Source organism: Phyllostomus hastatus, unplaced genomic scaffold, assembly GCF_019186645.2.
Source record: "Phyllostomus hastatus isolate PE091 unplaced genomic scaffold, TTU_PhHast_1.1 phas_scaffold_129, whole genome shotgun sequence".
Lineage (NCBI taxonomy): Eukaryota > Metazoa > Chordata > Mammalia > Chiroptera > Phyllostomidae > Phyllostomus > Phyllostomus hastatus.
The window spans coordinates 27,612,696-27,754,256 of NW_025334009.1; the positions used below are offsets into that span (position 1 = coordinate 27,612,696).

Below are 141,561 nucleotides of genomic sequence, written 5' to 3' on the forward strand. Positions count from 1 at the left end.
TTTGAAGTCAGTGGGACGAGGAGGGAGGGCGAGAGGAAGGCAGAGGGAGCCAGCTTCCCGTGTCTCCTTGCCATGGGGTGCGGAGGAGAGCTGGGGACGCCACTGCGCCTGGCCTGCTGGTGTGCGTGCTTCTGTCGACAGGGCTCTGAGGTTAACTCGAGGGTGCACGCGCTTTCTAGAGGGTCAGCCCCTCCTCGCAACTCCTCTGGACTTCTGCCAAGCAGTGAAGTCTGAATTTTCATGTTGTAATGCCGGAGTTTTAACAGCTGGCTCAGATTTCTGAAACCCCGGATCCCCCAGACAGCACATGCTCTCAGTGCGGATCCAGCTAGTAGTTCTTAGTCTGCAACTCTGGCCTGAGGCGCCGTGTAAAGATTACAGGTGGGCTCAGAGACCATGCTGATCATCAGTTTCTTCAGCTACTGCTCCCAGAATGGGGTGAGAAGGCAGATTCATTTCCTTCTTAGTCCGAAAGAGCAGTTTCTGTTTTATAGGGGTCAACAAGCAGGGGCAAAGTTTTTGAAATTGGTATTGCAGGAAAACTTCATTTGAATGACCTTAAAGTTTGGCAGAAAGAGCCTTAACTTCACAATGAGGAACTCATGTGGTTGTGGCCTGGGACACTATTTTTGTGGGGCCCATTTTTGTGTGGGGACACATCTCCCCAAGTAGAAACACACTATGACTTTGTCATCTACATGTTTTGGGCTCTCATGTCAGTACCTGGAATAGTGCCTACATGTTGTAGGTGCCCCAAAAGGTATTAAATTAATGTTGCTGGCCACTTTCAGCTTGCAAATTTCCCTTTTAAAAACACCCCCAAAACTCTTGTGTTAAATACCCGATACCCTTAGGTTTCAGACATGAGGCAGAGGAAGACAAAGACAGCAGAACCACCATGAATTACCATGAATGAAGCTTTGGTTGTGTGCCAGTCATTCTGCAAATATCACTTTCTTTAACCTTCATGATGTCTCTGACTGGGAGATGCTGGTGTTTCTATCCTTATCGTACAGGTGAGGATGCTGAGGTTCAGAGAGGATAAACAGCTTGTCCAAAGACAGCTCACAGATAGTACAGCAGGGACTTAAACCCAGTTCGAGTATGATTCCTGTCACTGTAACTTTCTGGGACCCCCACCCAAAGAAGACTTTTCCACTGTGCCTCAGTTTCCTAGAGGCCACCAAATGTCAGAAATAAAAACTGTGACCCTCAAAGATCAGATGAACTGTCACACACTTGCTAAGGCCTATATTGTGGCAGCGAGGAAGGCCTTCCAGAGGTTTTTTATTCAACCCTTGGGTCACCTGGATCACCGTTTTCAAACACAACAGGCAGTTGAGGTGTCAGGGTTTTCCATTTAACATCAGTACATCCTCAAAAACGAATTTATTATCTTCTCAACCAAAACTCCCGCAGAGTAGATCCTAATCCCTGGTGTCATCCAGGCACTCACACTAGGAACTCTGGGCTCATTGTTGACCCTCCTCCTCCCTCCCCCCAGATCTTATCAATCACCACTTCTGCACAGTCTCAAATTCATTCCCATTGCTCTACTCCTTGATTCAGGGATTCATCCTCGCTTCCTGGACCTGTTTTAACAACCCATCCCTCACCCCCTCATGCCCACACTTCCCATTTGAACCACTTTAAATCTGATGGGCCATCATTAAAATCTTGACACCGGTGGTCACCCTCTACTCTCGCACCCCTCTCCCTCATCGTTGTAAGACCTTGGCATAATCCCAACCCTGGTTAAGTCTCGCCCCCTGTACCCAGAAGCTGAGCTTGGGCAGGAAAAACCACTCATACTTGCCATCTGGTCTCACCAAGGAGCTCAAACCACAGGTGGGTCCTCCTTGCAGCCTGGCAATTATAATGTATCCCTCTGCTCACGTCCCCTTCCGACTCCTCTGGATGGCTATTGGGCACCTCCTCTCTCCTCTAACCTCCAGTGTTGCTCCCAGCTGATGGATGGCCTTGCTCAGGATTTCACTATGAAAAGAGAAGCAACCAGAAGAGGCGCTCCCCATACTCCCACCACTAGATCTCCAGTCTGACTGATCTCCTGTGTCTCCCCTCACCCCAGCTCCTCCGTGTCCCTTTGGTCAGGTTCCCACACTCTGGCCAGAGCGCTTACACGATCACTCACTCAGATAAAGCCTGAACTCCTTAGCGAGGCCTGCCCACCCGCAGGTCTCTGATTTCATCTCCCTTGCTCGCTCCCTGGCTGGCTCGGCCCTCCCCACTCTGATCTTGCTTTCTCTCCAACACGTGCAGCACGTTCCCAGCTCAGGACCCTGTACATGCTGCTTCTGTGGCTGGAGAAGGGCGTGTGGTTTGCTCTCATTTCCTTCAGGTCTTGGCTGAAAATGCCCTTTCAGAGAGGCCTTCACCATGGCCACAAGAGTGCCTCAATGCCTCGTTGCTGTCCTTTCCCTGCTTGGTGATTGCCCTCAGCATGGATCACCCTGACGTACCATGAACTCATTCCTTTATTGTCTCCTCCTGCTGGAATGTAAGCTCCCTGACAGCAGGGAGTCTGTGTCTCTTGTTCATAGTCGCACCCCTGACATCTGGTGCTGTGTCTAAAACACGTTCAGCTCTCAGTAAATATTTGTCAGATGAGCCATTAGCAGACAAATGAATGGCATCTCACTTTCTATAGTCTATGGTCCAGAGTTTTCAGCCTGGCATTCGAGGCCCTTGAGGAGTGGCCCCAAACTTTAGGCTTTACCCCTGCTCCCTGCGTGGGCCCCAGGTCCACATGATCTCGCTCCTTGTTCCCCACCCGGCCATCCCCTCAGTGACTTCTTCCTGTTATTTCCCATCTGGGAAGCCCTTTCTTTCTCTCGTTGGCAAAACCTTCCTTCTTTGTTTGAGAAAATTCTGTTTGTTACTCAAGGCCCAGTATCGACTCCTCTGTAAATGCATCCTGGCCCTTGCAGGCAGAAAGGGGGATGACCTCTCGGCCCTTCTCAGCTGCTGGGAGAGAGACTCTGGGTCCCTTCACCCACGCGGATGGCCAGCACTAACCCTCCTTTCACCCTGAACTCTACCCAAGCACTCTGAGGTCAGCAGATGGGCTCTCGTTCTCTCATGTCACTCCTGGGTTGTCACCCCTCTGGTTTCTCTTTTCACAGAAAGACTGAGGGACATTTTAGACTCAGTCAGAGAGCCCTCTGTTCACCTGCAGGCTTGAGCACGGCAGGATTTTCTGGGAGTGTTTATTAAACAAATCCAAGCTCCTCTCCACACCTACCGAAATAGAAACATCCCCAAACGCTCACCACTGCAACCTATAAGGACCCTATAAGGAGAGTGTGTCTCTTTGCTGGTGACCTGCTTGCTTATAATTCGGGAAGGAGGAGGCTTGGGTAGTAGCAGTGAGACATCAGTGAGGAGGTGGGGGTTACAAAAAGAGAGGTTGATTTTAATCCCACGGAAGAAAACAGAGTAAGACAAATCAGGGCCCATTTATAGAGAAATATGTAAACCTAGGTAGGCTCATCCTGCCAGATACCTGTTCCCTCCTGCTTTCCCAATTGCAGCCCACTGTTTTACAGGGCGGCTGGGAAGCTGAGAGGCTGTGATTTTTACCTCAGAAGATTCACTTACAACTTGCGGAAGTGGTGGGCAGGGAACAAACACTGTGTATTTCCCTCCCTGACACTGTTTATTTGTGTCAGGACTGAAACAAACTGCAAAGAGGCAGTGAAAATAAATGAAACAGGAAGTGTGGTTTCCAAGCAAAGCAGTCCTCAAGGTTTTTGTGAAGATGTTAGCCACCCCCCACCTGCCCACACCGGGCACCCTGTGATCAGGCCTCCGCCAAGAAATTGCAGCTTTGATACAGCTGTGTCCTGAACCGCTGGGACCCACCCAAAGCCTGGTCAGGCAGAGACGGCTGCTTGGAAACCACGTCACAGACAAAGCATCAACAATCTAACCATTTTCTCCAGTGGAGCAACTTGACAATTGGGTGATGAATTTTTCATAGAAATTGACAAAATATAGATTCTAAGAAACAACCAAAGAGATGCCCCATGGGCAGCTCCTTATCTAACCATCTCCTCAATCATTTAAATTTGTTAAGTTATATTTAAAGCCTTTTAAAATGGCCAAAAATGCATGGTGTCTGTAATATCCCACCAGTGGCCAACAGGGGTCTTGGATGGGGGTATGCATGTTTTGAATCAAGGAGGAAGTGGAACTTTAAATACAAATAAAAAAGGATAACGAACCTAAAGTACACATTTCCTCACAATCTGTGGTTCTTAAACTTTTTCCGGGCCTGTACACCTTTATGTTTGTTTAAATGATTGGTGATCTCAAAGAGCTGTTGTTTATGTGATTTTATCTCCTGGCGGTTACTATATAGAACTTAAAGCTAAATTAATAACATTATCTAAATAATCTAAAATTAATAACAACAATACATTTACTGTTTGATGTTAACATAAATATTATACTTTTATGAAAAAAAGTTTCCAAAATGAAAATTAAAAGGTTTCAAAATAAAATGCATACTAAGAAGAGTGGCATTATTTTACATTTTTGCAAAGCTCTTTAATGTGTGCCTTCAGAGAAAGTGGCTGGATTCTTGTATATTCTGCATTCAGTCTGTTGTGCTATCCCGTGTCTGCTTCTGGGAAACTCTAACGTATCTTCATGGGAGAATGAGAGTGAAAAACAAAAGATCGTGTACATCAGTATGAAAGTCCTTGTGATCTCATGGGCATCCTGAAAGGTCTCGGAGACCCCCAGGGGACTCCAGCCCATACCTCCAGAGCCACTGCTGCAGACTGGCATGCCAGCTAAATTCATATCAAGCCTCTGCTTGGCTTCTAAGCCACTGAGACGGCTTCTAAGCCACTGAGACGGCTCTCCTTCTTATCATGTGCAGCAGGCAGAACCGCAGGACTGACCCGTTCCTGCTCCCCCACAGTGTGCACACTCCGGTGTAATTATGGGAGCTCGTAAATATGATGGGACAGTGACTCCCGTGATTAGGTGATGCGTACAGCACAGTTGACTTTAAAAATGGGAGACCATTCTGGGGGTACCTGGCCGAATCAAGTGAACCCTTAAAAGGGACTGGGCTCTTCCTGGAGAATAGAGTGAAGTGTGCAATTTCATTCAGTTGAACACAAGTGAGATTCTCTGTTGATGGCTTTGAAGGTGGAGGGAGCCGTATGGCAAACAATACAGGCAGTCCCCACAGCTGAGATGGACCCTTGGCTGACAGTCAGCAAGGAAATGGGGACCTCAGTCCTACAACCACAGGGAACTGAATTTAGCCAATGACCTTGGTGATCTTAAAAAGGATTTTTTTCCTCAGAGGCTCCAGAAAGGAATGCAGCCTAGACCATGCCCTGATTCAGCCTGGGCTACCCTGAACAGAGAACCTAGTCACACTGTGCCTGAACTTCCGACCTACACAATGTTGTGATAGTGAGTATTGTTTTAAGCTGCTAAGTCTGTGGTAATGTTACACATCAATGGAAAACTAATAATGTATGTATTATTTTAAATTGCACACATATTTATAAATACGTCTTCCTTGCAAAAGATGAAAACATTATTGAGAGATTAAAAGTTCCCTTTAAGCCTTGGCTGCTGTGTCTCAGTTGGTTGGAGCGTCATCCCATACACCAAGGAGCTGCAGGTTCCATGCTCCGTCAGGGCACACACCTGGGCTGCGGGTTTCGCCCCCTGTCCGGGCGCATTTGGGAAGCAACCCACTGATGCTTCTCTCACATTGATGTTTCTCTCTCTCTCTCTCTCTCTGTATCTGTGTCTCCCTCCTCTCCCTCTCTCTGGAATCAATGGCTATTAATAAAAATGTCTGAGGGTGAGGATAAAAAAAGTTCCCTTTGACGTACCACCCCCATCCTAGCCAATCTTGACCCCTTGATACCCCTTTTCCCTAGGGGTGTGGTATGGATACCCCCTTTGTTGGGTATGAATCCTTCCTTCCAGAACTTTCTCTGTGCATTTATGTGCATATGTTTGTATGAACAGAAAATATAGAGTACTGCTGTAGTGTGTTTAGTTTTCTTATTTGAACTTCAGAACACTATGCAGATTAATGCTATAGCTGGCCCAAGTCTCCTAAACATAAGACAAGAAGAGTCTGAGTCAATGTTCCCTATGTCCCATGCAGGCATTTGAACCACTCTATTGCTCTTAGATCTCGGTTTAGATAGAAATGTACTTTGGAGGTGGTTGTTTAGAATGGTGAGGATGGGGTTCCACCAACTGAGAAGCATTTAGAATCAGGGATGACCTCACATTTCTGGTTTTCTACCTCTGTCTCTCAGGTTATTCACAGTCAGAGTAAATCTGCTCAGTTATAGGCTTAATTCCAGGCCACCGGAGAAACATTGGTGGCCCTTGTGTCCCAAAGGAACCCTTAATGGCCACCTTGTCCCTGCCTTCATCCAGCACTGGAAAATCAGGGAACTTCAGAACATCCTTCAAAGAATTGCTAACTCTGCATTGATTTAAAGAACCATGAATAAGTATGGCCTTTTCAGAAACAAACCTATGGCACAGACCTGTATCACCTTAGGGAGATAGCATGAATCTTCTTTGACAGTGGACCACAGTGCCAGCCTGTGGAGGGTGGTGTCTTGCCCAAGGAGTAACCTCCCAACTTAGCTTATGATAAAACCATCAGAAGCAGGTCTTCCAAGGTGACTTTAATGATGGGCTCTCGGAAAGAAGCTCCTGTCTCAGGAAAGTTTGTCCTCCAGACTCACAGAGCCAATGGGCCACAAGCCTCTGTGTGAAAAGTGTGCATGTTCTGCATTTTGTAGCAAAGGACACATTAGCAGTGGCCAGGGGCAATGTCCTTCTTGCTTTGCTAAGGTCATCTCATCTTGTCCTCCCCTGACATCACAGTGGTCCTGACATTTTATAACAGCACAGACATGCCTCCTCCATCTTTGGCCTTTTGTGATGTTGAGTTTGCTAGGGAAGCTCTGGCTGGCTGTTTGTTCTGGGTGGGCAGGAAGCCTTACCAGTGTGTGTATCCTTGGACAGAGTGTGCCCTTTAGCAGGGGTTACACTTACCACGTCCTTGCAAAAGCTGTACCTACCCACATCCCTGACCCATGAGTTTCCATGCTTCCTGGCTATCCAGGTAGGGCCACCCCACCACTATGAAAGCACAGTGTTTGGGGATGGAGCTCTGCCCAGCGCAGGGCCACAGCCTTTGGACAAGGCGTGGTGCACAGAGCAGCAGCTGACTCCTTTGCATTTATGTGCCTTTGTGAACATGTTTCTGTTCCCTTTTCTGGTCAATACAATTTGAGTAGATACAATTCCCAAGATTCACCCAAGGAGGGAAATGTTCTTTGGGAATGTACAGACAGGTTTGAGTGAGTCTTGAAACTGGTCCAGGGCCACTGGGGACAGGCTTGTAAAGGTGACTTCAGAAAGTGGAAATACCCCAAACTTTCCTTCCACACAATCCATTTGCCTAAACGAGGAGAAAGCTGGCCTGAAAGTAGGCGCTGAAAGTCCAGCGTTGGGTAGTTTGGGATATATTCGGGCTGCTAAGTCGAACAGGGGTGAGGGCTCCTCTGTTTCACCATGCTAGAGGTTTTCGGAGAGCTGGAGTTTTAGAAACGGTGACCTAGGTAAGCGGGACTGGAGAAGTAATAGAGTCAGCCGCGAAGAGGGCGGCCCCGGCGGGCGAGGGCGGAGCGGGTGCCGCTGCGCTGACGGCCGCGGCAGACAGGGGGCGGCCGCGCCCACTTCCTCCGCTCCGCCTGGGCCGGAGAGAACTGCATCGGCGAACGGTGCCTCTCCAGTGTAGGCTGCGGCGGCTCCCGGACCGTGCTGGGCTGTGGCGAGACAGCTCCGGGCGAGCCTTCGGCGGTGGCAGCCGACGCCCCGAAGTGCGCTGCGCGGTTCGCGTTCCGGTTGCTTGCATGGACACCGCGTTGAAGCGGAGCCTCTCCGAGGAGCCGGCTGAGCTCCTGCCGTCGGCCCGGGACTTGGAGGAGGAGGAGGAAGAGGAAGAGGGGATGGAGCAAGAGCTGGAGGAGGAAGAAGAGGTGGACCCCCGGATCCAGGTAGGGCGCACGGGGGGCGCCCCGATCCCGGTTCTGCGAGGGCCGCCGCGGAGGTCGGCATCTGCACTTAGACCCGCCTCACAGCCCCCAGTGCCTGCGGTCTGGAGGCAACAAGAGAGGGTCTGAATCCTCGGTTTCACCTGGTTCATGGGGAGACTGCAGTGCCCGCGTGGATGCGGCCTGACTGTATTGCGGGGGTGCCCCCGCAGACTTCGGGCAGGATCCTGGGGTCGCCGCAGCGTGCCCAGCGGTTCAGTGGATGTGCAACAAAGGGAAAAAGGGGGCGGGGGCGCCATGCGGGTATCGGGGGTACCCCGGCTAGGCTCCCGGGGCCGCGGGCATTGCACCGTCTCCTGGCCCTGGGAGGAGGGGTCGGCCGCCGGGTGGGCGTTGTCTGCCCTGCAGCGTGGGCTGGCACGGGTGCCCTGGGTTCCGAGTATTCACCTGGCGCAGGTGCCCGGCCTGAGCCATCTTCCACCTCTGATTCATTGTTATCAAACTGAAGGGTTTATTGTCACCACTGGCTCAACCCTGCACTTGACCTCAGATGGTTTAAAACTCAGTGTTTCCTTGTTATGAGGTTGGGTATGGACAGAAATCGGGAATAACTGACGCTCGAAGCTGACGCGGGGAGAAGGCGAGGGGATTGGCCTGGCTGTCCGTGCCTCCATTTCTAAGGGAGATGATTAAAAACCAATTTCCAAGCTGAGATCGAGTAGTGGCAGCTTAACCTCTTCACCCTCCAAGCAAAAATCACAGCAAGTCCCTTTTCTAAGACCCATTTTTCTACCCTTTCCATAAATCGTTTTTTTAAAAAAATTATATATATATATTGCTTTTAAGTATGTTTTGCCATTACTGGAGCCCAAATTGGTTTTTCAGTGAGCAGATCAATTAAAAGCTCATTTAACTTAGCTGTTTTGATTTAAATGAATTGTTTTGGCAGATTAGCAAGATAAAGATCAAGTGGGAAATGTTTGCATCAGAAATTTTATTAAAATAATCAGTTTCAACTACTATTCTCTTGTTTTCTTGGTACAGGAATTCTGTTAACAAGATCCTTTGTTTGCAGAGTGAAATGAGTTAACTTCACATTGGGTACTTTTCACAGCATTTCATTTTGTAAATGTTTATTTAAAGGTGGGTTTTTTTAAGAAGCTGTTTTAAAAAATATCTACAGAGAATGAATAATTGGCAGTTTGAAAATAAAAGGTTTTCATCTTTATAGAAAATAACTCAACTACCAGTAAGTTAATACCAGAATTCTGCCCTTGAATTAAAACATTTCACTGGGTTTATACTTTTGGCTTGGACTCTTTATTCTCTTTCATTGTCTTTTCTGCAAAGTTCTTGCTGTAAGGCAGAAGCTGTTGTTTTGATTCAGTCTCTAAACCATTTGTAACAGGTGCCTTTACCTGAAGGCACAAACCTGGAATAACTATTTGACCTTCTCAGAAAAGACAAATTCCTAGGACCTTTTGACATTTCAAATCAAAAAGCTTTGATTTGAAAGTTTTCAGAAATCTGGACATTCATTTGCTCTTCCAGCCAAGGCTCTGTTGTTTTCCAGGAGAATTAATACCGTCTTGTCCCTCTGCCCTCAAATTGCGCTGGAGTGAATTTGCAGGTAATGGGGCTGAGTCATACGGAAACAAAAGACAATCCCTTAAATCTTTTTCTCCCTCTTTTCTTCATTAGGGAGAACTGGAGAAGTTAAACCAATCCACGGATGACATCAACAGACGGGAGACTGAACTTGAGGTACAGAAAACTGGGTCCCTGTCCCTGTGGGGGTGGTGTTGGCCCCACTGGCCCCAGAATGGTTAATTTTGCTTTAGTAGCTGAAGGGTGATTGCTGGCGTCCGCTCCTCGAAGTTGAGCAACAGCCTGCTGACTGACAGAGTCGAGTGCACCGCCGAGCTCAGCTTGTGGGTGTAACACATGTGGATCCAATTTCACATGCTGGGTTTCATCATGGAAGCTCCAAGGGGCCAGAACCGAGAGCTTCACACAAGTTAGTGTGCCTGTGGAAGAGCTAAGGGCCGAGGGGAAAATGAGCTGAACTCTTTCATGGAGGAGAATCAAGGCGCTCATAAATCTGTTCAATGTTTTGGGGCGCTTCCTTATATTGTACTTGGAAATGTATGTTTTCTCAGATCGAAACCTTTTTTTTTATTTCCCTGCTCTAATAATTCACTCCCTTCTAGTTCCCTGCTCAGTTCTTTAATGTCTGCTTGTGTGTAGAATATAATTATCTTAATGGTAAGGAAAAGCTGTTTGGACTGGGGAAGGGCTTTCCTGCTGGGAGAGAGGAGAACTTGATTTGAATTTCATGAACATCTTCCAACCTGAGCGTAAACAGATTAGCGTTCTTTACAGCTACCAATTAGTCCCCATCCCTTTTCGGTGGTGGTTGGTTTTACCATCCATCAGCAGGTTTGAACAGCCCCCGCATGTATCTGAGAGGCTGTGAATGACTGGCCGACTGGCGGAGCCGAAGGAATGCAGGGAGCTGTTGGGAGGACCTGTTTGTGTGGCAGGGAAGGTCAGCGGGAAGGGCAGGAAACATCTGGTGCCCGAGAGTGAGGGTGCGGGAGACAGGAGTGTCATCTCAGGAGTGTCATCTACCAGCCTTCCACGGGCAGCCCTGATTTCTGACTGCCTGCCATGCCGTGGCCCTGGAGGTACCGGATCTGGACTAGGGGAGTGGGGATGGTGAGCTTGTTTTCTGAGCTGTGTATGAGGCCAGTAACCCCTCTGTTGCAATTCTAGTTATCTGTGAGCACTGGTTGCCCTTCTCCCCCAAGGGGAGTAAAACCTGAGCGTTTATTTAAATTCCTTTTCACTTGGGATGAATGGAGTCTTATTGTTGGGTAATTGAAATCTCTCAGCACCTTAGATTTGTAATACCTTAAGCAACAACAGTAGCCCTGACATTTCTATAGGGGCTTACAAGGTGTTTTCCAAGATTTATCTCCTTCCATCCTGTCACAGCAGCCTCAAGTCAGGCTGTCGCCCGTGGCCACAGGTGGCCACTTGAATTTAAATTAACTTAATTATAATTAAATAATATAAAAAAATTCAGTTCCTCAGTCACAGTAGCCACATTTTAAGAGCTCAATAGCTATTGTGTTGGACAGAGCAGAGAACACTTCCAGCATCATAGAAAGTTCTAGTAGATGGCACCAGCCTGGAGAACAGGGAAGGTGAGGGCTGTCTCTTCAGGTGAGGACACCAGAGGCACAGAGTCCTCTCAGATCAGTGACACTGCAGAGCCAGGTCATTTTCTGCATCCCCTCCAGCTCTCCTATTCTACCATCCCACGTATGAATGACAAGTTGGAAAATAGTGGTTTTTTATGCCCCCCCCCAAAGGGCTCATTGATTTACTCATTCAATGAATATTTGTATGCCAGCCACTGCTCTCTGGTAGTGCTTATTTAAGTAACCTTCTGAGGGTAAAGTTATTTTACCTGTTTTGTAGCCCTGATTTCCAAATCTTTTTCTGAGCGCACTTCGATGTGTGCGTGTCACAGGAAGCACGGGACAGGTGTTTCCTCCCCTGAGCTGGGGTGCACTTGGCAGCAGCCAGGAGAGTTGGCCGGGCTGGTCTGTGTCGCTGGCTGACCTTTCCATGCTATTATTATTGTAAGTAAGATGTACTCAAATAGAGTGCAAGCTTGGTAAGCAATCAAAGCTTCCCTAGTATAGCCACAGTAAAAGGTAAAATGAAACAAGTGGAAATCATTTGAGTCTACTTCATTACACCCCGAATGTTCGAGATAGTGTAATTTCAACATGGAACAGATATCAAAAGTCCTTGAGATATTTTATAGATACTTTTATGTGAACTCTTCAAAATCTTGCGCGTGGTTTACACAGTGATGACCAAGAGGCCTCTGGTGTGGGTGTGTGTCTGTGGCGGGCTGTTCTCCGTCAGTCAAGCCCTGGGCACCAACCTTGTGTCAGGGATTTTTGAGGTGAGGGGTGCTACTGCAGATACATAGGTGAACAAGGCGAGTTTGCACTTCGGTTGGGGGTGCACAGAGGGGGCTGATAATTGCTGCTTGTAATAACTGCAGTGAGAGAGTGACCGGCATCTGAGCAGACGCCTGCAGAGCAAGAGTCCATGTGCGGAGGAGCAGATGGCGGGAGCGGCGGGCTTGTCCAGCGGGCAGGGTGCCAAAGCGTGTGGGAGAGGAAGCAGAGCGTTCGATACATGGTGGATCCTTGTTTGTTATGGGAGGTGTTTTCTCTAAAGTGGCGGTCAGCGTGGAATTAGTGAGTCCTGAACCACAGCTCCCAGAGGGGAGATGTTGTGACCCAAGACCCTAACCTTGAATTAGGGTCCTGCGAGCCACTGGTCACATTTTTGTCAACGGGTCAATACCTGACCTTGTTTCATGTGCGTTGCTGTGTAAAGACACCTTACTTAGTGTATGTTATTGATTCACCAATGTGGAATTCACGGGCGACAGAACAGAGACTCATGCCTGAACGAAGCCTGTGTAACACACGTGTGAGTTCTCTGTAAGACCATCACAGCCTTCCTGGGCTCAGGCCCACCGGGCAGCGCTTCAGCACTGGGCTTGGAGGCCATTTGAAACAGCAGAATCACCAAGGAAAGCACAAACGTGCAAAAGCTGATGGCACTTAACAGGCTGTGTAAGGGACACTTGTTTCCTGTACGAGCGCTGACACCAGAAGGCAGGGGACACGTACACTGGGCGGCTCCATTTTTCTGCCACTCCGAGTATGTCCACAGATGACTGGAGAAGCACCAGATGACTGGTATTGATTTGGGGTTATGAGTAAATTTTAGTACAGACTCGACAAATAATGAGGATTGACTGAAATCATGTCAAAGCCTCCAGAGGAGGGTCTCATGCGGGCCACATGCCTTTTTCCTTGACCTTTTTATTGTGATCTGGAGGGCCCAGCACACCCTCCTGACTCTGTCTGACTCTGGTACAGCACACTGGTGTCTGGCTTTTTGATGGCTGCTATTTTGCTCACGGAATGTGGCTTGGTCATCTCTGGGCACCTGTAGGCCGAGGTGCAGGCCTGGATTCACCTTGAGCTCCCTATCCTGCATCTCAGTTCTTTAGACTGGCGATTACCAGGAGGCCTCTGGATGTCATCCACCTGCACGCAGTCAGCTGGACATTTGCCTCTTTCTGCAACCTCGCTTTGCCTCTGACCTTGTTTGAACAGCGCCGTGCCCTCTTTGCGCTCTGATTGCTATCGAGAGGGCCAGCCTTTACAAGCTGTTGAAAGGAGCAAAGAGGGCACGGCCTCTTTGCATTTTTAAATGTATTTTAAAAATACATTTTTAAACCAGGAAATACATTTTCTTTCAAATTAAGAAAGCAAAGGTGTTTTCTCACAGACACATCCTTGAGTGTTATGGAGCACCTACTGTGCACTAGGGACAGCTTTAGGTGATGGGGAGAGAGCAGTGAAGAGCATGGGCAGGATGCCCCCTTATGGAGAGGGAGGGAACGCAATGAACAGTGTACCTGGCAGTCGAGACACGGTGAGATCTGCTAATGAGAACAAGTCGGGAGAACAAGTCAGGGAGGGGCCTTGGCGGGGTGGTATTTGGGGGAGAGGGGAGGGAGGAGGGTAGGAAAGACTTTCCTGAAAGAAGGTCTGCAGAGACTGAGCCTCTGAGCCATGGGTGGGGGGAAGAGCATTCCAGCCAGAGGGAAGGGCCTGCGCTAAGCTGAAGATGTGGCCTGGCTGAGGACCATGGAAGGAGGAACCAGTGCAGGGTGGGGGGCAGGGGTGAGTGATGGAGAGAAGAAGGGGAGAGATTCAGAGAGAGAAATGGGTCATTCCGATGAGGCCACCACGCAAGGCAGTGTACTGATGTAATTTTGCAATGCACATTTTATTGCGCTCTCTTTTTTTACATGTTTGTTAAAACAAGATGCAGAACAGAGAATTTCAGAGTTTTGTTGTAATCCAGATTTGCAAAATTCCATGCCAATTATTTTAACCACAATGTATAGCGTTTTTGTTATTTCCCTTGCTTGCTCTGAAGGCGGGCTATTCTAGGGATGCAAAATGGTCAGAGAGGAGGAGGAGGAGGAGGAAGGACACAGCCTGGCTGGCCTAGTTACCCACATACAGCTTTTCTGGCTCCCAGCGATCAGAAGCCGTCTTGTGCAGCCTGCCCTTCCCCAAGGAGGGAAAGCAGTTGTGAAGGTCCGTGCTCTGGCCCCACTGCTTGGGTGGGGCGGTTTCTGGGCAGACTTGTAGCGCAGTTGGAAAAAGCATTTGATTGTGCACATCTGTGTTCTTCAAACTTGCATAAAGCCCACACTCAGAATCTGCCTTTCCCCCCCCTTCAGAAACCAGCAAACATTATCTCTGAAAAGTAAATTTGAACTTGGAAACTCAGGAGTGGGAGAGGGGAGGTAGGGGCGAACTGGAAGCAGCCTGGCCTCTAAGGAATCATTAACACAAGTCAGGGGAAGAGAGAACTTCTTCCCTGAAAGGCTAGTGTTGTCACATCTTAGCACTTTGTCCTTGAAGACCGGGGAGTGTGGTGTGTGTGGTGTGAGTGAGTGGGTGTGCCCTGGGGGAAGGCCCTGTAAGACTTCAGTTGTGTTTTGAAGAAAGGACTAGAAAACGTTTGTTTGATGTGATAAATGCATAAAAGAGACGTGAGGAATAACTGTTCCTGGAAACTGGCACCAAGTTCCTGGCCTGGTGGCAGGCTGCCCAGCCTGGGCCGGGAGGGGCTGTGCCCTCTTTGTCCTCAGGTGAGATATCAAGTAAACACTGGCCTAGAAGCATTCGTGTCACAAACACAGCACGTCCTGTGGGCTGAGCAACCGGTCCCACAACTAAACCTCAGACACAGCCCCTGCCCTGGAGGAGCGTGCCCACCCCTGGCTGCGAGCCTGTAGTTATGGACTGAGAGGGACGTGCAGGGCCCTTCGGGGAGCCCGAGGGGGAATAGAAGGCTTCAGAGTTGAGGCTTGAGGACCCAAGTCATTTGAGGGGGTCTCAACATACTGGTTGAGTGGCCCTGAAGCGGAGGAGGGAGAGAGCTGACAGTAGACGCCTGCAGCTCGGTCAGTGTGGGGGCGGCAGGGGGAGTGGTGTTGCTAGGACTCCGGCCATGACTGGTGGTGAAGACCAGCACACTTGAGGTCTTTACCGGGTGCCTCTGGTGACCCGAGCTGGGCCTGCTACTGCGGTCCCCACAGCTCTGACTTGAAGTTCAGAGTCAGAAAGACAGGACTTCGGGCTTCCTGCTTCCGTGGCAGTGCCCTTTGCAGCACTGCTGGGATGTCGGGGGAAAGCAATTTTTGACCCAGCAATTGCACTTGGAAGAATTTATCCTAAGGGCGTACCTGGGCAAGGATAAAGGCCTGATTATGTTCACTGCAGCATTGTTTAAAAGTGTGGGGGATTATAAATCCGAATGACTTACCAGTAGGGGATTGGTTACATACACGAATACAATGCACACGCAGTGGTCGATAGAACCTGGGTGTTAAAATGATGACACAGCCTGTTGTGACCGTAGAAAGACATCGAAATGGGAAAAAGCAGATTCCAGAAGAGCGAGTCCTGTGGTGCTCTTCTTTAAACTATGTCCCTGTGCATAAAAACACCCGGGGAAGATTATACCCGGGAGGTGAGATGAGTGATATTGATTTCTATATGTTTGGAATTATTTGCATAGAATTTGTACTACTGAGTAGTTAGGGGCAGGGAGACAAAACCCAAAGCCATGGGGAAGAGGAGGTTGGAGGGTCCTGGCGTCGGGTGACGTAGGTTAGAATCTGAGGTCTGCTGACTTAAGGGGTGCTTGGTCCCCTGGAGCCTGAGTCTTGTCCTACATGAAAGGGGAGGTCGTGATTCTTGCCCCGTCCCTGGGTGGCCTGGAGGACAAGGGGAGATGCGGTGTGAAGGGGCGGGCTCCTGTGTGGGGTCTGGCAGGGTGCGCCTAGGCTCAATGGGTGCCAGAGGCAGGAAAGGCACCGGCGAGATGTCCACTGCCATCCGGCCACCACGACATCTGGCGATGGCTCTGCTGTCCTTCAGGCCCAGCCATGACTTTTTTTTTTGGTCGGTGACAGGCACTGGGCAAGGGGCCAGAGCAAGGGCTCGTGCAGCCAGCATCACAGGGGCACAGACTTGACAGTCACCGGAGCAACAGGGCCTTGGTCTGTGGCTGGTCTGCTGGGACGTAGAAATCCGTTTGTTTCCAGGGAGCCCTGCTTTCTTAGGTCTGTCTTCTCCGGGGACTTGCCTGGCACATAATAGGTGCTCAACAGAGATTTGTGTGGATGAATAATAATAACACCTTTCCCCTTCCTGGCTGTGTGACTGTGGGTAAATTATTCCATGTCTCCAGGCCTCAGCTTCTTCATCCCAATGGCGGTGTGTAATAAACTGTCAACCGTTACGGCCGTCACTGGGGCAGGGCGGTGAGGGCTGCAGTGCGGTGGGCGCTTGAGGAAGGGCTTTGTGTCCCCCCTGGAATGTCGTTCCTGCCTGTTTTTGTCTCCTGGCCACCCTCCAGCAGTAGTGACCGCTGGTGGTGGTCATGGGTGCCTGCTGTGTACCAGGCCATTTTCCAAGCACTTTGCATACAGAAACTCATCAAGTCTTTAGAACACCTTTATGAAATAAAGATTTATGATCCCCATTATGCTGATAACAACACTGGGGTGTAGAGTTCAAGTGTCTTGTTCTAGAGCCAGTTGCTCAACTTTAGCTCTTGGACATTGAGGGCTGGGCAATTCTTTGTTTGGGGGTGGGGGGGCTGTCCCGTGTAGCGCAGGAGGTTTAGCAGCATCTGCTCACTAGGTGCCAATGACAGCACCGCCCCTCTCTGGTCCTCACAGTCCAGCATGTCTCCAGATGTGCAGGTGTCCCCGGGGTGCAACACTGCCCCTGGTTGTGAACCACCACTCTAGAGCAGTGCCAGCAAAGTGCGGTCCTTGCACCAGCAGCCTCAGCGTGACAGGACCTTGTTCGGGCCCCACCCAGACCTGCTGAATCAGAATCTCTGGGACTGGGGGCCCAGAGGCTGCCCTGCCTGCACCCCCTGTCCCCTGCACTTCCTAGCACCCTTACCCCTCTACTGTGTGTTCATCAGACTGTAGTCTGGTCCTTTGTTTACTTGTCTGATGCCCCCACAATGTGTGGCCCCTGGAGGGAGGGGCTGGGCCTCCCCATCTTTTTGCTCCCAGCATCTCACGCAGTGTCTGAACACAGGGGTACGATAGATGTCGGAATGAGTGGATGTTCGTTTTTGCTTATTAGCATCAAGGGCCCTTGTGGACTCTTGGCACCGGCACGCACAGTGTCCTGAAAAACAGACAGGCCCCTTTTCTTTGGTGTCAGTTCTGAAAGCGCCTTTGTCCCCAGGCTGTTGTTAGGCAGGGCCTCCCTGGGCACCGTGGTGACATTCAGAAAGCACCACCTGTGTCCTTCCCCTCCCCAGATCCCCCTACCTATAGAGGTCTTAGCTCGTGAAGGTCCAAGATTCTGCCCTGCTTGGAGAAGTTGGCATTTTAAGAGTGGACTTTCACTTTAAAAAGGATGGCGCATGTGAACGTGGACAAATCGCTGTGATCTGTTCAGTGGAAGAAAGGTTGGGTAATCAAAGCACATGTAAGACTGTATGTGGAGTGTATATAAAACCAAAGAGCGCGTGCAGATGAGAGAAAAGTCTGAAACAGAGCGGGTCATAGTGGAAATACATGAATACACACTATGGACCGCTTGTCACCATGGCAGGTGGCGTAAATACAGAAATTGAAAGTAAGACTCTAGGAATTTACAAGAAAAATGACATTTCCAGGTGATCCAAGTGGCACTTCACTCTTCTAGTTTATTTTTGTTGTATTCCACAGATGTGTTGATTCTCAGTGGGCTGGGGGTGGGGATGGGGCCCCGATGTCCACGTAGGCTGAGAAGCGAGGCTCTAGAAAAATGCACCCTCGGATGTGACCAGTGGGTGCTGCCAGCTGCTAAGAATGCTAATGGTTCTGACTTTTCATTTCTTGACATTTTCTGAATTATTTACAGTGACCATATTTTATTATTTTTTCACAGGGAATGGGGGTGGAGAGAATGGAGCATTATTATAAAGAGATGTCTTTATGAGTCAAAGGCATGAATTTCTATGAAAGGAATTTTAGGAACTATGAAGGCTGGTGGGAAAAAATGTTCAGATTGGTAGTCCCTGCCGTAACTGTAGATGAATCCTGGTGTTGGTGGGCTCCCTGAGTGAATGACCGATTGTTAAACTCTCGTTGTGGCGATTCACGGAGGGATGGGAAGTGCCTTCAAGGCCTTTTAGGATTGTCTGCTGCCAAGAAACCCTCATTTACGAAATACAACACATCACCAAGATGTAATAGTGCAAAGCATTTCAAGTATTAAGAGTATTTAGATACTCAAACTGAGCCACTGTGTGAGTTTGAGTATTTGCATCATTTCTAAGTGGATAGACTTGTGGGCACATACACACAGGCCCTCTTGCCCAATCTCATTCACTTGTAGCCACATTAGCAAAATGTTGTTAGTATGGGCTGTTGACTAGAACATGGAAATTGCTCTCTAATATCTAATATCGACTCTGTTGCCTTAAAAGATCAGTGTGTCTCCCTTTAAGCTGTAAAGGCCAGTGAGAGAATACACTGACTTTCCTGGGCCCTCAGCTGGGACCTGTCACGGGAACATGGGCGCTCGCTGTGGGGGCAGAGCAGCCTTTGGTGCAGTGACATGACTGTGCCCCTGGGTTTATCCCAGATGCCTTGCTCCTACCGAGGTGTCCTCAGGCATCCTCACATCAGACTGCGGTTGGCTGTGGGGCTGGTGGGTTTGCTGCTGTCCTGGGGACGATCACGTCTTCAAATTCCCCGGGCAGCAGAGAGCTGTGGGCCCTGTGGAATGGACCCTTTTCATGTTGAGCTGTTCTTCTTTTTCTTTTCTTTTTGAAAAATTTTATTGAGTTCATTGGGGTGACATTGGTTAATAAAATTATATAGGTTTCAGGTGTACACTTCTGTAATACGTCATCTGTACACCGTACTGTGTGTCACCGCGCCAAGTCAAGTCTCCTTCTGTCACCGTTTATCCCCCTTTACCCTCTTCTACCTCCCCCTCCCCCTTGGCCTCTGGTAATCACCATCCTATTGTCTGTGTCTGTGAGTTTTTTCTTTTCTCTTTTGCTCAATCCCTTCACCTTTTTCACCCAGCTCCCAGCCCCTCTCCCTTCTAAGAGCTGTCAGTCTGTCCTCTCTCTGAATGTGTTTCTATTTTGTTTGTTTATTTTGTTCATTGGATTCCACATATCAGTGAAATCATATGGTACTTGTCTTTCTCTGACTGGTTTATTTCACTTAGCATAACACTGTCCAGGTCCATTCATTCTCCATGCTGTTGCAAAAGATAAGATTTCTTTCTTTTTTTTTTTAACAGGCAAGTAGTATTCCATCGTGTAAATGTACCATAGCTTTTTTATCTACTCATCTACCAATGGGCACTTAGTGCTGCTTGAGCTGTTCTTTTTTTTTCTTCTGAGCATTTATTGTGGGGACCTTTAGTGTAGGTGTGTGTGTGTGTGTGTGTGTGTGTGTGTGTGTTGGTTGGCTGAATTAAAGACCGGTTGAACCTCATCCTTAGGCAGGCCTCCTGGTTAACTTTGCCCAGCCCCCCTCCTTGGGAGTTACTTAATCTGCCTATGGCCACATGGGTGTTTCAACAGTAAAGACTGTTGATTTTATGCAAAGCATCTTAACCGGGGTCTCAGGATCCTTTGCAAAGCAGCTCTCAGAGAGCTCAGAGAAGCAGCCTCTTTCGTTTCCTTAAAGGAAGGTAGAAAAAAAAAATTTTGTTCTATTCTTGCCTGATTTTTCCTCTGCAGTGTTTTGCTGGATTATGTGAGAGGTATTATTTATGTTTGCTGGGACAGAAAGAAACTGCTGGCGGGGAGACAATGGGAGGAACATCCGCTGTTTATTGCAGCCACAGCCAAGCCCCCTCAGGACCAGCGCTGTCATTGTTTGTCATCAGACTCAGCCGGAGCGTGATGTGATGCGTGGGGTGCGCTTGTCTTTGTCCACCCACCCTTCTGTTGCCAGCATTGCAGGAGGGTTCAGCTTCATCCCAATAGATCTGCAGTCTGCAGATCTGATGTTTTCTTTCTTCCCCGGGTTTTGATTTTTAGTGGAAGAAGAGATGGCATGGATGTTTTCCTTCCCCATTGTTCTGGTTACGATTTCTACTTAACAGATTGCACTAAAACTTTATAGCTTAAAACCACTGCTTCATTTTGTCCGTGATTTGTGGGGCAGGAATTTGGGGAGGGCTCAGCTAGGTGGTTCTTGCTCAAGGGGTCTCTGATGGGGTCAGGTGTCAGCTGGGGCTGCGGGCATCTGAAGCCTTAACTGGATGGGACATCCGAGGAGACCCACATCTGCATCTGGCAGTGGATGCTGGCTCTTGGCTGCGAGCTCATCTGGGGTTGTCATCCCAAGGTCTTACCTCTGACCTTTCCAGCACGGCAGTCTCAGACACTCTGACCTCCTTACGGTGTCCAGCTTCCCCCACAGTGAGCATCTGAGATGACCAGGAAGCATCTCAGCCTTTTCAGTCTGAGCCCTGAAAATCTCATGGGAGCACCTCTGTTGTCGTAGGCAATTGGTCTGAGCATCGAGCTCACCCAGATTCATGAGGAGGGGACACCAATTCCATCTCTTGATGGCAGTAATGCCAAAGAATTTGAGCCACCTTGGAGAACTGCCACACTCACGGTGGTGATGTGGGCACAGTGACTCATCCTGAGGCCTGCAGGACATCCGTTTTCATTCACTTCATAAACCACCGCATTGCACAGTCCCTGCTCGGGTTGCTTTAATGGTTAACCAGCCTGCAAAGCAAGGACTTTGGTTAGTGCCTCCAGTGACCCTTAGACAAACCAACAACAGTAAAAGGATCATGTGATAGAAAATTCCTTGCCACTTTGCCCACTTCTTAAAAATGTTGTCTGAGAGAAAATGATGACATGGCTTCAACATGTTAGAAGTTAGTGAAACCTAGAGCTGAAAATATTGTACCCAGGCAGAGACTTTCTGGATTCAGGGGGGAGGTTCTAAAGCTCTTTGGGCAGCTGCTTTCTCTGCCTGCCACTGGGTTTGCTGGCCTCTCCTCTGGGGAAATAGCACCTTGGTATTGCATGCATTTGCTGGAAACTGGATCTACTCCAGCAGTTCCAGGTTGGAACTTGTTAAAGCAAACCAGACTTTAATGCTATGAAATGTGGGATAAAAAAATAGGAAAGTGTGTTTTGGAGCAGATAGAGGCTTACACGACAAAGCATGTGATGGTAGAAAGCGTGGGCTTTGGAGTTCAGGAGAGCTGGAGTTGAATTCTCCCCTGAGTCAGCTGTGCAGTCTTAGCAAGGAGCTTAGCTTTTCTGGGTTTTAATTTCTTTCTCTGTGAAATGAGAAGGGCAGTTAATACATATCTTGCAGGGCCATTAAGGCTTAAATAAGGAGATGTTTGTAAATAAGGCAGAGTACCTAGCATAGACTGTTCAACAAATGTTGGTTCTTTTCCTGACTGCCCTTTATTGAATATGGCTTCTACATAAAATCACCACTATGTATTGAAAGTTCCTTATATGCTAAGCATTTTGCTAAGTTCTCACAACAGCTGTTGAGGACATTGACAAGAAACGGAGGCACTGAAAGACTGAGTCAGTTCTCTCAGGTCACATGACTGATGGGTGGGGAGCCAAAATTTGAATTCAGGATTCTGTGTCTGGAGCCCATGCTCTTAGGTAGTTTCGGGATGTGTGCCCCTTCTGAGGTCCTCTCCGAGGCTGGTGAGCTGGAAGAATGCTGGTCTAGGACTTGGGGGACCAGGTTTTCGATCTTTGGCCTGACACTCCCCAGGTATACATCCTTGGGAGAGGAGCCTCACCTCCTGAGGTTTCAGTTACCTGCTCTGTGGAATGGGAACATCTGAGCTAAGTGAGGGGCAAAGTCGTTTCCAGCCCTGATATTGTGCAACTGAGATTTTTATTTTAATTTGGCCACACGCTGAATGAACTATGAATCACCCTCAGTCTTGCTGACATGGAAAATGCAAAAGGTCTTTGGTCAATCTGTGCTGCAGTTACTTAAAACTTTATTTTTAGTGAAGCAATGCTCGCACATAGCTTTTTGGGGGGAAACTTCGGAGCAGTTGTAATGAAAAAGGAAAGTTACCTGCCTAATTTCTTCCCATCCACAGTTTTACTCTGGGAAGCAACTAAAAACTTTTAACGTTTTTAGTTGTTCCTTCTGATCATTTTCTTTCTTGTCTCTAAACTGTTAGCAGTGGATTTTGACTTGGGTTCTTTTGCATCCTGTGTCTTCCTTTCTTTCCATTCTGCTTAGCTGCAGTCAGGAAGAAGGTTATCCAAAAGCCAGTGGAAACCAGACAGCTGGCTTGCCCGGAATGCTGTGGGCGGATGCATGCTTCCAACAGAGGCTGCACGAAATGATCTCCAGAGCTTTCCAAGGCTGGGCGGAACTCACCCCAGTGCCTTGGATTCGGAACCTTGTATTGAGTATAAAGTGGACTGTGGATTGCGCAACAGCCAGGGTGGGGGTTGAAACACTACCCCCGTAAAAGTGAGAATCAATTGTAGAATCCATTTAAAATCTAGTGTTTAGGGATTTGGGGGAAAAAGAGGGTCTTGGAGTTGAGGAAGTATGTTATGCTTCTTGGAGTAAATATGGAAATTGTTTGCTGGTGGTTGAACTCAGTAAAAAGCCCTGGTTTCAGCAGTTTTCTTACTCTTTCACAAAGAATCCCGTGGGTTTAAAACCATGTTTGGCCATGACTGAGAAAGCACTGGGTCCCCTCAGTCTTTCCAGCTGTGTGCGTGTGAGGGGCTACGTAACTGTGCTCCTTCCTCCAGGGCCTCTTAGGGCGGACCCTTGTGCCTGAAGGTTTGGCAGGGCTCATGGGCATTTTCTTTGTGGTGCTTTGGACCTTTGTCTACTTAAAAAAATATATGTAGCTATACATTGGTTAAATTCCATGCTGGTGGCTCATTTTTATGTAATAACATCAACAACAACCAAAAGAATTGAAAATGAGTCTTTTCCAATTTGACAGGCATTGTACAAAATAACTGGCTCATACATATTACTCAAAAGCGTCAAGGCCACGAGAGACAAAGCGGGACTGAAGACCTGCCCGCTCCAGGGGAGATGAGAGAGGGACGGCGGCTGAATGGGAGGCACAGATCCTGGGTTGGACGCCTGGGCAAATTTTCCCCCTTTATTGAAAAAGACATTAGTGGGAGAGTTGATCATTCAAATAAAGTCATAGCTCAGATGGATAGCCTTGTGTCCGAGTTAATGTTCTGGTTTTGATTCTTGTAGTTTGGTGGGGTAGGAGGAGGTCATCTTTGGGAAATGTGTGCCGAAGTGTTTCAGGGTAAGGGGGCATCATGCCTGCATCTTAACCCTCATTTTTCCCCCAAGTCTGAAATTATTATTTTTAAAGATTTTGTTTATTTATTTTTAGAGAGGGGAGGGAGAAAGAGAGAGAGAGAAACATCAATGTGCAGTTGCTGGGGACCATGGCCTGCAACCCAGGCATGTGCCCTGACTGGGAATCGAACCTGTGATGCTTTGGTTCGCAGCCTGAGCTCAATCCACTGAGCTACGCCAGCCAGGGCAGTCTGAAATTATTTTAAATTAAAAAATTTAAAGTCTTTTCTCCATCCCCAGCTCTGCCCACTGCCTTAACTTAGCCTCCAAATAGCAGTGCCTGTCCTTGGTTATGGAATCTTGACCTTGGCCATCGCGTCAGAGGAGGCGGTGTGGTCCAGCCTGGCGGGACAGCTGGGGCAAGCTGTGATGTTCTGGGGGCCAGGCCCGGGTGCGCACATGGATGTTTGGGAACAGTCTACAGTCGAATCAGCATTCTAAACCAGAGAGCCCTTCTGCCTAGGAGGAACTTAGTTTCGCTTAGGCCTAAAAAAAAAAAGGTCCAAGACCTTTGTTAACCTCAGAAGAGGGAGATTTACAGCAGGAAACACTGTTGACTGCCATCTTTTCCTGCTTTCCTTTTCCCTCTTGGAAGGAACCCCTTCTCGGGTCACAACCGAGACAGCGGGGTGGTGCTATGGACAGAGAAAACAGGGTCTGGCCTGGGCACCAAGGCTGTGGAGCTGCGCAGGGCCGGCTCCTGGGTCTGCAGCTAGGATTGGAACCCCACCCCCACTGAAGCAGTTTAACTAAAAGGGGGTATTTTCTGAGAGGTTAAAGGAGGCTTTCATGGAACCTAACAGAGGGAAGCATTGCTGGGCCTTAAGCATAGGGGTACCACACATCCCAGGTACCGTGACAGTCTTGGTTTAAGCCTGTTGTCCCAGCATAAGTATTAATGAGGTCCATCTTTACTCTTGAAAGTGCTTTGGTTTGATCAATAAATTATACACGGCTGTGTAATTTCAGGATCAGAGTCAGAAACCCAGATAATCTCCCCTCCTCTGCTGCCTGCTGGTGTTCTCTCATTTGCTGGCTTCTCGCTCTCTGTCGTCTCTGTCTCTGTCACTCGCTCCTCCGGGTTCCTCAGTTCTGTTCCCTGACAGAGTGTCTTGTATCAGAAACATGGCTGTGAGGTTCTGCCTGACGTGTGGAGGACGGTCCCCACAGAAGGAAGGGGAGGAAGTGGTGTCTTTGGCATGCACCCCAAGAGGCCTCTGTTATTGGACTTGGGGCTGGAGGACGAAAAACAGGAGTCATGGTGGAGGGGACGTGGGCACCTGGTCTCCAGCCATGATTCTGACTTCTCCTGACTTGAAGGGCCTGGTATTTTCTTCCCCCTTTTTTCTTTTCCATAAATATTTCCAGACCTGTGGGGCAGGTTGAACCAGGGTCTTCTGGCTGGGGGAAAGTTGCTGATGTGGCATTGGGCTTGCAGCGATCGGGCTTGGTGGGGTGCTCTGGGGGCTGGCTCCAGCTCCCCGGGGTCTGCTGTCCTGATCTCCCCCGCCTCTGCTTCTGCCTGGCGCCGCGCAGCTCTGGCTCGGCTCACGGGCCCTGGCTCCAACCTGGAACATTCTTTCCTGTTCTGCCTCCGCTGCAAAATTCCTGAAGGTGAAAATCCATCGGCCTGGCTCCCCTTCGCACAGGCTGGGGACGCCACGCAGTGGGAGCGGGGACTGAGGGAGGGAAACCAGGCAGAGGCAAGGAGAGAAGGCAGCTGGAGGCCCCGAGGAGCAGTGAGCGCCCTCAGTGTGGAGAAGCAAAGTGAAGTCCGGGGCCTGGGAGCCAGAACTGTGCAGTCTAACATGGCAACGACTAGCCACATGGGGCTATTTCAGTTTAATTTAAACAATTAAAGTTCAAAAGAAAATTTTGTTACTTGCTTTAGCCACATTTCAAGTTTTCACGTAACCACCGTGGCTGGCGGCCTCTGTATTGGACAACACAGGTAGAGAACACCTGCATTCCTGCAGAGAGTTCTCGCACGCCACGCTGAGGCACGCACTCCCGTTGCACCCAGTGCTGTTGAGAGCGGTTTCTTTGTCCATTCTAGTAGCTACTGCGAGTGCTTCTAAAGAATAAATTGGATGGGTGAAAAGAAAACGTGATTTGTAGTAAACTTCAAAACATTTCAAGGTTCTATAACAGGCCAGTAAGAATGTTTCCTCCAGCAGTGCCTTTCATCATATAATTCTAGAATGTTCCTCCATTAGGCTTTACGGTTCTAACTGGTTATTGTCCTGCTGCTGTCGTAATTTTTGCCTTATCCTAGTTTTCTGTGTGTCCTAGGTATTCTGCATTTTCCTTTAAATGGACTAACATTTTTACTTCAGTTTGAAAAGAATTCATAACAGTAAGTGGAAAACCACTAAAGGGAAATGCATTTTGAAGGTGAGGGTTTTATTGACGGTATGTGTGAATGGAAGTGCCCAGTGCATCATGGCACAGTTTAGTGCCCACCAGAGCAATGCTGTTGGTTTCCTGTGGATTTCTCGTTTTGCTCATCAAATTGTAGCAGTCCCCTCCTCTGTGGAAGGCTCTGAGGCTGGACTGGCCAGCCACCCGCTTCGTAAAAGGCAGATGAGCAAAGCAGGTGCCAAGAAGTGTGGGAACTGCTATGAAGACGAGGTAGCCCCACCGCGGGCTTCAAAGAAAGATCTGAGAAGGAACAGCTGTTTCCCCGCTGTTGTAAATATGTAGGTGTTCCTTGTCCAAGAAGGGATGTTGCAGGGCAGGCCCGAGGGGTGGGTGGAGGGGCCCCGGTACAGCAGAGATGATGCTTTTTGGCCTTGCGTCCCCGTTTCCACCCCCATCCTCACTGAGTACCTCTGAGAGCTTTTGGTTTTGTGAGCGACACCTATAATGTTTGCCACGTTAGAAATTAAAATGAGGAAGTTTTAAAATTTGTATTCATTAAAAAACATCTAAACCTATGACATATTAACATAAATAATTTATTTTATCAAAATAACCATTTCCTCAAATGCAAAAAAAATCCATGACAAAGAACGTCATTGTGATTTTTGCACGTTCTTCTCTCTGGCCAGATAGAAGAGCTGAATTTTCACGTCTACCTCTGTGTTCCATCCCTTATGATGTCCCGTATCGAGTGGTCTCTGGAAAACCCCACTGAACACTCACAAGAGAGAGAGGGTGGAAAAAAAGGCAAATAAGTCTAATTCAATTATGAAAACAGACTCCCAGAAAAGGTCTCAGGGACCACCCCCACTCCATGGTGCCCTGGACCACACTTTGAGAACCGGTGGGGAGGCGAAAGGCACCTTGCACTAGGAGACTCAAGGTCCGAGCTCTCACCCGAAGGCTGACATTTGCGTGCGGCTTCAGGCCAAGCAGCTCTCCTTCCCCAGGGCTCCAGCGCTCCGTGCAGACGGGAAGGGTCAGTCCTGCTGAGCCAGTCCTGCAGGTTGTAGTGAGGCTCAGGTAATGCCCATGAGATCTGGCCCCACCCACTGAAAGCGGTGTGTTTATAAATGGCATTACTCAGGATCTTTTGAAGTATGGTGTCATCTTTACTATGTAGGACAGTTATTTTTAAAAATTGGCATCCCGTCTTAATCCCACTTGGTTCTTGGGGACACTTGTGTGAAGTGGAAAGGCTGCCATTTTCTGCTTATGGGTGAGATAATTGAGGCTTCCGTGAGTGGGTTGGCCAGAAAGCAGAGACTCTGTCCTGTGTGTGGTGACACTTGGCACCCTGTATCCAAGGCGCACTAGTGTTGGCTGGCTCGGATTAGCTAGAGTTCTTATCTGACACGGGGCTATATTTGGTGACACACTGACACATTCATACAGGGAGGCTGTGCTGCCCTCAGCAGCTCTTGGCTTGGATACATCGCCCTCAGTCTGAGTCACCTAATGGATGTGACGAGGTTTTCAGATTTGAAGATCTGAGACCTCATTCAAACTGAGGGAACCCTTTTAGAACTCTTCAAATGCTGATCTAAAATAAAAAAAAAACAAACAACAAACAAAAACCCCCTGCCAGTCAACAGCCCTGGAGAGTAAATGGCTTGTTTTTCTTGACTGGTCAGGTCTGCTGGTTCCCTGAGATGAGCAGACCCTTCACCTGAGGGAAAACAGGCAGCTTCCTCCCCTCCCTGGATGTTCCTGGGAGCAGCCTCCTCTCTGGGCTTGGGAGGCACGCTTGCCCATGATTGTAGGAGACACAGGGCCATGATCCAGCCTTTTCTTGGACTGGGGAATAAGGCAAAAAGCACAAGTTCAGTGGAGGCAAACTGACATTGAGATAGATTTAAAGAAAAGTTTTGTACAAGTTAGACTGAATTCAATTCCCCAGGCTCTGCTCCTTATAAACATGGCTTTATCGGCAGGGCAGAAGTTAACCATGTTTAAGTACAGTGGTTTGCTCAGACCGTGGGCTGAGGCTCCCCTCCCTGTCTGTATGAATATGACTACCCTAAGGCCTATTTTTAAGTCTTTTCTTTTAAGGCTTAATTCAATTGCATGTGACAGAAACACAGTTTCAGCTAGCTTAAACATAACATGAAGCAGTGGTGACAGTCACGGATGTGTGTGCTAGTTTGGCTCTGGGGAAGGTGGCGTGCAGGGTTAGACAGTAAAGCATTATTAGGTCCAGAAGCTCAAAGTGTCTTTAGGACTTCCTGCCTCCTGCCCTCAGGCTCTCCCCTCATGGTGCCAAAGTGGTTGCCATCTGCTGCAGGCTTTTGTTCCAATCCACTCAGCCTTCTAGGGGTGGTGGGGGAAGTTTCTCTTTCTGACCATTACAGGAAAGTCCCAGAATGAAGTCTCCTTGGCACTGATGGATAATTGGTTCTAATGTCCTTTCTCAACAATCACTAAGGCTAGGAATATCCACCACTGATTGGCCAGGCCTGGGTCACATGACCACTCCTGGGACCAGGGGGAGGCCCAAGGAAATCAGGGCTGTTATATTGGACAGGCAGGAAAGGCTTTGGTTTGTGGGTTCCCAAATTCCAGTATTTGTGGAAAATTGTTACTCAAGTAGCTCTGAGCCTGTATGGAATGGTAAAAGATCTGGGTCCGCTCTACCTCATCAGGGAGAAGCTGGCTTTGTGTTCAGCTTTTAACACGTCTTGGATGAATAGTCTTGTTGGCGATTGGACATCAGCCAGTCATGCATCATCGTCCCGGGTGACACAGCCTGTTCACAGAGGGAAACGCTGGTCTCCAGTCAAGTCTCTTGGGTTCAATACTCTCTGATGGCAACACACTTGACCGGGCTGGTGGTCCCTGAATCTGCCCATGAGAATCATCTGAGGAGCCTAGTTCATACTTTGGTAAAACCCAGATCTGATCAGATCATGCCTCTGCTTAAAAATCCACTGTAGGCCCTGGCTGGCATAGCTCAGTGGATTGAGTGCGGGCTGCGAACCAAAGCATCGCAGGTTCGATTCCCAGTCAGGGCACATGCCTGGGTTGCAGGCCATGGCCCCCAGCAACCGCACATTGATGTTTCTCTTTCTCTCTCTCTTTCTCCCTCCCTTCCCTCTCTAAAAATAAGTAAATAAAATCTTTAAAAGAATCCACTGTGGTATTTTGCTCCAATAACAGACAACAACAACAAAAAAGGCAGACAAACGAAGAACCCCACTTGTATTCCATCCTCCTACCCCAGCCCCATTTTCTTCTCCTTTAGAGGCAGTTCCAGAGATTAATACACTTTAGCTGATTATTTAGGTATTTACTTCTGTGACTGTAAATAATAGGGTTTGTGTGGCAACTTCTTGATTTTTCAGTTTCAGTTGTCTGCCCGCATGCCACTGTGAAAGATGAGATTTCAGACTCTCTCCTCCCTCTGCCCCCACCACACACACCCCTTTCCCATCCCCTTCCTCCCAGCGGAATGATCGTGTAGCCAGTTCCCGGTGTTTGCATGATTGCAGCTCTGTGTGCGCTACTGGCAACAGGGCCATCTAGTGAAGTATGGCTACTTTTTGTGGTAGAATGGACTCTTCCGCCATTTCTGCCAAGGGTACATGGAAAATAAATGGAGACTTGCTTTAAAAGGCCTCCTCTGTTTCCCCGTGGTTCATGGGATAGAGTTCAGGTGCTTTAATGGCACGCATGCCCTTCTTGCTTCAAACGCCACCAAACCTCCCACCTGCGGTTCTTTGTTCATGTGCGTCCCTCCGCCGCTGTGGCCCCTCCTTCCCCACCTGGTGAAATGCCCCTTTCTTTAAGGTCTGACTTAGGTGACACTTTTGTGGGCAGCCTGCCCAGTTGTGTGTCTGTTGCACGGGGTGTATACTGAGGTCTTTGTGCTTATCACACTACATGGTGCTTATTTATTACTGCTCGAGTTTAAATCTTGGCTCTGCCATTTCTCAGCTGTGTGACTTCGGGCAAGTAACCCGCTTTCTCTGTGCCTCAGTTTCCCTCATTGTAAAATGTGGGCAACAACAGTAGCACCTGCCTGACACAGTTGTGAGTGATTACACAAATCGATGGAATTAGGCGTTTATAATCATGTCTGTCACTTAGTAAATTGTCCATCTGTGCTGTGTATCTCTCCATCTCATGAAGGCAGAGTTGGTGGGTCATATTCATTAGTGACCAGAATAGCTCTTGGCAAATCAGAAGTCTCCAGGAGCTGGCAGGGAACCTGAATGAGTGAAGTGGCCCGGGTGTGACTCAGGCCCAGGTGGGGACTGGAAAGGGCCGTCTCTCCCCAAGGAGGCATCTTCTCCTCCACTTCCAGCCGGTGCTTGCCAGGTAGGAATTGGGGCCCAGTGTTGCCAGATGACTTGATTTTGTTCATGAGAAATTTAAGAATCCACATTTAAGAAAATATGGATTTTCCTGACGTTTGGTACCCAGCACACAGGCCAAAGGCCCGCAAGCCCGGAGTGATGGCGTGACCTGCCCTGGGTCCCACGCTGACTGCTCAGGCTCTCAGTTTTCTCACTCATGGTCTGGACGTGGGTAGCACTGCTGCTGATTCCCAGCAGGGCGGTGACAGCTAGGACTCAGTCAAGCATGTGAGCGCATTTGCAAAGCAGCTGCCTACACAGTGTAACCGGTCACTGGGTCTCCGTGTTGGCCACCCCTGATCCAGCGAGGCCCTCTTGGCGTTCTTTGTTAGGATCGTGGGTCTCTTTCATGCTGGGTAGAAATTGTGTACATTTATGGAACACCTACTGCCTGCCCAGGAACTATTAGGTGTTTTACATCTATCTTCTTCTTTATTCCTTCTAACAGCTCTCTCTATGACACGGAAAGTAACTATTTTATCGGCAGTAAAAATGATATGCAAAGAACTTAACTGATTAGGGCTGCACGGAAAGAGGTTGAGCCAGGATTGGATGCATCTGATAAATATCCCAGGCATTAGGCAGTGTGCTGCCTCCCACGTACTGGACTGGTGTCAAGTACAGCAGAGCCTCGGGCAGGGGGTGGCTTTGCTGCCTCCTGGGCTGCCCTCGTGCATCGCCAGCACTTCCTCGGGGGCACAAGCCTCATCTTGTTCCCTGTCTTCAGAAAAGCTGTGGTGGGTGACTGCAGGCTTGGCCAGATGGGAGAGAGGCAGAGAAAATCATGATGACGACCCAGGATGGAGGGAAGGGACCAGGGCTGTATCCGAGTGTCTGGTACGACAGGACTGAGGGGAATGAAATGGGAAGTGATCAGAGCTTCTTTACCTCCGTGAGCCACCCAATGGCCCAAGAGGCCCTACTCCTTGATGTTTAGAAATAATTCTCAGATAGTTACTGGCAAGGCAGGCACTTTGCTGCCAATGGCACCTCATGTAAAATTTTACCAGCAGAGTGGCTGTGTGGTTTTGGGACAGCCCCCTGGCTGGTGATCACGTGTCATTCTTTCTCTGACTATCCATTTCCCCTTTCTCACCCATGCACCGCCCCCGCCCCCAACCCTCAGGGTGTGGCTGCATCAGGCAAACTCCCAAGGGAAAAGGAGAGGGTCTGTGAGATGCTGACCTGCCTGACCCTCCAGTATGGCCTGGACATGGTACTAAATTTCTTTACTTTTTTTTTTTTCCTTTTTGTGATGTCCACAGGTCTGGTTTCTTGACTTTCACAATGTAATTAAGACTAGCATGGCCCACCTGCCTGTTCCTCTTTTTTAAACTCTCTTTCTTATATTCTCACCTGAGGGTAAGTTTATTGTTTTTAGAGATAGAGATGGGGCCGCTGTGGAGAGAGAGAGAAACATTGATCAGATGCTTCCCATGCGTGCCCTGACTGGGGATCACGCCCTAAACCTAGGTACATGCCCTGATTGGGAATCGAACCCTCAACTTGTTGGTGTTTGGGGCAGTGCTCCAACCAGCTGGGTCACCTGGCAGACTGCTCCCTTCCAAACTCTTGTCTAGGCTCAGGTTGATAGTGGCTACCCTTATCTCTTGCCATTCTCCACCTTCTAGACTTTAGCTTCCTTCCCTCTCTTTGAAAATGCCGTGTTCTCCCTCTCCCCTCTGGCTGCTGGCTGTGCTGCCTGCTTGGGACTCAGTAGTTTTTCTCCCCCCTCCATCAGTGCCCATTTATACTTCAGGCTTCTGTGTAGATGTTCCTGCTCTGAAAGTTTTCTATGCATCTCCCAATCGACCGCTGTCTCACCTGGCCTAGGGAGGCTCTCACCACTGGCACCTGCACTGTGACCATGCCTGCATGGACCTTTCTGGAATGGGTTGTGAATGCCTGACCTACCCCCAGACTGGAAGTGCCCTGAAGGCACCGGGCACAGGGTCTGGCATGTGGGAAATTTGCACCTAGTGTTTTGTGGTGACCACGTCCCATGGTTGAGGACTTAATGTGGGTGTCGGGGTAGGAAATGGTGCCATCGTTATCAACTAGAGCTGCTGGGGTGGCCCAGCTGGACATCTTCCCTTGAGGATCTGGACAGAGCTTTTTACTCTAACCTGCACTGTCCAATAGAGTAGGCACTAGCCACATTTATTGTCAAATATCTTCAATTAAAATGAAGTAAAGCTCATGTCCTCAGCCTCACCAGCCAGTTTCAAGGGCTCAGTACCGACGTATGGCTAGTGGCCACCGTACGGGACAGGGCCAGTGCTAGAGCGCTTCCAGCGACGCAGGAGGAACCTTCACGTGGGTGGTGCTGCTGCAGACACCGCCTGGTGCAGGTATTGACTGAGGCGCATGTAGGTCGTGTGAAGTCCACCCTTGGTGTTTCTGGTTGGGTCAGGCAGATTTCCACAGACTCCTTCCTAAGCCTGAACTGTGTCTCCTCGCTGTCCCCTGGCTGCAGGATGCGCGTCAGAAGTTCCGCTCTGTTCTGGTGGAAGCCACAGTGAAACTGGATGAACTGGTGAAAAAGATCGGCAAAGCTGTGGAAGACTCGAAGCCCTACTGGGAGGCGAGGAGGGTGGCAAGGCAGGTAAGATGGAGCCCTGCAGGTGTCTCCCCACCTCTGCCCCCAGCCCTGCAGGTGTTTGGGTGTGCCTTCTGACTTCTCTGTCTCCCCCGAGGTTAGAAGTGCGAGGCCATGTCTTTGTAAACCGCTATGTTTGAAGTCGGCCTCTTATTACCCCACCCCCACAGTCTGCCTTCATTCCAGCTCTTGGTACTATCACCGAGGGGGAGTGCTGGCATTTGGATGGCCCTGTGAGTGGGCACCATTTGCCGCTGGAGTTGGCGCCTGAATCCACTCTCCAGGCAGCTGGCCCAGCTCAGGCGGATGAGAGGATGTGTGCTGAACACCAGGCTCCTTTCTCTGCCCCTCCTAATGATTGCCTGTCAGGCAGCAGGAGCACTCCGTCCCTCTCATTCTCCTCCCTAGTGTGGGAGGAATTAGCCATTTGCTTCTCAGAACATTGGCTTTTTCTCCTAAGAGCCCAAATAGGCATCTTGAGGCACCAAGACCAAAAAAAGGGCAGCAGAGGGGGGCTGCAGTCAGGCAAGTGCTGGGGTCGTGGGGAAGCCAGTTCTCATTTCGGAGTGGGTCTTCCTTGATGGCCGCCGCCGTGTGCCTGTGTCACCTCTCAGTGTCCATGGCCAGGAACGTGAAAGGGGAAGGAACGGGGCCCTGGCACTTACTGGTCTGAGCCTGCTGCTCCTTCCTCTCATCCCTTGTCTCTGTCAGTGAGCACAGTGATTATGACAATTACTGAATCCCTGGGCAAGCCACTGAGTCATCAGGTCTAATCAGATGACACCCAGACCCTTGGGGGCCTGTGGCTGACTCACTGTCAACTGGCAGAGCTCAAGATGAACGTTGAGGGACTCCTGCCTGGCTTTGTGCCTGCAAACCCTTTTCTTAAACTCCTGCCTTTTTGCAGGTGGGGCAGGAAGAAGGGCAGAGAAGGCTCAGAGTGATCCCTGCCCCTCAGCCCCAAGGGACCTTGTTGGCCCATAGCCGAGGAACTGGGAAGATGCTCAAAGCTTGTGAGGTTGGGCTGGATGTCACCTTTCATCTCTGTGGATGGGAGCTGTCTGGGCTCGGGCCAGGTGGCCCAGTGTGTCTCTGCACCAGTGTCCTCTGACCTTCCTGCTGGTGAAGGGGTGGGGCCCACCGCCAGCTGCTGCCAAGTGGGGCTTCCTGTTTTTTTCCTCTGGCCTTACTCCACCCCCTTCCTTTCTGTATTTACAAACCCCTCTGACTGTGTAGACAGAACAGGGGTGGCCTCTGAGAGATGCCTTCAAAGCATCTCCTTCAAGTGTGTATTGTGAGAGCCTCCCGCATCCTTGTCCGTGAAATGTGTATGGTCTCGGACCAGCCATGGAGCTCTCGTGAGGTCCTCCTTAGGACTTAATGGAGATTGTGTTTCACCTCAGAGTCCCTGCATGAGCTTAGGTTTTGGCTTCATTTAAAAAAAATTGTTGTAGGAAATACTGAAAATAGACAATAAGAAGAAAAGTCTCATACTTTCTGATTATGCTGTAGTGGTTTATTATATGTCTGGATTGGCCATGTCCATCCATCCAGAGGTTCAGTGGAACAGTGGAGACTTAACCAAGAGAAAACCTTCTTTTATAGCCTGGTTTTCCGTAGAGTTTACAAAGATTCATAGTTGTCTGGCCTGTGGAAATTCTGTCTGCCCCTCAAAATGTGCATTAACTTTATCATTCCTGATGTCAACTCATTTCCCTACTAATGAGTTAGATCCAAACCCGGGATTTTGAAAACCCGGTCCAGATTCTGTCCAGGGCAGGTGGAAGATGCCTGCCTTTTCTTTTCTGGGTGGAGGTGGGGGCAGGAAACTGGCTTTGATTTATTGGAGGGTTTTTTCCTAGAGCCAGAGCTTGTTTTTAAGGTGGCTTTGACATATCTGCCAGCCCATCTGGCCTTCAGTGCTGGCGGGGACCTTCCGACGAGGGGATGGAGCTGGGTGACTCCGGAAACGGGAATGGTGGAGTGTTTGTTGTTTATTTTGCTGCCTGAGTTCTGTCTGGCCTAATAGTGCCCCTGGGCCTGTCATTTTGTCACTCCCAGTCCCTACCCTTGTAGTGTTTTCTTAAGAAAATTGTGGTAAACTATGTGTAAAGTTTACCCTTTTTAAGTGTACAACTCAGCGGTATTAAGTGCGTTCATACTGTTGTGTAACCCTCACCACCATCCATCTCCAGCATCTTTTCACCTTCCCAGATTGAAACTCCGTCCTCATTAAATGGTAACTTCTTCTTTCTCCTTCCCCTCAGCCCTTGGCCACCACCCTTCTACCCTCTGTCTCCGAGGCTGACGACTCTGGGCTCCCTGTGCAAGTGAGCTCATGCACCGCTTGTCTTTTCGTGACTGGCTTATTGTGCTTAGCATCGCATCTTCAAGGTTTAGCCATGCCATAGCATATGTTAGAATTTCACTCCTTTTTCAGGCTGAATAATATCTCACTGGATATATAGGCCACGTTTTATTCATTCATTCATCTTTAAATGGACTTTGGGGTAGCTCTGGTTATTTTTAAATGGTTGGATGTGCGAGAAGAGAGCAGAGTGCTTTGCAAACCTGGAGGGCAGCATGAATGCAAAATAATGAGGGTTATTCAGTGCTGAAAGCCACCTGTTCGGTGTGTGTGGGCCATGTGAGTTCATGTCCTCTACTTAACCTCCCTTGGGGAAGTGAGTGCTGGGGAAACATTGGAAACTTGTGGATGACAAGTGGGGCAAACAGCAAAGCTTCACCTCTAGAGGCAGACTGCCTGTCTGTGAATTCTGATTCACACTTCATAGCTGTGGACCTCAGCAGGTCGCTTAATCTCTCTGCCTCAGTTTCTTCACCTATAAAGGGGAGCTGTGTGTCAGTTCTAGCTTCTGCTGTGAAACAAACCACTCCAAACTTAGGGGCTTAGAGCACTTAGTTAGCTCATTCTTTTGCTGGGCAGTTTTCTTGATCTCAGGCATGGCTGAGCTCACGGACATACAGTCAGTTGGTGGGTTGGCTGGAGGCCGGCTGATCTTGGATGGTTTTATCCATCCAGCTTTGGCCGGTTGTCAGCGGAGGCGTCGGGATTGTTAGCTGGCCCACATGTGTGTCACCCTGCAGGCCAGCATGGCTTCTTCACGTGGTGTTGGGATTCCAGGAACCAAAGGGCAAGCGCTTTCCAGGACTCTGCTTGCATCACATTTGTCCTGTTGGTAGAGTAGGTCACACGGCCAGTCTAAATTCAAGAGGTGGGGAATAATAAGCTCCACCTGCAAAGTATTGTTGCCATTTTTACAACTTACCATGGGATTAAAGTAGTACATGTAAAGCGTTTGGATCAAGAAAAAGGATGTACGTTATGATCCCAGACGTGTTCCCTGTCAAATACTGTGTCTCCATGGTGAATCTGCTGTTAAAGAGAAACAGCACAATAAAAACCTGAGGGTGGAAGAAACAGGCCTCTGCTGGCTGGGAGGGGAGTGGGAAGATGTAGAGCCCGTGAGGACAGAAAGGTGACCCCAGGCAGGTTGAGAGCAGGTGGCGTTGCTTGTGAGTGTAAAATGTCCCAGAGGGTCAAAAATGAGGAGGAGGAGGTCGCTGACCAGCCTTCTGACTGATCAAAAGCATCCTAAGCCCGAACAGGTCAGGCAGTGAGGGCCTCCAGTGGATGGGGAGTCATGCTTCCCATGACATGAAACAGGTCAAGTGCATCAGATGACCCCCCAAATTCTTATGTTAATTGTAGAGGAAGAAAGTGTTGTAACCTTCCTTCGCTGGGAAATTCTAGACATTGGTTTTGTTTGCAGACAACCCTCCATAAGCAGAGACATGACAGGCCGGGTTCTGCGAAGGTGAGTTTTACTCTCTCGTTTAGGGTTTTTCCCCCCTTTTGATTTATTTTCTTTTATTCAACAAGTATTTACTGGGTTCCTACTAACAGTCAGTCACAGTTTTAGTCACTTGTCAAGAACAGGACCAAGACCCTGATTCTGTGGAGGCAACGTTCCCCTCTTGCCAGTCTTACAAAAGTGCGTGGGGTGGGGCTTGTGGGCAAACATAGAAGCTTTGTTACTGATCTGGATCGAAGGGTGGGTTTTTCCTGCCTCACTGAGAAATGGAGCGAGACTGTGGGAAGGTTACGGTGCACTAGGGATGGGCAAACGCAAGTGCCTGTCAGCGCACTTCCTGAGCATCCCCCCCATTGTGGACGAAAGTGTGGTTTGTATCCTCCTGAGCGACATCTACAGCCATAAGCAAGGTGGCTGTAGGGTCAATACAGTCCGTGGTCATTATTCTTGATAGTCTCTGAGGCCGCTGCAGCACGGAGAGAGAGAGGCGTGCCTCCGAGGCACTGCTCCGGAACAGAGGGTCAGGGTCCTGGGAGGGAGCCTCTGGTTGCATTTTCATCAACCCAGCCACACGTAACCTAGTTTTAGGTAGGTTTCTCTTTAAAACACATTATTTAATATATATTATTTATAAATAATTGATGATAAATCAGGAGCCAAGAAGGGTCAAACATTTTCCTGACCCTGGGTGATGTGCCCATAAATTTCTTTGGCTTTTAGCCTCACACAATGAAGTCCACTGCGCTTTTGTAATTGGTCGTGACCTCTCGGGCGTCGATGCCAAACGGAGTCCGCAGATTTAGCCACTTTTCCAGCGTTTCATCATGCACTGTAGACTTTATTTTAGCCTTTCCTGGAGCAGCCTCCAGTACAGATTTGCAAATTTCCTCTTGCTTTTCCTGGATGTACCGTGTTGTTGACTCATTAACATTGAATTCTCGGCCAACAGCACTGTGACTCACGCCTGAATGAAGTTTATCTAAAACTCGTGTTTTCTCTTTAAGGTACACCACTGCCTTCTTGGGCTTAGGAACACTAGCCAGCACTTCAGCACTCGGCTTGGGGGCCAGTTTAAGTATCTGTTCACCAACAAAAAACACACAGCTGTAGACAGCGTGGCAGCAGGTAGACTGTGAGAGGGACAGCTGTGGGCAGTGTGTGACAGGTGGAGGAAGGAGGCAGTGGCACCCGTGAGACCTCCACTGGGAGCCTGCACGTTGAGTGCCTCAAAGATTTTGTGCTACTCTGTGTAGGCCCAGAAATGACCCTGAATGCACCATAAATACTGAGTTTGGGGTTACGAATAAATTTTAGCAAGTAGGCCAATTTGCAAATATGGAATCCAATCTGTGAGCAATGAGGACCGATGGTCCTCACCAAGTAAAGAGCCCAGCAGGGAGGCTCTTCTGTCTGAGAACTGGACCACGTGGCGCAAGTGTAGACAGGCACGGGTGTAGACAGTGGAGGAAAAAGCCAGTGGAGTGAGGTCACTATGTCTGTATGTGTGTTGGGTGAGGGGGGTGGTGTAAAGCCTGGGGATGAGCAGCACGCCTGAGCCCCAAAGCACAGGTGAGCTCCTGGGTACGAAGGACAGGAGCGTGGAGATCTGAGGGAGAAGTTACTGTCAGTGCAGCCCGGGGTGAGGACGTCAGTTTCAGGGCTGTGGAAGGGGAGCCTTGGGGGCCGAGGGACTACATGGGAAGGCGCCGTGTGGTGCGACACCGCAGCACCTGACAGCCTCGGCCTGGCCTTGGGCCGGGCAGAGAAGCTGTGAGGCAGCCACAGTGGGCTCTGGCTTGGGGGCTCCTGTCATGTTTGCAAAGCTGATGGGGCACTGATGACCAATGTCACGTCCTTACATTAACAGTGGCACTGTCTTTTGAGATCTGTGTGTTAGGCACCGTGGGCATGGCTCTGGGTAGGGGATGTCATTTATCTTCCCCTTTTGCCCCCATACCGATGAGGAAACCAGTTGAGGAGTCCAGGGACCATTACGTGGGCCTGTATGCAAACCCTTTCGGGGTGTGGGCTCACCTGAGAGAACAGGCAGACTTTGGCAGACTTAGTGGTTAGCCAGCTACCAAGAAGGACTCGTGGGGAACTCCAGGGTTTGTTTTATTTTTAATCTTCACCTGAAGATATACTTGTTGATTTCAGAGAGAGAGGAAGGGAGAGAGAAACATCTTTTGGGTGCCTCCCATATGTGCCCTGATGGGGGATTGAACCCTCAACCCAGGTGTGTGCCCTGACCGGAGACTGAACCCACAGCCTTTTCGGAGCAGGGGGTGATGTTCCATTGAACTGAGCCCCCAGCCAGGGCCACCCCAGGATTTTCACTTGAGGAGCCTGAGCAGCCGGCAGGAAACTGAAAGAGGGCGGGGTCTAACTTTGGGAGGAGGTGGTGAGTTTGCTCTCCTGAAAGTTAAAACAGTGACCACGTGCCTGGGTGGGAAGTTCAGGGCAAGCTGGAGGTGAGGAGCTGGGAGTTGACAGTGCAGAGGTGACTGGTTGCTGGAAGAGAGTGTGTGGGGAGAGCTGCATTGGAGATTAAGGATGGGGTGGGTAAGAGGAAAAGGAGAGTCATTTCAACGCTCTTTGTGTACCAGGCACTTGTCCAAATGCTTTGCCTGCATGGGGCAAGTGCTTTTCCCCCCACCACCCAGCAGAAGGGGAAACTGCAACTTAGAGAAGATGAGATGCTGAAGGGGCTCCCCACATCCTCATTTATTGAGCCCTACTTGGTGCCCGGGCCTGTAGTAGTAGGTCCCTTACATATATTGTCTTATCCTCACAGCAGCGGGGTGAGGTGGCATTACTGTCATACAGAGGGGCTAATACCCGAGGCTCAGGGAGGTGAAGTAATGTGCCTGCATCACAGACCTTGCGAGGAGAGGGACAAAGGTTTGAACCTGCATCTGCCTGATTCTGGCTGCTACCTGGTTCATGGCATGTAGAAGGCATTTAGTGACTGTTGCAGAGCCTGAACTACACGCTGACACCTCTTAGGGGAAAAGGAGGAGAAATAGTTGACTTCTTGGCTAAAGGGGAATTTTGAGCTTGTCGGTGCAGTTAGTGCCCTGCCTTTTCTGCCCTGGGGTAACTGGGAGGCTCTTGTTCCAAGTATTTTGGGGCCCTTTGAAACCTCTTCCCGTCAGGAACCTCTGCCTTAGTTCTTCTGGATCAGCATGATGTCGTCATGCCTTCTTCCTTCCTGGTCACTTTGGTTTCTGCTGAGCCACTTTCCTGGCTGGGTGGCAGCTCTCACTGTGGGACTTGGGTCAGGAGGTTGGGTCAGTGACGTCCATCCCAGTGGCCCTGGTCATGTTCTCAGTGGGTGGCCACAGGCCAGTTCTTGGGAACTGCGTCATCCTAGCGGCCCGTGGTAAGGGCAGACAGCTGAGTGACAGGGCACCTGTCCCAAAGCAGAGTGCCTGGTGATTTACGGCAAGAAGGGAGAATGGACTGTTAACTCTCCCTTGCCCTCTGACCCAGGCTGCAGGCTCCTGGCGTAGGGTGGATATCGAGGATTCGGTCAGAAGGGCCATATCCCTTTGGGAATCACTGCACTTCCTCCCTGGCTGGCTCTGCCTGAGTCTTCTGACCGGGAGCTGGGAGCCTTGCTGCCCTTGAGGTTCCCTCCCACCCCGTGGTGGACCACTTGCCCCCTTCCTGGCTGGCAGGTGGCAGAAAGCCAGGCACGGGGGACTGGCCACACACAGCTCAACACAGCCAGGCCGTATTGAGCTGAAGGTGCTACCCAGCATCACCTTGTCAGGTGGGAACTTTATCAGGGACAACTCCCTGTTCTTTGTCTGCTTCACCTTTCCCTGAGGCTGGAGTGCTGCTTGGTGGGCGACACTCGAGATTCCATGGTTATTGTTTTTAATCTCCCCTTCCTCCTACCTGTCCTCAGTAAATTTACTGCGTTGACCAAGATCACCCTTTTTTTCCTCCCGCCTTTGTAAACCACGGGCATTCCCAGGAAAGGTGTGGCAGGGTGATTGATTTCTCAGTTAAGAAAATTGGAGAGAGGATGTATTTTTGCTACCAGTTTTGTCAACATGGGTAGGCTTTTTATGTTGCTAGGCAGCACGTTTTGGTCCCTGGCCAAATGGTGGTGTTTCTCTTGAGCACTTATGGCTAATCTTTCTGTTCCCTTTCCTCACCTTGGGAATCCCCTCTGCCCATCCCGCTTTCCTTCTCGACTCTCCCTTCCCCAGCCCTCCCCTGTAACTTCGTATCTTCCCTCTTTCCGTCTATGAAAATCTACCCTTAAGAACCTGATAGACTCATTCATACTGAGAGGTAGCTGACTGCTCAGAGATTTACGATCTCTCTGGATGTCCAAGTACTTATGCTTTAAAAACCTTCCCGTAGCTTGGGGTACTCTGTTTCCATCCTGGTGGGACCACTCATTTCCAGCTCCCGGTTTGTCCCATGATTGGAGCCCTGGTGCGTGTGAAGGAACCACACCCACTGCACCGACGGGGCGATTCCTCGAGGTCCTGGCCATCGACAGTTTTCATTTCTGTGTGGCAGAACGTTCCTGTGGAGCTTCAGCCAGAGAGAGGGCCTGCACACAGAGTACAGACCACCCAGTCAAATTTGGATCTCAGACAATTTTATTTTTAGTATGGTGCTCTTTCATGCAATATTTGGGACATACTTAACTAAGAGAAAATGTTGTTGTTTACCTGAAATTCAGAGTTAACTGGGAGTCCTCTGTTTTTATCTGCTAAATCTGGTAGCCCGACAAAGGCAGGAAGCTGTGGCGCTGAGCCATCAGCCAGATGGAGAAAGTAGTTTTGGAGTCAGTGGGCCCTTCTCGGGGGTCTCAAATTCATAGCCAGTGGAGCTGTGGATTCCGGCCCCTACGTTTGCCATTCTTGAGCCTGTAGCCTTGGGCAGGTCCAGGGGAATGCACACGTGGGGGTGTCCAGTAAGCAGAAGTGTACTCAGTGTGCTCACACAGCTGTTCCAGGCACGCTTGCGCCTGGCTTTTCTGGGGAGCAGTGGGGTTTCTCAGGCGAGTGGCTGAGTCAGAGTTCTTTCTGTTCCTCCCTCACCCTCCCTAGCTTGATTGCCGAGAGCTGGTCAGCTCCAGGCAGAATTCGGGAGGGCTCCCTGGGAGGTCACGTCAATGGGGCCTCTTCTCAAGAACCTTCCAGAATGTGTGTTCCTCAACTGTTTTATCACTGACTTCTCCAGACGTTGCCTGGCATCTGCCTCCTTCCAGCCTTCTCCTCTGACCCCATTCTTGGGTGCCTTTCTCCGTTAATGAGATCGTTTGTTTGTTTGTTGATTCCTCTTTCCCTTTAAAACTTTCCCAGGCACCGGGGAACTTACATTGAGGCCTCTTGGCTTCTGCGTAGGCAACAGTGGGCTTTGTTTAGGAAACGGCGCTTCGTACATTGCCCTTTGAAGAAGTGGTTTAGATGGAAGTAGGAAAAAGATACCACGGGCACATCAATTTGTATCTGGCCTCCAGAGCATCCCCCATCCCTTCGGCAGAGCCCTGCACCGCAGAGAAGGTGCTCGGCCTTTCATTATTTCTAACCACCGTGGCGTATTGAAATGTTCTGAGATGGTCTGATACTTTGAATTTAAGGCTCTTAATCTCAGGCTCAGGCCAAATGAACGAAGCTTCTCTTTGCATAGAGAATACTGGGAGGCCTGTTTTCACACTGGCCTGGGTACTCCGGCTGGTGGTTGGAGGCATCTGTAGTGGGTACTTTGAGAGCCGTCATTGGAAGGCAATATTGAGGTAGAAAGCACAGTGCTAGCTTATGTATGTTCCTTTTCCGTTTGCCCTGTCCCAACATCCAAGGCCCTAAGAAAATACACAAATGAAGTTTTACAGCCTGAAGTTCTGAAATTCATGTTGCCGGGTGCACAAAATAATGTCCTCATCTTGTATCAGCCAGGAATTGCATTTGGTTACAAGTAACAGAGGACTGTGCAACAGTGGTCTAAATACACCAAGGATTCCTTCTCTTATCTTTGGAAAAAAAAAAAAAAGACCTGACTTAAGCAGTCTAGGGCGGTGCTGGGACTCTGTGGTCATCTAGGACCCAGGGGCCTCTTACTGCTCCATCCTGGTATTTGAGTCCCATCCTCAATGTTGTTGCAGGGCCCAGGGTAGCTCCAGGGGCTCCAGCCCTCACGTCTGTGTTTCAGGGAAAGAGGAAGGGGAAGGGACATACACTCCTTCCTTTTTAATGGGTCTATGTGGAATCTGTGTGGAAGTCCCTGCTTCTGTTTCATTGCCAGAATCTGGTCACACAGTCATGGAGAACTTTGAGGGCGGCTTGGCTTGGCTTGTTTTCTTTTTCCTTCCCTTTCTCCTTCCCTCCCTTCCTTTTCTTTTCCTTTTTTTTTTTTTTTTGGTAGCTAAGGATAAAGGGGAGAGTGGATGTTGAGACTTAGCCACACCTGTAGTGGGGTTTGTCTGTCTTCTAGAGAGGCTCTGGGTTGGAAAGACGGGTGGGCATTGGTGCCCCACAGAGCAGGCATAGGGCTTCTTGGGGTAGAGAAAGAGTAACCCCCAAATCTCTCTGCTGCATCACTTCCCTTTTTTCTGTGGGCTGTGGAAACTTCCTTTCCCACATAGTGGGCTGAAGAACTATGAGGAAATGCTGGCTTCCCATAAAGGTGTAAGTGTGTGTATTTCATCACAGAAGCTACTCCTACTTTCTCTTAACAAATGCTAATTAAATACTTATTTCCCACTGCCACTTCTTTGGTACAAACCTTCACGTCTTACCTGGATTATTGAAATAGCCTTTCAATTGGTATTCCTGTCTTCTAGGGCCCCCTCCCTATCTCTCCCCGCTGCCTCCCAGCTGAGTCCTGTGAAAGTCAGTCTAACTGGTAGTCTTGCTCAAAAACTGTAGTGCATGTTTTTATGGTCAACTCGGCTGGGCCACATTGCCCAAGTATGTGATCAAACATTATTCCGAATGTTTCTGTGAGGGTGTTTACTGGATGAGATTCCCCTTTGGTGGATTTGTGTAAAGCAGATTGCCCCCCATAGCATGGGTGGGCCTCATCCAGTCAGTTGAAGGCCGGAATAGACCAAAAGACTGACCTCCCCTGCATAAAAGGGGATTCTGCCCTACACAGCCTTTGGACTTGAACTGTAGCATTAACGCTTCTCTGGGTCTCCAGCTGCTGACCTCCGTCCACCTCCTGCAGATTTTAGACTTGTCAACCTCAGTAGTCACATGGGCTGATTTCTTAAGATAAATCTATTGGCTCTGTTTCTCTGGAGAACCCTGACCGACACAGCACTTGTTCTGTCTCCAGTGTCAAGTGCAGTCTAACCAGCCAGCCCCTCTCATTCTTTGGCATCCGCACTTCTCCGTGTGGCACCCCAGTACGCGCCCTCCCCCCCGCCCCCACCACGCTCAGCATTGCTGGGTACATCTTGCTCCTGCACTCTCTTCTGAGTACTCCATGGGGTGTTCTGCATCACTGAATATTCTGTTCTCTTCATGAGGTTTCCCTCCCCAGACTGACTAGCTCTGTGGTGTTCAGAACTGTAGCCATCAGTCACACGTGTGGCTGCTGGAATATAAATGGACACGGTTAAATAAAACTAAAAGTTCTGTTCTTCAGTATCACCAGCCACATTTCAAAGGCTCGGTAGTCACGTGTGGCTGATTTTGGGACAGCACACACGGAGAACATTTTTCTCATTGCCCAAAGTTCTGTTGGACCGCACTCCTTAGCCGCTACCCTTGGCCTGATTAAAATGAAGACGGAGGTTAGCGTAACTTCTTCTATTACAGATTCTCTCTGCTGTGCCCCTCCCTCGCTAAGCTTTGCTTCGGTTTTGCTTTGAAAATTTGACAGAAATTATGGACATTATCCTCTGAAAACACACACATATGCATAGGGGTGCATAAATTATAATCATGATTTCAGGTTATTCATTAACTCCCCTTAAAGGTCACCCAGGTCCTGTGGGTTAATAGCCACAAGCTAACACTACATAATGCTCGCTTCTGTAACAGCTGGCACTTCTGTTCTGCTTACTGCAGGCCTGTTTTAAGCACTTGACCTGTGCTTACTCCTCAAAGCAACCCCATGAGATAGTGCCTATTATTCTCTTCATTTTGAAGTAAATAAAGTGCTTAGGTCACCCAGCTACTGAGTGACCTGGCCAGCATTTGACCCAGACAGCCCAAGTCCATGTTCTGTCCTCTGCATCGGGGGCTGAGGAGCCCTGCGTGGAATCTGAGCTCCTCGATGGCAGAAATCACATCTTCTCCTTTGCCAACCTTCACATGCATGGTGTGCAGTACAAGTGCAACGAATGCTTGAGGAAAGGAGGAAGGCTTGGAATTGAGAGAGTTATGCATAGGCTTACAGTGTAATTGTCTCAGCCCTGGGATGTTTGGATTCTTCCACGTGGCTCTCTTATCCTTCTCCTTTCTTAGTTCTACTGGCTGCCATTTGTTCCTGATGCCTTAGAGCGGGGAGAGGCCTGAGTTCTCAGCCCTCCTTTGCTTGGCAGTGCCAGGTGGGAAGAAGGGGATTCGCCGAGAGCCCTGGCTCCCATGGACAGCCCTCGCCAGGCCCACCAGAGCCAACTTTGCCTCTCCAGGCTCGGGGCCCAGCTGCTGCCCAGGCCTTGTCTCATGACCATTCCTGTCTTTTTCGGAGATGCCTTGGTGGCTTGAAGTGGCACCAGCCCCTGTGGTTAGAGGGGCCCTGGATGTGTGTGTTCTTGGTCCTGTTACTCTTAGGCTAGAGTCTGCTGGCTTCAGCCTTGTCGACATGTTTCCACTTGCCTTGCCCTGGGGCCCTGAGCTTGTTTGTATACTGTGCTAGGCCAGGAGGCATGCTGTGCTGACTCTATTTCTATGGAGTCTTCATTTTCCTCTGCGTCCCCCTGACTTTGAATTTTTTAGAGATTTTGCAGGTGATAGTTAAAATTAAGCCAAGCCATGTTGACCTTGAAGCTAAAGATGGTTCACAGGGAGGGGGGTTGGCATCTCAGTGAATCAGTTGCTCCTTCGGCTGTGTGTAAGTGTGCCATGTGATGAATTATGGGAATGGGGCAGCCAGGACCCTGGCTGAGGACAGGTTTGGGGTAACGTGTTTCCAGATGCAGATTCCTTACTATTCTGGTGGTGGAGGCGTGCAGGTGTACCAAATGTGGTCACTACCTTCAAGGAGTTTGCAATCTTGTGGAGAAGACCAAGTGGACAAAAAATAATTCAAGAGACGTGACATCAGTATGTCGCTATGTTGGGCAATTTTCAAAGTGTTTTCCGCATGCACTATCTTACAACATGGCAGATTGCCTAAATAAGCACTCGGTCCTGTGAGTTCAGAGAGGATACGTTTTTACCCGGGAGTGAATTTCCCAAAGGCCCCCGGGACCTAGGTTATGTATTGCTCAGCTTGGAGGAGGTGAGGGAGTGTGGAAGGGGGATTATTCAGATCTGGAAAGAATGGCGTTCACACCCCACGATCTAGTGTAATAAAATTGGATCATTATTCACATGAGTTTTCACATCACATAAATGGGCATTTCCAAGGACAAATGCACCCAGAGAGACATTTATCTGACTCTGTGAGCAACAGAAAAAAATTAATGAGGTACATTAAAATAATTGACCATGGGGAGTTGTTTGTGGCTTATCATTTGTACTCTAGCTGTATCTTAATTAAACACATATTTCTTTGGCACCTGCAGCATACCTACTGGCCACTAGGAGAGGTTTTGGGAATTAAAATCTCAGTAGCATGGTCCCTGCTCTTATAAGGCTCCCAAGGTCTCTAGGAGTGATGCTGCTTTGAAAAGATCATAGAGGCCTGGCCAGGTGCTCAGTTGGTTGCAGCATCATCCTGTACACCAAAAAGTTTGTGGGTTCAATCCGCGGTCAGGGCGCATACCTAGGTTGTGTGTTCGATCCCACATCAGGGTGCAAGCAGAAGGCAACCCACCAATGTTTCTCTCTCTGTCTCTCCCCCACCCCGTCCCCTTTCCTCCTTCCCTCCCTCCTCTCCCTTCTTTATCTAAAATCAATAAACATATCCTCATGTAAGGATTAAAAAGGAAGACATTATGGAAACTCCCTGCACTATGCAGAAAGGAGAGGCTGTGGGTGCTGGACCTTTCTTGCTGTAGCACTGACTCAGAGGGTCCTGGGCCTGGGGGACTGACCCAGTGTCTTTTGTCATCTGGCACCTGTTGGTGGCGCTGTTGGTGGCGCTGTTGGCCCTACTGTTCCTTCTCCTCCATTGTCTCTTTTCATGCCCCTTTGTGGGTCTCTCCCGGACTCCCAGGCCACAGGTAGAAAGCCTTGGGAACTCTTTCTCCAGCCACCCCATCCATGTGGCAGAACGAGGTAGTGTGACTGCATTCCGTCTGGGTCGGCTGTGTCCTCTGCCGCTGGTAACAGCAGCCTCTCGGGAGTGCCGTGGAGCAGCTGTGCGAGGCACTGGCTGGTGGAGACCAGTCCTGGCCAATCTGAGGAAGCTCTCTGATGGAGAAGCTCCTTCTGTGGACCCCAGCCTGGCAGGGCCATTGACAGATACTCCCTGCCATCATTTCTCCTGACTATTTCTTGTCGCAGAGGCATGAGGAATGTTAATGACTTTGAACCCACTTGTTTTGATCACGGACACCAGCAGAGCCCAGGATTAGCTCGTGCAAGGTTGGCACGAGGCATGTCCTGCTGTGCAGGTGGATGGCAAGGATGAATGGGTGCTCCAGCTGCCCCCTCTGACACTGGGTGTCCTCTTTACCCTAGACAAGCTTCTTAGTGCTCTGAGTGGGATTTGAAGGAGTTGCAGTCATCACTGTTTGAGTGGTGCTGGCTGGCTCGTGGGCCAACCACCTGTAGACTGTCCATTAGTCCCCCTGTGTCAGCAGAGCATGATTGGGGCCTTTCTTAGCAAAATGGCGTGTAGGAGCCAGGGGTGGAGAAGGCAACCAAGTGCCTGGGAGAGCGGCTTTTCGGGGTGATGCATATTCATCTGTGTGTCAGTCCTTATGGGTGAGAAGGTATGGACGATAGCTCCTGCCTTCAAGGAACTTTCATTCTGCAAACTCTCTGGTGCTCGACTGTGGTTGGGCAGTGGAAACGCTGGGAAATGTGTCGGTGCAAGTTCAGAAAGGGGGGAAGTCTATAAGTCCTAGAAGAACAGGAGTGTTCATGCCAAAGGAGAGTCTCAGGGGTGATGAGTACTTATTTCTTGGCCTATGAGGTGTCATAAGAAAGAAGGTATGATTGTTCAACCAACGAGTCCAGCATGCTGTGTAGAAATAGGAATTCATAGAATTCGGGGTATTTGAGATGGGTTTACAAGGCTGAGGAGGAGTTCGCTGGGGGAGAGGAGGGAGAAGCATGTGAGTTGCTGGCAGAGGGAATGGTGTGTGCAAGGGTGAGGAAGGTTGAAGGGGTGGTGAGTGGTTGGGCCTCACTGGGTGGGTGGGAAGTGCGAGCCTGGGCTGCGGCTGTTTTGTTGGGGGCAGGAGAAGTGTTAGGTAGAGGAGTGACATCAGAACTGTGCCTTAGGGAGATTACCAAGTATCCCAAATGCAATCGTGTGAGACTGAATTATGCCACATGGAGTTTAAATTGGCCACGTGAGTTTGGAAGCTGAGAGACCAGTTAGAAAGCTTTTCAAATAGTCCAGGTCAGAACCGATGCTGGAAAATCCGCTGAGGTTTCCGTACAGGTGGGTGGTGTGGACAGGCTGGGCCGGGCCTGTCAAGCCTTTGAACGCTGTGCAGGGAGAACGTCTTGGCCAGAGGTCTTGGCATAGTGGGTGTGCGGATGGTGCTGTGAAGAGCGCTGATAGGACTGAGGGTGCACGGGGAGGGGGGGTGTGGGCGTGTTCCGTGGCTCTCACCAGGGTCTAGGGACTTAGTCCTTAAGTGTCGCCTTTGGAGAAGTGGTAGATGATAATACAGGATCCTGTGCTGCTGCATTTCCTCTCCAGATCACTGGAGCCGAGGGGTCTGGGTTTGAGTTGCAATCCCCTTTCCTTCAAGCCTCATGCCCTTGTACTGGCTTCTCAACCTCAGTGTCTTTGGGTGTCCAGTGGGTACAGCTGGACTTGCCAGCAGGGCTGTAGGCCAGATTCCATAGGGGAATGTTGGCGCCCAGTAGGAATCCAACAAACGCCCCTGCCCCATGGGGTTCCCTTGCACCCCCCCCTTCCTCATGGCAGTAGCAGTGGGGTGCGGGAGGGGCAGGGCGCACCCTGGTGCCTGCAGTTCGGTTTGCACCCTCCTGGAAAGTGCTCTGTGGTGATATCAATGTGCTTTGTCATTGTACGCAGGTGTATGTTTTCTCTTTGTTAGATACCAGGAACTATCTGTGGGCTTTGAATCACCATGGAGGAGACAGAGGTCACAGAGAACTTGTGGACAGCTGCAGGGGTCTGGCCACAAACAGGGTGTTGGGGCCAGTGTTGGACCCCCACATTTTGGATGCGTCTCATTTAAAGATGGCTTGCGGAGAAGGTCGGCTTTGAGGGCAGGGGGCCCGGGCAGGCTTGTGAATGTGTCTCTTGCCCAGCTAACCTTTGACTCTTTATTTCCCCTTTACTTCCTCTCAAGGGCAAGACCACAGGTTTCAGTTTTGTTTTGATTTATTTATTTAGTTAGTTGAAATTTTGCCTTTAGGGAGGGCTACCTATGACAACTATCTCTGGTCTCCTTCATCTTGTCGTGAGTCGCATTTTCTTGAGAGTTTGGGGATTCTGTGGCTGGTAACTAGCAAGAGCGGTAACATAAACAAAAGGTGTTTGTTTACTGCTTTTTATGGGGGAATGTTTCCAGGACACACAAAGGCACAGAGAATAATCAGCGAGCCCATCACCAGCATCAGCGTTGTTAACAACCTGCCAATCATGTTTTATCTAAACTACCCCGCTCCTCCCCCCCCCATTTTTTGTTATTTTAAAGCTATTCCCTGATGTCATATCACTTCACCCATAAATACTTAAGTATTTATCTCTAACTGATAAGAACCTTTAAAAGGTCACATTTTCACAAATAACAAAATTACTAGTTCTTTTAATATCCTCTAGTAACCAGCCTTTTCCCCAATTTCTCAAGCTGTGTAAGAAAAATGTGTTTTCTTAGGATTGGTTTAAAGCATTTGATCGGAAACGGCTGTTCCGTTTTGAGTTGCTAAGTAGTGCAGCCCTCCCCTCCTCCCTCCTAATGTGAGGTTGCCCGGCCCAGTGACACAGTTTAAGGAAACAGCTATGGGGTGGACGAATAGCGAAGGGATAGCTGATTAAGAAGTGCATCAAGAAGGAATTTTGTCAGCTTTCATTATGGGAGATCTGCAGACATATCCAACAATAAAGATGATAGTGAAGGCAATGATCTTTGTGGATGGACCATTTTCACACGCTGAAGCCAGACCCTGCCTTGCAGGATGGGCCCTTGTAAGACCTGCTGTAATGTCTGCCTTCCAGCTGGAGCCGAGGCTCCCTGGGGGTTGACAGAGGCCTTGGCATTCCAATCTGAGGGGTCCAGTGACTTAGTCAAGGGTGCAGACCTGAGTCAGTGGTCATTGTTGGCACCAGGAATACACCCAGTTCCTCGGGTGCAGTGCGCTGCCTCCCAGCGGCCAGTTGTCCCGGTCAGTTGATGCCTACTCTGTGCAGGGCACTGGACGTCCTCTTCTGTTGGCTCCGTGGTGTGTGAAGAGCTGGGGTCCCTGAAAGGGGCCTGTTTGTTCATGTGGTCCTGCTGGGGCCATCTCTCTGGAAATGTTGGCAGCTCTGCTCACAATCCCCAGGTTCCCACAGAGCCAGGACCAGGGTGAGGGCCCACCCAGGCACCTGGCTCTGCCCCTGGAGAGGAGGGAGAGAAGTGGGGAGTGAGAACAGGGGGTCCCAGCTTTGCCAGGGGCATCGCATGCCTTCAGGTCCTTGACTGCCCGGCTGAGGCTGGGAGGAGGGAGAGGCTATTTCCAGCTCTGGCATCCCAGTTTTTTTATACGCCCACCTCTCTGCTCCCATGTTCCATCCTTCCTGTGGGAAACCAGCAGCTACTCATTAGCTGCGAGGCTGTCAGGAGGTGGAATCACACAGCACGTGGATTCTTCCCACTCTCTTCCCTGCCCTTGCATAAAGTGTCCCTCTCTCTTCCCTAAACTGTCAGGTCATGATGGGGCCACCTCTCGTGACCGAGGTCTGCGTTGTGTACCTCAGGATAGGACGAAATGGCTTCCCCGATTGGGGGGTGTGTGTGTCTTTCTGACCTTGAGACCTGGAGACACTGACTTCCTGCATCCTGCGAGTGACAGTGTGGGGCGGTGGAGGAGAGGGGGATCAATGTGAATGGGCTTGCAGAGGGGAAGGTGCAGTTCTGCTGAGCTGAGATGGAGTACGTGGCATGTGGGGGTGGGGGGACAGAGAGATGAGGGGTCCGCCGCTGAGGGGGATGTGTGGCCGGCAGGGCATAAGGGAAAGTGGCCTGGGTTGAGGTTGGTAGATACCCAGGCTTGTCCCTTTAGCGGGCTGTTTGGCTTGTTAGGATCTAGAATTTTCACCTACAAAATGAGATGCCTGATTTACATTGTTTGCATCTCTTTGAGCCCGAATACTCTGTGATTTGATTCTGTGGGACTTGACCTTGGCTGCTGCTGTCCCTGCCTCAGGCGTCTGCCTTGAGCCTGGCGCCAGGCGCCCACCAGTGTGTCTCCGCAGCCGGTGGATTGCCGCTCGGAGCCCAGCCAGCCTGAGTGTGAGAGCGGGAGGGAGCCCATGGAGGAATGTGGATGCTGCCCTTCCGGCCTGGGCAGGCGGGAGAAGGCTGGGCGTCTGCTGTGTCCCTGCAGCAACAGAAAGGATTAGGCTTGGGTGGCCCGTGGGATGTGCTGCTCCCAGAAACACCCTGGTGTGTGCCTGTCAGGCTGCATAAGCCTCCAGTAATTGTGAAGGGTGTAGCAGTGTGTGAAGGGGTCAGGGGTGGTAGCTGGTTTACTAACCTTGACTTACGTTGATTTGGGCTGAGCAGCCCTCTGTGCCCTGGGGAAGTGCTAGGCCCAGGACCACCTCTCACCAGCACCTTTTGGCTGAATGAGGAGATTCTGCAGGGAGACAAATGGTACCAACCATGGCAAAGGGACAAGTGCCATGGCGTAGAACGGGAAGCCCTTTGGTGTGGTGGGAAGTGCATGCTTGTGTCCAGAGGTGAGTTGCAGGCAGGCGGCTGGCACAGAGGAGCAGCAGAGGTGGGCTTGATCCTGGAGGAACTGCCCCCTGCAGTGCCCAGTTGAAGCCCTTGAGTCACCCACCCCTGGTTAGGCTGAAGCCCTGGATGACCAGGGGGACTGGGGATCATCCTGCCAGAAACCAGGTCACACACCCTGTTGGGTAGCCACACCCAAGGCCTCACTACATGGTACTTTCCAGGTTCGTTTACTGTGGGCTCTTAAATGTAGGGCTATGTGTACTATAAGGCAGGAACAGTGATGCTATTCTGATGCACACAGAGATTGCGGATAACAGCAGAGACCTTTCAGCAGCCTTCACTTTAGTGTCGATGCAATACCTAGGTCAGTCGTGTCCCATAGAGCTTTCCATGGTTTTGGGTGTTTTATATCTGCCTGGTATGGGTGCCACCAGCCATGTGTGGCTGTGGAGCACTTGAAATGTTGAACACGTTCTGGTGTGACTGAGAAACTGAATTTTAACTTATTTAATTCTAATTAATTTAAATGTGAGTCTCACTGGATAGCTAGTGGCCACTGTATACAATGGTGCAGTCCTAGAGAATTATAAGAAGGTAATGGCAAATGATCATAGTTTTTTTCTCTTGTTTACTTTTTATTAGAAAATGTTTAAAATGTATATAAAAGAGAGGATGTATAATGGAGCCCCACACCCCCCCTGTCCAGCCTCCGCACTCACCAACCCTGAGCAAGTCTTAGCAACCCCCGCCCCCCACCTCCGCTCTAGCTGTATTCTTTGGAAGCAGATAATAGCTTTTTAATTTTTGTTTTTAAACAGCTCATCTTCAACCCCAGGACAGAGCAAAACTATTTGACCTTGACCTTGTTTTTTTTCTTTCCCTAATCCCTGGAGGCTCTTTTGACATTATAATGCATTAAGGAACTTGGTGGCCTGTCAGCTAAAACAACTAGAGTCCCTGGTTTGTATCTGTTACAAACTGGTTAGAACTGCTCAGAGTTTTCTTGTATTTCTCTAAGGAGGATGACACGCCATGGATCTTCTATTTAATATTTTATGTCATTTAGTATGTCTTATGTTATACAGTTTAATATTAACTGGTGATGGCTCGAACTGTGCACGGGAACATTTGGGACTGACTAAAAATTGATGTCCCATCTGCTCAACAATTTTCAGATCTGTGAAAAATTGATCCAGGAAAATTGAGTTTAATAGAAATGATTTAAAAAAAACGCCACGACACAAGCTCTAATTAGTCAAGTTGGATGTGGACAAAACTGTTTAATGGCCCAAACTGATTTGGGATAGAAAAGAACTGATCCTCATGAAAGCAATTTTGACTAATTAAAACAGAAAAGCAATGAGGAACCCTGGACATGAGGCATGACCAAGGAGCCGAATGGGCTTGGTGGAACCCTCTCTAGGAAATGCCTCTGATTGAAATATTTGTATCGCAAACATCCTCAGGGGCAAACGGCCAGCCAGGACCTCTCTGCGGCCCCCCTTCTGTTAACCTCACTCTGCCGTCTGAAGGGGGCGTGAAGAAGTAGTCTGCAGTATGGAATGTCTCAGGCTACGTGGCAACTGCTGATCCCGAGGGTTGCTCTGAACACAGGCAGAAAATGGGGCTGGACTAAAACCGGGAACAGCTGCCCTGGGTGGTGTTCACTTTGATGTTCACCCTGGACATCCCTCCCTTGCCGAGGCCAGCAGGGGTTTTTGATCCTGCTTTCAAAGGTTTTTGATCCTCGGGTGGCTTGGGAAGGAATCTGGGACTTTGCTCCCTGAGCTGCTAGCTGGGGGATGGGTTCTGTACAGCAGCACATGCAACATTCGCCGTAAAGAGGCAAGGACAGAATTGCTTTTTTTTTTTGATAAATCAAGAATGGGGGCTTCCCATGCATGGCTGCCCCATGCAGCAAGGTCCATGGGTACCCCATTTCCTTGGGGCAATCCCAGCCTGAGCTCTTAACCTGCTGGAGGAGCCAGGCTTTCCTGTGTTTCTGGGGGCCTCCCTTTTCCTCGGTGCTGTGCTGCCCCACGTGGATGTGGGTGTGGGCAGAAGGGCCACTGCTGACTACCCTCAGGGCAACCTCCACGTGCCCCCAGGCTGGTGACTTCCAGTCCCCTTTACAAGGGAGTGGGGTATTCTGTTTTCCATTTCATGATTGAGTGTCCAGGGGGTTCTGGAAGCCTCTTCTGGCTCCATATTGTTCCCATCACACACTGGGAGGTGCATGCAACTTGAGCCCACTCATTCCTAAGTCAGCCAGAGCATGCCCATGGGCTTCAGGTGCTGACGGCGGTTAGAAGGGAATGGGGAAAGCCATCCATTGGGGCTGTGCCCTGAATGGGTGTGTGGTTTTGACAGATGGGGGAACTTTGTGCCTTGCTTCCCTATGTCTCATCCAGCCTCTTCCCCCGCTGTGAGGAGGGCCCACTGACCCCAAGAGCAGGTAGGAAACAGCGTTGGGGTGCAGGAGAGGCTATGCTTGGAGCATTCAGGATCAGCTTCTGGGCCCCTCTCTGTGGTCTTCTGGCTCCTCCTGACCCAGTGGCCCCTGTGCTCTGTGGAGGGAGCCCCTGTGGTCTGTGGGGGGAGCCCCCTGCTGTCCTTGGTGGCTGGCATCCTTTCTCCCTGCAAACCACCCTACCCATCTGATGTATTTAGCAGTGGCCAGTGTGGCTTTTGTTAGGCCAAGAAGTGAGACCTGACATAGCTTGACCAGTACCTCTTTGTCAGGAGTTTGTCACCCCACCAGGTGGTAATTAATGGAAGTTTAGCATCAAAGCTCTGGGTCAGGGTTTGACTCTTGGCCCCACCCTTGGTAGCTGTGTGATCTTGGGCGAGGTATTTAACCTTCCAGGGCCTTGGTCTCCACTGTAAAGTAGGGATGATAATTGGACTGACCTCATAGGGTAATTTTGAGATTTAAATGAGGTACTGTGCTCAGAACACCTTATACACATTATCTGACTCAGCACAAATACATCCTCAAGCAGTAGCTTTTGTGATTGTCTTCACAGAACCACCTGTAGCCGGTTGGTGGGCAGTCAGGCACTAAATCTGGCTCATCTCGTGGGCTCTCTCTGGAACTTGGGGCCACCCCAGCTAGAGCAGGGCTTTGGGCAGCCGAATGACAGGACCCCTCCTCAGTTTCTGCAGCTAACTGGCTGCTGTGTGAGTGACCCTGTGTGAAGCTTCAGTGACACCTCCATGAGTCGCAGGTGGCAAGCCGTAGACCTGCACAGAGTTTGAGTCCCCATCTTGTCTGTGGCCCAGAGCTGCTCCTGCGCTGTGCGTGAGTGATGGGTAGACTGCCCACTCATCCTCCGATTATGTCATTGCCAGAGTTACCCAGCTGGGCTGACACTGCATGGTAGAGCAGAAACAGCCCCACCAGGAGTTGGGTTCCGGTTTTTTGGCCCTGGTTAGCTGTGTGTCATCTAGCAAGTTGCCTTGCTGTGTTGGGTCCTCCTTTAAAAAATGAAGGGATTGAACTAGATGGCCTGTAGACTTCCTTCTACGTCGAACCTTTGTTGCAGCCAACACAAATGTCCAGGTGCTCTTGTCCCTTCCTGAGACTGATTGTGGGGAGGAGTGGAAGTTGAGTCACAGCTGTGACTGTGTCCAATCCCATCTGGCAGCCTGGACAAAGGCAGACCTCTCTGCCCACCCCCGCACCCCCGTTGACGACACTGTTGAACACCTGCGTGTTTCCGAGTGTTTCACGGTCACAGCTGGCCTGGCCCAGTGTCTGGTAAAGGTCACTTACCAAATTCATTCATAAGCAGCCTCTTAAAATTCTCTCCACAGAGCTGTTTCCATGAAAGCCATTTTCATCCATGAGTCAGGAAGATATTTGACATTTTTCCTCGGTTGCATCTTATAGCTCAGAGCTCTGTGGGACACTTCTGAGCAGAGTCTCCACTTGCTAACTGGGCTTCTCTGCTGTGAGCAAATTAATTGCCAGGACGCCTGTGAGTGTAGGGCCCTTATTCAGATAATGTGTTCCTACCAGAGCCCGGGTCCTTTGTTCAAATTTGAAGGTACAATCTCGTTGGTTGTGCCACAGGTTTCTAAGCATCATCTTTCAAGTGACGGGGAGAACCCGAGCGCCAGCTCTTTTGCAGATGGTGGAGTTGGCTCCTGATTCCAAGGTTGTATGTCCTATTACGACCCCGGGAGGCGATCTGGGGGTTGAGCCCTCTCAGTCAGATGTGTGTGTAAACTTTGGAATTCACCTGAGTTTCTGTGGCTGAGCCTGATGGTGTCACCGGGCAGCCTCTGACTGTCCGACACCTTCCCTTTGAGGAACCTCTCCTAGGGAAGCTTTGATGTCACTCTTACATTCCCACAGTGCTTTCCACCTGTTGCTTGGCACCATGAGTCTTGTGTGGGAGTTTGTAATGAACGTGTCTGCTTTGCCAACTAGATTGGACCCCTGATTTTGGAGTGGGCCTCTCCCCGCTGGAGCTCAGCCTCCAGAAGGTACATCACCAGTGCTGAACCGACTATGTCTGGCGAGCGAGAGTGTGATAAATGCTCCCTCCTTGTGTGCACCTGCCTGGTTCCTTCTCTTGCACATAGTTTTAGAAAATATTTTACAAAATGCCTTACAACAAGGCCATGAGCTTTGGGGTTCTTAGGAAACCCCCAAAGTTTTATTCCTTGGGCTTAATGATAGTAAAATAGGCTGTGAACAGCCAGAATGAACACTCATTAATCAAGGGGGGTTTGGCCAGTCTACACTGGCTGCTATTGTCACTCCTGTCAGGTTTGCAGAATAGCCCAGCTGTCTGGAAGGGAGGATGTGTTATCATTTAGGGTTAAATTTGGCTTCATATGACAGAAACCCCCCAAAACTACACTGGCTCGAGCATGAAACTATTTTTTTAAAGATTTTATTTATTTATTTTTAGAGAGGGAAGGTGGGGGGCGGGGAGAGACATCAATGTGTGGTTGCTGGGGGCCATGGCCTGCAACCCAGGCATGTGCCCTGACTGGGAATCGAATCTGCAATGCTTTGGCTCACAGCTCACACTCAATCCACTCAGCTACGCCAGCCAGGGTAGCATGAAACTATTTTTTCTGTCATGTAGAAAGTCAGGAGGTAGACAGTCCAGGGCAGAGACCTAACTGTTTTTCATCCTTAAGAGAGTTGCCTCATGATCCAAAATAGCTGTTGAAGCACCAGCCATTGTATTCATATCCCAGATGGAAAGACAGAGGAGCCCTCCTGGAACTCCCACTCACTGCCCATTCATATCTCACTAGCTGAAAGTAACTGGGGCACTACCTATAGTGGCAGCTGGCAATAGGGTCTTTATGCCTCAGCCTGAGATGTAAAGGCTCCATTACCAAGGATGATGGAGAGAATAGACAGTGGTACAGGAACAGATGCCTAACACTTACTTGAACGAATAAATATAGAAGGATGGTGATGCCACCTGGTTTCTGTGGGTTAAGTGTAGAACAAACCCTCATGTTAGTAGTATTCAGGATATGACAAGGCCAAGCACATTTCTTTCTTTCTTTTTATTGTCATCCGAGGACATTCTTATCGATCTGAGAGGGAGCGGGAGAGAGAAAGACATCAATGTGAGAAACATCAATGGTTGCCTCTCATATGTGCCCCGACAGGGGACTGAACCCGCAACCCAGGTATATGCCCTGATGGGAATGAAACCCATGATCTTTCGGGGCCAAGCACATTCTGATACCACCGTGTAGGAGGGGAGGAACCTTCAGAAACTCAGCAGGAACTTGACAGAGTGCTTGTTCTGCAAGGCCCCTTAGCTGGGCCTCCTCCTTGTAGAGACCTGGCCGAGGGTGAGGAGGCACTGGCCTGGGTATGGCAGCCACTGTTTGTTTGTTTGTTTGTTTGTTTGTTTGTGGAAAGAAGAGCTTCATGATTCAAGCAGGGAGACCCGGGGAAGAGAGTTTACCCTTAAATGTTGCTGAACTGAAATACTAAAATTTCCTTAAAAACACATGCAAATAAATCCCTTCTTAGAAAACGTTAGAATCCTTCAGGATTCATGATTGTGGGCTGGGGTTGGTTGAGGCCTGTAGGTGGCCTGTGGTGCAACCTGGGGGCAGCTTTTAAGTGACCCAGCCCCAGCTTCCTCCTTCTCCTTCATCTCATCTAGGCAGGTGGAGAGTCCCAGGTGGGCTGCCCTCATGTGGGAGAGTCTGGGGCAGGGAGTTGTGTGGCTGAGAGCCCGTTGTGCTGTCTTGTCACCTCTCAGAGGGTTGGCCAGTTCTGTGGGGACAGGCTTCCCCCACTCCCCGCCCCTTGTAGCTGAGACACGCCTGCACGGGCACACATTTGTCCACGGCAGCCAGGTCCCTGCACTGCTGGTTGAAGCTTTATCTTGGGATTCTTTCAAGAGTGACAGGCTGTCACTCTTGATTTTGTTTTGAGGTGGATCTTTTCAAGTCTCCTGCAGATACTATATTTCAAAACACTGTTCCCCGCTGCCTCCTCCCCACCCTGTTTTCAGATCATCCTCATCTTTAGTTCTCCGTACAGGACCCTCCTCCTGTAAGAAGCTGTCCCCCAGTCCCTCTGCTGGAGGTGATTGCTCCTTCACACGCCCTACTGCGCATGCTCTTTCCGTCCAGTGCCGCAGTTGTTCCGGCTTGGTATTCCGGACCTTGGGATGTCCCTTCCAGACCCGTGTCAGCTTCCCGACCACGCAGTCATTGCTCAGGGGGCGGGGTGGGGGCTTGCGTGGTGTCTAGTCCGAGCTCACTGAAGGATAGAGAGCGACACAGAGCTGTCCTTGGGCTGATGGGCTCCAAGTCCGATTTCGTTCCCATCTTTGAAAAGTGTCCTCCGCTCGTGGTTTTCGAGGACTTCCTCTGTGTCACGTGAGACGCGGTCTGGGGATGGGGGGTGGGCAGGTTGTTCCCCTCCCCAGTCCCAGGGGCTGCCCCGTACGTGTCCCCGAGTTTGCGTGACCGACGTGAGGATCTGGTTCACCGAGGGGCCAGCACGTGGCAGTGGCTTGCCTGTGCTCAGGCTGGGTTCACCTGGGCCCGCAAGTGTGGTGACCGGGGGCTTAGTCGCCGGTTTCTGATGCAATCACGTGGTCTGCCCTGGAAAGAGGTGTGTCTACAGAAGAAGCAGAATGCGCCTCAGCCCTGTCATTTTATACTTTCTAGTGCCCCCAGGAAAACAGTAAAAAGAGACAAGTAAAATTCATCTTTATTTTATTTAACGCTGTATATTCAAAACATGGCCATTTCATCATGTAATCTGTGTGGACATTATTAAGGTAGTAGTTATTTTTACTTTTTTACTAAGTCTTGAAAAAAACGGTGTGTTGTATGCTCAGTTTGGATTCATGACTTTTCAAATGCTCGAGAGCCACACGTGGCTGGTGGTAGTTGCACGTGGTCAGCGTCGTGTTTGTTGGTTCTCCCACTTGACGTTCCCTGAGGATGAGGGGGAGTTGAGTGGGTGGCACTGGGGTGGGACTCTCAGGGCCTGGAGACTGGGCACCACTCTGCTGCTCACCAGCTGTGTGAGCTCGGGGAAGGCGCGGGCCCCTTGCAGCACCACAGTTCCCGCCTGCAAGTCATTGGAGTGTGTTCCCTGGGCCTTTGTGCTCCTGACACGCTATGAATTGAGCCACAGCTCTGGGCAGGGCTGGCGTTGGGGACCACTGTGCCCACCCTGGGCATCATTAGTGAACGAGAACTACTCTATGAATGGCCGCGGTTGGCCGTACCTATCACACAAGGAGCTGATTTGCCATCTCTGACTCTGATTGAAAGGTGGTGAGTTTATCTGGTCCGCTGGGTTCTGGGCTGTGAAAATTGTCCCTTCACTACTCACCCAGACTTTACAAAGGCCTGCGGGTGCCAGGCCTGTTCCCAGAGTGGACAGGGCATGTCCAGGCCCTTGGGACACTCTTCTTCTGGAGGGTGTGGTGGGTCAGCAGGAGCCCCTGCCACTTCTGGAGGCCTCATGTGTGTCTTTCTCACACAGGCTCAGCTGGAAGCTCAGAAAGCCACGCAGGACTTCCAGAGGGCCACGGAGGTGCTCCGTGCCGCCAAGGAAACCATCTCCCTGGCTGAGCAGCGGCTGCTGGAGGATGACAAGCGGCAGTTCGACTCTGCCTGGCAGGAGATGCTGAATCACGCCACCCAGAGGGTATGAGTCATCGTTGTGTGTGTCTGTGGGAGGGTGTACAGGGGTGTGTGCACATGCATCACGTCTGCCAGTGTCTGTGTGCTTGTGGATGTCCACATCGGGGGGCCCACACGCCCATGGGTGGGGTGGGAGCGGCCTTCACATGAGCTCTTGTCTGTCTGATCCAGACCGCCCCTGGTTCTGCTGAGCTCTGAGTCCGCCGTTTTCCCCGAGCAGAGGACACAGACTCCCAGGCATGTGGCCTAAAATCGCTCTTTGAAAGTCACAGGGCAGGAATAGAAAAGTCAGGGGTTAATGCCAGCAGCCTCTCCCTTTTTAATGTCACTTGTCACAGCAGTTCAAGTCCCAGGGGACTGGATAATTAATGATGGCCCTGTGCTTCCTTAAATAGAAAGCCTGACACACGAATGATTTGACTTAGGAGTCACATCGGCTGGGCTGTTGACTCTGAACTACCTCCTGCTGCCCCTGGCTGGGCGTGTGTGGCCTTGGGCCTCCTGCCCCCTAGTGGACACGATGCCCAGAGGCAAACTCGGGCTGGAACAGCTTTCCTGGGTCAGCTGATGAAAATGCAAGGCAGCAGTTAGAAATCTCAGGAATTTACCAGCTGCACAGGCTGAGAGACGTGAAAAGGACACACACATGCATGCACATTAGAGTAGCTCCTTCCAAGAAACTAGCTGAAGATCGCCTTTCCTTTTTGTCCTCCCTGTACCCCAATCAAAGGTCCAAAGTAGCCAGCAAGAAACCATTTCAGAAATCACTTGATGTGCTCTTTGAAAAAGAACAAAACATTTTTCTGTTTCTGCCTTTTTTATCCTCACCTGAGGACGTGCTTATTGATTTTAGAGAGAGGGGATTTCCAGGGTAATCAGTAGTCAAATGCACCTCCACTGGGATGCAATTCATCTTCACTTCTAGGACTCAGATCTTTTGTATTCCTCTCAGTTTTCTACAACTTACAGGTTGTAAAATAGCTCCGGGACAACAAAAGCCAGAGGTGCCCTGGGAGGACATGCTAGACAGGATGCCCAGTAATTGTTCATGCTCATTTCAGTCTTCCATAATTTCCCCTGACACTTAAAAAAAAGTCCTTATTATACATAAGTGCGTGAACTGCCCGTCCCGGGCTGACGGTGGCTGCCGACTGGAGGGACGCCGGAACACGGCGGGCCTCTCTTTCAGCCTTGAGTTAAAGGTGTGGTGGCGCCTTCCTCCAGCTGTCCTGCTGGGTTTGAGAGGGTGGGCCGGTGACCCGAGGGCCCCCGGGGATCCTCTCTGTTGCTTTTCGGGGGGAAAACAGGCAGCAGCCCACTAGCCTCACTTCTGTCTGTCCACTTCCTTCTGTAACACTTGTGTGAATTGTAAGAAGAAGACAGGAACGACATTGCAAGCTGCTCATGTGGCTGGAACTGCTATATAATCCCTTGTTGTCTCTCCCCAGGGCAAAGCCAGCTTTGTTCTAAAGCTTTTCTTTAGGTGAGGGGAGAGGACCCACATTGTCCGTGTGCCAGGGGGTGTGCCCTTGAGCTGCCATGCTTTTGGCCATCAAAGGGCTTGTGACTGTTGGTTTTCTTTTTTTTTGTAAGAGTTTTTTCTTTGAAGATTTTATGTATTTTATTTTTAGGGAGGGGAGGAGAAAGAGAAAGAGAGGGAGAGAAACATCTGTGGTTGCCTCTCATGCATCCCCTACACTAGGGACCCAGCCTGCAACCCAGCCATGTGCCCTGGCTGGGAATCGAACTGGTGACCCCTTTGGTTTGCAGCTCCAGCTCAGTCCAGTGAGCTACACCAGCTAGGGTGGTTTTCTTTTTTAAAATTCATTTTAATCAACAGGCTTAACAGAATGTTCCCACCAGAATTTCCCATCAGCGTGCTGACTAGTCTCCTGGTCATACATTTTTGTGGACCTCAAAATCTGATATGAATGATTTGATACTGTTCAAATGTAAAGTTAGTCCTTTCTAGATCTTGGATTCTTGTGTGTCCACTGGGTAATTCAGGATATTTGGGAAAGAAAAGGAGGGGCCAAACTGCAGAGATCGATCGCCTTGTAGTCCTGATGCTGGCATGGTTTTGCTTGGTGTCCCCGATCCTTGGTGTCTGAGTTCCCGTGGTGGGAACTGTTCGCCCATCGCCTGCCCATCAGTCCCTGCCCCGAGGTGGAAGTGGGAGGAGCCCAAGGTGGCTATGTGGAGCCAGGAGGCCCGAGCTGAAGGAGGTAGACTGCATCAGAGAATGCTTCATATTTTTCTCTGTTTTTTGTTTTTCCTTGTTTTGTTTTTCCTGGTCATTGCCACGCCAATTTGGCTGTTTAGTCCTATCTGATAAAATTTTTCCAAAACAGAAAAGTAGGAAGAAATAATCCCAGTCTACATGGAAGTTAGTTTAATCTTCATCAGCTTGCTGATTTACTCAAAGGATATTTAAAAAAAAATACAAGTTCTGGGCTTGGCTGGGTTGACCTCTGCTGTCCTTTGAAGGTCATGGAGGCAGAGCAGACCAAGACAAGGAGCGAGCTGGTGCACAAGGAGACGGCGGCCAGGTACAACGCAGCCATGGGCCGCATGCGGCAGCTGGAGAAGAAACTCAAGAGAGCCATCAACAAATCCAAGTGAGTCTGGGCGTGAGGACCCTTGTGGTCATTCTCTCCCGAATCTTCTCAGTCTTTTATGTGCCTTGTGCTCAGGGACCTGCCTCTCCAGAGTCCCCTGCCCAGGTACCCCCGTCCCTCAATATTCTGTGCCCTGGAGGGACAAGATGCTGAGTTACTCCTGGGAAGGAGAATGCGGAATTTCAAAAGCAAATCATTCCATGGCCCATTGGCTGGGCCTGTTTATCTGTCAGTAATGAGGGTGAGCTGTGTGCACAGTACATGTTATCTGTGGACCAAGAGCTGATGAAATGGTGCAAGACTGGTTTTAATGGGGGTTTTCCCCAAGCTCTTCTCACTACCACTCCTGTGTCTTTTTATACAATAGTGACTTGGAGAAAGTGCTTACTCTTACGTTATTTCTTCTGTCTTTCACAGGCCTTATTTTGAACTCAAGGCAAAGTACTATGTGCAGCTTGAGGTAGGTGTGGCCTTTGGCTCTGTTGCTGATGGGATTTTTCTGCAAAGCTCCACTTTTTGTGATAGACTCTCATGGAGCACATTTGCTACAAGAGGAGAGCAGAGAGACATTCTTTATTGAGTTTTCAGGCCTCAAGATGGTCTTGGCTCGGTGTTGAGTGGTCCCTGACGTTCTCTGTATCGGTCACCTTCTGTATTGTACTGCGCTGTGGTTCTCAGTGTGTTCCTAGGCTCAGCAGCATCAGCACCAGCACCACCTGGGAACTGATTAGAAGTGCAGGTTCCTGGGCCCCCAACCCTAGAGCCACCGAATCAGAAACTAAGTGGAGCCTAGCCATCTAAGCTTTAACAAGAACTCCAGGTGATTCTGATGCAAGCTCAAGTGTGAGAACCACGGTGCTGGGGACCAGATGGCTAGAACGTGGGACTTCCATGTGTTTGACACCCATTGTTGCATCTCTGATGGGGTTTACTCTACCGGTAGTAGCTTCTGGATGATACGGCTTTAGTTTGTCACCGGGATGGGAGTTGGGGGTGGTGGTGGCTGCTTTTGTATCTGGTGCAGCTTTGATAGAAGTCATCGGGTCCTCAGTCATGATTGGGAGTCTTTGGAGTAGAGTGATGGGCAGAAAACACGCTTGAGCCTGTCAATCAAAAGCATCACACGGCCAGTAAGGGCAGCCTTCACTTACTGGGCCTCCTGTTCTCCTGACCAGCAATTGAAGAAGACTGTAGATGACCTACAGGCCAAACTGGCCCTGGCGAAAGGCGAGTACAAGACGGCCCTGAAGAACCTGGAGATGATCTCGGACGAGATCCACGAGCGGCGGCGCTCCAGCGCCATGGGGCCTCGGGGCTGCGGTGTCGGGGCCGAGGGCAGCAGCACGTCTGCAGAGGACCTGTCAGGGAGCAAACCCGAGCCCGACGCCGTTTCTGGTGAGTCGGGGGCTCGTGTGCCAGCGAGGAGCCAACACAGCTTGTGTGGCCTGCGCCCAGGCTGTCTCACCGTCACGGAAGGGCCTCACAGTTGGGTGGGAGTGAGGGCTACTTCTGGTGGCTTCCCACATTTTGTGGGACACTGCGCTCATCAAGATGTTACAAGTGTTCCTCAAAGTTGGGATTCTATGGTTAACTAAGTTTGGAAAATGAAGTATGTTTGCTCCTCTGAGGTTCCAAGTATGCATTAGAACGTATAAGAGTCTGAGAAGTACTGCAGGAAAGAAGGGTGGTCTAGGAGCAGGGGCTTTGGAATTAGACTTGATTCGAATCCTGGCCTTCCCATCATTACTCGTACATCACGCAGGCAGGAGCTTCGCTTCACATCTTCGTAGCTTCACCTGCACAATGGGGAGTGTGATAGCACCTACCGTCTACTGTAGCGTGGTGGTTAGGACGAAATGAAGTAACACTGGCACCCAGTAAGTGCTCCATAAAGGTGGTCTCACTGGTGTCTGGCCACGGGGAGCCTTTTTCCAGGGCCACCTCCTGGGAAACCGGTGACAGAGGTTTGGTGCGGCTCCCTGTGTGTTAACTAAGAAAACCCCACCAGCACGGTCCTGGCACACCTCCTCTTCTGTGGGATAGTCCCTGTTGGCTCTTCCCAAGCTCCTCTCTCAGGTGTTCTTTCATTCAGTCAGCAAACACTTCAGTGCCAGGCCCAAGGTCAAGGAAGAGGAGACCGTATTTTGAGCAACAGCAGTGTGAGGACTTTAATACACATCGTCTCATAAACCCTGTGTGCAGAGGAACGTGAAGCTCGGAGAGGTTCAGTACCTTGTAGTGGAAGTAGGACTGGAGTTCAGCTGTGAGCCCCTGTTCTGTTCCCCACATTTCAGTATTTCTCATTTACGATGATCCCCTAGGGGGTCCTATAAGGCTGTTTTTAAGGACGAGCAGAGAGGAAAGGGGAGTGGAAGAGGAAACCTCTGATAAGAAGCAGGATTATGTCGAGGCAAAGGGGGAAACAGATAAAGTCGGGAGCGGCTTTCAGACCTCGAGAATGACCTGTCTCTGGGCCTTGGTTACTCTGGTCTACAAAGCAAGTGAGGCCCAAGCCACAGAGCACTGGGAAGGAATTTTCTTTTGCAGCAGATCTAACTTAGGTAGGTTCTGAGCGTGTCTTTGAGGTCAGAAGTTGCCTGGAAGATAACAAAGGTCCCAGCAGGCAGCTCCTGCTTTCATTTGCAGTGGAAGAGAGGCCTGATGTCGGACCAGCTCTGATGGGGATCTGTTACAGAGAGCCAGCCCTTTTCCTGTGCACCTGTGACTCTTTGGAGACCAGGGTAGAGAAACGCCCCTGGTCTGTGGCTGATGTCATCTTCTGCCTCTAGGCAGCGTCTACTGACACTAACTCCTAGGGTGCACGCTGGCTAGGAAGCCACTGTAATGAAGCTGACTGTCCCTGGGATCCAGCCACCAGCCCCTCCCCTTCGAGCTGCACTGCGGTCTGGGCATCCATGCGCAGGGGGGTCACGTTCCCTTTCTGATAGGCACCCGCGGTGGCAGGGATTCTGCAGCCCCCATGCCGTGTCTAGCAGTCTGCTGGCAACAAACCCTTCTGGAGGCATCTTAAGGACCTACGCTGCTGTCTGCCAGTCCCTGTGTGACCGCTGTTCTCTCTCATCCTAGTGGCTTCCGAGGCCTTTGAAGACGACAACTGCAGCAACTTTGTATCTGAAGATGACTCAGAAACCCAGTCCGTGTCCAGCTTTAGCTCAGGACCGATGAGCCCGTCTGAGCCGGCTGACCAGTTCTCTGCAGTTGTGAGGCCTGGCAGCCTGGATCTGCCCAGCCCTGTGTCCCTGTCCGAGTTTGGGATGATGTTCCCGGTGTTAGGCCCTCGCAGCGAATGCAGCGGGGCCTCCTCCCCAGAGTGTGAGGTGGAACGAGGTGAGTGGCCGCACTGTCACCGGTAGTGCTGTCCCGTATGCCTCACTGCCTTTGCAGCCAGACCTCTGCACCGGGCTGGGCTAGACCTTCGCCAGGTCCTGGAGCCCCAGCACTGTGGCGGGCGGTCTGTGTGAGTGTGCCGTCGGGGCTGAGCACCGCGACAGTCTCCAGGTCCTGGCTCCAGAGCTTCGGTTCTGTGTCTCTCACGACTGTAGTTCTCTGGACAAGCACATGCTAGGGAGGTTTGTGTCTCTCAGCTGTTATAAATAAGTATGACAGCTTTCACCTCTGCAGATAAGCTGAGTGTGTAAAACGACTTGAGGAATGAAAGCAGTAAGCAGTTATGTGGAGAACCCTGTGACATGCATGGCTGGGCAGCACTGGGGGATTCCAGAGGGCCAAGTTGGCTGGTTGGCTGGGGCCTAAGTCACTCTTGGAATGGCCATTGACTCACTTTACCTTTAACATTTCTATAGGAGACAGAGCAGAAGGGGCGGAGAACAAAACAAGCGACAAAGCCAACAACAATCGGGGTCTTCGCAACAGCAGCAGTGACGGTGGCAAGAGTCAGAGCAGCAGCTCCCCCGAGGTCCAGGCCCTGGCGAACCGCATTAAGCAGCTCTCCCTGCACTGCGCGAAGGGTCGAGAGGGGCTTATTGCTGACATAAAGGTGGTGCAGATCGGCTGAGCCGTCCGGGGCCCCGGCCCCAGTGCGCATCACTGTTTGTACGTGAAAACTGTACGGAGAACATTGTGCCAACACTCATTTAACACATGCCAAATCGTAAGCGTTTACTCTAAACTGCACTAACGGAGTTTTGGTGATCTTGAGGGCCGAAGATCTTTCTTCTGGGTAAGAGCTCCGGAGCTGGTGCGTTTCCCAGAGCGGAGCTGTTGCGGGTGCGCCGTGAGCGGTGCACGCGGTCTTGGTGGGACATTAGCTGTGACGGTGTTACGGAAGCAATAAGTAGTTCCTACACGAGAACCCGAGCCAGGAAAGGGGCTGGCAAGCTGAGCCCTGCCTCGGCCAACAGCTTGCTTCTCTTTCCCTTCTCTCATCCTCAGTTTGGGAAAACAGAGATGTTCCCCTTTATATCTTAGGGGATCTACATGGACAAAAAGAATGCAAGACAAAACTCAAATATTCAGAATGTACCCTTTTTGACCCAGTGAAAGCTTAAACAATCCAGGAACATAATTCATTTTGGTAGCCTCTGGTATTCAGAAGGGGCTTTAAAGAAAGTGTATGTTGGTACACCCATTAAAACCATTTTCTATAAAGGTTACTATGAGCTGCACTTTTTGGGGTGGGAGAGGGGAATGCCAGTGTGGGGAGGGGTGGTGGGGTGGGGAGAATGAGGGCGGCACGGACACGTCCTAGGATGGGATTCGTGGCGGTGGGGGAGAAGGCGCTGTAGCATAGTGTACCACCTTTCCCACCAGCCAAGGGGACTTACTCTAAGGGAAGTGCATGTGAAGAATGGTTGCCATTGTTATTCTAGACTGACAAGGTGTTCATTTCTCTGTAGGCTGTAACTTAAAAAAAAATTAAGGGTTATGCTACTAGTATTCCTTAGGGGGAATTGTTTCTTAAAGCTAGGAAAGGGAGCAGGCATGTGTTGGCAGTGGCTGTTACATAGATGCAATGGGATCTGTCATAATACTAATAGTAGTGTGTATTACGACTGCTTTTCTCATGTTTTCATGGTTACACATATTTAAGAGCACTGTATTTTATTTGTTAAAACTTGGTATTTCTAAAAGGAAAAAAAGCAACCCCATTTCAAGTTGTTTGTTAATTGTCAAAACTTGTATATTTTAGTCATTTGTAAATCTCTTCATACTGCAGTGTTTTCTCCTTTTTTAATGACTGATCTGGTATCTTCATTATAAGGTTATTTTGTACTTGTCTTAATACCTTGAGTGTAATAAAAACCACTGAAAATGTCTACCTTTCTATTAGTTCAAATGAGAAATCCTGATGTTGCCTAAACCTTGCACTGGAGCAACTCTCTTGCCATAGGCAGAGCATGGGATGCAGTGAAAGTCGTGGGTCCTAATAATTCAGGCCCTTATGACCAAGCTTTGAATCAGAATTCCAAACCTGCTGCTACAAAGCTAAGCAATAAGGAGATGGCAGCAGGAGAGTGAAGACAAAGCAGTGTCACTGGAAGAGTGGTTCTCAACACCTGCTGCGCAGCGGGGTCTCCTAGGAAGCTTAACAAGTGCTGCTCTTGGCCCGGAGCCCTGGAGACTGACTTAAATTGATTTGGGGGTGCTTGGGCATTGGCCTTTTAAAAGCTCTGCAGCCAACTTCATTCTCTGTCCATATTGGTCTAGCCAGAATTCGAGATTCCCCTTCCTTGTACATCTGTGGCACTGTGTCTGGACCGCTACTGTAGAACCCAACCTCACAGTACAGGAAATTGCTCATGCACAGGTGTCCGGTGTTAGGCCCTCGCAGCGAATGCAGGGATTGAACACCTAAATTTTTGAGGGCAGGGATTAGATCTTAATTCAGTCTGTACCCTGTAAGGAGGTCTTTAACACAGGAGATTTAATCATATGTGTTTGTGGTAAATATAGCTCTAATGGCTTTAGATTTTCCTTTAAAGGGCCAAAGAAAGTTAATCTACCTAAAATTAGTTTTTAAAATTGAAAGCACTAAATATTTACCAAAGTGAAATATCACCAGTATAATAATCGACTGCTATCCTAAATATTAAAGAATAAATTTTTCTGAAGTGTGAATTTTCAAGCAAATAATGAGTTCTCTTTTAGATAGAACATACAAGATGATTCCTTTAAGAATGAATTTTCTAGGTTAAACGATGCAGTTTCCATAAGTATAAACATTTTATTTCAATTCAAGGTAGCATAAATACAAAAGTTTTGATTATAAATTATAAAGTAGAGATGATGAAAAATACCACCTGTTTTCAGATCTTTAAAATCTCGAGCATTATTCTGCTTTGATAGATTCTTATGTAAACAACTGGGAATTTACACACGACAGTAGTACCTTTGCAAGTTTTCCCAATGCAGCTTCAGTTACAGTATATTCTCAACCGTATTTTCTTCGGAGTGCTGTTACCGGAAGAGCAGTGAACTACACAGTAATTGAAAACAGAATATACCACCTAGACAGTGATGTCCTCCATGTCGCAGACGACCTGCGCCACCCTGGTAACAAATGACTGCAGTAGTGAGTGCACGTCTCAGTCCTCTTCACGCGATTCCGTGGGAGACAGGGCCTAACGTCAACAGCCTTCATTCTTAAGCATGAGCACCTTCATGCTAAGTCACTAGTATTTCCTAAAACTTGATTCTTTCAGAACATCTGGGCAACAAACATTTAAAGTCACGAATGATGCAGACTTAAAATCTGTTATGTGACATAATTCATTTGGTAATTGGTTACCCCAGATGTACAGTAGAGTCGTAACATGGCAGGTTCACTACAACATGCTCTGCCAGAAAGACAAACAATGTAAATTTTTCAGAATACTCTCTCAGCCTACCACTCCACTCAGTGAGTCCGTGTCCCTCATCTGGTCTCAGTTCCCTCTCGGCAAAGGCGTATCACAGTGCTGAGGATAAACTCTAGTCATCTGTACTTTTTTTGCAAGCCAACAATGCAAGCCAATTCCACATACACACACAACCATGTAAATGGTACCTCTAAAGAAATTTAGGGTAATTTTGACTATGTACAATTCTCACTAAACATCCTGACTTGAGCACCAGATTCCACTGTAACATTTTTTTTTTTTTTGAGAATTCTGTTCTGATCATTATATTTACTGTCCTGGAGATTTGTGTCCTCATTTGAAGAGCCGACTGTTAAGTATAAAATCCAGTAATTGCTGAGATTTCCCATCACTGAAGTTGTGTGGTTTTGATGGGGATAACGCTATTGAAGTCCAAGAAAAAAGGTCCTTCTTGTTTAGGCAAAAAAGTACTAGGAATGATATTGTAAATCCCAGCAGGTATGTTTTCTAGTTCCAGGTAGCAAAACCCACACCTATATTCAGGGAAAATAAAGACAAAGGTTTAGAGAAGATGGCTCCATGAAAAGCAAAATGTACATCAGATATAATCAAAATGCCAGCCTTACCTGTAGTCACCACTGGATTTCCTCTGAAAGCCATGGGGACCGGGGTCCCCCACCACAGACACTGCTACAACTTCAAAGCCAACACTGTATTGCCTAGCAGTAAAGAGGAACAGAATTACTGCTAAGTAGTCTCAAATAAATACGTACCTACAAATACGTATACCTAGAGTGCAGGTGTACTATTAAAATCAACTTTGTGCTTTCTACAAAGCTTCAGTAGGAAGAAACAACTCTCTGAAACACATGCATACTATTTCTACTCTTAATCATAAAAAACACCACACCATTTATAGGTTCAAATTGAAAACAAAGTTAATATTAAACTTATTTTAGAAGAGACTATGTTTTTACTATAGGCTCCCAGATAATGTTATATTTAAATGACAAAATACTGTCATTGTATTAGGTAGAGAACGTGGGACAGAAGATAAAACCCTGAAAAAGAATCAAAATAGTAACGTGTGGCACTCCAAATCAGTAGGGAAAGGAAGGATTATTTAAGGGGTGGTAAGGTAACAAAAACTTAGAAAAAACTGCTACACTATCTCACGCCAAATACAAAAATATATTCCATATGGAGTAAAACGTAAAATGTGAAAAAATAAAAACATAAAAGAACTAGAAGAAATATGGTGAAAATTTATTTACTATTGGGGCAATAGTTCCCGCCCACAACAAAATAAAGCAGAAAGGACTGACTACTTTAAATGGTGATGGGGACAATTTTTTAGAAATATGTGAAGGAGTCATATTCTTACAGACATACCCTTATTCATGCGTATAATTATGAAAAACATGACAACGCCAACAGAAAAATGGGCAAAAGACATGAATTAGGCAATACAGGAAAAAATACACATTGTCAAGTACTTGCATGTGTTCAATCTATCCAGAAATTAAACACAAAAGCGCAACGAGATTCCTTGTGTTACCTAGCAGACTGGTGAAGCTTCTGAAAAGACTGTGAAACAGCTTAGTCATATCTGAATGGGGATTATTCGTTTCTTTTGAATTAGATTGTAAGGCAGGCACAATTAAGCCTAGTTTTATTTAGAAGTACTAGTTTTTATTTGTATTCTCTAGTTTTAAAATTTTTAAAAATTGTAAAATGTAACACAACGTACACAAAATGAATACCTAACTCAACCAATAATTTGTAAGGTGAGGAAACACCTGGGCACCATGACCTCTGTGAAGACAGCCCTCCCAGCGCACGGAAGCCCGGGCAGCCTCCCCTCCGGCCACCACCCCTGTGCCCACGACACTAACTTTTAACCACCCTCCTGCCCTGTGGATAGTGGGACTTAAATGGCAGTGTAGTTTTGCTTGTCTTTGACTCCATGTAAGTGAAACCATATATATTCTGTCACATGTGGCTCCTATTGTTCAGTGTTATTTTTAAGACTTGTCCATAATGTTTCGGGGAGCTGTAATTTATTTTCATTGTTATGTAGGACTCTGTTTTGACTATTTTATAATCTTAAAATGCCACTGATGCACATCTGGACTGTTTCAAATTTCTGGCTCTTAACAATGGTTACTGGCCATTTAGATTATCTTTCTTAGGACATGCCTGATCAAGTTATTTTTTATTTTTTTTTAAACATTCTTTTTAAAAAAATATTTTATTTATTTATTTTTAGAGAGGGAGGGGAGGGAGAAAGAGAGAGACAGAGAAACATCTATGTGCAGTTGCTGGGGGCCATGGCCTGCAACCCAGACATGTGACCTGACTGGGAATCGAACCTGCGACACTTTGGTTCGCAGCCCGCACTCAATCCACTGAGCTACGCCAGTCAGGGCAAGTTTTTATTTTTAAAAAACTGAAGACTTTTTCTTACTAACAGCACATGTAAAAATCTTTTTATTAAGATATCTCCTATATAGTAACCCACTGGGAATTGGTTTTGAGATTTGATATGCGACAGGGGTCTTAGTCACCTTTTGGTACAGGGATACTCAGTTATCCCAGCACTACTTACTGCACAGATACCCTTTCCTTGCTCCTACACAATGCCATCTTTTTCCTAAATCAAGCATCCGTATATGCATAGGTGTGTCTCAACACCCTATTCTGTTCCACTAAGCTCATTTTTAGTACATTATTAATTTAAGAAAGTTACTCATCACAAACCTTGGTCCTCTTAGCTCAATCAGTAATGGCCCAGTCTTTTCTACATGGAATTGGTAAATGGGATTATTTTTATGAGTCTCTTGGAAATTTCCGCATCCTCCAGCACTCTGACCACTCCACTTTCCATTAATCTATTAAAACAAAGCGTCTGCATTAACAAAACTTCACATCCTCCAATTCTATGTTAAAAGCAAAATTTTATAATCCTAGTCCCTAAAGGCGGCAACTCCCTACTCTGGCTCCACCTTCTCTCCAGTTTCATTTGCCACGGACAGCCAATCAAACCCTTCACTGCAGCCAGGTCCCTTTACTATATACCGAGCCTATCTCCATCTCTCAGCCTTCCATCAGGTCGTTTTCCCTGCCAGTAATCCTCCCGCAAACCCTCTACACACCTGGCCCACCCTGCAAAGTCAACCTCAAATTCCACTCAAGAGGTTCATCCACACGGCCTTCCCCGATGACCAAGGTTTCCATGAATCTTTCTCTGAATTTCTTATTTCTGCCCAGAGTCACTTAGTGTAACAGTCTTGTTACAGTTCTCTTTTTCCACTCCAGAATATTTTGTTTTGTAAAAAATTGTTAAATGTGTAGAATGAAAAGAGAAAAGGAGAAAAAGGAAACGGAATTCTAGGATTTCTCTGAGATTGTGACCCAGAGACAGAATTTTCTCACCTGTTTTGATACGGTGTACGGTGAAGGAATCTTTGAAAAGGTAAAGCTGCATGCTGAATATACCTAGATGAAAAAAAATACTGTACTGATAAAGCCCATACTTATAAAAACACCAAAGTGATAAAAGAATATATTGGAAGACTAAAACATTAGTTGGCATATATAAAAGCCATTCTGCTGTAGGCAGCCTGGTATCAAGTCAGGTTTAAGGAAACCAGGGAACTGGCTTTCACCTTCTCTGCACTGTGTGAGACTCAGGACAAATCCCAGTCTCCCCAGGCCGTGGCTTCTGCGTCTGAAGACTGGAGGTGTGAGGGCAGCTCCCCAGTGTCCCTTTCATCACTAAAAATCTATTCAAACTGAACTTCTTTACTGATCCATGGAAAACGGATCTACGCAGAACAAAATTACGATGGCCCTCCCAACTCAGGACAGCAATGTTTATAGGCAATCGGTACCCTTTCACCAAGTTCAGAGCCTTCTTTTTCAGGTTAACAAAGAAAGTATTATGTAGGCTAAAGAAGTTTTTATTGCTTGCTCAGTGAATTTATTAGTCCAACATACCACATTACCTCAGGACTAAACTATTACTCTAAAAACAAAAACGTTCATTAAGAATATTATTCAAGCAGAAGCAGAAGTCAAAAAAATCCCATTTGAAATAGCAAAAAGAAAAATAAAATACCTAGGAATAAACCTAAGCAAAGATGCAAAAGGCCTGTATTCAGAAAACTACATAACACTGAGGAAAGAAATCAAGGAAGACACAAACAAATGGAAACATATACCGTGTTCATGGATTGGAAGAATTAATATCATCAAAATGTCCATACCACCCAAAGCAATTTACACATTCAATGCAATATCTATTAAAGTACCAATGGCTTATTTCACAGACATAGAACACTTCAAAAATTTATATGGAACCATAAACAACCCCGAATAGCTGCTGCAATTCTGAGAAAGAAGAGTAAAGTAGGAGGAATCATAATACCTGACACTAAACTATACTACAGGGCCACTGTAATCAAAACAGCCTGGTACTGGCATAAAAACAGGCACATGGACCAATGAAACAGAATAGAGAGCCTAGAAATAAACCCAAGTCTCTACGGTCAATTAATATTTGACAAAGGAGGCAGCAACATAAAATAGAGTAAAAATAGCCTCTTCAACAAATGGTGTTGGGAGAACTGGACAGATACGTGCAAAAAAATGAAAATCGAGCACCAACTTACACCTTATACAAAAATAAATTCAAGGTGGATAAAAGACTTAAATATAAACCATGACACCATTCAAGTCCTAGAGGAGAACATAGGTAGGAAAATCTCAGATATTTCATGCAGAAACTCTTTTACTGACATGTCCTCTAGAGCAAGGGACATAAAGGAAAGAATAAACAAATGGGACCTCATCAAAATTAAAAGCTTCTGCACAGCTAAAGAAAACAGTATCAAAATATAAAGAGAACCAACTGTATGGGAAAACATATTTGCCAATGATACCTCAGACAAGGGTTTAATCTCCAAAATATATAAAGAACTTATAAGACTGCACTCTAAGACGACAAGCAACCCAATTAAAAAATGGGCAAAGGACTTGAATAGACACTTCTCCAAGGAGGACATACAGAAGATCCAAAGACACATGAAACGATGTTCAATATCACTAGCTATCAGACAGATGCAAATTAAAACCACAATGAGATACCACTTCACACCAGTCAGAATGGCCATCATAAACAAATCAACAAACAACAAGTGTTGGAGAGGTTGTGGAGAAAAGGGGACCCTAGTGCACTGTTGGTGGGACTGCAGACTGGTACAACCACTATGGAAAGCAGTATGGAACTTCCTCAGAAAACTAAAAATGGATCTGCCTTTTGACCCTGCAATTCCACTGCTGGGACTATATCCTAAGAACACTAAAACACCAATCCAAAAGAACCTATGCATCCCAATGTTCATAGCAGCACAATTTACAATAGCTAGATGCTGGAAGCAACCTAGATGCCCATCCGTAAACGAATGGATCAAAAAACTATGGTACATTTACACAATGGAATTCTATGCAGCAGAAAGAAAGAAGTAGCTCCTACCCTTTGCAACAGCATGGATGGAACTGGAAAGCATTATGCTAAGCGAAACAAGCCAGGCAGTGAAAGACAAATACCATATGATCTCACCTTTAACAGGAACCAAAACAACAAAACAAAGAAACAAGCAAAATATAACCAAAGACACTGAAATAGAGGACAGACTGACAGTGACCAGAGAGAGAAGAGGGAATTTCAGGGGAGAATGGGTAGGGTTTACAGGAACAAATTTAAAGGACACATGGACAAAAACTAGGGGGAGGGTGGTGGGGAGGGTTGGGTGGGTGGGCTGGAATGGGGGGTAAAAGGGAGAAAACTGTACTTGAACAATGATTAAAATAAAAAAAAAGAATGTTATTCAAAATAAAAAGATTACTTTTCAAAGGCACTATTTTTTGCAGGAAGCACCCTAATAATTTAATATTGAATTGATATAGAAATAAACACATACACATAAAAATACATAAATAATTTTCAGAAATAAACTTTTTCTGTAGATAATCCCACTTACAAAGCAGAGCACATGGCATACCTTCTTCTGTCGCTGCACGCTGGTCTACTTACCCGGACTGTGTAATGGATTGTATTCTGTTTCTCATACTGAGAAACCACTAATGTAAAAGTATGGGTCCCAGGTGTGGTCAGCTTTATCTTAGTCAAATAATGAGGGCTGTTAATTCGAATCCCATCGATGTATGGGGGCGGGTCAGCTGCAAATAAACCAGGAGGTTTACAGAAAAGATTTTAGTTTTTGAACTTAAGTTTTATGATTGATTGTAGGAAAAATACTTAAATGGACATCCCCTTAATTTATTCTATCTTTAAATATAATGTTACTAAAGAATTACAACTTAAATTATAAACTTCACAATTAAAATTTTTTAAACTTTAAAATTAAACAGTTTCTAATAAGCAAAAGCTTTTATACTCCTTCAGAACACATTCGGTGAGGGACAGGACAATCCCTGCTATTTGCCCTATGTTACCTTTTTCCCCAGAAGATTTTAAAGTCAGGATTAGATTCTTTTTTTTTCTTTTAACAAAGCTTTTAAAAAGATACAGAGTAATGAAAAATAGAGCTAGGTCCCCCACCCCTCAAATTTTCTTTTTTGGCTTTATTAGGTTCTTTACAAAACAAAGTCCCTTCAAGCCGCGCCACCCTCAGCCTCACTGCATTCCACTCTGACAGACGCTATGGGCATCTGGTCAGACTTTAGCATGCGCACCCTAAGAAGAATGAAGGGGTAATGTTACTTCTGTGAGCATTTATCTAAAAAAGGATCATATATGTCTTATTTCATATCGTTCATTTTTCACTCAGCATATTTCTGAAATCCATGTTAGTCTGCGTAGATATGGTTTATTCTTTTTAAAACTGCCTATATGATACTCTATTGTATGACTATAACACATTTTGTCTATACCGCCATCTAGCTATCCAATCTAAACATTCAGATTATTTCCAATATTTTGCCATTACAAACAATGCTGCCCGATATACACTGTCAGTCTCGTCGATCAAAGCTGATGTCATAAAGTCATTTCCTGCACACGAACCACCACACCATGTCAGATCAGTGCTCTGTCACCTGGTTCACTGAGGAACACTGACTATTTATAATTTAATCTATTAAAAAACTAAACATTTAAGAATTCAAACAGGTAATCGATCTCTAATGCCTCTAAGCACACCTCTAAGTGTGTGATCTAGAGTTAGGAGAGAAAGAATGGGCACATCTGTGGTAGGTTTTTAATCTTTCTATTAGGTTGGCCAAAGTCCGTTCAGATTTTTCCATAAAAGCCTCGTTTTTCATTTTTACCAATAACTTTATTGATTTGAACATTCTGAGTAGGTCAGCTATCTCCCACTATTGGCTTCTAGTGGGTAGAGGCCAGGGGTGCTGCTAAATATCTTCCAATGCATAAGACAGCCCCACAGCAAAGGATTTTATTTGGCCAAAACATCAATAGTACCAAGAAAGTTTACAAGCCACTTTTGACACGTTCAACCAGTCACAGAAGACTCTCCATACTCTGCACAAATCTTTTTTTGTGTTTCAGATGAGTGTTTACTTTTCTTGAAATAATAAAGCATAATATACAAAAATGTTGCATATTTTCTTCCAACTTCAATATTAAAATGGCTGCAAAAAATTACTGATTTTAAAAAATGTACACTGATATGACAACTGTCGCAATACAATCCAACAAAATTGTTTTGAATAAAGTTAAAGGCAACTAAGCATACCAGAGCTACCATGTGGAACAAACAAAATGAACTTTTTGGCCAACCCAATAAATACATCTCAGTTTACTCTTCTGTCAAATGGGGAATAAGCCCTGTTCTGTTTATCTCAGGGTGCTATGATGAAAGTAACACTACAAACCAGAAAGTACCTCACACAGACAAAAATCACTATGTGTTAAAGAGGGAGCATTGTTAAGAAAAGATCCTAGCAAAAAGGGTAACACATATTTGAATTGAAAAGCTGTGTAACACCTTAATGCTAGGAATACATGAGTATTCACAACACCTGTGCCTTTTTGGTTGCGTAATTGGCCGACAAGTGAAAACGGAAAATGTGGCTGGTTTAACCAGACATTTCCTGCTGGGCCCGCTGTTTCCATGCGCACTGCAGAATCTCTAGGGATACCAACTGTTAATATGAATGCTGGCCCTTGGCACCGTGTAATGGGGAAAATACAATGTTTTCCTATGATTAAGCAAAACAAAACTCAACAAGACCACTTTTGATCCCATCTCCCCTTACAGTGCCCATTTCTTTGAGCAGCCTTCTTGAAATAACTGCTTCAGTCTCCTCTCCAACCACTCCAGCTGGGCTTCAAGCCCACTTCTCCTCCACTGTGTTCCTGCCAGAATCAACAGGGACCGTCTGGATGCTAAGTCCAGTGGCCTCTTCTCTAACCCAATTTCACTTCACCTCTAAAATAACAACTGATGTAGTTGTCCACTCTGTCCCTCACGAAATGTTTTCTTCTCTTGGGTTATATGAAATCTTACTACTCCATCAGGTTCTCTGCTCAAAATTCTTTTCTGGTAACTTTTCCTCTGCTTAACCTTCGGCTGTCAGAGTTCAATGGTCAGGTCCTGGGTGTTCATCTAACTACAGCCCCACAGGTGGTTTCTACAGTGTGATCTTCCAATGCCATCTGTACCTACAGTCCTGACCTCATCCCAGAACTCCACTCAACACTCCAACTGCCTGCTCCAAACAAAGCTGCTCCCTTCCACCCACCAACACCTAAGCACCTCAATGAATGTGACATTGTTGTACTGCTCAGATCAACAAAAATAAGAATCATCCCTGATAACTCTTTGTACAGCAAGTCAAGCTCTGCCAATCCTCCCGAAACACGAATCTGTCCATTCCTCCTACCACCCAAAGTTCAAACCATCATTTCTCACTAAATTGCCTAATTGGTTTTTCTACTTGTATTTTTTGTCTCCACCAATATATTCTAGAAAGAATGCTTTTTAAAAAAGTCACACTTGGAACCATATCTAAACCATTTGCCGTGGCTTACAGACCTCATGTGATCTGAGCCTGCATACCTTTCTGACCACTTCTGGTACCACACCTCCCCAGGCCTACTGGCCTTTCCTCCGTTCCAGAAAAATACCCATCCTTTTCTCATTTTACAGCCCTAGCACTTGCTGTTCCCTCTGCTTGTAATGCTTTTTCTCTCTGATTTCCATAATTGATTCATTTTTGTCATTGAGAGTTCCTCTTACCCCTTCTTAAAGACCACTTCCATAGCCTAACTGAAGCAAGTAACTAGTCACTAATGCATCACTCTATTTGTTTCTTTACATGCCTGTCTCATTAATTTTCTTTTTCTGCTTATCTGTCTCCCTGAGTACAACATAAACTAACAGTTTCTATAACTTAGTGATAAAGGTTTTTTGACTGCAAAACCAAATGGTTTCAATACAGCATGTTAACTGCCTCGGAAGCCCTGCAGAGGGGAAGGTTCACTGGGCTGGGCAGATGGCTATCAGAGAGGGAACATATCAGCTGGGTCTCGAGTGTGCTCACTGTGCAGAAGTGGGGCAAGGACGTCTGGGGGCAGAGGGCAGGGAGAAGAGAGATTCCTGGTGGGAGGAACCGTGAGAAAAGACGGGCACAGGGCACGACGTGTTCTGGCGTAGTCAGTGCTTTGCTGAGAGCACTGTGAGAAGAGGGCGTGTTGGGAAGAGGGGACAGGAAGGCTACGGCCAGAATTACATGCCATGGTGAAGAGCCTGGATTCTCTCCAAGAGTTCATGGAAAAACACAAAATTTTGGATGAGGAAAAAAGAGATGACTTAAGTTTTAGAAATAAAACACAATGTGAACTCCTAAATTCCTGAGGATTTTATTAAAAACAAATCAAAACACAAGCAGCATAAATACCCATCTTCTTTGTGTGGTTTCTATTAGTCTATAAGCATAATTATTAATTATTAATTAATTTCTGCATATTATCTACATAAAAACCTATCATTTTCTACTTATTATATAAATAAAATTTTTATGTTTGGTTTGAATGTTTTCCTACTAAACATACCTGGGTAATACACTTTTTTCCCATCGGTCTTGTATACAACCATTGTGATAAATTCTCGATTATTTGCAAAATCATCCTAAAAGCACAAACAATCCAATGTGGTTAAGAAAATGGGCTCAAAATGTTCTTAAGGGGGATAAAAAGAACAATTCTAATTTTAAGAGCATTTATTTCAGCTCCTTAGTGCTACTAATAACATTGTTTTTCTGGATTAAACTGTCATTTCAACAGATTGACCATATTGTATAAAAATGTATTAAAAAAGGACTCTGAAGCTATTAAAGTTACAGTTCTTTATGATTCTTTACAGAAGCAAGCGTAATGATTCAAAATTTCCAACTTCCCCTTTAACATATTTTAATGTTAATATTCTTAAGATCTAAATTAGCTTATATAATAAACACAAAAACCTGCCCTAAAAGTATAAAGTCCCTTGTGTTTTTCTTCAGAGATGACTTTTGAATAAAACTTATAAGAGTATGATTACAAATTATAAATTTCCTTAAAGGAAAATATTCATTTATTTAAGAAAATACCATTTTCAAGCTGCCAATATAAATAAAACAGGCTGACAATCAAATTATGTATCTTGTCCACAACAGTCTAATTATATTTAAAAAATTTTCTGTAAGAAGGGTGTCAGTACCTTGTCTGTTATGTGTCTACTAAGCAAAACCCAAACTGCAGCGCCCCCTTGTGGACACTGCACCTCCAACTTGTACTGGGGATTGTTGGCCAGGCTATAGGCATCTTTCACAGGTCCTTGCTTAGCATCCCAAGTACTAAAACATGAAGTCAACAAGAAAGGAAGGAATTAAAACTCTCATATAGCTAAAATTTATTAATATTTTAAAAATTTCCGTGTTTCAGATATAATTAAGTTACCAGGTTTTCTTGTTTTTACAATTTTTGGCATGATCAAGAGCCTATAAAGAAAATACCTATTACATGGTACTGGTATAAGAACAGGCGCATGGACCAATGGAACAGAACAGAGCCCAGAAATAAACCCAAGCTTCTATGGTCAATTAATATTCGACAAAGAGGGCAGGAGCATAAAATGGAGTAAAACTAGTCTCTTCAACAAATGGTGTTGGGAGAGCTGCACAGCTACATGCAAAAAAAATGAAACTCAACCACCAACTTACATCATACACAAAAATAAATTCAAGGTGGATAAAAGACTTAAATATAAGTTGTGACACCATAAAAGTCATAGTGGAGAACATAGGCAGGAAAATCTCAGATACTCCACACAGCACTATTTTCACTGGTATGTCCCCTAGAGCAAGGGACATAAAAGAAAGAATAAACAAAAGGGATCTTATCAAAATAAAAAGCTTCTGCATGGCTAAAGAAAACATCAGCAAAATGAAAAGGGAACCAATGATATGGGAAAATGTATTTGCCAATAATACTTCGGACAAGGGTTTGTTTGATCTCCAAAATACATAAAGAACTCACATGACTTCACTCCAGGAAGACAAACAACCCAATTAAAAAATGAGCAAAGGACCTGAACAGACACTTCTCCAAAGTGGACATACAGAGGGCCCAGAGATACATGAAAAGATGCTCAGCATCGCTAGCCATCAGAGAGATGCAAAGTAAAACCACAATGAGATACTACTTCATACCAGTGAGAATGGCCATCGCAAACACATCAACACACAACAAGTGTTGGAGAGGATGCGGAGAAAAGAGAACCCTAGTGCACCATTGGGATTGCAGACTGGTACAACCACTATGGAAAAACAGTATGGCATTTACTCAGACAACTAAAAATGGAACTGCCTTTTGACTTGGCAATTCCACTACTGGGATTATGCCCTAAGAATCCTCAAACACCAATTCAAAAGAACCTATGCACCCCAATGTTCATAGCAGCATTATTTACAGTAGCCAAGTGCTAGAAACAGCCTAAGTGCCCATCAGTAAATAAGTGGACCAAAAAAACTGTGGTACATTTACACAGTGCAATACTACTACACAGCAGAAAGAAAGAACTCCTACCCTTCACGACAGCATGGATGGAACTGGAGAGTATTATGCTAAGTGAAATAAGCCAGGCAGTGAAAGACAAATACTATATGATCTCACCTTTAACTGGAACCTAATCAACAAAACAAACCACCAGTCAAAATAGAACCAAAGACATGGAAATAAAGAACAAACAGACAGTGACCAGAGGAGATGGAGGAGGGGATAACAGGGGATAGAAGGGGAAGGGTCAAGCCAAGGAACATGTATAAAGGACCCCTGGACAGAGACAACAGGGGAGGGGGACTGAATGTGGGAGGTGGGGGTGGGTAGGGCAGGGAAGAGTAAAGGGGAAAAATGGGGACAATGGTAATTGAACAACAATTTTAAAAATAAAAAAAAGAAAACTATTACATGAATCATCTGTAGGCACGACAAAAAAAGAAAGTACTAGTGTTCCTAAATTGTTTCATTTTAAACAAAGAAAGTGGAGACTACTATAAAGCATATTCTGAAATATGCAAAGAAGTTACCTGTGAATACATGTTGACTCTTTAAAAAGACCTGGATTCCAACTCAAATAAATCACATCATAATACTGGCAGAGATCATCCCATGAAATCCAAAATATTCCTAAAAATTAGACATCTTTATCAATCTAAAAAATGTCTTAATGATAAGCGACTTAGGTCAGTTACACACATTTCATGTTGCTAAAGCATGCTATTTATTTAAAGATCAAATAGTATTAAAATTGCAAAAAGATATATTTACCATTGTCTATTTTTTGAGCTGTTCGAGGATCAAAGTTTAAGTATTTTTGCAACTCTGGGGTCCAGTTTTTTACATCATTTTCACTATACCTTCCTTTCCAACGTAAATGACTCCAAGGATTTTTCAACTGAATAAATCGCAGTCCCTATTGAAAATAAACAGGAGATAACAAAGTTGCAAAACAGTTTTTAGCAATATTTTTATTAGCTATATCATTTTTTAAGGCAGGATGCACTTTGAATACTTAACTTTCTTCTTTCCAAATCAATTTGCAATTATTATTCTTTAATTAACACTTTCACCATATTACACATCTGATCGAAAACTGTAAATGGCTAATGATCACTAGAACTATGCTGTTCGTATGACTGTCATTAACCACATGTGGTTAATTAAAATAAAATTAAATAGAATTTAAAAATCAGTTCTTTAGTAACAGCAGGCACATTTCAAGCACTCAAGGACCACGTGCAGCTGGTAGCTAGTGTGCTGTAGAGCACAAAGGGCGTTTCCGTAACCGCAGGAAGTCCTGCTGGGCAGTGCTGCCTCGGAGCACCAGGGACTTCCTGTTCTTTCAGAGTCTGTCCTACACTGGCCCCACTGTGTTCACAGCCCACACAACTTCAGCTCTAGCAGACTTTCCTCTCACAAGCCCATCAATAATTCCTATTCGATTCCACCTCTGAGGCATTTGTTCATGTTGTTTGCCTTTCCTGGGAGGCCCTCTCCGATCCCTTTTAGCTGCCTTCCTTTCAGATCATCTTCAGCTTCTTCATCCCTGATCTGTCTCTGTGAAGACTGAAACAGTGAAGAAAAGAGAGGACGTGAACTTGGGCGTCAGAATGAAGCAGGACCAAATCCCAGCTTTACTATCCATCAGCTCTAGGGGCCTTGCTTTGGTCATTTATCCTATTTGACACTTGTTTCCTCATATGTCACAAAATGAGGATGAAAATATCTCCTAGAAGACTGTTGTGAGGATTAGATGAAGTAATACATGCAAAATATCTAGCACTTAATTTCCTTCTTTTAATAACTACCTCTCCTCTATACACTTTATAGTGCTAACAACCTGTATCACATTAATTTAAAACCAGTAATATCGTATCTTAGTATTACTTCCTACTGGTGAAAATGTAGCAGTCTTGTCTCTCCAATGAGATGGTAAACTCCTTGAAACAATAACATGATTATCTTTTTCCTAAGTCTCCCCTGAACATGAGTGTTAAGTTTATTGTAAGTGCTTAATAAATACTGGGTGTGTCTACAGAACTGATAATACTGATTCAGAAAAACAAGAGCTTATAAATCTAGGAGTATTTATCTTATTTCAAGCAATCAACTTAAGAAATTATACTCTTTTTCTTAATGATATCATAAATATAACTGTTTGGGGAACTTAAAAAAAAACACACATTCTTTGCTATTTTAAATGTGGCAAATTGTGGCCTGGGAGAGATGTGAGTTGTGGACATATGCAAGACTCATGTCTTGCACTGTATTCCCTAGAATCTTCATTAATACAATTTCTTTTCTCTACTGATTCTACACCACTTGTGCCTCACCCCTACACCTCAGCTAACAGACACTGTACTCTAATTCTTTCTTTTCATAACACCTAGTTCTACATGAGCAGGGAATCTGCCCTATTTCGGGACTCTGTTGCTTCTTTAAAAAGGAGATGAAATTGCTGCTAAGCTTTTCAGAAGCAGGTCCCAGGCATCATGGACATTCAAGAACACTAAGATTTGGCTGCAGATTTTGTTTGGATGGAGAACCAGCAATTCAGACAGACTTGAATAGGAAAACATGTACTAGAAAACTAAAAGAATCTGTTCTATTATGAAACATCCCACTCCCAAAGTTATTTCCGAGTGTCAGTAAAGGAAAAGTGTAGGGGAGGTTCAGAAATCCATTGGGAAGCCATGTCTTGTCTTGAAACAGATATACCTTCACCACAGACTGTGGAACATTGCCTCAAACAGGAGACAAAAAAGACGAGATCCTCAAAGGAGGGTTGTGAAGACTAAAATATGCAAAAGATTAGAAGCAAACGGGAGACTTCTGGCCAAATGGAGGTGTAAGTGGATACACTTTGCCTCCTCCCTCAACCAAGAGGACAAGAACAAATTAAAAACAATAACAACAACAACAACCAGAACTGCCAGATAATAGAACTTTATGGAAGTCTGACAACCAAGGAATTAAAGAAGTAACATTCATTCAGACTTGTAGGAGGGGTGGAGATGGGCAGTCAGGGCAGAGAAGACTCATGGCAAGGTGGCTGGAACACACAGCAGGCGAGGTGGCAGCGGGTGGTCCCACATTTGTATGCAGATAAACTGGGAGGAACAACTGGGAGCAGGACAGACTGGGCAATCCAGGGTTCCAGCGTTAGGAAATAAAACCTCAAAAACCTGTGACTGAAAAAATCTATGGGGGATAAGGCAGCAGGAGAAACTCCTAGCCTCACAGGAGAGTTTGTTGGAGGGGCCCATGGGGTACTAGAACGTACACAAACCCACCCACCAGGAATCGGCATCAGAAGGGCCCAATTTGCATGTGGGGAGCAGGGGAAGTGACTGAAAACCAGCTGAGGGCTGAGCAAGTGGCATTGTTTCCTCTCGGGCCCTTCTACCACAGACAGCATCACAATGCAGTGATGCGAGTTGCCCTGCCCTGAAGAATAACTAAGGCTCTGACCCTTACAATGTACAGGTGCCCCGAGACAAAGAAATATGACCCAAATGAAATAACAGATCAAAACTCTAGAAAAACAAGTAAGTAACGAGGAGACAGCCAACCTATCAGATACAGAGTTCAAAACACTGGTAATTAAGATGCTCACAGAAATGACTGAGTATGGTCACAAAATAGAGGAAAAAGTAAAGAGTACCCAAATAAAGGGAAATGTGAAATAAAAAAAAATCTACAGGGAACCAACAGTGAAGGGAAGGAAACTGGGACTCAAATCAACAGTGTGGACCAGAAGGAAGAAATAAACATTCAACCAGAACAGAATGAAGAAACAAGAATTCAGAAAAATGAGGAGAGGCTTAGGAACCTCTGGGACACCTTTAAACATTCCAACACCTGAATCATAGGGATGCCAGAAGGAGAAAAGAGCAAGGAATTGCAAACTTATTTGAAAAAATAATGGAGAACTTCCCCAATCTGGCAAAGAAAACAGACTTCCAGGAAGTCCAGGAAGCTCAAATAATCCCAAAGAAATAGGACCCAAGGAAACACACACCAAGGCATATCATAAGTACATTACTCAAGATTAAAGATAAGGAGAGAATCCTAGAAGCAGCAAAAGGAGACAGTTACCTATAAAGGAGTTCCCATAAGACTATTAGCTGATTTCTCAAAAACCTTGCAGGCAAAAAGGGGCTGGAAAAAAGTATTCAAAGTCATGAAAGACAAGGACCTATATCCAAGATTACTTTATCCAGCAAAGCCATAATTTAGAATGGGAGAGCAGATAAAGTGCTTCCCACAGAAGGTCAAGTTAAAGGAGTTCATTATCACCAAGCCCTTATTATATGAAATGTTAAAGGGACTTATCTAAGAAAAAGAAATTCAAAACTATGAACAGTAAAATGACAACTCACAACTATCAACAACTGAACCTAAAACAAAAACAAACTAAGCAAACAACTAGAACAGGAACAGAATCACAGAAATGAAGATCACGTGGAGGGTTATCAGCAGGGAAAGGGGGAAAGGTACAAGGAATAAGCAGCATAAATGGTAGGTACAAAATAGACAGGGGGAGGTTAAGCATAGTATAGGAAAAGGAAAAGCCAAAGAAGTTACATGTACGACCTATGGACATGAACTGGGGGGGGAGGGGTCAGAATGTTGGTGGGAGGGGGGTTGCAGGGCAGAGAGAAATAAAGGGGAGAAAAAATGAGATAACTGCAACAGCATAATCAATAAAATATACTTAAAAGAAGCAAATGGGAAAATATTTTCACCCAAGTATCAGTAAAATCTTGTAGGTGAGGAAAGTGATGGATGACAGAAGACTGGGAGCAGTTTTAGTCAAAGATGAGTTCTAGATGCACAAAAGAGGTTCCTGAATAACATCAATGTGGAAATATTTTAAAATAGAAGTCAGAACTAAGGAAGTATCTCAGACAAGAACAATAACATAAAACTAATGAATATAAATACCTAATCAAAGATATTGGAGAAAACTCACATAAAGGTTAAAACACATGAAGAAGCCTTTTGGTAAAGATCAACTATGGCTACAAAGAGTTCACGTAAACAAAGGGAAACTATGGTCAACTTGGCTCTGTGAGCTGTCTGCTCAGGCTGGGTAACTTTCACAGAATTACATGTGAACTTGACAGTGTTACCACAGCGAGGAAATCAGTCACCAGCTATAGCCTATTCTACCCATGCATGGTCCAAAGTGCCTACTCTTTACAGAATAATGTCCATATGTAAAAGAGACCACTGACTTTAACTAATAAGCCTGTTATTTCAAATTCTTACTTTTTGGCAATCAGCAATTTAAAAATTTTTAAACCAGCATTTAAAAATTGCTATTTTCAAGTCAAACCATGGGTGTCTATTTTTTTTCATAAACATGTTATTTGCCTAGTTTCCTTTGGCCATTCAGAGCAAATAGTCTTATTATTCAAAGTAAATGATATGCCACAGAAATTTCTTCAAACTCAAGTTTACTTCATACAGCCTTTTCATCATTGAAATTTAATCTTTTGCCATTACTTCAATATTGGTCACTGATTACACCTACGTCGAAGGATATTCTAACAATAATATATTCACAGTACTAAGTAATAGTGACTTTTATTCCCAATATTTTGAGTGTTTATTACATTCTAAAATAAATTACATTCTAAAATAAACCTGTTTATTTAATTCACATAAATTTTTATCTTTTTTGCTTTAAGTAAATTTTTATGCCAATTTTAAAGGAAGACACCATTCTACACAGTATGGTTGAAGGTGCCACAATGACTGGCTGATTTAGAAAGCCTTGAGACTATAAACTTTTAAATGTTGCAGTAGGTCCCTGCTGTCTTCAAAATTTATCTAATTACATGTGTTACCTAAGAAAATTAGTCCAATTAATATATAGTGGTACACTGTTATTACTGATGGAGCACTAATTCTTTCTATAAATATAAGCAGTGCCAGTTGAAAGATATTGAAATTGAAAGTTAAGCTTCCCAGTGACTGCACAGCTTAGGTACCATGTCATCAGGAAAAAAGAGTCTTTCCTTAATAATCTTTGTACTTTCTCATCCTGAGAAGGAAGTAAGTCAATCACCCCAACACCTTGGCAGCACAGAGAAAGGGTCCGGAAGGCCTGACAGCACACAAGGGCTACAAGGAAGAAGAACACGTGCAAACCCACGGGCGTACTTCCTGTTCACAGGTATCTAATTTCCTGTGTCCTCTCACAGGTGTGTCCCGAGGATCTCCTATGCTCCAGAGTCTAACACTGAGACTGACTCCCCCACCAACACGCTGCCTGGAACCCCCAAAGTGTCTATGCACCTCGACTCTGCTGCTTTTATGGAAAAAAGAGAGGGGCACTATATAGCATTTGTTCTGTTACTAGTATCTATGCCGTCATTGTCATTACGTTTCCCGTCTTTTCATTTCATGATTCCCAGTAACAGGCCAAGATGTTTAATGTAACAGGTGGAATGACTTTAAAATTTCACCTAAACCTTGACTTGTCAGTGTTTGAAAGTCTAACTTCGAGATTCCTTGTAATGTCTTATTAACACAGAAGAAAAACAAGAGAAAAGGAACTGCAGGTAAAACCTTGAATTCTCTGATATCCAAGACAGCGTATGCGTGGGTGGGAACCAGCCCCCACTTGTCTCCTTCGGCTTCAGTCATCATTCCGGTCGACGCGGTGATGAGGACGTCCCCCTTGTGGAATCTGCAATCACCCCGGCAGACAACGAATTAAAGCAAAACACATTTACAGGCTCAGACCATACCATCTTTCCCTTAGTCTAAGGGCTCACAAGAAAATTTCCACAAATTTGAAATCTTTTAAAAAATACTCTATTCCTAATACCCTCTGAAAGGCTTTAACAAGAATTATATTTCTGTATTATAGCATATCGGATAAACTGTCACGCCCCCCACCCACACTACCAGTTTTGGACAACTTAATTCTTAGGTGGAAACGTATCAATAAAGGAAGGAAGCAAATGTTACATTTTCAAATGACTTACAAATAAAGATGACATGAAATGCCAAATGTACTTCCTTCAAAGTGATATTTGAGTTTCCTAGTTTCACTAATGGATGAGTATTATTATATAGACAATTTTCCAGTCTCTGTATGTTAAAAACGCTTTTTTGAAGTAAAGGCGGCTGTACCACTGGCTGCCCTGGAATCTGTGAAATGCACGAAGAGCGACAGTCCCCCACCTGTATGCGAACCATCCATGAGCTACCTTTCTCTTTGTTTTCAGGCTTCTCTTCCCATCATCCCTCACATTGGTAAGTACTAAGGAAGTACAAAATAATTCTCCCACATTAGATATTCCAGATTCAAATGTTTTACATTGTCAATAATTTGGATTAACTGTACTTCTTGTGTGTCTGTCAGTGAGGATAACTGAGGGCTGGCTGTAGCAAGTACTTAAAGTGAAGTCTTTTAAAAACACAATTTCCCGAATAACTGAAAATGACAGCCTGTGTAATATCTACTCTAAATAAGGCATGAAGTTTCAACACAGCCTCTTCTACTATGAAAAAAAAAAAGAGAGAGAGAAAAACGTCTACCTTTGATAAAGCATTCGGAAACAGCTGTCCTTGCTGAAAGCCTGGCTGTCTGAGTGCATAGCGATCCTCTCCGGTATCCATCCCGTCAGCGCGTGGAGGTCGATGTTCTGCAACACGAGCACATTTCAGGACGGTCAGCAGTGCTTTCAAGCTCTAAGTATATCCCCAGGGTGGCTGTTACATGTCACTGATTTGATGTAATGATTTTGATAGGAATACACAAGAACGCAGCAAGTTGTTTTCTGTAAGTGGTAAGTTTCTTATCAAACTCCAATTCCTACCTGGATTTAAGCACAAGCTTATCTTTTCCCTATAATCTTTGCTGCTTTTCCTGAATATATAATATGAAAACTGAAAAATATAACAAAAAATACTTTAATAATAATGATGATAATCACTATTTAGTAAGTTCTTACAATAGTATAGTTACTTTTCTAATGTTTTACATAACTTTCATTCTCTCTCTAAGCTGCACTGGGTAAATTAACAGGCAATGGATTAGGAAGCTAAACTAAGAATATCTGAAGGATAGAGCAATTGACTATGTAGGTGGGGAAGAAATTTTAATATCCTATGGCAGTTACCTATGACCTGTGCATTCTCTGACTAGCATTTTAAGAACCAGGAGAATGGAGGAGGCTGGGTACTAGGTGAGGAAATCATCCAGGTATGGATGACGGGTGCTGTGCATGTATTTCATCATTTAATCTTTGTAACTGACAGGGGGGCATTATTCTCACATTACAGACAAGAAAAGGTTAGGAAAGATTAAATGCATTTTCTGAGGCTACAGGCTGGTTAGTGTTATAATTCAACGTCATGCTAATCTAGTTTCTGGTGTAAGCCCAGCAGTTTCCCTTGCACAGCTAAAGAACGCAGGCACAAACCTCAATTTTATAGGCTGTGTTAAGGTTGGGAAAAACTAACAAACAAAACACTCCTTGAACCTGAATTTACAAATCAAGAAAATATCAGTAAGGATGACACTCTGGCACATCCCTCTGGTCTGAAGTGGCTATGTTGAAAATGCACTGTATTTAATGGGCCCTGTATCCCAACGTGACGGCAGACACTTGCATTCAGGCTTTCCTGAATACCGAATCTACACAGCAGCTCCCTGCAGAATGCCATTCTGGCACAATGTTCATGAGGTGGCGCAGGAACTCGACTCTTGTTTCTGTCTGTCTATGATAAAACTGGTTTCATTACACATCATTCTGCTTAAAGCTGCAGAACCTAGGGATGACATTAACTGAGCACTTACTGTACAATGTGCTAACCTTACAAAAGAAACTATGTACTCCCATAATAAGGTGACTGATCAACACGTTTCACAGGTTGATAATCTGTTTTGTTTCCTTTCAACAAAATAGCAGCTACGCTCTCTCAAATTTAAGATAGTTATATAACAGAAGTCTGAGTCTGGACCATCCCATCACTTACGGAGTTGGATCCTGGGAAATCGTATCCTCCCATGACTTTCATATACGCCTTCTCAATGAGAGACACCCACAATTCACTTTTGTTGTTAGAGTAAGAACAGAGCAATTCTCCCTTATGATCGACAGGTAGCTGATCATCAATTATCACCTACGGAAAGATAACAATTTCCTCAGTTGGTGAAAATATCTTAAAATCTTCTTTATGAAAAAAAATATCTTTCATACTGATAAGTCAAAAGGCATGATGATATGTCTACTATTAAGAAGGAAACTACTAATGGTAGTTGCCCACTTCTACAATCTGATCAATTAAAAAATGTTATATAATGTCTTTATTCAAGCTCACAAGCTAACATCCCTGTCAGGTAATAACTTTTAGCCAATTAGATGTTAAATGTTATGAATCCACCAACAAAGTTACTAGGGATTTTAAAAATGAACATATCTAAAATAATTACTTTTTGAAATTTTCTATAAAATTTTCCAAAATCATAAAAAAACCTTATACTTGCCATGACTTTTAAATTTTTATTAATAATTTTTAAAATTTATTTTTATTTTTTAGAGAGAGAGGAAGGGAGGGAGAAGGAGAGGGAGAGAAATACTGATGTGAGAAATATCAACTGGTTGCCTCTTGTATTGATATGTGACCTGATTGGGGGCCGAACCTGCAACACAGGCATGTGTCCTGACTGGGAACTGAACTGGAGACCTTTTCCCTTTGAGGGATGATGCCAAACCAACTGAGCCACACCAGTCATGGCATGATTTTTATTTTTAATTATTAACATATGTTACTGATAGCCATATGTGTATCACAGATTCGAAATTAAAGAAATGTTCAAATGTTTACATGTTTTTAAAATGTTTATATAAGTAACATTTCTTAACGATTATACTCAATATTCAAAGGTGGGGAAGGGAGAGACAGAGGGGTTGAGTTGGAGAGACATTATTCACCTTTCTTGGGACACCATTGAGGTGAAGTTTTACCATATACTTTCCGCATGGGTTGTACTCTGGCTCACCATCCTTATTCTGAGGGTAAATTATGCTTTTGTAAGGAAAATAAATATTGAAATAGCAACATTAATATTCAATATAACTGTTATGCCGAACATTATACTTAGACATGCTAGTCTTAGCAATTTAATAAAAATAAGCATGATAATATAAGTAGGCCTAGAAAAAAATTTCACTGTAATCAAAGTGCTTTTTTAATGTAAATAAATGAATAAAGTATCTTATAAGATCATATAGCATGGCATAAATTTCACAATATTATGAAAAATACTCAGTGTTAAACTAAATGGATATGTTTTAAGCCAATTAAAACAAACTAGTATTGGCCCTGAGAAGTAAAGAGAAGACCATTTCAATTAACCACAACTAAGGCAGAGAGATAAAGTTAAATTAACTTAACTGCATAAGTTAACTCTGATAAAAATTACATAAAACTATCCAATAAGATACTTGTAAAAACAACCGGTATCAATTTTCTTTCACACTCTGCATATTATGTACTTATGTGGTTTTTATCCAAGGTAGAGAATAGCTTGAAACTAAGGCCTGTGTGTAATTCACCTTTGCACTTTCAGGACTTAACACACAAAAACCACCCAGGGAAAGCTGTATGAAAACATTACGAAGCTTAACTTTTATAATGAATGATTTTAAGCTAATAAAACTTTTAAAAACTCAAAGAAAAACAATTTCAGCAACATTCATGTACCTTCTAAAGTAGTTCCAACCAGAAGAAATGTTATTTCATATTACATATATTTTACATTTTTATATTAAAAGTTAAAGGTAAGATTAACTTTAATATATTTTATTTAACCCAACATCTCCAAATTATGATTTTGCAATATAAAAATTTGAGGTATTTTGCCAATTTCACATTTTTGTGTGTGCAAAGTGTTCAAAATCGGATACATTCTACATTCACAACCCGTCTCAATTCAGACCCGCCTCCAGGTGTTCAACACCCACACGTGGCTGGCAGCCACCATGCAGTCCAGTGCAATGATAAAACTGACATGATTTTACTTAGACTAACTTCATTTATTCCAAGGAATATTTATTCTACATTTATTATATTAACTGCATATATATGTTCTTACACTGTGTTAGCAAATCTGTTCACATTCACAAATCATCTGCTGAACACGAGGGCCACACCATTCTGAGTGGCAAGCTCTTCACTTTCTGTGCCAGTAAGGCCTAACTTCTAAAATTCTTACTAAGAGACAATGATATGAAAAGGGCTAACGGAACAAATAAAAAATTTTACCTGGTAATCAACTTCTTATTAAATCGTCTTTCATAAGCTGCACTAATAGCCAGCGATGCAACAAAGGAACAATCTGATACTATTGTCTGTTAATAAGAACATATTAACATATTTCATTCATTCATGTAGTTTCAACATTTCCACAATATTTAAGCACTGCACTTAGCACCTGACTTTTTACACTAAATATCTTGACTACTGCTTGAGTACAAAATAAATAGAAATGCCATACTGCCAACTCACACATATTTTGTTCAAATAAATCCTTGAAAAACCAAAGTATTTCACTAAAGTTAATTTAGAATAGCTAAATATGGATGATGCATTCCTTACATGAATAAAAGCATACTTACTGAATCACACTGTTTTTAATGACAAAAAAATTAAAGGCATTTTTAAAGTTGGCTTATGACCAATTAAAATGAATGTGAATATCAAAAGATTCTTGAATCACAGTATTTTAGGACCATTACTTGACACTGATGTGGAAGACACCTGTGACTTCAATGTGAAACTTAACTGAAGTTTGCAATAAAGCCATAATGTTGTTTCAACACTGAGGTGTTTTAAATAAGCTCAATTTCCTTCTACCTTTTATATCTATTCATATCAAAGGTGAAATTCAACTTTTTCATCTGCAAGCATGTATCCATAATTAGGGTCTATACAGAAATCTGTGATTGCTCAAAACAGTTATCCATGCTTTTATTACTTCAGTGTGTCTAAGTCCAAGGGTCATGCATCTGAATATATAGTAGAAATCTAAGGAAAAAAGTCAAGCTTATATTCAAATTATTTTAAAATGTTAGCTTTCAGATAAAATTATAGAAAATAAACGTTCACCTGCTTGATGCTGAAACTGGACACAGTGTAGATCATTGTGGGGTTGTTGGTGAGCTCTTCCGGGCGCACCCATTTGGAAAACATAGCTTTTTGTTTAGGTGATAATGGTAGCTTGCCCAATCTATCGCTGAGGTAATAATAATAAAATTAATCTTAAATGATGCAAAGCCAAAATTAAATTTCCTTTTTTTTTGGTATAGTGATCGTAGCTGTATTTATGTCACCTGAAAACAATCATCTGGTGAAATCTGGCTCTTTAAACCATGAATCCAGTCAATCTGATCATCTTCCTCAATTAAAAAAACAAAACAAAACACAAACCAGGTAACTGAAAACAGAAGAGCAACTTAAATCCATTAATAGTTATTTAAAAATATAATTTTTAAAAATATTTTATTTATTTATTTTTAGAAAGAGGGGAGGGGAAGGAGAGAGGGAAAGAAACATCAATATGTGGTTTCCTTCCATGTGCCCCCCATTGGGGATCTGACCCACAATCCAGGCCTGTGCCCTGACTGGGAATTGAACCAGCGACCCTTTGCTTTGGTGCTCAATCCACTGAGCCACACCAACCAAGGCTAAAAATATAATTTTAAAGTTTAATATAACATGGTTATACTGAAGCAATTCAGTTTTGATAAAATGGAGTCATTAACAACAATATAAGCTGATTCATTCAAATGACCTAGGAAGCTACAGATCTTTATGTTGGTTCTTGATAAACTCTTCTCTGCAAGGCTAATAATGAGGGTAGCTATTTAAGGAGTTAATAACCATATACCAGGCATTATGCTAAAGTATTTTATATACATTATTCATGGAGTCCTCAAAACAATTCTATTAAAGCATATTTTTGAAAAAGGCTTAGTGTGATTAAATAACTTGCCACAGTCAAACAGCTAAGAAGTAGCAGAACTGGTGTTTGAACCCAGGTCTCTGGTACCAAATCCACCACTCTCATCTGTGGAGGACATGAAGGCTGGCGTCAAAGCACAGGTTAAGTGTTTGGCAAAGCCACACTCGACTGCTGGCATCCGCAAAGCACAGCAAGCCAGCAGCTGACGACAGCCAGAACCCGCAGGGGTACAGAAGGACATAGGTAACCGCAAGCTTCAGCTGAATGCGACTGTAACCTTTGCAGAAGACATTTATCATTTAGATAGCCTGGGAACAGAACAATCTTTGCCCGCAGCATCTCCCTAAGTCTGCAAAAATTCCTTGAGCTTTATGTAACCAACCTCTACAAAATAAACGCGGAGACCATGTTCAGGGTCACTGTCTCTCCATCTGAGGACAGTGCTCTGGCCCCCCTTTTCCTTAATCTGTGTCGTACTGTGCTTTTCTTAACCTCCTGTTGCCCCCACTCAGGGGCCTCCACCCCATGGCTGGTCGCGGCACTCATCCATTACCCTCTACTCACTGTGTGTGCTGGCAAAATATACTGTGTATTGTTTCTCTAAAATTGATGCATAGGACAAAATAAAAAACACCTGCCTTTCCCTCAACCCTCTTCTAGAGCGAGGGCAACGAATCTTTGGGTTTCAAAAGATCTGTAGGATAGTACAAAGTATATGACATGCAAATTAAAACAACTATAACATTCTTCTTTTAAAAGAATGTTCACAGATATTAGGAGAAAGGATGTTTTGTGGTCAGAGGGGGTCTGCAAACTGCTGCTAAAGTGTTGCTTTTTGCACTTGGAGGACACCCCTAAACTTTTAAGAAGCCAATGTTTATTGTAAATCTCTTACAAAGTACAACAGAATGTGGTACATAACATTTCTCAAACTTTTCTGATAATCATGTGATATGTCTTACAGAACCGTTAGTGTTCTGGGTAACATTTTGGTACCTGTGTAGTATCGAAAGGTGATTGTAAACAGAAAGTGAGCTGAGTGAATTTAGAAGAATTTGAAGACAGCCACAACAAAATTCTGCGGGAAAAGAATAAGGCTAATTCAAATGTATAATCTAGTTATTTGATATTATTACCCTGCCATGTGAACCATAGTACAGAGTAAATACAATGCTCCTTAATATCTGTCTTCAAAATTCACCATTAAATACCAAATTAAATGTTTTTTTCTTATAAATTTAAAGATACTAAAAATATTTTATAGATATAATTTTTTGTAATACATGAACAGAACTGAAAAGAATTTAAAAAAGATCAACAGTTCCACCAAAGATTCATAAATTGTGAAGTCTTTTCTCCTCACTCTGTTATATTTGAATTTAAATATGTTTTATGTTGCTTTTCTTCTGCTTATTCTCTCCATAAAATAATCTAGAAAATGAGAAAGGAAAACATCTTGCCAGTCAGGGGAGTCAATTTTAGTATTTATTCTTGATTTTCCTTCAAGTTTAGTTAATTCAGTAAGAATTTACTGAGAACCTACAATACTGTATGCCAGACCTTGTGCTAGGCACGAGAGTGCAACTTAATTAAAATAGGCATGTTTTCTGTCCTTAATGCAGCTAATTACAATCTAGTGTGAACTACAGGCAGAGAGCAAGTACTCACACACAAAAATGTATAGTTTCAACTGTGACAAGGGCTATGACTAAATTAGAGGAGTTTGCATGGTACTATATTGTACTATTTCAATTACACGGTAAGCACCTTCCCATGCTATTTGAATCTTGAAAATGTGTGTGTTTGTGACTGTATAATATTCTCCTTATGGCTACTCTTTTTGTATGAGCACTACAAATACAATGATTACCTTTGCTTACTGCCCAAAGACTGGCACTACAAGTTTACACGTCTGCTGGAGTGTAACTATGTAAGAACACAGTGTCTTCCGCCCATTCTCCACCTGCCACACGCTTCAAGAGTTCCAGCTGGCCTGCCAGTGAGAGAGGCCAACAGCTCCTTTGAGTGCTGGCTTCACCCTGATTAAATTTAATTAGACTTCAGGATATGAAGAAATACTGAAAAATTAAAATCTTAGAAGAAAAACTATAAGAGTGCTTACTCACCAGAAAGGCATTGGATAGGCAAAACGTTCCCTCAGGTCAATATTCATGAAAGGAACATATTCTATACCATTTATTTTTGATGTTGTCCTATAAAACACAAGGAAAAAATCTAAAGTAAGTGCTCAAACCAAACTTACCAAAACATATTAAGTTACCAAAACTTAACTTATAAATTACCAAACTTATTAGGTCCTTAAAAATCTAAATAATAATGTATGGTACTATTATAAAATTAAACCAACAATCTCATGTTGATATCTTTATTTGGACAAAATTTTCACAAAACAGTTAAATTCCAGAAAATAACTGAGTCCATTCAGTTCAGGAGAGTTACTTTCTAAGACTAACATCCTTCACGACAAAGCGACAGTCTCAGGCTGGGCCGGGCGAGAGGCGTGGAAGTGCCCTCACCACCAGGGCACAACGCGTGTTCTGTCTGAAACCACAGGAAGAAAGCAACTGCCTACTTGTTCTGAGATTTGAAAACCATGACATTTATAATTCTCAAAATACGCTCTTCATATTTTCCGGTATCAGAATACGGAATGGAGAGTGGTAAAAGGAAGTGTCATAAATAACATCTAAAGCCTCTAGATAAGTTAAAGAAATGTGGTTTGTAGTAGCTTTGCATATTTTCTTCTTGTTTTACATATTGTTTATTTGCATATATTAACTATTTTCTTCTTCTGTTTCCTTCCCTCATTTTATTTAGAAGTAAGTGGAGGGTAACCTCACACCTTAGTCTCCAGATACCAATATTCGGGGAGACTGACTGAATTTAAGAAACAATCAAATTCAGTGGATACAATGACTGTGGGTACACTTATTTTGAAAGGACGAGAGCTTTTTACCTATATGAAGGATAGTTGCATTTTGCTAGGTAGGAATATAGACCTATTTTATTGTAGTATGGAATGTCACGTGTGCACAGAAGAGAGCTTTTGGATGCTGAGTAGCCTGAGTGTTGGACTGTTATTAATTAATTTATTGTCTCTCAATTTCAGAACCACACTTTTTTTATCCTGTTCTGTATTGTGTTGGTTCATATGCAATTTGCTAGGCAAAGAGAGCCAGACTAGTAGGAGTAGAATTAAAATTTACAGTGGAAAAGAAAGAAAAATGCCCTCAGGAAGCTGCTGGATATAAAGGAGCCCTTTCAGCTCAATTGTAGGAAGTTAACAATGAGCTTCACTTGCACAACTCTATGTAGGTTGGGTCCTACAGCCACACTGGCTCAGAGATTTATCCCATTTATGCCAGCTCAAAAGGCAATCAAGAATTTCCACATCACTGTTGTATTGCATTTTTAACACCCTGCAGGGGTGTCCAACCTTTTGGCGTCTCTGGGCCACATGGGAAGAAGAGTTGTCTTGGGCCACACGTTAAATACACAAACACCAATGAAAACGAAAACATCTCCCAATGTTTTAAGTAAATTTATGATTTTTTGTTGGGCCGCATTCAGAGCCATCCTGGGCCACGGCTTGGATACCCCTGCCCTAAAAGGCTCTTACAGACACTGAGCTCGCTTCCTAGATCAGGGGTTGGCAAACGTTTTCTGTAAAGGACCAAACAGAATATAGTTTTGACTTTGTGATGATGCCTCTGTCACAGTTTTCCGGGTCCCCCCCCTGCATTTTTTTGCAGCTCTTTAAAGAAATACAAAACCATTAACAACTTAAGGCTGCTGAACCCCTAGCCTAGACTGCTATTTCAAGGTAACAATTTGTTTCTCCCATTAGGGCTCTAGCTACAAAGTTGCACGGATGACTGATTGGTCTGCCATAGCTTTACTTTGCTCCCTAACCTTTAGTGCTCAATTTTGAAGAATGCTAGGATTTTCAGGAAAACATGTCTAGTGGAAATGTTAATACTAAAATATATTACAACAGATTTTAAGTATTTCAGGTTGTGACTATATGACGACATAATTTATAATCACATAATAACAGCAGTATACACTATATTAAAGATGTGAATATGACTCAGCAAACCTAATGAGAATAAAATTACCTGTGTTGATTATGTTAACAAAATTGTCCATTACAACAAATCATAAACTAATTTACCTGAGAACTTCTATTTCTTCTGCTGTATATTTCTGTCCTTGAGCATCACATGACTGTGGACTTATAAATGGCTGAGGTCTTTCAAGGAAGGGATTAGTTCCTAGTGGAAAATGTGTCCTTGATGGAGGTGGCTTTGGTTTACTATTGGTTGACTTGACTTTGCATAACGGCTTCGTTAAAGGCTCACTCAATGCTTCTGCTCTATAATAGAAAGGTACAGAAAAATTGTTCTAGCTTTTCTTCTCGCACTGCTTTCCAGAAAACAAAATTTACTTCAAGAACCACTCATGCATTCCTAATGTAAAATTAGTACATAAAATTCTTACATACTAATCAACTGTTCACTACTTAAGCTACTTCTAAAGGTATCATTGCAAATAATATTCTATTAACATTAAGTACTTATTGCATGTCAGATACTATACAAGGACACAAGAATGTATCAAATAGCCCTGGCTGGTGTGGCTCAGTGGATTGAGTACTGGTCTGAGAACCAAAAGGTCACCAGTTTGATTCCCAGTTAGGGCACATGCCTGGGTTGCAGGGTGGGTCCCCGGTGAGGGGCATGCAAGAGGCAACCACATACTGATATTTCTCTCTTCTTTCTCCCTCCCTTCCCCTCTGCCTAAAATTAATTAAACAAATATTTTTTTAAAAAAATGTATCAAATACAACCCCTACTCTTAAGGTGCTCATAGTTTTGTGGGGAAAGAAAGAAACTATATCAAAAGTGACAGATGCTAAGAGAAAGGATTATAGGCAAGTGAATGCACAGCAGAAGATATTAATGAACTGAGAGGGGAAATCAGGGTATGTTCTTTCTGAATCAATGTTTGAGCTGCAGAGAGGTCCACGTGGGGAGTGAGGAAGCATTATAAGTAGAGAGAATAACATATGCAAATGTGTAGAAGTATGAAACAACATAGTAAGTTAAAATAACTTCAAAAGAATGGATGCAATCTCTGTGAATAGTTCAAATGAGAGGCACCAAGAGATGAGACCAGGGGCAGTGGCTGGACTACAGGCCTCACACGATATTCAAGAAAATTTTGACTTTGTTCTGTTAAAGAACTAACAAGTTAAAAAATAAAAGCTCTTAACTTGAGGTTCATAGATGAGCCTCAGGAGTCCTGTGAATATTCTGAAATTATATGCCAAAAAATTTTATGTACATTGTTCTTAGAGAATGGATCCATCATTCTGAACAGACCCTCAAAGGTGCCCATGACTAGCCTCCCCTAGCCCCCGCCACACACACAGAAAACACTCAGAGAATACTAGACGGGTTATCTGTAAGGGTAATAAAAGTCATCTATGGCTCTGACTGATGACATGGGTCAAACTGGAGAAGATAACGACAGGTCACGTAGCCCTATCTTCAAGAATTGGGAGAAATGAACTAAGGTTAGATGATAGTTAATGAAAAGATGACTGTTTTGCATCAATAACAAAAGAAAGGCTGGGGGTGCTACCTAGGCAGAGCCTCAAAAGGAGGTAATTTTATGCACTATAGCTAAAGAGCAATTTCTACCCTTTCCCTTTGTCACAAGGTCTAATTCTATTGTGCAAATCCATTCACTCTTGTAACAAATGCCTACTGAGCACATACTGTATGTCCAGCACTCTGCTATGTGCTTGGTTATAACAATGAACAAAACATACAACATTTTCTGTACTCACAGAGCTTGCGTTGAGGTGATGAGGGTTGGAAGGGACACACACATTGATAACACAATAAATGGTAAATTTCATATGTCTTAGAAAGTGGTAAGAGTTATGGAAAAGAATATTAGAATTGAGTAAGCAGAATAAAAGTACTGAAGGAGGTTCAACTTTATATTTTTAGGGCAGGCTTTATTAAGAGGTGACATCAGAGCAAAGAGTGGAAGGAGCTGCATACACTTGGGGGTATGTGTATGGCTGTAAACTGGGTCATTCTCAATTTCTTATTTTCAGTATGAGCTCTGGAAGGCTCTCTGGAAGTTCTCTTTGGAGTTCTTGTATTACAAAACAGAAGGGAAGTCTTCCATTTACAAATATCACAATCATTTTGTTCCACACGCAGAAAAAGCTGAAGAAAACGTTTCTTGATGTTATTTTCTGAATGTAAAGCAGGGAACTAGAGAGAAATATATTCACTCAGAGAAAGAAGGGAGACTTGCTCTAGATCTCCGGGAAGAGACGGAAGTGTGTTACAAGCCCTAACACATGTAGACAAACCTGTCACATCTAAGTGACACAACACACTGCCATCCGTGGGTAAGAACTCGAGTGACCAAACCTCGAGTGACCAGAACTCACCTATCTAGTGCCTGCCGAGCCAACTGTTTCAGTTTATTTTGCAGAGTTTTATCAGCAGTTTCAGAGGACTTAAGAGAAAGAGAGACAGACATTCTGAAGCGTAATTATTTTTTAATTCCCTTAATCCATATTTCCAAGCAAAAATAAATTAACCATGCACATTACACTTCTTGAAATAATAAGAGAATAAACCAAGGCATTTTCATCCTTAAAGGTATCACTTTAAACAGTGTCGAGAACTTGTCATTGAGGTAAGCTGAAGCCACTTAATGTGGACGGGTGGTTGAGTGGAACACGGCTGTATGATCACGGTGCCACGGAAGGCTGAGCGCAGTGGCCTCAGAAGACCAGCACTTACATCCTGTCTCAGGCACCCAGAGAAGTCAGGCTAGATGGTTCTCCTGAGTAAAACACCCTGGACAAAAAGCCAGAGCTTTAAACAATATTGTGACCACACCCTACCACTTTAGTGCACCCTCCTGTCGAATGCTCTGCTCTTATGTGCTAGATGCCCCTTAAAGGTAACAGTCCCACCCAGGGCTCCTCAGAGAGCAGTACAAATCACTCAGCACAGATTTTAACATTGCAAGTTCATAAAGCTCTCCCAAACCATTACCTTAGTTTTTAGTGTATGAAATTGAAAAAGAGGGAGGGGAAGTTTATTCTAAATTCGTGATGGTCGATTCTTCCTGTTAATATGTTAATTTTAGCTATATGTAACAAGGTTAAAAAAGACTACAAGTAATTTAGAAAACAATTGCCTCACAAACGCAATCCTAATGCTAAAATTTTAACAAGATGTTAGACCCCATTATTAATTTTCTGCTCTTCATAATCTTTTAATGAACAACTTACATTTATAATGACAGCAATTTTTTCTTCAAGAAATTAAGTAAAATTCAGTAGTAAAGAGGGAAATTTCTTAGCACAGTTCCATCCAACTTAACTTGTAGCTATACATACGGTTTTTAGACAGAGATCTACAGCTTCGGTATACAATTCTATAGCATCTTCGACGTTCCCCTTCTCGTCTTCATCGAAAGCTTGTGTGACAAGGAAGTGGGCACGCTCCAAGTCCAACTGATGTTTCGATTTCAAAGGACCAGCATTCTTTGACTGAACTAGGATAGAAAAAGGCCATGGAAGAAATATTACCTATATATCTACCAGGAGACAACATACCAGTTTAGTACATTTAAGACATTCTTTACTAAAACTCTATAATCCTTCATTTAAAAAAAGTTTTGTAAGGTAGAATTGTGCTAAAACCACTGAACTGTACACTATAAAAAGGTGAATTTCATGGTATGTGAATTTATTGGTATAGAATCAATATATGTTATTTTTTAAAAAAACTTTATATTTTGTTTGTCTCTTAAAGGTACATGATGATTTCTAAAACTTTAACTCTCAGTAATATCTCTTTGAAGTATGTATTAATCTCATTTATAAAATGAAGATACCAAAACTAAAAATGTGAAATATCTAGCTTAGGCTATCTTAGTGCCTTGGCACTACTGGTATTTTCCACCGGGCAACACTTTGCTATGGACTGTCCTGCACATTGCAGGATTTTTCACACTATCCCTAGCCTCTACCAAACTGGATGACAGACGCGTATTCCCTACCTCCTCCTATTGTAAAACCCCCAAATCTCTCTAGACATTGCCAAATGTCTCCTGAGGGGCAAAATTCCTCCTGCCTGAGAATGGCTGATCTAGACGTAGGTTTCATACCTACAAGTGAAGGGCAGAGACTGAACTTAGATTATTTATTTATTTATTAAGGTCTAATGATGCCTGAACTTTTTATTGGCCTCCTGCCTGCCAAGGGGTGCCCCACTTTTGCTGCCTTCACACCTCAGAACTTCGGTGCCACTGACATCAGACACCACTTTGCTGTCCACAATCCTGTACGTGGTGGTCTTTTGAAGACTGCATAGCCTTGCTATTGTTAAGGGCATCACAAAGATCTAAGTCCTCCCCTTCTTTCAGTGGGTAGCAATCTCAGCCTCTAGCTTGACCCTGATGTTCAGCAGGGCCTTGTATACTCTTGGATCTGGCACAGCCCCTCGGCCCAGGTCTGAGCCAGCTCTGACTGCAGGTCAGAATACTGTTGGGCTGTTGCATCTGCCTGGCACAGTGAGTCTCCTCCTTCCTCAGGCTGCTCTCCAAACGGGCCTTCTGATTTCTCATCAAATCCAGATCGATCTTCCTGGACTGTATGCCTCAGCTCCATGAACGTCATCTCAGAGGTGCCTATCTCAGTGGTCTGAGAGGAGACCACTGCGGTGCTCTGTTTAATTTGCTAGGACCAGTACCTGTCTAGCTCCTCTCCATTCTTCCGAGCCAGCTCATCATACTGGGCCCAGATGCCCACCCACCATGATCTTGCCTGAGATTTGGGAGCAACCAACTCCATAGTCAACCCAGAGTTGGAGATATGGTTTTGTAGACCATTTACTACCTCCTCTCCTTGTGGTTCTTCTTCAAGAAGAGCAGTTCCTCCTTGAGAGCCTTTATCCTTGTCTCCAGCTACAGCTGGGTATTATCATTGTCATCAATGACCTTTTGGAGTTCACTGACGCCACTCTCCACAGACTGGTGCGTGACCAGCTCTGTTTCATACTTGACTCTGACGTCACCAGCAGCAAGACAGTCATTATCAATCTGCAGGACAATGCAGGCTCTGTCCACAGAGCTTGCAAAGATCTGAGCCCTCGAGTCCTTGATGGTCTTGAAAGAATGCCCCCTGTCTGAACTGAGGTACCTTTCTCCAGGTCTTCCTGGATTTTGCTCTCTAGTCTCTGATTATCAGCCTCCAGGCTCTTCGCCCTCTTCACGTAGGAGGCCAGGCAGTCATTCAGGCACTGCATAGACTCCTCCTTGCTCTGGACACCCCCTGGGCCAGTCAGACTCCTGGACATCCCTGCAGCCAGGCCTCTGGACCACCAGCACCCCAATCCCCCGCTGTCTGAAAGATGCTGGCCATGCTGCTGGCTGGCTGGACCTGGCGGCTGGGTGATTGCACAGAGCCCAGGGTCTGGTAGTTGGTGAAGCTGGAGTGAGTGCTGAAGCTCACGTTGTTCAGGAAGGAAGCCGAGAGGCCAAGAACCAGGTTCAAGCTGCATCAACTTAGATCTTTTAATTCCAAGTCTGGAGCTCTTTATTCTACACTGGTGAATTTCCCACCCAAAAAGCAACTCATCTCTCAAAAGTCTCTTCACTACCAGCAGATTTTATGTGTTTTAAAAATTGGGTTTCTGAATAAGATTTTTATTTGATAAATAACTCTTCTGTTTAAAATACTTAAGGAAGCCATTTATTCTCTATAGATTATATTTCCTTTGTTGAATAAAATGGGTGAAAAAACTGGCAAAAGAATTAAGGTACGTTATGCTTTAAAAACCCTTTTGAACTTTACTTGTTTCCCTGGCAAGTCTTTATTCTTTCAGGAGATAAGGGCTGTCTTATTCTGTGCCTCATGATCACATTTATAAACTTAAGAACTTCATTTACTTGGTTGGGAAAATAAAGTTCCTTTGATTCATGCCAATGTACCTTTTTATCAAGTGGGGCCCTGATGCACAGGCAGTCCATATTTTACTAGATACAATTTCTGGGACCTGTCTTAAAGTAAACCACCCATCTTTAAGGGGACTGTTGTAACAAGAAATCCAATTATCAAAACTACTTTATCCTAACCCTGTGCTTATAACTACTGTTCCTATCTATTCAGAATGCATGGTTTTAGAATGTGGCACCAAGTCTATCAGGGAATGCCAAATAAGTAAAGGTTCCTCTAAGCCAGTGCCTTTCAACTGGTGTGCTGCAAGAATTTTCATAACAGGAAATACCTACTGAGTTAAGGGCACTGACCTCTTTTCCCTTAGACTGTCAAATAAAAAAATGACAATAGCCAACACAAAAATAGTCATCTGGTGTGAATGAATCAAAAGTATACCTATTTTTTTTTGTCAGATTGGCAAAAAATATATTTTCTGGTGTGCCACAGACTTTTAGTAATTAGCTAACGTGTGCCACGAGAGGAAAAAGGTTGAATACCACTGCTCTAAGTTGCTTGTGGCTTTATTATACGGCTACAGTAAAAAAGGGTTAAAAAGACGAACGAATTTCTGAAACAAAATGTCAACAGGTGCTTATTTTCTTTCCTACCCATGTGAACAGATTTTGACAGCAACCCCTCACCTCCAATAAAACTGTGGTCATTAGCCTATGATGTGTACTTGTTTCACAGCGTCTGCCATGCTGTTTATGAACAAAAACACAAGCTGTGCCAGGTCTCTGCTTATATGTCACTTTTCCAAGGTATGGTTTAAAAAAAGAGTGTAGCTAAGGTCTTGAGGTTGATGATACTGATAGATAATAGAAGAGACTGTGAACCTCCTGCTGAAGTCTTTAAACCCTGAGGAGGAGCAGTCATTTAATTTCAATATCGGGAGAAGGAATGTGGCAGATTTTAACAGGGTCCTAATCCTGGCTCTGGCAACGACACAGTCAGAATGTAAATAATTCACCACCTCGATACTTCTGGAAAATTAGGAGACTGGACTGTATTATCTCTGAGATGCTTCTTCACAGATCCATCACTTATTCACACATTATGACTTTTAAAGTTGTGATTCTCAAAAGAGGAATGAGCAGCAAGAGACTGAGGATCAAGAGCCAAACACAAAAAGGAAAGAGAAACATAGGGAGCAAGTCAGATGTGCTGGAAGAGAAGAAAAAATACAGTGACAAGTTTAGTCATCTTTTACTAACCTGCTGAATGTAGGGCCTGAACTCTTTCCAGATACTCATTTATTTTTTCTTGAATGCGTTCTAGGCTTGATCCTGCCATCTCAGCATAAATTAATGCTTGTGCAGCCTCCTAAAAATAAGAATTCAAAGGAATTTAATAGATAAGTTATAATTTAAATTTTCTTTACCACTTTCTAACTATTGGTTTCTATGAATGACAAAATAAGAATGTCCTTAGGATATTAGTGACTTTTTCATAAAGTAAATGAGTCATGTAATTCTCCAGTACTTTTTTCCTTAGTTCTCAACATTCCAAACTTTCTCATACTGTTGAAAATTTACAAACTCAAACAGGGGAGACTGATCATAAACATTTTCTTAGAGCAGCTGTGCTTTATGTTTTCTATTTTCCTTTTTCTTTATGCAATAGGTCAGACTTAAAATATTGTCAAAGGGTGACACATTTAAAAGTAGATTTCAGTTATATGAAATCAACTTATTTTAATTTAGAAAGCCTGGATTCATCTTCCAGTTACTCATTCTATAACTTGCACAGCTAGTTACGCTGTGGCTAGTGAGAAAGAGCATCCCTTCTCATCACCATTTCGGGAAGGTTACCCATCGATGCTACTACCATCGTGAAGGACCAGCGCGTGGTTTCTCCAAATAGCAGCACCTTCTCTGTAGTAACCTAAGCAGGTACACTTCATGAAGTCTCATGGCTAACTGTCTGGATCCAAAGAACATCACTTTTAATCAAGTTCTTGGAGCAGGAGTTGTTTCACTGTACCTAACAAAATCAATAACAAGAGTACAGTTTTGATCCAAATGGAAATTCAGTCTAAAGGGTATGTGGGTAGAGGAGCTGTGATTTCCTCACATTCTGTAAATCAGATATTTCAGGGGAGGAAAATAGTATAACTTTACATGTAAACATTAAACATTGTATCTTACACACCATCATTATCTAAGTACATTATAGCTACACTTAACTTCAATAAACTGATGTAATATATATGTGTATAAATATATATTTTACCCCTTCAATTATCTTGCATGTTAATATTGATATTCAAACTATTTTGCTTAAAAGAAATGAAGCCAATTTTTTAAATTGCTGGTATCAATTTTGTTTTACTCGTTTCTATTTGAAAGTGACTAATAATTAAGGAATGCCTAATAGAACAGTATTAAGACAGTAAATATGAAATATTTCATAAAGATTATATAAATGGTTCTTAGAAGCAAAACACTTCTGATTTTCTCAAGGATAAAAAGGCACTGCACAGTATTTTTTTGCTTTAGAAAAAACTACTTTATACGGCTATTTTAACCTATGAATATTTACTAGTTACTTCACAAAACTAAAAGACACAGAACTGTACTTTTAAAGAAATACCACCTTCATGAAATTCTCCAAAACAAGTCCAAAAGAAATGGTTCTGAAACAAACTATACATGTCTCTAAATATGGATTATAAAGTGAAGGCAATAAAATATTAATCTGATAAAAGCAAACCACACATTACTGACAGCACATCTTCTTGAAAAAAATCACTACCACTTGTATTATTAAAGGCTGGCATTATTTCTAAAAGAAAAGTGACGATATGATAAAGATACAGCTACCTCCACAAGGAGGAAGAGGGCACGGTTACAGCTGGAGGGGTGTGTTTGCAAATCCTCAGGATTGGAGAGCAGAGGGTGGATAATGGAAGCTCAAACTTTGATTTGATAATTCTGCCCTGAGTAATTTATACAAAAGAAATATCAAAGATATGTGTAAAGCATTAGTTGCACGGATATTAATCGAACCATTGCTTAGGATGCTAAAAAGCCAGAATGAACCTAAATGCCCAACAGTTTGTATGTAAATTTCAGTACATTCACATAATGGAATGCTATGCATCTATTATTAAGATATTGCAGAAGTAAATTTAATGATTTGAAAAAGTTCAAGTGAAAAGAACAGGTTATAAATAGTATAAACAGTACGATCCAAGTTTGTTCTAAAAAATGGTGTGCACACACATCCGTAAAAACACAAGCACAAAGATATACATCAAATGCTGGGAGAAGTTTTCTCCGTTTTAAAATTTACTTTTTATTTTCTTCAACGAACATGCATTATTTTAGTGAGGATTAGAGACCACTTCCCAGTAGCTAGCTAATTCTGTCACCCAAAACCATTAGCTAGCTACTAACTACCCATACCTAACTACTGCCACCATAAGCAGTTCAGCGCTGGGCATTGCCAGTCAAGACAGCAACCACAGAAGTGGTCATTCCAGAGCTACCACCAGACCCTCCCACTAGCGGCAGAAGCCCGGGTGGGCATGGGGGTGCCTAGACTGGCCTCTATACCTGGGTCGCCTCTCCCCTGAAAAGGAAAGCAGGGAGAAGGATAAAAGCAAAGTCCAGAGGGCCTGGACGCCTCGGAAGCTGGACCCCCTCCCCTTGGACGGAATTCAGACTTCCGGCTTACCTTGTAGTAAAACACCGCCTCGGAATAGCGACCTTCGTGGTCACGCTGCACCGCCAATCGGGCAAACTGCACGGCGTCCCGCTCCAGCGCCGACGAGTCCATGGTGCCGTGGCCCCGCACCGAGCGAGCGAAGCACTAACACACAGGTACTCGCCCACCCGCTGCGCACCAGCAAGCCGAGGCAAGGACTTTTGATCGCCTTGGAAGGACCCTCGAAGTTTACTTTCGGCAGCCGAGGAGGAAGAGTGAGCCTTCCCAGCAAGGGCCGCCACAACGCTGGGCCACCACAGCGTGCCTCCGACTCCAGCCAGTGGGGCGGCCCCACTTCGGGGTCTCCACGTCTGCCCCGCCCACCGGCCTCACTGCGCAAGCGCAGTCTCACTTTAGGGCGTTCTATGGGACTGGGGTGGTGGAGCTCGGACTCCTCGCGGGATTACGGAGGAGGTGCCCAATGCCGGGCCAGTTCGGGTTTGTGCACATGTGACCGTCACAGCGGCCGGGGATTGGGTGGGCGAAAGCAGGACTACGTGGGAGTCTCGGTCTTCTACGCTGTGCTCTCCGTTTGGTGGTGGCGGGGTGCAAGGAGGCTGTTGCTGGTGATAAAGTGGCAGAGGGATGCACTCTTCTTACAAACCCTTTTTTTATCTACTAGAGGGAAGGTTCAAAGAGCCAACAAGAAGCACTTCCCAACACATCTGGACTGAGATTTTAAAAATCAGGAAAGTAAAAAAGGACATTCATAGGACATCCAGGATTCTTTTAGGGTACCCTTAATAACGTTTATTTTCCACAAACTCAATCATGACCAAATATATAGCACCCCCCAGTGTATACCCTAAGTATTGACTGGATTGTCAGCAATATCTTCACTTATACTTAGATTAACTTAAAGTTGTTGTAATATAATAATTAGGTAATTATTTGATTGTCTTCTCTCCCTTAAAAGTCTGGATTTAGCAATGATAAAAATGAACCAGAGGTAGGTGCCACAATATGGATGAAACCCAAAATTCGTGCTGAGTCAAAGAAGCAAGATGCAGAAGTAGGTACTGCATGGTTCCATTGATAAGATAAAGGTAATCAATAAAGCTAGAAATCAGATCGATTGGGAGGGGAATGTTTGGGGGGATGGAACTATCTTGATAGTGGGGGGCCAAAATGTATACATTTGTCAAAACCCACCACACTCTGCATTTTAATGTGTGCTTTTAATTTTTCTTAATTATACCTCAGTAAATTTTATTGTCTGTGTAAAAACAGAATTAATTTCTTAACATTTTCACCCTTCATACTCAGAGAAGTTAGTAATAATGACTATTTAATTATCCTATTGTAAACAAGACAGGTGAAGAGAATTTGCCTGTGCCTGGCACAAAGCTGGTTCTCAACCAACAGTGTTATAACTAACTGAAGCAGGGATGGTTTCTGGCCTGCCCAGTTTTGTTCCAGTGTTGAGCATAAACCTTGGTCCGGAGAAGATGCTCAATGAATATTTTTAAATGTTGAATCAGTGAACTCCCTACTAAATATATTCAATGTACCCTCCCCCATCTTGATTCTGAAGAATAAAATAGAAATTCCTTGTCCTGGGCAGGTGGCTCAGTTGGTAAGTGTATTGGCTTGTGCACCAAAAATCTGTAGGTTTGGTCCCCGTCAGGGCACATACCTAGGTTGCTGGTTCGATCCACCATTGGGGAGATAGGAGAGGCAACTGATCGATGTTTCTTTCTCTGTAAAATCAATAAACATATCCTCAGGTGAGGATTAAAAAATCAAAGTAAAATATAAATTCTTTAGCACAGAGTAGAAGTTCTAACTTTAGAGCGTGTTCAGATCACATTCTCAAGGTGTTTTCAGTCAGTCTTGAGCAAATTGACCCCCAAATTACAGCAGATGAATGCAGTTTCACTCGCTCAAAACTGGGTGGACTTCTATGTCTAATGCTCCTTCTCTAGTCACAGCTTATAGAATTGCTAGTACTCCTAGATAACTGTAACTCCTTCCTTGAACTTAGTTATTACTTATACATTTAGTCTTTATTCTTCGTTCATTTATTGAGTGAACCCTGAATGCCTACATTGTACTGGGCATACAGCTGTACATAGCTATACAACTGAAGACACAAAGACATAAAAGAGTGACATAAAACAAGTTAAAAGTAACTTGAAGCTTCAAAACATCTGTCTTAAAACTGAGTCTTTTACTCCATGAACACTGTAAACCTCTTCATTTATTCGACTTCTTTAACTTCTCAGCAATGTTTTACAGTGCACAAGTCTTACACATCTGACAATTTTTATCTCTAAACATTTCATATTTTTAATGCTATTTTTAAATGGTATTGTGTATTTAGTTTCAATCTCTAATTGTTTTTGTTAGCATACAGAAATAGAATTGATTATGTATATATTCACATTGTATTCCACAGTCATGAATTATCCAGAAAACCCTGAGGCTTTGCTGGTGCCACCACTGGCCGCCTCTGCAGAATGTCTGCCAGGATGTCCAGCAGCACTTCCACCTTAGCTAGGTCTGTGACATTGACCACAGTGGACAGAATTTGCCCAGTGTTAAGGACTCAGTGGTGCTTGGTCACGGTGCCCTCATCCTGCAGTAGGGAGCCCACCCATAGGGAGAGCTGGGAGAGACCCGGGAGAGAGGTGAGCTTGGGAAGACATTGGTCAGTACACACACCTGGCTCGGGAACCCCCATGCTGTTGACTGCTGATTCCTTGGTTCCTTTCTATACACAGCTTCAGAGCCAGAAGCAGCAAAACCAAGTTTTGAAATTCAGACTCCTAAGGGGCTTATGGAAGTGGCATTGTTCTGGGACTCTGTAGGTAGAAAAGAGAGTATTATTTGTAGTAGCAGTATTACTCTTTTTAAAGCTGCCAGCCCAGTATGGCCACTTATTACATCCGTCTTCATATTAAGAATTCTGAAGACTTGGAAAGAATTAAGAAAGGCAAAAGCAGGCGCAAAACAGAGAGGGAGAAAGGGATGTCTCAGGCTCTGCTACAGGCAGAAGTACTGGGCCCAGTGTATTGGCAGGATTAGGGTTCACTGGGCCTGGCTGTGGGAAAGTGATGGAATGAGACTTTGGAGGGGAGCTTCTCACATGTTGGCTGAACCAGGACCAGGTGGGCTTCTTCATAGTTTGCCTGCTGGGCTCCACCCCCAGGGTTTCTGATTCAGTAGGTCTGGGTGGGGCCCTGGCATTTGCATTCTGACAGGTTTCCAGGTGATGCTGATGGTGCTGGTGCAGACCCTCCCCCTGCTTTTTCTTTTACATTGCTAACTTTGAAATTTATTTTTCATCTAATATAGCTTTAATAGCTTTATAAAGTATGATATGCATAAAGAAGAAAATACTGCGCCCTGGCTGGCATAGCTCAGTGGATTGAGCTCGGGCTGCGAACCAAAGTGTCGCAGGTTCGATTCCCAGTCAGGGTACATGCCTGGGTTGTAGGCCATGACCCCCAGCAACCGCACATTGATGTTTCTCTCTCTCTCTCTTTTTCCCTCCATTCCCTTTTTAAAAATAAATAAATAAAATCTTTAAAAAAGATCACAAGTGCAAGTATGGCACTTAAAAAAAAAGAAAATACTGAAGATAATTGAATTGTCACAAAGCAAAAAACAAAACACACGCAAACACTTTCCAGATGAAAAACTAGAACATTACCCACTCTCCAGAGGCCCCCTCACACCCATTCCACTTAGCTATTTCCGCTTTCCTTCCTAAAGGTAATTTCCACTCAGATGTCTAAAAGCAAAGTTTTTTTTTTACCTGATTTGGAACTTCACATACATCGAATCACGCAGTATGTAATCTTTCTATTTAACTTGCTTATGAGGACCCTTTCTAAAGGAGCCACACCCTGTCATTCCATTACTGAGTAAATTTGAAGAACCAATTGGCTTTATTAAGTGATTCATGAATCAGCTTAGCAGTTTGAAGGGGGATCTGGAACTGAAGGGATGACCCACCCTGATTCCAAGAGACCACGAACAGTTCACCTTTGTGGAGGACTGCGTTGTGCTCCAGGGTGAGATGCACACCACCCAGGACACAGATAAAGACTGTAGCCTAGGACACAGGTAAAGAATCTCTGGTCAACGGAGGAAAGAATGCTGCAGCTTTCTATCTGATTAACCTTTTCATCTGATTAACCTTTTCCCTGAATTCTATACTTCTTAGCCACTCTTTTCTTCTCTTTATAAAAAAGGTTGGTTTGAAATGGAATGCAAGATGGTTTATTAGGGTACATAACCCACCATTTTCTCAGATTGCTAGCCATCTAAATAAAGTGCCCCTTTTTTAATCTTTTTTAATCTTTTTTAAAGATTAAAAAAACAAAAACCCACTTGTTTATGAGATTTATCTAGGATAGTAATCTATATTATTAATATACTACATACAATTTATTGATCTATTTTACTACTGAGGAATATTTGGGAATTTCTATTTGGCTTTATTATTAATGCAGAGACCACACTTTGAGAACCACTGTTCTAGAGAAAAACAGAGGCCTGGGAAGCTCAAGGCCTGTTCCTAGCTTACTCTTGACTGGCTCTGTGGCCTTGAAATTCCAGCTCTCAGGGAGAGAGTACATCGTGCTAAAGGTGCCAGCACAGACCTAGTGAGTCCATGTTCTGGGACTGTTCTGTTCTTCCCTCCCTACCCCCGCTCCTCCGCTCCCTCCCTCCCTCCCTCCCTTCCTAATTGTTTCTTCTATGACCCTTCAGGACACTTTGCTGTTCATCCTGCACTGCTTTCCTAGGCTCCACCATCTCACACGTCTTATAAGGAGACAAAGTTTGTGAGTTTTCTGCGTGCAGGTGGATGACCCTGAGGTGCACGCAGATAACTCATAAATGAACCAGTTATCTGTGTGTACCTACCCCCTCCAGACTCCGTCCCTGATGCTTCAGTCCCTGGCTTCTTACACAAACAGCCAACTTCCAGTGACCCCTTTCCATCCCTTGTTATGGGAAAACAGTATTAATTTCCCTCCCTGCAAACACCACCCTGTGACTTCCCTCACAGGACGAGCAAAAATAACTGTTGGTCCTTGGTTTCTTGGTTATCTTGGGTCACTCACTCTGATAAGAGACCAATTTTTCAAGTCACGGAAAGATGGAGGATGGATTATCCACGTAGAAATAATGTCATCTGTAATTCTGCCGGGTGACAGAGGTAGAAATGGGGAGGACAACAATGTGTCAAATTCCCATCTCTTCATGAATTTGAGGACACTTAAGTTTGGAATATGATGGTGATGAAAGGGAGGGTGCTATATCTTTTCAAATTTATTTATTTATTATTTACTTATTAGTTTTTAGAGAGGTAGAGAGAGAGAAAGAGAGGGAGAAAAACATCGATGTGAGTGAGAAACATCTGGTGAGTGAGAATCATCTATTGAGTGAGAAACATCGATCGGTTGCCTCTTGTATTCACCAAGTGCACAACTCAGGCATGTGCCCCTACTGGGAATCAAACTGGCAACCTTTTGCTTTGCAGGACAATGGCCAACCAACTGAGCCACACCTGTCAGGGCAGGAGGGTATTACATGTTAATAAAAAAGCCAAAAAGAGAAGGGTTGGTTTGGTGCAGCTACCTCATCAGTACCTCACAAGGAGACAGCCAATTTATTAATTGTATTAATTCATGCTATATATTGGAATGCAACTCCTATCCTTTGTCTTTGTCCACAACACTCTTTAATTTCTCTATTTTTAGCAGACCTCCCTCTCCTCTTTGGAAGCCCTTGAAATGTGGCTGGCCCATATTGAGATACACTGTAAGTATAAAATTTATACCAGATCCCAAAGACTTAGTACAAGAGAGAATGTAAAGTATATAATTATTTTTATGTTGATTGTATGTCAAAATAATACTACTTTAAATTTATTGTATTAAGTAAAATATATTTTAAAATAAGTTTCACCTGCTTTGTTTCCTTTTTCACGTATTTACTGGAAAGTTCAGAATTACACATCTGGCTAACATTCCATTTCTTTTGTCTGTATTTTTCTTAGGCATTCCATCAGGGCACTTCAGGCTGTAACGTGTTTTTCAGGCAACATCTTCATGGTATTCTAGTCATGTGGCACATGTTGGTGAATCAGAGGCTGAACTGGATAAAGAGGAGTCTCGTTTGGAACATCTGTGAAAGAAAGTGGGAGGCAAAAAAGACCGGCAAGGGGAACTGTCAGCCTGCCACACAGACCTGATGGAGTCTCTTCCTGTGGAATGGGGAGCTCCAGAGCAAATGCTGTTCTTTTTGAGGTGCCCCCTTTCTATGCAGATGTGCAGGCCCTTGCACGGCTGCTTTGCTCAGTTATTGGTCGGGGGCTGTTCCAAGAAGAGCGTACCTTCCACTGAAAGCTGAAGCTGGCATGACTGTCAGCTAAGCAAACTCTCCTCAGCCAGGTAGGGAGTTCTTTCTGGAAGGGGGTCCTAAGTAGAACAGAGCCCGTAGATGTGTAAAGTTGGCTCATGATATTTAGAAATAATGATTAGAATTGTCATTGAAAAAGCAGATTTTCATACCCACACTTGAACTTTTGGCTTCTCTTGGAGAAAAAATACCAGGCCCACACAACTTTCTCGGAGCAACTGTCTACAGCTGAGCAGTGGCTGCGGACTGTGGGGGACTGAACTCTCCAGCTCACTTCCTCCACCCAGCCTGCTTCACACACTGACAGTGTTTGCCTGGGGGAGCGCTCTCACGTGCCCAGAGATGTCCCAGAGAATCTTCAGACTGGAAGCCACTGACCTCTGAATCTCTCCCAGCACAAAGTTTACAGCAGGTGTGAAATAAATGTTCATTACATGTATAAATGAGTGACGGAAATCCCTTCTAAGGCAACACGATACTCACATGTAGTTCTCCAGGAAGACACAAGGTGGGGGTGTGTGCTCAGAAATCCACCTATGTTCACAAGCACCCAGGAAAGACAAATATTCTAATTTTCTTGCCATTGGGATGTAAAATACAGCATGAGGAATATAGTCAATAATATTGTAATAATGCTACATGATGCCAGATGGGTACTAGATTTATCAGGGCAATCATTTCATAAATTATGTTAATGTCTAATCATTGTATCAGATGTTTTGTTGCACACCTGAAATGAATATAATGTTGTATGTCAGCTGTGATTGAAAAATGAAACATCCTGATTTTATTTACAGGTGTGACTTTGAATTCAGTTGGATGTAAATGTAAGTAATTTCTAATAATGTATTTTATACATATCCTAATAAGTATATCTATCTATACACACGCACACATGTATAATAAAATGTTTAAAATTAGAAGATACATACCCTGGCTGGCGTAGCTCAGTGGATTGAACACGGGCTGCGAACCAAAGTGTCGCAGGTTCGATTCCCAGTCAGGGTACATGCCTGGGTTGCAGGCCATGACCCCTGCAACTGCACATTGATGTTTCTCTCTCTCTCTCTCTCTCTATCTCCTTCCCTTCCCTCTCTAAAAATAAATAAAATCTTAAAAAAAAGAAGATACATAATTAGGACATATATGTATATAACATATGTAATTAGGATATATATGATATGGATAAATGGAATTACAATATATAAGAATATATGTATATATAGTTATATATATATTTAAATTTAGATATATAATTAATGTGTACATATGTAATTAATGTGTAACAAAAATATATACAATTAGGATATATATGAAATTGGGATAAGTAATCAAATATAACATATATAAACAATTAGGATGTATATGGTTATATTGAACCATATAAAATGACCACCTTCAAAAACAGCAATTTTATATAGTTGAAACTAATGTTTCAAATGGGCCAAAGTTATTATACCTGTTCAAAAATAAAGCCTATCTTGTGTTCTTTTTCACTAGAATCTTCTGTTCTCAGAGTTTAATGCCAATGTCCCCAATCTGTCAATGACATGAAAAATTGGTCCCTTAGGGTAAGTGAGCCAGTGTAACTGAGAAAGCAAGGACCAACAGTTATTTTTGCTTGTCCTGTGAGGGAAGTCATAGGGTGGTGTTTGCAGGGAGGGAAATTATACCATTTTTCCATAATGAGGGGTGGAAAGGGGGTCACTGGAAGTTGGCTGTTTGTGTAAGAAGCCAGGGGCTGAAGCATCAGGGACGGAGTCTGGAGCGGGGAGGTGCACGCAGATAACTGGTTCATTTATAGGTTATCTTGCACCTCAGGGTCATCCACCTGCACCCAGATAACCCACAAAACTTTGTCTCCTTATGAGATGTGTGAGATGGTGGAGCCTAGGAAAGCAGTGCAGGATGAACAGCAAAGTGTCCTGAAGGGTCATAGAAGAAACAATTGGATGGAAGGAAGGAAGGAAGGAAGGAAGGAAGGAAGGAAGGAAGGAAGGAAGGAAGGTTGGTTGATTTGAGAACATGGACCCACACAGCCGTGATAGGGCCACAGGGAAAGAACTCACTCACCCTGTGTTGGTGTCTTTACCATGATGCTCTCTCCCTGAGCACTGGAATTTCAAGGCCAGGAATCCATGGTCAAGGGTCTTGGCTGGGAACAGGCCTGGAGGTTCCCAGAGCTCTTTTCATTTAGAACAATGGTTCTCAAAATGTGGTATCTGCACCAGCAGCATCAGCATCACCTGGAAACCTATCAGAATGCAAATGCCAGGGTCCCACCCAGACCTACTGAATCAGAAACCCTGGGGGTGGAGCCCAGCAGGCAAGGTGTGAACCAGCCCATGTGATCCTGGTTCAGCCAACACGTGAGAAGCTCCCCTCTAAAGTCTCATCCCATCACTTTCCCACAGCCAGACCCAGTGAATCCCAATCTTGCCAGTATACTGGGCCCAGTACTTCTGCTTGTAGCAGAGCCTGAGACATGCCTCTCTCCCTCTCTGCTTTGTTCTTATTCTGCCTTTGGGACTCAACTCAAGCATCCCTTCCTCTGGGACAAGGTATGAGATCTTCCAGGATGACTCAGATGCTGCATCTCTGGCCTTCCAGCCCCTGACTTACCCCTCGCTTAGCAAATATCAAATGGTGTTTGAACTATGGGCGCAAGTCTTTCCCTTCCACAAGGTGAACTTCGTTAATTTTGTTTTAATCCCCAGTGCCTGGTCCATGCAATTTAAAACATTTGTTGAATGAAATAATAAATGAGACTATTGCTTGGCTGGCAGCTTTACAAAGAGGAACAATAATCAGTCTTGGTCTGTGTGGCTCAGTTAGCTGGAGACTTGTCTTGTACACCAGAAGGTTGGGGGTTCAATTCCTGTTCAGGACACACACCTAGGTTTTGGGATCAATCCCCCCTTGGGGAGCCTATTGGAGGCAACCAATCAATGTTTCCCTCTCACACTGATCTTTCTTTCTCTTTCCCTCTCCCTTCTTCTCTCTTTAACATCAATAAGCGTATTAAAAATAATAAAAAGAGCAATAATAATCACAATAATATGAATAAGAAGTAGTATTTACTCAGTTCTTTTTTTACAAATTAAAAACAGCCTTATCTAGGCACAAGGTACAAATAACAAAATGCGTGTTTTCAGTGTACAGTTTCATGGCATTCTGACAAGCTCACACACCCCACGTAAACTCTCTCACTCCAAAACTTTCTCCGTGCCCCTTTTCAACCAGCCTCCAGACCACCACTGGCCTGCTTGCTGTCATTAGGTCTTAGTTTTGTCTCTCCTAGAGTTCTAGAGGCACGGAGTCCATCTGTGTTCCTCTGGGCCTGACTTCCTTTGTTCAGGATGCTGTGTTCGAGATCCATCCATGTTGTTGTGTCCATCAGTGATAGATTCTGTTTTTACTGCTGAGTGGCATCCCGTTCTGTGGATCCAGCACAATTTGTTTATCCCTTCACTTGTTTTTCGGCATCATTTCCGGGTTTGGCCTTTGAGAATGAAGCTGCTGAAACTAATGTAATACTGTATCTCCACTGTATTTGAAAAAAAGTTATTAAAAAAAAGAGTAAAGCTGCTATGAACATTTGTGACCAGGGTTTGGGTAGAAATCCTCTGAGCTTTTTAAGTCATTTCACTCATGTATTCTCTGAGCTTCACAAAACGTGGGAGATCTGTCAGGTGAGAGTCTGGCACATGTGAACCTCCACTGTTCAAAGAATGTATAAATATCCAAATGCATCACGACCCATTTGAAAGATAAGAACGTGTCACCAATCAGTGCTCACCAATTCAGCGGCTTGTTCAAACCACATGGTGAGTGTGTGGTGGGTCTTGTAAGACTAGGGATTCAGGGAGGGTGTGGCGAGATGGAATGAAAGCTCTGGGCCAGTGCTTGGAGAGATGGGCTGGGGACTGTCAGCAGGGGCAGGGCGGCCTGCCAGGGCATGCCAGGGCACGCCTAGCTGGTGCAGGCAAGGTGGGAGGCCCAGTACTGCTACCTCCCAGGGCTGCTTGCCACAGCCCCTCAGGCTGTGCACTGCCCAACTCCAGGGCATGCCGTGCATGTGCATTGTGACCTTGCTACCCCTGGTCCGGTTCCTGGACCAGCAGCACCTCAGAGCTTGTTGGAAAGGCAAGCTCGCTGGCCCCACCCAGGCCTACTGAATCATAGCCAGCATTTAACAAGAACTCCAGGTGATTCTTGTATAGGCAGTATGACAGGAAACGTGCTTTCCAGAGTCATGCAAGGTGTGGTCCTGGTCCCTAAGTGCAGGGAGGATGGGGATAGGACCAGGCTTATTTTCTTCCTGGTCCTGTCACGTCACTCCCCAGAATGAATGATGCCTGTGTGTGTGTGTCGTGTATGCGCTCATGTGTGTATGATCTGTGTACACAGTGTGAACTTCCCTACATTTCACAAATGTGTAGGAAAAGCATGGCCTGGGAGCCCCATACTCTGGTGGAGGCTGAGAGGCTGAAATTCTAAGGGGGTTGAGGAGGAGAGAAGCCTGAAGCTCTCCCTCCCATCCACCAGGGAGGATTCCCCAAGTAGTGGTATTCCCATAAGTCCCTTGCACACCTGGATTTCAAAACTTGGTTTTGCTGCTTCTAATTGTGAAGCCGTGTATAGGAAGAGAACCAGGGAATCAACAGTCAACAGCATGGGGTTCCTGAGCTGGGTGTGTATGCTGAACAGTGTCCTCTCAAGTTCACCTCTCTCTCGGGTCCCTCCCAGCTCTCCCTGTGGGTGGGCTCCCTACTGCAGGATGAGGGCACCGTGACCAAGCAGCACTGAGTCCTTAACACTGGGCAAATTCTGTCCACTGTGGTCAATGTCACAGACCTGGCTAAGGTGGGGGTGCTGTTGGCACACATCCTGGCAACATTCCACAGAGGCGGCCCGCCATGGGGCTGCACCAGCAGAGCCTCAGGATTTTATGGAGAATTCATGAATTACTGAATCCGTGGTTTTTTTTTTTTTGTGCCTGGTCAGAATGCCCACCCTGGCTCTGCTGCCAGCTGCCAGCTACCAGCTAAAATATCCACCTGCAAATGTGTGAATAAAATCCATCACAAGTTCTGGAGTCTCCCCATATTTTATAGATTGTGTCTCTGCTTTTGTTTCTTTACCCATTTTACCAACTGACTTGCTAACACATGAATAAAAAGGATTTACGTGTGAAACGACTAAATAGCATGCAGAATCACTATATGTATGAGTTATTTTTTGATGTATTTAAATGCCCTTGGAAGATATCCAAGATATATTGCTAAGTAGAAATAAAACAAAACACTCAGAATAACACTAATAGTATAATTTAATATATATAAATTTAAAAATAGATATTTACATATACATAAACATTTATTTGTGTAAATGTATAAGCACAAGCATGCATGTATATGCATGGATGCACATGGAGGAGACTGGAAGGACACATACAAACTATCAGGAATGGTTAATCCTGGGGAGGGTGTGGGGGAAGAGGGGGGAGTGTTTATGAAGGAGGACTTTCTGGTAGTGCTCAGTACCCCTGAATGCTGTCTGAACATTAAGTGTCTTAGTCTCGGTGGCGGGAGGCAGGCTCAGACGCTGTGAGGAAGGGCCAGCCCAGGGAGCAGGAGGTGAGGGATGGTGGCTGTGAGGCAGGGAAGGAGGGGGTCCCATACCAAGATGCTATTGAATTGGCTGTTTTGTTTAATTTCCTGAGACCCCTCTGCCAGAAACTGTCCAAACTGCTCAGTCTCAGGACTGTCCGAAGTGGTGGAGAAAACCAGGCAAGAACTCCTCCCTCCCACTGGTTTATGGGGAGTTAGTTCTTCTGTAACTTCAGGCTGCATGAGTGAGGGTGCTGAGTAGGTTTCCTGGGCAGAGTCACAGGGAGCCAGGGTAGCAGGGAGGAGGTGTGTCGCCTGGGCTTGAGGAGAGGCACTGTGGGTGATGCCGGTGTGCGGGGTCCACATCCACAAGAGGCCAGGGCAGCAGCTGCACTGAGAGACTGGCAAGGCCACCAGTGCCTGGAATAGCGCCTAGGAGTTGTCTGCTACGTTGTACAATGAGGGGGTATTTGTGTCTTTCATGTATATGTAAAAACACTAAAAAGTTAATTTTGCAAAGGATAAAAATGTTGAAATGTGCTCTGTGGAAGGTACTTGAATTTCCTGCTTCTCGGGTAAACACACAAACGCACCATTTGCCACTACTCTGCCTCACCTTGGACACACTGCACCGGGTGGAGCATCCTCATTGCAAAGTGGCGTTAGCAGTGCTCTCCGCCTCATGAGATTACAGCGAAGATTAAGTTGGAACGACGAAGCATAGGGAGCAGTGCCAGCATATAGTGCAGTTTAAGTCTGTGTAAGCTGTTGCTCTCTTGATTGTGCTACATAACAGACCGCTCCTTTGTTGCGTTCCTGAGTCTGTGGGTGGGGAACTCGGAAAGGGCACAGCAGGAGCAGCTTGTCCATGCTGCACCCAGTCTGGGGCCTCAGCTGAGGAGACTCAAAGGCTGGGGGCCTGACAGCAGGGGGTAGACTCATCCGAAGCTTGCTGTCCCACATGGATGGTGCCAGGGCTGGGGGCCTCCAAGAGCAAGGTCACCTACAGGAGTGCCTACATGTGGTTTGTCCCTGTGATTTGGCCTCCTCACAGCATGGCAGCTTGGGGTCAGCTTGGCACATGGTAGCCTAGGGCTCTGGGTCCCAGTGCCCATAGCAAAGGCAGAAGCCGTGTAGCCTGTTGTGATCCAGCCTTGGAAGTGCCACAGCGTTGCTTCCCCACATTCTACTGGTTGTCAGTTAAAGGGGAGGGACGTGGACACCACCTCTTAACAGGGGAGCGGCAGTGTAGAAGAGCATGTGAGGAAGACACATGGCTGCAGCCGTCTCTGCAAAACCGAACCTACCCACGCTGTCGTTCTTGTTCATTCCTACAGGGGAGTGAGGCTCGTAAATTTCTGGAAGACCAATCTATTTAGGTGTTTTCTCTTTTTCCTTTTTTTGGTGACTAGAATCTTCCAGGAAACTAGCTTCTAATAAACCATTTCAGACACTTCATTCCAGGAAAGGATGACATATTTCACCTTGCAGAGAATTGATTTTGTGTTCGCTTTGTACTAAAGAGTCACTTTACGAAAAGAAAAAAGTATATATATTGGCATCAGGGGATCCTGGGAGAGCTCGAGTCCTTTGTATTTTTCAGTTTCTCTTTTTCTGTTTACTGAGTGGCATATATATCTTTTCACTTTCTTTTCATCTTGTCCTGTTTATCTAAAGAAGAAAAAGGTAGAGGAAAAGATTCAGGAGAGTGTTTTAAAAAATTTATTCCTTTGAGCAAGTAATTCCTACATGGGTGGAAAAGGTTAAAAATTACAGAGGTTTTCAGTTAGTGTAGAAACACTGAAACATTTAATGACCAAACAGTTATGCTGACTTAGACATCGTTTGTTAGTGAGTTAACTCAGTCTGTTATTTAACATGCATTTATTGAGTGTTTACTGCAAGTTGTGCACTGGATCAAACATGGTGGACTCAAAGGGGAGACACCTTTTTTGCATGGAAGGCGCCTTCACTTTGGTGGCCAGCGGCACACGGGTTCACCGTGGAGATTATCCCGAGTGGTTCATTCTCGGAGATGCTGGTTGGGTTAGTTTCAGCAGCCCTGCTTTCCTTATCATATAACAAGGTTGGACCTTATGAGCCGGGATATTCATCTAGGAGGCAGCAGTGACTGAGGGTCTGGCTTTTTTGGCTTGGGGTGTGGGGAGGACGACGGTTGTTAAGAAGCATTAGGCAGATGCAGGATTTACACACATGCCTGCCCTTGTATGAAGCTGGCTCCAACGTGCATGACCAAAAGACATGTGGGAAGTGGCAGTAAAGTGCGTATTAACACCCCGCAAACCTCACACGCTCTCTTTAAATGCTTGGTGGAAAAATCTGCCAGTGAACGAGATGCTAATAAAACATTTCTCCCTTTGTGACGCATTGATATGATTTGGGCTAGCCTTGTTCTGAGGCTATCTTTTCAGGAAAGAAAAGGTTTTCAGGGACCCCCATTTACGTAGAAAAACTGAGTCCCAAACCCATAATGTGCCATGCACTTCCCCTGTGATCTGATCCCAGCTGGTTTGTCTTACTCCGCAGCGCCCCCTAGCCCCTTGCACACTGGATTACAGCTGTGGCCAGTCCTCTGAAGCCTTATACTCGGTCACTTTTAGGACTTTACCCATGCTGTCCCTGCTGCCGCAATGCTTGTTATAGCCTCTTCCCCATTACACGTGGCTAGCTGCTCTTTCTTTGGGCTACCTCCTTCAGGAAGTCTTCCTTGAGTGCTCCCTACCTCTGAATGAATCATGTTCTCCTCACCTTCTCTAGTTATGGAACTGATCACCTTTCCTTGTAGTTTCCTCTCGGCCTCTCAGTCTCCCCTACTACACAGGAAGTTTTTTTGAGAGAAAGGCCTGCAATCTTATTTGCCATTATTTCCCCAGGGCCTGGCAGATGCTTGCCACATAGGAGTACTAAAGTACCTTTTGGATGAAAGAAGAAACTTATTTGTAAGGTCTTTATAGTTTACTCATTGCTTTTATAGTTTATTACTCACATAATTGGGGTAAAACCCAGTTCATCTCAAGGGAATGAGAAGACAAGCCACAGACTGGGATAAAATATTTGCAAGAGGCTTATCTGATAAGGGACTGTTACCTAAACTATACAAAGAACTCTTAAAATTCAACAATAAGAAAGTGAACAGCCCAGTTAAAAAATGGACAAAAAACCTGAACAGACGCCCCATAAAGAAGACATACAAATGGCACATAAGCTTGTGAAAAGACACTCTACATCATATGTCATTAGGGAAATGCAAATTGAACAATGAGATTCCACTATGTTTATGAGAATGGTGAAATTCTGCTATGGCGTTCGTTTAATTTTCACAGTATCCTTGTGAGGCTGTGGCAGATTGCAGTGATCTCACAGTGCAGCCGAGAAAACGAAGGCCCACAGAGAATAAATGAATTGCCCAAGGCTGTACTTTGTCTCAGCCTGAATTCCAGGAGAAGACAGCGTGAGACAGGGAATTGTGTGAAGGTAGCTTATTCTAGCACTAGTGTTTTCAGGGGCTATAAAAGGAAGGAGGGAAAACTAACACAAGGTAGATTTTCTTGAACTGGTCATCACTTTGGGCAGTGGGGACTTCCTAGTACTTTCTCCTGGAGTCTCCTGAGAAACGAGGTAGAATGTCCTTCTGAATTGTCTTCCTGGAGAGAAAAGTGAAAAATATGTTATGGGCTCTGGACCCTTGTGGGGAAGGTTACCACAGGGGTGTGCACACCTGTGTGGAGAATGCAGATTCCCACAGTTGTCCCAAGCTTCCTCTGCCTTAGAGAAGCCTCGGGGGAGAGAAGAGAGGTACTCAGTGAAGCCAAGGCAAGCTGCCATCACTTTACAGCGGAAGCTGGTGAGCTGAGAAGATGTGAAGCCAGGCCCAAAGTGTAGGCTTGGCTTTTAGGTGATGGAGCAGAGATGTAAACCAAGTCTGCCAAAGTCCAAAACCCACGTTCTTTCTGCCCTTTAAAGAAGCCAAGGAAGGACACAGAAAATTCTCCAGGTCTATTCGACTGAAAAATCAAATTCAAACCATTTGCTGTTCCCAAAGTTCAACTTCTTATTGGTTGCGTTGCTAGACTTCTCACATTCTGACCTCCCCAAGTACTACCAGTGTTTTGCTTTGCACTTAGCCAGTGCTCAAAGTGGCCACGAGGTGGCGCTCCACACCCTCAGTTGTTTTGAGGTGGCAAAGGTGTGTGGGCTGTTAAACAAGCCAGGGTGGAGGATGCAATTTGGCAACCATCAAGTTCTATATTAATAGAGCAAGTAACATTTATGAACCCTCAATAAATAGAATTCTAAAATAACCTTTAGAACATCATGTTAAAATAAATAGCAGATTTTCATTTCCCACTGCTGCCTTTCTATAAAGACGTTCTCTGATGTTCCCTCCATTAAAATAACCTGCTGTCATCAGCTTTTGCAAACACGGTAGATTTGGGGAGTTTGCAAGTTGAGTTGCAGGCTTCTAGAGAAGTCTTTCTTGACGTGTGGACTAAGGCAAGAGAATCTCTTTGGGTGTTTGTTGAAACACAGATTCCTGCAATTTTCCCCAGATCTGCTGTGCCAAGGTCACTGGGTAATCTGCATTTTTACCCACACACCAGGGGATTTTATGCAGTCTAACTTCTGACTCTAGATTACATCTCGTCTTGCTCTGAAGGGCCAGCTCATCAGGAATCTACCTGAGTCATCTCGTTTGTCTAATTGGCACTACCACCCTCTGAAATGAATCACATGTGCTAAATGTACATGGTTGCAGTTGGGAGTCTGCTCCTCACGAGGTTGATTGGCAGCTTATCCACCTGATTCTTGTGCTTAGACCCTCTCTGAGCTGGAGCAGGGCAGCTCACCCTCAGGTGAAGCTGACTTCCGGCCACACAGCTACTGAGTGTTAGCTGCCCTGGTGTCCTGGTGGATTTGTAGTTCCAACTCTTCTAAGTTAAAACTACTTTTCCAGAGTTTCCTCCCTCACATAGTTTTCATCTATCACTGGGCCCATGAGACCTTCTGTGTGAAACGTGGATGGTAGGAGTGTATTAGCTGCTATTTTGTCTCTAAGGCTAGGAAGGTTGGCGGGGTGCACTGGTCGCTGTGGCAGCTCACCACTGGTTCCTCTGGTTGATGTCAGGGTAGCAAAGGGCTCACAGCTCTTCTGCTTCTGCCCAGTCTCCTCGATGGCCTCTTCAGGTCCTGGGCCAGGGATGTGTTAACTTCCGTGACAAAGGGCACCTTCACCTTCAGGCACAGGTCTGCTGCATCACTGAAGATGGAGCCTGGGAAGCCGTGAGAGACTGACACGGTCCTGTCGCACCCTGTGTTTCCTTGCAGTCCCAGCTAGTCCTGCTCTCTTACACACCTCTCTGGACTTCTGCTGGCCAGCACTGCTGCCTCAGCCCCCAACACCAGATGTGGAAACAACCGCCCGACATGAACAGCTTAACCAGCTCTCACAATTGCATCAGTTCAAATCCCTTTAATAAAGCCTCTATCATTTAGATTTTCCTAGTGGTTCTTTTTCTGACCAAACCCTGACTGATACCAGGTGTGGGGGGAAGAAACACCATCACACATATTCGATACTCACTGATTTCTAAATGTTTCCTGAATTTACCATGGCCATCATATGTTGCACCAGCCTCATAACAGATAAAAAAGACCTTTCAATACTTATCTGTTTAATGACTTGATTAAACAAATCGGCATTTCTTGAGCACTTACCCTGTCCCAGGTGCTGTGTAAGAGATGCTGAATGAAGAGTTTATTTATCCTCACCTGAGGACATTCTTTCATTGCTTTTAGAGAGGAAGGAAAGAGAGAAACACTGATGGGAGAGAGAAGCATGGATTAGTTGCCTCCTGTACGCGTTCAGAGTACGTATTGAAAACCCAACCTAGGTATATGTCCGACTGCAAATTGAACCTGCAGCCTGTTGGTTGTAGGTTGATGTTCCAACCAACAGAGCCACAAGGGCCAGGGCTGCGATGCTGAATTTAAAGAGGAGTGAGGCCTTGGTCTGGAACTGGCAGGGCAACAGTGGGGCGAGGGTTTCGGAGGACATGTGTAATAGTATGTTGGCCAGGCACTGGCTCTGTGGAACAGAGGACGGTGGTCTGTAGTTCCCTGCATGCTAAAAGCCAAGGGGCGGGGAGCGGGGGCTGAGAAGGCTGGATGCCAGCCCCTCTGCATCCCCATCCATTTCCCCTGGTGGGACTGGGCTCCCCAGGAGCTACTCTCCCTGCCACCATCCCCCCACCCCACCCACAGTCCAAGATTTCATGAACTCGGGCATTCTTTTCGGATACCCTTGCCAACAAAGGCAATCAGAACTTGTTTTGTAGTTATAAATCATTCCCTAAGGTTCTTAAGATTCAACATTTTAAAAAATTTTTGATTGGTTTCTTTTTGTTCTATTGAAGAGCCAAGATAATATAATTTGGGATAAACTATAGGATATTTTGCTTTTTGTCGCAGTTGGAATTTACTTTATTGGAATTTACAATAAAGTAAAAAGAATATTTGTACAGATTAACCAGTTAGAAAACAGTTATTTTGGACTGAACTTTGAATCAATCGCAGGTGTTTAATTTGGAGAGGGGTCTTACAAACCATTCTCAGTGGGTTGCAGGGGCGTCCAAACTTTTGGTGTCTCTGGGCCACACTGAAAGAAGAAGTTGTCTTGGGCCACACATTAAATACATTGTGACATGTAATCACAGAAAATCCCATAATGTTTTAAGTAAATATACGATTTTGTGTTGGGCCATGTTCATAGTGATTCTGGGCAACAGGTGGCCCCACAGGGCCACAGGCTGGACACCCCTGGTGCTGCATTCTTGGGACATGTTATTCCCAATTGTCCCTTCCAGGTAAAGACTTAAATAAGTGAATGAATAAAAATTCATGTAGCTTCCTTTCAGGCCTGGGGAGGGGCTGAAGCATCCTTGCCCATAAGCCTTTCTGATGTAGGTAATCCCCAGGAAGTTTTGTCTTTTTTATTTTTTCCTGCCAGACATCATCCCTACCATGTATTGAATTCTTACTATGCACCAGGGACTATGCTAAGCATTTAAAGTACCTCATCTCAGTTCTCTAGAAGAGTCCTTTGAAGTAATATTATTGCAGATGAAGAACCTGAGGCACAGAGAAGTCAAGTAACTTGTCCGGGCCCCAGAGAGCTGGCAGGCACCACGCTCCTTCCTCCACACCAGCAGTCCTCACGCTGTGGTCCCCAGACGGCAGCAGCTTCCCCTGCGGACTTGTCAGAAATGCAAATTCTTGGGCTTCATCCCAGGCCTGCTGAATTTGAAACCCTGGGAACGAAGCCCAGCAATCTGTTCAAAACCTTCCTGGTGATTCTTATGCACACCACCGTCTGTGGACCACTGAACTGGAGAGTTTACAAGATCACAGGAAACCAACCGTTAAGTTGGATCCTGAAGGTCCTGAATGACACAGGCCACTGCGAAAGGAAGAGGCGTAATGGGCTGGGTTCTACAGCAAGGTTCTTAGAGGAGATGGGTGTAGATGTAGGTCCAGAAAGAAAGGTGGAGGAGAGTGGAGAGAACCTCGGTGGAGAGGAATAGCACACAGAAATCATGGGAAAGGGAATGGATTGGGTTACATACATGCAGAAGTGTCCAGGACTGGAATCAGTGAAAAAGAAAGAAGTATAAATTTTCTTTACAGGTACTTTTTTATTTTTTCACGGAAGGAATTTGGATTTTCTGAAATGAGCAATATAGACCAACTGGAAATGTGTGTGCAGGGGAGTGATTCATTTAGCCTAAGAAACTAGGAAGAGAGTTTGTGAAGATCGAGAATTTTCTGTGTGTTTATATTTCAGTGAAAAAAGTAGGGGTGAACTTCAGGGCAAAGACTGTGTGTGTGTGTGGGGGGGGTTGGCGCAGAGAGAGAAGTGCTGGGACCCGCCAGCCCCTTCCATGGATGGCTTCAACCTTGTGAGGAATCAGAAAGCGGCGAGGATGCTGGCTAATTTACTAAGGCAAAACGTTTGCTTATTATCTATGCCTAGTCCTTGTTTTGGGCAGTAAAAGACCATTACGAATCCATTTTGACCTCTGATCTTTTCAAATCATTCAGCTGCTCTTGCACAATGCAGGCAGGGTCAGAGAAGATGGGAAACGGCTGAGATTCCGTTTCTAGGACATTCATAACAAAATGTGAAACTGACACTAGTTCTAGTTACACACTGAGAATAATTTCCATCTCTAGGGAAATGTTCAGTACAAACATCAATCTCCTAGTCTTTCTTCTTCAAAGAATCACGTGGAATCATTGTTATGTACTACTTCCAACAGGAAACAACTTGTACTGAAATATTCTCTTATGTCGTGTGGTGGTTTGGAAATGCAGAGAGGCTACAGGTTCTCAAGTAAAAGCACGTAACCCTAAGGACTGACTCATGCTTCTGTGAGCTGGAGAGTAGAATGCAGGGTCTTGTAGAATTGGATTGGAATTTGTAGGTGTCCCTACTTAACCAGGACAGCCTTGGGCAAGTCATCTCTTTCCAATCCCCCAGAGACATAGAAGGAATTAACCTTAGAGACTTGTAAAAAGTTTAGAAATAATGGATAGAAAGCAGGTAGCGTGCTGGGAGCATAGGACGCCAGGTAATGTAATATATTTAACAATTTTGTGATGTCCATACATGAAAATTCCCCCAATTTTTTTTTAGTGGAAATTCTGGTCCTGCCTCTTTAACACTCCTGAAACATTGAAGATGACTTGTAGTGATTAGAGTTTGCACATTTGTAAGATAAACTCACAGAAGTGGGATTGCTTGGCTTAAGACTACATGCATTTATAATTTTGATAAATGTTTTCAAACCAGCTTCTATCAGGCTTGTGCCAATTTATCTTCCTCCAGCAAAGTCCATGAGGTAGGCAGATGTTTTTTGAACACTGCCAGATGACATCTTAGTGGAAGTTTGACAACACATTGTACATTCTCTGACGCCCCTTCATTGAGAGGTGGGGGGTCTGCGTCTCCTCCCTCTGACGCCGGGTGGGCCGTGGCCACTTTGACAAGCAGTTGTGGCAGAAGCGATGGCACATGACTTCTGAGGCTGTGTCACACCAGGCCTGGCAGCTTCCGCCTGGTTGGTTTGCTCAGGCAATAGGAAGCAACCACTATGAAGGGGTACTGACCACCCTGAGACCACCGAGGTGGAGGGGCCACATGTAGGCGCTTTGATGGACAGCCCGGCCAAACTCCCAGCTGAGGGAAGGACTAACTGTTGGCTGGGGGAGGGCGGGAGGCAGGCATCTTGGACGTTCAGCAGAGTAGAGCCTTTAAATGACCACAGCCCCAGATGGTATCTAACCGCCACTGACCCCAAGAGAAGCCTGCCAGCCGAGCCCTTCCTGAACTCCTGCCCCACAGAACTGTGAGCAAAGTAAAATAGTTGCTTTAAGCATTCGAGGGTTGGGGTAGGAGGTTATGCAGGACTGGTAGTGTAGATGCTCTCTACAGCGGTTCTTCAACTTTATTTTCAGCCTCCCCAGAAGACCTTCCAGATGAGGGTCCTACAGGTTTCCCAGGATAGATGCAGTGTCCAGCTCACTGGGTCAGCTCCAGGTCTCTCCAGCCCAGGAAAGCATGAGAGAAAATGAGTAAGAATGGCATTGTTATAGGGCCAACCTTGAATCGGCACTGACTTAAACTTTAAAAAGTTATTCGTTAGTGAACAGCAACACTTTAGCTATTATCGAGGAGGCAGTGCAAGGCTGTCTCAGAGAGCTTGGTGTGAGAATCTGGGAAATATATTTCATACCGTCTGAGTCTCAGTTCCTTTATCTGTATTGACAGCACTTAGCTCATGGAGTTCTTGATAAATTAAATAACATAATATAGGAAAAGTGCATAATAGTCCTTGTCTCAATACACAGTCGTTAGCCGAGGTAGGATGAAGTAGACTTTCTTATAACTGCTGCCCGGTAAGCCTACATGTCCCTCAGGGCTGGGTACCACTAGGCTTATTACTGGAAGCCACTCCCTGCAGTGATACTTCTATAAAACTAATACTCACAGGCTCCGCGATGGTTGCCCTGCTTCCACCTCTGCCCTCCATTAGCATATTTTCCACCTTGTAGGTAGACTGAGTCTAAGTTGTCTCATGTCGCTTCTCTGCCCAGAGCTCTTGGATAGCTCCTGTTCCACCCAGGGTAAAAGCTAGAGTCTTTACTACAGCTTAGGAGACCTTCCACATTTACCTCGTGACCTTCACCTCACGCACTGGGCTCCAGCCACTTAGACCTCCTTGCTGTTCCTTGAGCCCTCCCAGGGCCACCACAGTCTGTTGGGTGGCTTGTGCCCTGTAGGAAGTGCCCAGCCGATGGGGCAAAAGGAGCTGAAATCCAGCTGAGGCTGCACTTACCATGCTGTGCTCCTGGCATGATGGACACACCAAGGTGTCTTCTGGCCTGGCCCAGCCCTGACGTCCAAGGGTGTGCTCCCACCCCAGGGCCTTTGCACTTGCTGTTCTTTGCCTTGGACTCTCTCCCTTCAGAATACCCGACTTGCTCATTGACTTCCTTCAGGCCTTTCCTCAAATGCTACCTTGTTAGAGAAATCTTCTCTGATGCCCATGGAAATAGTAACCCTCACCCTCCCTTGCCCTCTCTGTTTTTCTGCATATCACTAATTGCCATCTGATATATATATAATCTGTACTTAATCTCTGCTCGCCCTTCTGTAGCCAATGATTCTGGAAGAGTAGTCCTTGGACCCAAAGCATTAGCCTCACCTGGGAACTTGTGAGGAATGTGAATTACCTGGCCCCACCCTACACCTTCTGAATCAGAAGCCCTAGCAGGAGTGTTGAACTCATTTTCACCGGGAGCCACATCAGCCTCTAGATTGCCTTCAAAGGGCCGAGTGTAATTTTAGGACTGTATAGATGTAACTACTTCTTAACAGTTAAGCGAGAGCTCAGCCTGATGCTGGGTAGAAACAAGGTGCCAGGCTGGATAAAACAAGGCGGAGGACTGGATTTGGCCTGCAGGCCTTGTGTTTGCCACCTCTGCTAGAGGTAGGGCCCATAAACCTGTGTTTTAATAAGGTAATTCATCAGAGGCCACTCAAGTTTGAGAATCCTTGGTCTGGGAAATGAGAGAGGATTCTTTGTTCATTTGCTGCTGTATTCTCAGAGCTTAGGACAGCATCGAAGATAAAGTAGATGCTCCGTAAGTATTTGTTGAATGAGTGCTGAATGAATTTGAGTGCTTTCCAAGAACAGGGTTGCCTTTTAAGTGCTTTACAAGTATTAATTTATTTAATCCTCGATCGGTGCTGTGATTCAGGTACTATAATTATCACATTTCACAGCTGAGGCACCTGAGCCACAGAAAGACTAGGTCACTAGCTCAAGGTCAAACAGCTAGGAAGTGGGGAAGCCAGGAACTTGGAGCTCAAGTGTTTAATTACAGGCACATACACTGGCTCTCAACAGCCCTGGGGAGGGGGTGCTGCAGAAATGTCAGGCTGCCAGGTAGGGGGAAGCTTTTTATAAGAAAGGAACAGAGAGAAGATCTCAGTGTAGTCCTGTCTGGAAGGTACTGGGGGCTGAAGCAGCACCGGTCAGGAGCAGGAGACACAGGTTCAGTCCTTGTCCCCCACTTTCCATTCAAACACTCTGAGCCTCGGTTGTCCATCTGTGAAATGGGCCTGAAGCTGGGGGTCTGGAAATTTGGAACAGATTTGAGGCTGCAGGTCTAAACTGCTCACTCATACTGACATGAAGCAGGCCCTGCTGGCACCCCAAGTCACACCCCCAAGTCCATCTTTGCCTGCAGAGGCAGCTGTGGTGGAGAGTTGTGGGAGCCCAGGACGCCCTCATCCTGACGACTGGCCCCTTAAGTGTGTGTCCCTGTGTCTTCCCTCTTCCTAACCCAGGGCTTTCTGTAATGCGAAGGGTGTCCACTGGGCCTTCCAGGAAGCTTGGCCTGAAGTCGATGCCCTTGGAGCAACCCTCAGCTAATGGGGAACAGGAACCAGCAGATGCTTGTGCCGGTCTCCCGTCTTTGGGGTGGACAATTCTCAGGGGCATTTGGTACATTTCTGGGGGGTGGCAGCAGGATGAGTCCTCCCCCACCCCTTGCTTCCAGCAGCAGCAATCTCAGTTACACAGCCTCCTATCCTCCTTTCCTCCCTCCCTGTCTCACTCGCTGCCTCTTCCCTGCTCCTGCTTCCTGGGCTCTCTTTCCAAATAAATCACCTGCCTGCAAGTGTGGGGTCTCAGGCTCTGTTTTAATGAAGAGACCTGCTTTTCTCCAGATTAGGATAAAAGAAACTGCTCAGGGAGAGCGAGGCCCAGCAGGGCCCCTCTTGGCCTGGAGCATGGCTGGATCAGTGTCCTTGGGCTTTAAATGTGCCCAATAGCTGGGTTCTGGCCCAAGCCGTGATCAGATAGATGGAGAAACAATCTTTCCTCGTTTCCTCGGGCAGTCAGCGCATTCATTCCATTTTTTGAATGGGCTTTGCACAGGGATAGGTATCTCTAGCGTTTGTGTTCAGAAACTGGGGCCAGAGGCTAAAATTTGTTGAAAATTCAGCTTTTATTCTATGGATTCAAAAAAGACCTGCTAAGAAAACCCTGCCCGTGGCCTGCCCCGTGCAGATCACGGAGACGAGCTCAGCGCCGGTGGTCATGTGGTCCATCCATGGCTTCATCTCTGCTCACTGGGTGGGAGTCCTTTTCTTTCTCTCCGAGGCACCTGGCTCATCTCGCACCACTTCCAAACACAGTAGGAGGGGAAATAGCCTTCAAACAACAAAGCAAGGTACACTTTCCTTCTTCAAAGGGATCCTTGAGGTTATTCCTGGGTGGCGACTTGTGGTTATGAGTGATTCTTTTTCCTTCAGGTTTAGTTGTATTTTTAAAATTCTATATTCATACCCTGGAATATTATATATATAAATATATATATATATACACACCCTGTATATTTATATATATACAGCATATTTATATAAATGCAGCATAGGGCTGTATTTATTATTATAAATATAATAATAAATATATTTATGTTATATATTTATAAATACATATTTATATTTATATAATTATATTATATTTATTTATAATATATAAATATATATTATAAATATATATATAATCTCAACATGGAAAGTTAAAAAATAAATTCAGTTGCATAAATAATTTGTGAAATACATGAATCACTGTAACATCTGGATACAGAGAGGAATTTTCATATGTTTATATTCTTATTTCATTCCTCAGTTAAGTCAGAGTCCTGCACACTTGGTCCAAATCTCTCTACCAACACCAACCCCCCAGCACTGGCTCCACAGCATCTTTGTAGAAAGAAGCTTCAGTTTTAGGAACTCAGCTTTCTGCTGAAGAGCAAAGAAACAGTAAGAAGGGCAGTCCTTTTGCCATAGGTAACATTTTTCTTCAGTGCACAGTCATCGTGTGCCTGCAAATGGATCAGGGGTGACTTTTAGTCCACAGCATTTGAGTTTTAGAATAATGCTAATAGGAAACACCTATGTAGCACTTACTGTGTGCCAAGCCCATGGCTAATGCTTTGCCTATGTTGACTTATTCAGACTTCTCAATGATCTTGTGAGATTGGAACTATTAAATTATTTTCATTGTGGAGATGAGGAAACTGAGGTACAGACAGATTAAGGAACTGGCCCAAAGTTACACAGCTCATAAGAGGCAGGGCCAGAATTTAAACCCAGAACCGTCTGGCCCCAGAGTCCCTTCTCTCAATGACTACACTAAATTTCCTCTCTGCACTTTTTTCTCTCAATGGGACAGCCTCTTCCAAAGATCTTTGGTAGGTAGGTAGGAAATTCAATTTCAGACTCTATTAGCGTTCTCTTCTCATCTGTACAAGGTCAGATAAGAATCCTCAGCTTGGAGAAAGGGGGGGTTAGGGATCCAATGTGGACCCACATTGGTTTCTGGTTCCATATTAATGGTCACACTCGCAGCTGGTTCTCCCATCTGGCTCTTGGCAAACCTGAGAAGTGTAGGGCTGTATTGTGCTGAAGGTTTGCTTTCATTAGGAACCCCACTCTCCCATGGACCCCCATCTACTGGGGCTCAGTGGGCACTCAGGGCCCAGGTTGTGTCCTGTGGGGAGACTCCAAACCCCACTCAAGGGTGTAGTCTCAGGACCTTTCTGCCTCCCTTCTCAGTCCAAGTAATGGCCTCTGTTGCCTCTTCCTGCAAACACCCAGCTGAATTCTCAGTTGTGATGAAACAAAGGATTTTTACTTAGTTCCTGAGATTGATTGGAGGATAGGGCAAAGGTGTCTTAATGCTGATTCCTCCTACCAGGGTGGGAGTTGGGGCAGGACAGACTAATGGCACTTACATGTTGGTAAATCATGTACCATACTGCAGATTCCCATGAGCCAGCATGTGAACTAAGAGACTCAGGAGTGCAGGGAAGCAGAGGTTGTAGAACTTACGGACTCAGAGGGTGGGATGCAATAATCACTTGAGGATGATTGTTCAAAACACCCAAACCTCATGCCAAGTTTATAGAACCTGAATTCCCCAGAGGATTTCTTAACAGTGGTATCTTATCATATAATTGATTTTGGGCTAAGTGAGTTTTCTAGAAACTCAAGGTTTCCTGTAATAGTCAAAAGTTTACATAATGAAAGATCATCGAAAGGAAATTTGAGGCTATTACTTTGGGGTATAAGGAACTATGTTTGTTAGAATGTTTATTGTAGAGAGCAGTGTTTGTCACTTGAAGTTGTAAACTGTATTTGATACTGGAGGTTAAATTTATGACCAGCCTGGAGATCATTGACCCCTAGCTATGACCTCTTGATCTTATTGTAATTAACTAGTCATTGTATGACAATCAAGCATTTTTTATTTTGGGGGAGGGCATAAGGTCATTCCCCTTTGCAGAAGTTCTATCTAAGTAAACATTAAACATGTGACTTTAGCCCTGGCTGGCGTAGCTCAGTGGATTGAGCGCGGGCTGCGAACCAAAGTGTTGCAGGTTCGATTCCCAGTCAGGGCACATGCCTGGGTTGCAGGCCATGACCCCAGCAACCGCACATTGATGTTTCTCTCTCTCTCTATCTCCCTCCCCTCCCTCTCTAAAAATAAATAAAAAATAAAATCTTAAAAAACAAAACAAAACATGTGACTTTAGCAGGTAAAGACTCAAGGCAAATTCTTTTTCATCCACAATGGGTTCACACCAGTTTCTCCGTAGCCTGCGGAAGTGATGTGGCAGAATTACTGAACATTCTGGATACAGTCTGAAAATGATGCTCTCATGCAAATGACCAAAATGCCCAGGCTTTAACTGTACAAAGGTTAGTATGTTTTTTGTTTATGTTTGGTTTCTCAATCCCTTCTTGTCTGCTTTTCATCATGGGTGCAGATACCTTATCTCTCCAAAGAACATAGCTTTGGAGATTAGTCCTGGATTCCAAGAGACCAGTGGGGTGCCGCTGTCACTGTGAGTGCTCAGCGAGCACATGTTGGTGATAACAGGGGCTCCTCAGCTCCTCAAGGATCCAGCTTGTGTGTGAGAGCAGAGGGGGGATCATTTAAACTCTTTGATGCCTTCTTCCCTAAGCCAAAACGAGGTCTTTCATGTTTCTGTGTTTATAGGGGATGGGGATGGGAAACTAGACTACAGTCCTAGGCATCTCTTCCAGCTTCCAGATCAAGAAAAATTTGAGACTGAGAGGTGACGTTGTTACCAAAGGAGAGCTCGTTTGTCCACTAACGAGCAGGTGTTCTTTTGATGGAGCCTCCTATCAGCTCATGGAGTTGGCAATTGTCCTTCGTGGCTGCCAGCATCTGATTTCCCAAAGATCCCACAAAGATATTCTGAGTCACGGATTACATTTATTGCATCATTTCCCTTCTCAACTATTTCTCACCCATCAGGGGCATATGGGGGTGGCTTATGTCTGAGGTTCATCCATAGTCTGGCTTTATGCAGATCTGATTGAACACACTGAGTTACAAATTTGTAGCTAGCATCACTTAACTCATTCTATTAGGTATGAGTCTTTAAGTCTTTAAGTTTTTAAGGCACTATAACTGTAACCATGATTTAGGAATTTCTGAGTTTAGCACCAAGTCTTCTCATACCAGCCTTAAAAATCCCCATCCCTGGCTCCTCAACAATCCTTTGCTTTTCTGAAGTCACTGTAAGCTCCATCTTTTGTGTAAACTTTAGAGCTTTTGCTAGATGTGAATAGTGTTAATTCCTTGGTTAAGTCCCATTGTCTTTGCCCTGTTCCTCCCTGCTTTCCTGGGATTATCCGTTCATTTCTGCCATCTGCCCTCCCATCTGTGAAGATGAAAATGGAGACACTCTTATTTGAGGCAGTTTTCAAATAAAAGAACAGAAAATATAAGAAAGTAGAGTGAGTAGATACTGTCAGTTGCCCAAGAAAATGGCTATCAATTGCTTACATGTCCTAACCCTAACCCTAACCTCAAGTTTTCTTGGCAAAAGGAGGTTTGACTGGATGATTCATATGATCTTTCTAGGGCTAATTTTTCTGAATGTACAAACATTTGCTGCGGCTGGATGTTGTGTTTGGCTCTAGGATTCCTGATAGCAAAAGCAAATAGGAAAAGATGTTGAATTATATGGTGTTCACCATCTGACAAAAAGTAGTGCAGACTTGGACCTGTAGAGACGGAATAACACTCAGTTACAGAAGTGTGCTATGGCAATGACTCTAAGTTACAAGTGACCAAAATTCAAACTGAGATCATGTGAGCACACTCACACACACACTATGGATGGGCAGGTACTTGAGTGTCCTCAGGATTTCGTCTCTGCTTTCCTCTGTGTTTTGTGATCAGACAGGCTGGTTTTATCAAGCTGAAACCATGGCAACAGGCAAATTCAGCTTTATAACTTCATAACTAGAAACATTGGGAAAAAATATCCGAGGAAAGATTTTGACCGGCCAGGCTTGAGTCACATGCTGGCTCCTGGATCTGTCAGGATGTGGGGACTGCCTCTCCCTCCCTCGGCAGCTAAGGGTGAAATGAAATTTTCCCATAAGGAGGGTGGTTTTCATTCCAGGTAGGCAAAGAAGAAATGATGGTTTCATTTTTGCCTATCCCTTCTACTCTCGGTTCAGGTCTACCACACAACTTCGCCTTCCTCGAACATCTACTGTGCTCTCAAAACCACTAAGTTTTTTAAAAAGTTGTGACTTGGCTCCTGACTGAAGTTTACTTGCCCAGTCTTCTCAGGGTCTACCTCTAAGTGCTTTTCATGGCAGTGACTAGCAACCTTGATAAATTAATCTGTGCTGCAAACAAGTGAGCTAGAAGTGATTAAGGACCACCAAGATCACACTTGCCATTCAATACAGTTGGGTTAACTTACTGAGCAAAGGGACCACACACCAGAGGGATGATGGGGCACCTCACCAGACCAAGGAAGGCACAGACGTGCTGCAGTATTGGAAGAAAAGGTAGGGTTTTGGTAAAATTTCAACAAAGCAGTGCTGTGCTTGCTCAAAGCAAAGCAAGGACATGTAGGAAGGAGGAAGCATCAGGCCTGGGCTGAGTGAGATGAGAAAATTCAGGATCCTGTTTTCTGGGGAACTAGAAAGTTAAGATAAATGTGGAATGTTGTGTGCAAGATCCTTATCTGAAGATCTGCACTGAGATTGGAAATGGAAACTCTTTTCATGTTAAAATGACTTAGATCCTTCAGGCAAGAATGAGGTGTTCCATTCTCACTAAATGTCGTTTCAAACAGCCACGTTTCTGACAGTCGATGGTTTTAGAGAACAAATTTTCTCATGTTCTTTTGTTAATTAACCAAAGCATTTCCCCCCACAGTTTCACAGAAGAAATTCTTCCTGCTGAACTCATCTTACAGGGAGGGGCAAACATAGATGTACAGTTGTGAGTACATGGAACAAAAGAGTTTATTCCTGTATTATTAATTATTGTATTATTTTCCATATGAACGACTGAAAACCCACTTCTGCCCCACCCTGCAGATACACTTGATCAGGGTCTCTGTTGAAATAACAGCATGACTGCTTTTGTAGTCAAACATCAAGGAGTGAGGTAAAGTGGAAATGTCACATCAACTACAAGGAGAAGTTGGAGAAGGTCTTTTGGAGTTTAGGTATGTTATTGAGGTGATTATTTCTTGAGTTCCTACTCCATGCCTATCCTTGTAAAGGAGATAGAGTTTCTACCCTTGAGCATCCCACAATGTAGTGAAGGGAAAGATGGTGGAAGGAAACAAACCCAGAATTCCATAGTAAGAGCAATAGTGGATTTTGGCATGAATGTTTGTGAGAGTGAAGAGGAAGGAATTGTGAGCTCTGATCTGAGGCATTTGGTCCCCTCAAGGTAAGAATAATCAGTGGGAGTGTTACAGGGTGCAGCCAAGAGGGGGGACCCCAAATGGGCATTTGAAATGGGGTCCAGAACTTAAGGTGTCCAGGAGATTTTAAGATGTTTCACCTCCCCCCCAGGGTGTGGGTTGGGGGAAGGGACAAATGGAGCAGGGCCATTGAGAGCTGTTTTGCATAGCAACTGGCCTTGCAGCTAAGCTCTGGTGTGGTCATTTAACATATCTATAGCCTTTGGCTGGTCACTTAGATATGTTAAATAGCTGTGGCCATGCCCTGAGACAGGGGAATGGAAGTAACTTCCCCACCAAGACGTGACTGGGGGGGGGCAAGTCCCCCGAGTTACAGCACCTGCGTGGGAGCTTGGAGATGATTGGCTCCATGACATGGAGCCACACCTGCCCAGACTCATGATGGCAGCCCAGTAAAGCTGGAAGGATACGAGTTCTGGCATGTGAAGCCGAGTGTGGGAGGAGTCGGAAATGAGGCTGCAGAGGAAGATTGGTCGCAAGGATTTAAAACCCAGACTTGGAGGCCATTAGGAAGGAGAGAACCTTGCTGTTTTAGGAAGGTGAACCATGCACAGCCCTGAGAGAGGGAGAACCACATGGCCTGGACAGAGTGGGGACTCTCCCTTCCTGGAGCCCTGAGAGAGAGAAAACCACACAGCTTTAGCAGAGTGAAGACTCTCGCGACCCTGAGAGAGAGAACCACGCGGCTCTGGCAGAGTGGGGACTCCCGTGGCCCTGGGAGAGAGGACTACGAGCCTTTTCCAGAGTGGGGACCCCCACAGCTTTAGAAGGGGGAACCACCACCTGGTTTTAGCAGAGATCCCGGCAACTCAGCTGAGGGTGCCGGGGACCCAGGGAGGTCTTCCAGTGTAGATGGAGGACTAACTGGGAAGAACCAGAGGACTGACTGAGCCATGGACTTCTATTTCCTTTCCTGAGATACGGTACTCTGGACTGGGCAAAGGGGGAAGGAAGGAAGGACTGTGTGTTTGTGAGTGTTTTTAGGGACTTCGGGATTTTTGATAAAGACATTAGGTCACTACTTGAAGTTTGTATAGCATTAAATAAACATTTCCTTTCCTTTTCATGAATCTCTGGCATTGAGAGACTTCTTTCCTAGGGCGGCGGACATGACGGACCCAGGGCCTTCTTTCAATAATAGTATATTGTCCCAGGCCCCCTTGTTGTGTTCTGTAACAGGAGGGAGAACCTGAAGTTGTAAGTGAGAAGATTCCATTTTGAAGATGTTGGAGAGGGTAGCAGACAGTGCTGATCCTGTGCCCCGGATGTGCTCAGCGCAGCTCTGAGCTCACCTGCAGCAGGCGGGAAGTCCCTGAGCTTGTGCCCAGCCTCCCACTGTGGAGTCTCCCAACTTCTCCCGAGGGCTTACTTCATTGCTCAGTCATTTCACTTAGTCTGCTCACAGGGCAGCTGCGAAGTGTCAAGGATTTAGTCCTTTCTCTCCTCTAGGGGCGATCTTCAATCACTGAGGAATGGCATTCATTGACTAAATCCCAGCTGTCTTTCACTGGAACATTTCTGAGGGTCATTTGTAGTTTCTCAGAGGTTCCCCAGCAGGAATGAACTCCAGCTGTCTACAGAGCTAATACGCTCATTAAGGCACACTTTTTGGCTCTTATTCCTTCAGGTCTTACTTTCTGTGTTTCATCTTTTGCTTCCCTGAATTGCTTTCCAAATAATTGCCTACACCCAAGTCTTTGTCTCAGGTTCTGCTTTTTGGGGAACCCAAACTAAGATAGCAAGCTTCTCCCCTGTAGGAGAGTGGCACACAAAGAGGAGGGGCAGGTGGCCTGAAGGTCAAGGAGAGGGTGCAGAGTAGAGAAAAGCAGTGAATGCTTTGCAGTTACAAAAGCAGTAAGGACCTTACTACTTGTCTATGGTCAGTATTAGAATGCAACACCATGAGCCTAAAGTCATCTCGGCGTCTAAGTTACCACCTTGGGGAATGGAAGGAGATGAGAGGAGGGAGATGCCGTTGAGCAGGTGAGTCAGAGGGAGAACATGGCTTTCTGAGCAGAAGGAGGGAACAGAAGACTGAAAATACTGGTTGGCATTCAGTATCTGAGCTTAACTGTTTTTGCTGAAGAGTTTTACATGTGATAGCTTGATTATTTCCCCAAGAGAATCAGAACATTTGATCAGCACTTACTGCCTCAGCTATATGTGAAGTGACTCTGTTTCTGAGTAAGACAAAACTTTGCCCTGTTATGCCCACATCATGAATAATGAAGGGACAAATTTATCAATAGAGTGAAGTGGTCTATTATTTCAAAAGTTATCCTCCATGTAGAGAGCTCTCTAAGTTTTATGCCCAATTTAACAACCTTGGAAAAATACGGAGAAGTTTGAATTTAACTTTGTTCCTGGTGTACTGTCCTCCTCATGGCAGTTTATTTCAGGAAACCTCATGTGACTCCCTTTCCTTGAACACTCAGGCCAGAAACATAACAACATTCCATTCCAGGAATGGCTCTTCAGACTTTGAAACATTGTATACAAAATGTGATGAAATGGTAGCTGACCATCCTGGCCAGGGTGGCTCAGCTGGTTGAGCACAGGTCTGCAAAGCTGAAGGTTGCCTGTTCCATTCCTGGTCAGGGCGCATGCCTGAGTTGTGAGCCTGGTCCCCGCATTGGGGCACATGCAAGAGACAACCAATCCATGTTTCTCTCTCTCTCTCCT

The 141,561-nt window shown here is 45.4% G+C and overlaps 2 protein-coding genes across 3 annotated transcripts; one reads left to right on the forward strand and one right to left on the reverse strand.

The window, feature by feature from the left end:
• Positions 1–7,772: 7,772 nt before the first annotated feature.
• SH3BP5 (SH3 domain binding protein 5) lies at positions 7,773–68,074 on the forward strand. Its single transcript, XM_045856759.1, has 9 exons — positions 7,773–8,084; positions 9,783–9,845; positions 32,863–32,991; positions 59,999–60,163; positions 62,647–62,777; positions 63,195–63,237; positions 63,953–64,172; positions 65,865–66,125; positions 66,602–68,074. The coding sequence occupies exons 1-9, from the start codon at positions 7,941–7,943 to the stop codon at positions 66,811–66,813; spliced, it is 1,368 nt and encodes a 455-aa protein (XP_045712715.1). The 5' UTR covers positions 7,773–7,940; the 3' UTR covers positions 66,814–68,074.
• Positions 68,075–68,962: 888 nt separating this feature from the next.
• Positions 68,963–108,767, reverse strand: CAPN7 (calpain 7). Of its 2 annotated transcripts, XM_045856756.1 has the most exons (21): positions 108,437–108,767; positions 105,973–106,081; positions 102,155–102,312; positions 101,192–101,259; positions 98,891–99,091; positions 96,822–96,908; positions 93,840–93,966; positions 92,997–93,082; positions 91,664–91,757; positions 90,705–90,851; positions 89,262–89,368; positions 88,284–88,404; positions 82,473–82,617; positions 82,232–82,331; positions 80,365–80,500; positions 79,719–79,794; positions 75,714–75,859; positions 73,052–73,114; positions 72,377–72,507; positions 70,243–70,335; positions 68,963–70,149 (listed from the first exon to the last, which is right to left on the reverse strand). In XM_045856756.1, exons 1-21 carry the CDS (start codon positions 108,536–108,538, stop codon positions 70,005–70,007), a joined length of 2,442 nt encoding a protein of 813 aa, XP_045712712.1. In that variant the 5' UTR covers positions 108,539–108,767; the 3' UTR covers positions 68,963–70,004. The 2 variants fall into 2 exon arrangements, with proteins under 2 accessions (XP_045712712.1, XP_045712714.1); XM_045856758.1 differs by lacking the exons at positions 75,714–75,859; positions 80,365–80,500.
• Positions 108,768–141,561: the final 32,794 nt, after the last annotated feature.

What these genes read in the sequence shown, in the direction of transcription:
- SH3BP5 (XM_045856759.1), top strand. Translation starts at nt 7,941, where the DNA reads ATGGACACCGCGTTGAAGCGGAGCCTCTCCGAGGAGCCGGCTGAGCTC. An exon ending in CGAGCCCGACGCCGTTTCTG is followed by an intron (nt 64,173 to 65,864) that starts GTGAGTCGGGGG and finishes CTCTCATCCTAG; the next exon opens with TGGCTTCCGAGGCCTTTGAA. An exon ending in AGAGTGTGAGGTGGAACGAG is followed by an intron (nt 66,126 to 66,601) that starts GTGAGTGGCCGC and finishes ACATTTCTATAG; the next exon opens with GAGACAGAGCAGAAGGGGCG.
- CAPN7 (XM_045856756.1), bottom strand. Translation starts at nt 108,538, where the DNA reads ATGGACTCGTCGGCGCTGGAGCGGGACGCCGTGCAGTTTGCCCGATTG. An exon ending in GAGTCAACATGTATTCACAG is followed by an intron (nt 80,501 to 82,231) that starts GTAACTTCTTTG and finishes TTCATGTTTTAG; the next exon opens with TACTTGGGATGCTAAGCAAG. An exon ending in AAATCCAGTGGTGACTACAG is followed by an intron (nt 70,150 to 70,242) that starts GTAAGGCTGGCA and finishes CCCTGAATATAG; the next exon opens with GTGTGGGTTTTGCTACCTGG.